Genomic DNA, 144,179 nt, shown 5'->3' with positions numbered 1-144,179 from the left:
TCATGGGTGTAGCAGAGGTATGGTCGATTTGCATGTTTCTCTTTTATTAGATAGGATGCTGGAATTAGCTTCCAGCATATATGAAATTAAAGAACAAAATAAACACACAAAATATAAACAGAATCATAGATAAAAAGAACAGACTGACAGTTGTCAGAGGGCAGGGGGTTTGGGTGTCTGGGTGAAGAGATTAAGCAATACAAATTGGTAGTTACAGAATAGTCACAAAGATGCAGATTACAGCATAGGGAATATACTAGTAGTCAATAGTAACATGATAACTATGTATGGAGTCAGGTGGGTACTTGAAGCATCGAGGGGAGCACTCTGTAAAGTACTTGATTTTCTAACCACTTTGCTGTACATCTGAAACTAACACAGAATAATATTGAATGCAAACTCTAATTAAATGATAAAAAAGGTAACTTGAAACAAAAAATATATGAAACTTGCATGCCTCTTATAAGACTGGTATTAAAAATGTTATTATACATTAAAATAATATTTTAAAAAATTCAACAAAAGTCTATGTGTAGTAATTCCAATGTTTGTGTTGCTTCATGGACATTTGTATTACTTTTTTTCTGTGTTATGGCCATAATATTTTTTTTATGTCTCAATTTTTCATCAAATACCAGGTATTTTAAATAATATAATTTGACAACCCTGGAAATTGTTTTTTCCTTTCCCTAGTGCTTGCCGTTTTTGCTGGGTTTTGTTGCTTTTTGCTTATTCAGTGAATTTTTAAAACTAATTCAATATTCTTTGTCATATGTGGCCAGTGAAGTCTCTGATCAGTTAACTTAGAGGGCAGTTAATAATTAGATTGATATTTCTTTGAATGCCTAGAACTAAAAATCTCCCAGTCCTTGCCAATGGGCTATGTAAGCATGTTGTGTACACTTTGGACTCTCAGTTAGGCAGTTTACAACTCTGTGTTAAACAACACTTCCTGCTTGCACAGAATCGCAAAGTCAGTCACAGGTGAAAGCTTGTGGCTTTCTCAGGTCATTCCTGAGTATGTGCATGGCCCTACACATGTGCCTAGTCTTCTAGATTACAAGGAATATGTAGTAACTCTTCAAAGTCCCTTTGAACAACTGATTTTTCAGATTTTCCTTTTAAGTTTTTTGGGTAATTTATTGTTTTTTTCAAATATTATGCATTGCCTCAGTCATTCTTGCCATTAAAACACTTGCTAAAGTATTCACAAAGTTAATTTCTCAATACTTTGAAATAACATAATTTTGCTTTCATTATTTCCTAAAAAATCAATAACAGTTAAATTCACGTTTAGTTCATTTTTTAAAATTTAGTTCAGTTCAAGTCAAACTATTTCAAAACAATACAATTTTCTAAGCACTTTAATGTAACTGAGAATCAGGTTACCAAGCTTTGCCATGGTCTTGTTGCTAACTCATTCTAGGCTTAAATAAAGAAGAAATTTTAGAACAAGCAGTAGGTGGGAGAATGCTAGCACAGTTAATGAAAATGGCAATGATGCCTTGCCATATCAAGACTCAAAGGTATTAAATAACTTCAAATGTGTGAATTAGTAAAGGTATAATAGTTGTGATGAAAATAGTATGTGCCACAATTCAGCCCTAGGTTTATCTAACTCTAGAGCTTAATGCTATTTAATTACTAGGTTACATATAATCTCTCCTCTCAAATCAATTATCTGATAAGAATCTGGATTTACTGGATCAAAGGTAAACTCTGCTGACTTTCAGGTCCTTTTTAATTTTTTCTTCACCTACCTAGCTAGATTTATTCTCTGTTAATCCCTAAAGCAATCATCCAATTTAGTCAGATCAGTTTCCATACTGTTATTCATTCAAATTTGACATATTAATTTCTCATTCTGGGCCTTCACTTACCTGGAGTGCCCCCAAAGCAGATCAAGACACATCTGTAGGAAGCTTTCTTTGATTCCTATTCCTCTATAGCAGAGGTGGGGAACCTTTTTTCTGCCAAGGGCCATTTGGATATTTATAACATCATTAGCAGGCCATACAAAATTATCAACTTAAAAATTAGCCTGCTATATTTGGTCAAACATTTAATTAACTTAGCCCTAATGCCTCGGCAGGGCCAGACCAAATGACTTCGCAGGCTATATCAGGCCCGGTGGTGGGACATTTCCCACCTCTGCTCTATAGGTTTAAAAAAAGCCTATAAAATTTAGCATCTGTAGCACATAAATTTTTTATATGGTTTATTTTTAAATGATTTTTAATTGTTATAATTTACATACTGTAAAATTTACCTTTTTACAGTGTACAATTCAGCAGTTTTAGTATATACAACGAAGAAATACAATCATATTTTGATTGCCTACTCTTCCTTCACTTTTTTTCCTATGTAGACCCTCAATAGATTAGATAATTCCCTCCCACATTGGAGAGGGCAAGCCTGAGCCCAGAGACTCAAATGGTAATTTCATCCCAAAACACACTCAGAAATAATGCTTAGCCAAATGTCTGGATACCCTGTGATCCAGTCAGTTTGACACATAAAATTAACCATCACAAGCTCAAACCTCATTTTATTCCCTCCAATGGTTGCAACCCACTGTTTTTCAAAGTTACTGTAGAGTTAGGGAGAGGGGAGAGATGAAAATAGGGTAAGTTAAAATCCCACAAAATTTTTTATTCACATTCAGCCATTTTTCTTGAATAAACACTCTCTGGATTGTTGCAAGCTTTAGGCTAATTTCCAGAGTTCTGAGAAAGTTAATTCATAAGAGTTTTTGCTATTTTTCTCATTGTTTTTATTGAGAAGAGATTTTTCAGTGGTCTTTACTCCTCCATTTTCTGTAACATCTGGCATACACAATTTAACATTTACATATTGTCTTATTTGTTTTCTTTTTGTTTTGTATGCTACTCATTTTTTTTTCAAACTAAACTGTAGGTTCTTTTACTGCATACATCTGTAAACTACCTCTACAATGTCTAGCATAGAAGTTCATTTTTCAACCTTATTGAAATTGAGTTCATTGTTTCTTTTCATATTTATGTTAAACAGGTTGTATTTGGGAAATCAAACCAGTTGTCATTAACAGATTCCCTCCTTGGTGCAGCAAATTTGAAACACACCATAGGTGAGGATACCAAAAAATAGAGTTCCAAGCTGTAAAGGAAGACAGAGCAGTATTGCTATAATCATAATCCTGTATTATATCCAGTATTGCTATAATCATAATCCTCTACTGACTTTTACAAACAAACACTTTATTCTGAAATAATTTTAGACTCGCAAGAAGTGGCAAAAATTGTTCAGAGAGTTCTCATGGTTCAACTAGCTTTCTCTAATATTAATATCTTGCATAACCATAATCCAATTATCAAAACTGAAAAATTACATAGGTACAATACTATTAAATACACTACAGACTTTACTCATATTCCTCAACTGACTTTTAAAGTCTGTCGTGCAGTATAGATTGTAAAAAAAAAAAAAAAAAAAAAAAAAAGACTGCAGGGAACGACCTGACGTTGTGTAGGGCCAATGGCATCTGAACAAGTGGGAGCAAGTTGAGGCCAAAATTCAGTATAGGTGCTGTTTTAGTGCCTCTTCTAATTAGCCTCTATAGGGTATGTCTTTTTGTAATTATTGTTTGTGGAGGGTGCCTTCTTCTTATTTGCATTAAGAATCTATGCTAACCTTGGCCTTGCCTTTCAGTATATTCTGAGTTGTCCACAAAGTTAAGTTTGTAAACAAAAAGATTACTTTCATCATTGCTACCTATCTGCTCCCCCTATCTGCACTCCTGAATGTGAGAATATTCAGACAGTATATTAAAATAAAAACATTGCTTAGGTTGAAAGGTGATATAGTCTTCTACTGCATAGATTAAGAAATAAACAAAAAAATGAAATAGATTGGCAGAATGAGGAAAACAGGTTGCTGTCTAGTTTCTTTGTAGTAGAATGCTCATAATGAGGCTTCTTAAATTTGTACTGGTATAAATTCAGTGTAAGACATATTCACCTATGCAAAATGTATATTAAAGTCAAATAGAAAAATTTAAAATTCTCTTGTCAGAAGACTTGACTAAAAGTGCATTACTCTCAAATTCTGTTACTTTATATTATAAATAATCAACTGCTCTTCTAACAGCATAATTTATGGATAATTTCATCATAAAATTAAATGGAAGAAGCCACAGTGTGACAGTGGCTTTTTTAGACATATTTATAATGCTCAAGTCTAGTATTAGGGGGCTGAAAATTAATTGTTCTAAAATAAATTCCAGATGGATGGATATAATTAAGAGTAGAAAATAAAACCTTAAAACCACCAGAGAGAGGAGACAAAATGGAGGTGGAATAGAAGGACATGTCCCGAGCCTTGTCCTGGAGCAGATAGAATGAGCAACTAAATAGAATAACATCCATGCCAAATTGGTGAAGTAGACAAAGCTGGTGAGATAATTCGTACCCAGGAAGGGCAGATGACACCTGGAGAATGGTAAAATCAGGGATCTGGGCTGCAGAGAACTGTGAGACCTCCAAGCCCAGAGGGTCAGAGGGAAACCACACAGCACCGAGACCATGTCCTTGGGGACAGGCATAGCATAGCCTCTGACTGGGGAAAAGAGGTCCACAGGACTGCTGGTGGCAGGGGATTCTAGATCTGGGTCCACAGTCATGAGAGACTGAGCCCAGAGGGGGCAGCCTGGATGGCTGCCCAGGCCGCTCCATGCCGGGAGAAGAGGGAATCGCAGAGGCGCAACTCTTTCCCTTCTTTGTGGTCTTTGCTTTTCTACGCTGAACCTAGTTCATAGGACCTTTCAAATACAAACACTCACCCGTGGCTGAGGTGCAGTTGGAGGTACGGACTTGTGGAGTCTGGGGAAAGGCTGGGGAGAGGAGACGGTCTGGGAGAGGTGGCCACAAGTCTAGCGCTGAGTCATACCTGATGTGCTGGACCTAGGCAGCCATTTTCTCCTGAAGAGATAGTCCCTTCCTGCAGTCTCCAGGCAACCAATACATCCACACCAAGACTACACTCTGAGTGGCAAAAAAGGATTAAAAAAAAATCTGAATAGTCCCTAAGAGCCCTCAGGGACTGGCCTAAAGAGAGGCCTTCAGTCTCAGCAACAGGAAACTAAGAAGCTGCAGACAGTACAGAAGAGTGGGATCTTAATTGGCAGAAAGGAACGACACTTCACTTTTTCATTTTTATTTTATTTTATTACTTTGTTAACTCTTTTTTCTTTGTTTCCATTTTTCATGTGTTTCTTTATTTTCTATTTCTTTTTGCATTAATTTTTCATCATTTTAATTTCTTTTATCCTATTTTTAAAATATATTTTTTAATTTTTTGTTATTATTTTTTTCTTCAATTGCTCTTTCTTCTTATCCACTCATCCTCTTTCTACTTCCTCTATATGGAACTGAGGTCCTCCCCATATTCACCCAATTCTTAACCTTACTTTCTGTATATAAGATTCTGCCCTACCCTCTTTACTGGGTATTGGCTGTTTGTATGTTTTGGTTTATCTGTTTGTTCTCTGGTGTTTTCTCCATATATATATATATATGTGTGTGTGTGTGTGTGTGTGTGTGTGTGTGTGTGTGTGTATTCCTTTTTCTTCCTTTTATTTTCTCTCATACCATTTTTTCTCTCTTCGATATCATTTGTGCTCTCTTTTTTCTCCCCTGGTTCTCTTTTCTCTGGTGGTCACTTATATTGGGGTTATTGGTGTCGTGAGTACATTCTTCATTTGTTACCTTTGTGTCATGTCTTGTTGAGGTGAATATTATCCTGTTTAGCCAATGTGGTAGAGAGCAAGCCACATAACCAGACACCCAGAGAGGAGACTCCATCCACAAATGGGTCAATAACACTCCAGACCCAACTACAGAGCCAGGAAGAAAGTGGCAGTGAGGGAGGGAGCGTGAGTAAGTGAGGTAGCAAAAGAGGAGTGTATGGACATGTGGGGTGTGTGGGTGTGTGAGTGAGGCACAGTTAGATCCTATAGGACCTTTGGGGGCAGGCTGACTGGGCTCACCTAACCAGGCAGCCTCTGCTATGGTTGCAAACAATCCCAGAGTGGCCGGCTCTTCCACAGAGGCTGCACCTTTTTGAAGGTGACTGGGAGCCCAGCCTCACCTCCACCCATGGTGCCTTCAGATAACACCCGGGACTCTACGGCCACCCCCGCGAGGGACCTGCTGCCTTGGCTGAGGTCCCACGGTTACCAAAACTCCAGCCACCCTGGGTGTGGGCTCCTGAGAACTAAGGCATGCTCCCCTCTGACTGGCCCAATGCTTTAGCTCAGGGGACTGTGACCATTCAAGCAGCAGCCACATGAGCAGCCCGCCACCATCCGAGGAGCAGCAGTTCCACAAGCAGTCCACCCCAGGCCAAGGAATGGCAGCCTCATGAGGCCTGACCACATCTGAGGAGCAGCAGCCCTGAGAGTGGCCTGCCCACGTCTGAGGAGTGGCAGCCTTAAGTAGCCCACCCCAGCCCGAGGAGCAGTAACTGCACGAGCAGCATATCCACATCCATGGAGCGGCAGCCCTGCACAGTCTTCCCCCACCTGAGAAGAAGCACCTGCATGCAGCCCGCACCCATCCAAGGAGCAGCAGCCTCGTGAGAAGCCTGCCCCATCCCAGGAGCAGCAGCTGCATGAGCAGCATGCCCCTACCAGCCAGAGGAGCCACCACTGCTGCGAGCAGTGCCCACCAGAGGAGCCGCTGCCAACTGAGAAGCAGCAGATGCTGCTATCACCTGAGGAGCAGCCACCGCCTGAGGAGCCACTGCTGCCTGAGGAGCAGCCCCTGCATGATTCGACACCTAGATCCTTTGGTGAGAGCAAAAATGGGGAGACAAAGAAACCCCCAAAGGAAAGAAAATGAAGAATCACCAGAAAAGCAGTTAAGTGAAATGGAAGCATGCAATATGTTAGAAAAAGAATTCAGAATAAGGGTCATACATTTCAAAAACTGGATGGATGAGAAAATCAACAACTTATGTAAGAATCAAGAAGAAATAAAGAATGAAATAGCTGCAATAAAAAAACACCATGGAAAGTTTCAACAGTAGACTAGGAGAAGCCGAAGACCGAATAAGCAAATTAGCAAGACAGGGAAGAAAAACACACTTAAACTGAACTGCAATTGGAGAAAAAATTAAAACACAGGAGGAGAGCCTAAGGGAGCTTTGGGACAAAATGAAATGAAGGAACATACAAATAATAGGGGTGCCAGAACGACAAGAAGAGGAACAAGGGTTAGAAAACCTATTTAAAGAAATAATGTCAGAAAACTTCCCTGATGTGGGGAAGAAAAAAGTCACAAAAGCACAAGAGTCCCAAGGAAGATGAACCCAAAAAGACCCACACTAAGACACATCCTAATTATGATGGCAAATGTTCAAGACAAAGAATCTTAAAGACTGCAAGAGAGAGACAAAAAGTTACGTACAAGGGATCTCCCATTAGATTATCAAATGATTTCTCAACAGAAACACATCAGACCAGAAAGGAATGGAGGCAGTTTACACAAAGTGATTCAAAGCAAGGGACTGAATCCAAAAATACTCTATCCAACAAGGCTATCATTCAATATTGAAAGGGAAATAAGGAGCTTCACAGACAAAAAAAAAAAAAAAAAAAAAAGGCTAAGGGAGCTGCAGATTTCTGTGAGTAATAGAGCCCATCCCCTTCTCTGCAGGCTTGTGGCAGCACCATAGGAGCTGCTAGACCCGCCCCTCACACAGGGCCGCAGCACTGCTACAGGAATTTGAGCCTGGGAGCACAAGGACACTGGGAATCTGTTCCCCGCAATGCAATGGGGCGACCAAGCCCTATGCCCACGCAGGGAGGCACTGCCGCCTGACTTCGATTCTGGGTAAGCGCACACAGAAGTCTGTTTTCCGCAGCACAGGAGTGGACCTCCTGCCAACACAGTGCTACTGTGCAACCCGGTCCCCAAACTGACCGGGACCCTGATTCTCCGGGTGAGAGGCAGCACTGGGCACCAGTGACTTGACTCTGTTTCTCATCATGTGCGCCTGGGATCCCTGATTCCCAGTGAATTCCCACTAAGAGCCAGTGACAATTCTTGGTGCATGCACACACAGGGATCCTGATTCTCAGCGCGAGGCCGCACCAAGCAACAGAGACTCTGATACTCGATTCTTGGTGCGGACACAGGGGAATTCTGACTTGTGGCACACACTAGGGGACTCTGATTTTTGACACATGCCAGCGGGGTCTCTGTTACAGAGTGGTGCAGGCAGAGTCCCTGATTCTAGGTGTGTGCACAAGGCCACACTGAGCACAGGTGACTCTGATCCTCAGCGAGCATGATTCCCACCCACCCACAGGAGCCACACGCCTTGGTACTGGAGCTCTTCAGTGACACTCAGGTGGTGTGAAGCTCCCACTGTACACAGCCCAGGCCCATGAAACTTGACATTTCAACCTTCTGGTGATAGTCAGAATTGGGAGATGACACAATCCCCAGAGGAAAGAAAATGAGGAGTCGCCAAGTAAGGAAACTAGTGAAATGGAAGCATGCAACCTGACAAAAAGAATTCAGAGTAATGGTCATACAGTTCATACACTGGATGGATGAGAAAATCAACAACCTATGCAAAAATCAGGAAGAAATCAAAAGTGATATAGCTACAATAAAAAATACCATGGAAAGTTTCAACAGTAGACTAGAAAAAGAAGAGGACCGAATTAGTGAGTTAGAAGATAAGGTAGAGAAACAAGCTCAATCTGAACAGCAACTGGAGAAAAAAATTAAAAAGCAGGAGGAGAGCCTAAGGGAGATTTGGGACAATGCGAAACGAAGTAACATACATATAATAAGGCTGCCAGAAGGACAAGAAGAGCAGCAAGGATTATAAAATGTATTTGAAGAAATAATGACAGAAAACTTCCCAGATATGGGGAAGAAAAAAGTTATACAAGTACAGAAAGTCCCAAGCAAGATGAATCCCACACCAAGACATGTCATAATTATAATGGCAAATGTTAGCGACAAAGAGAGAATCTTAAAGGTTGCAAGAGAGAGACAAAGAGTTACCTACAAAGGATCCCCCATCAGATTATCAGATGATTTCTCAACAGAAACACATCAAGATGGAAGGGAATGGAAGGAGTTATAGAAAGTGTTGCAAAGCAAAGGACTGAATCCAAGAATACTCTATCCAGCAAGACTATCAATCAAAATTGAAGGGGAAATAAGGAGCTTCACAGACAAAAACAAAAGCTAAGAGAGTTTATCACTACCAAGCCAGCAATGCAAGAAATGTTAAAGGGAATGCTGTAAAAAGAAGAAATAGAAAGGGAGGAAGGAACACAGGCATAAAATACAGAAATGGCTATAAACAAGTATCTATCAGTAATAACATTAAATGTAAATGGTTTAAATGCTCCAATCAAAAGACATCAAGTGAGTGAATGAATAAGAAAACATCACCCATAAATATGCTGTCTACAGGAGACCCACCTCAGAACAAGGGACTCACACAGACTGAAAGTGAAGTGATGGAAAAATATCTATCAGGCAAATGGAAATGAAAAAAACCTGGTGTAGCATAACTTATATCAACAAAATAGACCTCAAAGTAAAGACCTTAACAAGACATAATAAAGGCCACTTCATAATTCTAAAGGGATTGATACAACAAGAGGATATAACTCTGGTAAACATTTGTGCACCCAATGCAGGAGCACCCAAATACATAAAAAAACTTCTGGAAGATATCAGGGGAGATATTGACAGAAACACAATCATAGTAGGAGACTGTAATACCCCATTAACATCACTGGATAAATCCTCTAGACAAAAAATTAGCAAAGACACATCAATCTTAAATGAGTCACTAAATCAGATGGACTTAATTAACATCTTTAGAACATTCCACCCAAAAACTACAGAATATACATTCTTCTCATGCGCACATGGGACGTTTTCAAAGATAGACCACATATTGGGACACAGGCAAAGTCTCTAAAAATTCAAGAGGATTGAAATAATATCAAGCATCTTCTCAGATCACAATGTCATAAAATTGGAAATCAAATACAGTAAAAACAAACACAAAAATTCAAACATGTGGAGGCTGAATAGCACACTGTTAAACAATGAATGTGTTACCAAATAGATCAAAGAAGAAATAAAACACATACTGGAAACAAATGACAATGAAAACACGACAATCCAAAATCTTTGGGACACAGTGAAAGCAGCCCTGAAAGGGAAGTTCATAGCATTACAGGTCTACCTCAAAAAACAAGAAAAACTGGGAATAAACCGTATAACTCTGCAACTTGAAGAATTAGAAAGAGAGCAACAAGAAAGGGCCAGTGTGATAGGAAGGAAGGAAATAATAAAGGTCAGAGCAGAAATAAATGACATAGAGACACACACACACAAAAACAACAACAACACAAAAGATCAATGAAACCAAGAGCTGGTTCTTTGAAAGGATAAACAAGATTGATGAACCTCTAGCCAGGCTCACCAAGAAGCAAAGAGAGAGGACCCAAATAAACAAAATCAGAAACGAAAGAGGTGAAACAACAACAGACCCCACAGAAATATGAAAAATCGCAAAAAAAAAAAAAATACTATGAGCAACTCTACTCCAACAAACTGATCAACCTAGAAGAAATGGACATATTCCTAGAAAAATATGACTTTCCAAAACTCAACCAGGAGGAATTTAAAAATCTGAATAGGCCAATAACTATGGAGGAAATTGAAGCAATAATAAAAAAAAAATTTTCCAACAAACAAAAGCCCTGGACTAGATGGTTTCACAGGGGAGTTTTACCAAACATTCAAAGAAGAAGTAAAATATATCTTCCTCAGACTATTCAAAAAAATCAAGAGGAAGGAGCACTTCCAAGCTCTTTCTACAAAGCCAGGATTACCCTAATCCCAAAACCAGATAAAGACAATACAAAGAAAGAGAATTACGGGCCAATATCCCTCATGAACATAGACGCCAAAATCCTCAACAAAATTCTAGCAAATCAAATCCAGCATTACATTAGAAAGATCATATAGCACGACCAAGTGGGATTTATCCCAGGGATGCAAGGATGGTACAACATCCACAAATCAATAAATGTGATACACCACATAAACAAACTGAGAGATAAAAACTATGTAATCATATCCATTGATGGAGAAAAAGCATTTGAAAAAATCTAACACCGTTTCTTGATAAAAACTTTCAGCAAGGTAGGAATAGAAGGATCATACCTCAACATAATAAAAGACATATATGACAAAACAACAGCCAACATCATTATCAATGGGCAAAAACTAAAACCATTTCCCCTAAGAACAGGAACAAGACAAAGATGCCCACTCTCACCACTCCTCTTCGACATAGTACTGGAAGTACTAGATATTGCCATCAGACAAGAAGAATAAATAAAATGTATCCAAATTGGAAAAGAAGAAGTAAAACTGTCATTTGCAGAAGACATGATATTGTACATAGAAAACCTCAAAGAATCCATCAAAAAACTACTACACTTAATAAATGAATTCGGCAATGTAGCAGGATACAAAATTAACACCAAGTAGTCTATGACTTTACTATATACCAATAATGAACTCACAGAAAGAAAAATTTAAAAAGAAATCCCATTTACAATTGCAACAAAAAATTAAGATACCTAGGAATAAACTTAACCAAGGAGAAAGAGGATCTATACTCAGAAAATTTCAGGACGCTAAAAACAGAGAGAGAGGAAGACATCAACAAATGGAAGAATAAACCATGTTCATGGATTGGTAGAATCAACATCATTAAAATTAAGATGGAAACCATAAAAATATTGGAGGAATCCACAGGCAGTGAAATCTCAGACATATGCCAAAGCAATATCTTCACCAATATAGTTCCTAGGGCAAAAGAAACTGAAGAGAAAATAAACAAATGGGACTACATCAAAATAAAAAGCTTCTGCACAGCAAAAGAAACCATCAACAAAACAACAAGAAAACCCACTGCATGGGAGAACGTATATGCGAATGTTATTTCCGATAAGGGTTTAATCTCCAACATTTACAAGGAACTCATACAACTTAACAAAAAAAGATAAATAATCCAATAAAAAATGTGTCTATTTAGGCAGAGGACCTAAATAGAAACTTTTTGAAAGAGGACATTCAGAAAGCCAATAGACATATGAAAACATGCTCAAAGTCACTAATCATCTGAGAGATGCAAATCAAAACGACCATGTGGTACCATCTTACACCTGTCAGAATGGCTATCATCAACAAATCAACAAATGACAAGTGCTGGAGAGGATGCAGAGGAAAAGGAACCCTTTTGCACTGCTGGTGGGAATGCAGACTGGTGTAACCACTGTGGAAAACAGCATGGCGTTTCCTCAAAAAATTAAAAATGTAACTGCCATTTGACCCAGTAACCCCACTTCTAGGAATATATCCGGAGAAACCAGAAACACCAATTCAAAAAGAAATATGCACCCCTATGTTCACAGCAGTGCAATTTACAATAGCTAAGATTTAGAAACAGCCTAAATGCCCATCAGCGGATGAATGGATTAGAAAACTGTGGTACATCTACACAATGGAATACTATGCTGTTGTAAAAAAGAAGGAATTCTTACTATTTGCAATGGCATGGATGGATCTGGAGAGCATTATGCTAAGTGAAATAATCCAGTCAGTGAAAGATAAATACCACATGATCTCACTCATTTATGGATAATGAAGAACATTACAAACTGTTGAATAAAAATAGAGGCAAAGAAACATTGAACAGACTGTCAAACTACACCAGGAGGTAAGGGAGTGTTGGCAGGGTAATAGATCAAGCAAAGGACTTGTATGCATGCATATAAGCACAACCAACAGACTCAAGACACTGGAGGGGGAAGGGATGAGGGCAAGTGCCGGGGGGTAGTGGAGGCTGGGGGGCGGTCAGTGTGGGGGGGAATTAATACCTTAAACAATAAGATTTAAAACAACACAAAGGGTTAAAAAAAAAAGGCTAAGGGAGTTTTTCACCACCAAGCCAGCAATGCAAGAAATGCTAAAGGGACTGGTGTAAAAAGAAGAAATAGAAAGGGAAGAAGGAACACAGGCACAAAAAATAAAAATGGCTACAAACAAGTACTTATAAATAATAACTTTATTTTATTTTTTTTTTAATTTCTTTATTGATTAAGGTGTCACATATTTGTCCTCATCCCCCCATTCCCATCCCACCCCTCTCCCCACACATGCCCCAATCCCCTGTTGAACTTAACCGTTGGATAGGCTTATATGCATGCATACAGGTCCTTTGGTTGAACTCTCCCCCTCCCCCCACCCTCCCCCTACCCTCCCCTATCCTCCCTCTGAGCCCCGATAGTCCGATCGATGCCTCCTTGCTTCTGGTTCTGTTCTTGTTCCTCAGTCTATGTTGTTCATCATTTCCTCTAGATGAACGAGATCATATGTCACTAGATATATACTAATAAGAACTGAATGTGAGACGAGCAATAATATTTATGCTGACAGGCAAATGAATCAATCTGTAGCGAGCTTCCCCCTGGACCAACAGTTCTTTTGAGACCCAATTTCGATGTCCAGTAGTTTCTTATGTGTACATGTCAGCACTGACCCCTCAGCTCTGGATGGTGGACAAATGGTGGTAACGGAGGTCTGACTCCCTCTGGTTTGGTCTCGGCCGAACCCAGGGGCACGGCGTCACCCGGACTAAGGGGCACGTGGCCTCACCCATACCCAAGGGGCGCGTGGTCTCACCCGGGCCTGGGACCCAGCCTCACCCGGATGGATCCAGGGGCGCACGGCCTCACCCGGACTCAGGATCTGGCTTCACCCGTACCCAGGGACGCTTGGCCTCTCCCAGACCCAGGGGCACGTGGCCTCACCCGGGCTTAGTTGCACAAGGCCTCACCTGGATCCAGGGACACATGGTCTCTCCCGGACCCAGGGAAGCTTGGCCTCTCCCAGACCCAGGGCCACTTGGGCTCACCCGGGCCTAGGTGCACGAGGCCTCATCCGGATCCAGGGACGCATGGTCTCACCCGGACCCAGGGACGCTTGGACTCTCCCAGACCCAGGGCCACTTGGGCTCACCCGGGCCTAGGTGCACGAGGCCTCATCCGGATCCAGGGACGCATGGTCTCACCCGGACCCAGGGACGCTTGGCCTCTCCCAGACCCAGGGCCACTTGGGCTCACCCGGGCCTAGGTGCACAAGGCCTCACCCGGATCCAGGGACACATGGTCTCACCCAGACCCAGGAACGTTTGGCCACTCCCAGACCCAGGGCCACTTGGGCTCACCCGGGCCTAGGTGCACGAGGCCTCACCCAGATCCAGGGACACATGGTCTCACCCGGACCCAGGGACGCTTAGCCTCTCCCAGACCCAGGGGCACGTGGCCTCACCCGGGCCTAGGTGCACGAGGCCTCATCCGGATCCAGGGACACATGGTCTCACCCGGACCCAGGGACGCTTGGCCTCTCCCAGACCCAGGGCCACTTGGGCTCACCCGGGCCTAGGTGCACGAGGCCTCACCCGTATCCAGGGACACATGGTCTCACCCGGACCCAGGGACGCTTGGCCTCTCCCCGACCCAGGGCCACTTGGGCTCACCCGGGCCTAGGTGCACGAGGCCTCACCCGGATCCAGGGACACATGGTCTCACCCGGACCCAGGGATGCTTGGCCTCTCCCAGACCCAGGGCCACTTGGGCTCACCCGGGCCTAGGTGCACGAGGCCTCACCCGGATCCTGGGACACATGGTCTCACCCGGACCCAGGGACGCTTGGCCTCTCCCAGACCCAGGGCCACTTGGGCTCACCCGGGCCTAGGTGCACGAGGCCTCACCCGGATCCAGGGACACATGGTCTCACCCGGACCCAGGGACGCTTGGCCTCTCCCAGACCCAGGGCCACTTGGGCTCACCCGGGCCTAGGTGCACGAGGCCTCATCCGGATCCAGGGACGCATGGTCTCACCCGGACCCAGGGACGCTTGGCCTCTCCCAGACCCAGGGCCACTTGGGCTCACCCGGGCCTAGGTGCACGAGTCCTCATCCGGATCCAGGGACGCATGGTCTCACCCGGACCCAGGGACGCTTGGCCTCTCCCAGACCCAGGGCCACTTGGGATCACCCGGGTCTAGGTGCACGAGGCCTCATCCGGATCCAGGGACGCATGGTCTCACCCGGACCCAGGGACGCTTGGCCTCTCCCAGACCCAGGGCCACTTGGGCTCACCCGGGCCTAGGTGCACAAGGCCTCACCCGGATCCAGAGACACATGGTCTCACCCGGACCCAGGAACGTTTGGCCACTCCCAGACCCAGGGCCACTTGGGCTCACCCGGGCCTAGGTGCACGAGGCCTCATCCGGATCCAGGGACGCATGGTCTCGCCCGGACCCAGGGACGCTTGGCCTCTCCCAGACCCAGGGGTACGTGGCCTCACCCGGGCCTAGGTGCACGAGGCCTCACCCGGATCCAGGGATACATGGTCTCACCCGGACCCAGGGACGCTTGGGCTCTCCCAGACCCAGGGCCACTTGGGCTCACCCGGGCCTAGGTGCACGCGGCCTCATCCGGATCCAGGGACACATGGTCTCGCCTGGACCCAGGGGTGTGTGGGCTCTCCCAGACCCAGGGGCGCTTGGCCTCGCCCAGGCACGGGATCCAGCGTCATCCGGGTCCAGGGGCACTTGGCCTCACCCGGACCCGGAGTCCGGCCTCACCTGGACCCAGGGGCATGTGGCCTCACCTAGACCCAGGGACTTGAGGCCTCACTTATACCCAGAGGCGTGTGACCACACCCGAGCCCAGAGGCGCGCAACCCCGCCCGCACCCGGGTCTCAGCGGGGCCCCGTCTTCCCGATCCCAATTCCTGCCGGTCAATCCCCCCTCAGCAATTCCCCTGGCCATCCTTCCAGAGCTCCAGTATGGCTGCTGCAGAACTCGTCGGGCGGCGGCTCGGCGAAGCTCCGGTGCACCCGGTGCATGGCGGTGGGCCAGTCTGGCGTCGCTGCGTCGGCCCTTGGGTCTGCATCGGTGGCCGGTCGCCGAGCATGCGCACCTGGCCGCTTCCGGGGCGTTGAGATTCTTGACGGACTCAGAGGTCAGCAAGCACGGAGTCTCCCACCCCATGTCTCATAGGGGCTCGTCTGTCCGTGCTTGGCTGCCAGTGGAGCCGTCCCCTCAGCCGGAGACCGCCGGGGGAACTGCGCCGAGCACGTTCCAGGCCGCTGTTGTATCGCCTGAGCCATAGTTCTTTTGTGTCGCCTGATCCGTAGTTCTTAAAGTGTGGTCTTTGGGTCACCGGCATCAGCATCATCCCACATACCCCTCTTTTATTCTAGTTGTAGAGCATCTACTCAGCCAGCCCTATGGTGGTCTTGGATGGTGTCTGCTCTGCTCTCTTGTCGTAGTCTCAAAGTTGTTGTGGTAGGCAACAATCAGGCTTCCGCCCCATGCCTCCATCCTGGTCCTCCTTTGTATAGTTAAGTCCTGATTGTTGTTGGTGTCACTGGGGGGGCTCTCTTTGTCTATAAAGGAAGAGTTGCTGTGCAGGAGACACGTTCATGGGCCGGGTCTTGGTGCAGCAAAGCTTCGGCGCTCACTGAATATTCCCGTTGAATGTGTCCCTTATGCACGTGGTTGAAATCTGGTGTCATCTCCCACAGACCACTAGATGCCCTCGTTTCTGGGTCTCCAATGGGGTGTAGATCAGCTACTGCCTTAGGCACTCAGCAAGGATTACAGCAAAAACTGTAGTTTCTTCCTCCTGTCTGAGTGGCCCTGGAGCAGTCCGACTAGAACAGCAGATCATCTGGTCCGCTGCCAGAGGGCAGGCCACCCACATGCATGCATAAGCCGTTGCTTGGGGCGCAGGTGTGCCTGCAAGACTTGCGGGGCAGGTCTTCAAAACATGCGGGGCGGGTCCCAGGGCGGGGCGGGGTCTCAGGGCGCCAACAGGCCATGGTGCGGCGAGCCACGATGGCTGTGAGTCTGGTCCTTCTGCCTTCAACGTATCTAAGTCCCCTCGTTCCGCACTCCAGCGCAGCAAACACTGATTGCTGGGCGCACCTCCGCAAGAGTCCCGCCTCTCCCCGCAGGCATCTGGGTCTCCCGGGGTTCGCCAGAAGATGGGTTTCAGGGTGATGGAGAGCTAATCTCCCTTAGGTTTGGAACAAAAGCCCCTTTCCCCCGCCACCAGCCAGACCCACGCACCTCCACACCTCATCCCCTCCGATTTCACTGGGTGCGAGGCAACAGAACAGCCTTTAACCTCCGCCGCCATCTTTTTCAAACTTCTCAATTTGTACTTCTTAATCCCTTCATTTCAGTCAACTCTACTGAAGTCTAGCGCCGCCGGGAGGTGCACGGAAAGGGTGCCCGGGCCTCCGTCTGGTGCGCGGTGCGCGCTTCCCGCGGAACCAGGCGCGCGAGGCCCGCGCGGCTGGGACGGGCGCTGGGCGGCCGCCGAGCTCCAGGCACCGCCATCGCCGCGTTCCGGACGTCGCCGCCGCGGCGTCCCCCCAATTTATACTTCTTAATCCCTTGAATTCAGTCAACTCTACTGAAGTCTAGCGCCGCCGGGAGGTGCACGGAGAGGGCGCCCGGGCCTCCGTCCGGTGTGCGGAGCACGCGGCCCACGGCACCAGGCGCGCGGGGGCTGCGCGGCGGGGACGGGTGCTGGGAGGCCGCCGGGCTCCGGGCGCCGCCGCTGCGGCGGTGTCCCCAGCGTCCCGGGCCGGGCGGCCTGCGGGGGCGGCGGAGTTGCGAAAGTGAGTTTCCCAGGGTTTCGCCCGGAATGGGGTTCAGTGCAATCGGAGCCGGCGCTCAGCGCACTCCGGAGCCTTTATCTCCTTCCTGCCAGTGAAAGCCGGCCAGGTCATCAGCCGCCCCCTCCTCTCCGGTTCCATCCTCCCCGCAGGCGCGCGTGCTCGTGTCTCCGCCCGTTTCTCCATACCTCAGGCTTCTACGGCTTCCCCGACCGTCCCCGTGGCCTTCTCCTTCCCCCCAGCCGTGGGCATTTCAGTCCACCAACTTTCCTGTGGTTCTGGACGATGTCCGTTCTGACCTCTAGTTGTATCCTTGAAATTGTTGTGCCCGGTTGCAGGCTAGGTGTTTAACCTATGCCGCCATCTTGGTTTCTCCAATAATAACTTTAAATGTAAATGGACTAAATGCTCCAATCAAAAGACATTGAATGGCTGAATGGATAAAAAAAACATAACCCATATATATATATGCTGTCTAAAAGAGACCCACCTCAGAACAAGGGACTCACACAGACAGATAGTGAAGGGATGGAAAAATACCTTTTAGAAAAATGGATATGAAAAAAATAAAGCTGAGGTAGCAATACTTATATCTGACAAAATAGACCTCAAGGAGAAGGCCATAACAAGAGATAAGGAAGGCAACTTCATAATACTAAAGAGATTGATACAACAAGAGGATACATCCCTGGTAAACATATATGCACCCAATGCAGGAGCATTCAAATATATAAAATAACTTCTGGAAGATATCAAGGGATAGATCAACAACAATACAATCATAGTAAGGGACTTTAATACCCACTGACATCACTGGATAAATCCTCTAGACAAAAATCAGCAAAGAAATAGCAATTCTTAATGACTCACTAGATCAGATGGAATTAATTGACATCTTCAGAACATTTCACCCCAAAGCCACAGAATATACATTCTTTTCAAGTGTACATGGGACATTTTCAAAGATAGACCACATATTGGGTCACAGGAAAACTTTCTCCAAATTCAAGAAGATTTAAATTATATCAAGCATCTTCTAAGACCACAATGGCATAATATTAGAAATCAACTACAATAAAAACAATAAAAAAGGTAAACATTTAGAAGCTGAATAGCATGTTATTAAACAATGATTGGGTTACCAAAGAGATCAAAAAAGAAATGAAAACCACCCTGAAAATGAGTGACAATGAAAACACAACAATCCAAATCTACAGGACACAGTGAAAGCAGTCCTGAGAGGGAAGTTTATAGCTCTACAGGCCTGCTTCAGAAAACAAGAAAAATGGTAATAAATCATCTAACTCTACAATTTAAAGAATTAGAAAGAGAGCAACAAGAAAAGCCCAGAGTGAGCAGAAGGAAGGAGATAATAAAGATCAGAGCATAAATAAATGCCATAGAGACCCCCCCAAAAAAAAAATACAAAGGATCAATGAAACCAAGAGTTGGTTCTTTGAAAGGATAAACAAGATTGATGAACCTCTAGCCAGGCTCACCAAGAAGCAAAGATAGAGGACCCAAATAAACAAAATCAGAAATGAAAGAGGTGAAATAACAACAGACCCCACCGAAATAGAAAGGATTGTTAAAAAATACTATGAACAACTCTATTCCAACAAACTAGACAACCTAGAGGAAATGGACATATTCCTAGAAAAATAAGACATTCCAAAACGCATTTAGGAAGAACCTAGAACTCTCAATAGGCCAATAACTATGGAAGAAATTGAAGCAGTCATCAAAATGCTTTTAGTGAACAAAATCCCGGGGCCAGATGGCTTCACCAGGGAGTTTTACCAAACATTCAAAGAAGAACTAAAACCTATCTTCCTCAGACTATTCCAAAAAATTCAAGAGGAAGGAACACTTCCAAGCTCACTCTATGAAGCCAGCATCACCCTAATACCAAAACCAGATAAAAACAACACAATGAAAGAGAATTACAGGCCAATATCCCTCACGAACATAGATGCCAAAATCCTCAACAAAATTCTAGCATTACACCAGAAAGAGCATACACTATGACCAAGTAGGATTTATCCTGGGAATGCAAGGATGGTACAATATCCACAAATCAATAAACATTATACATCACATAAACAAAATGAGAGACAAAAGTCACATAGTCATATCAATTGATGCAGAAAAAGCATTTGACAAAATCCAATGCCCTTTATTGATAAAAACCCTCAGCCAAGTGGGAATAGAGAAATCATACCTCAACATAATGAAAGCTTTATATGACAAACCTACAGCCAACATCATACTCAATGGGCAAAAACTAAAATGATTTCACCTAAGAACAGGAACGAGACAGAGATGCCCACTTTCACCACTCCTATTTGACATAGTACTGGAAGTGCTAACCATAGCAATAAGACAAGAAGAATAAATAAAAGGTATTCAAATTGGCAAACAAGACGTAAAACTGTCATTATTCGCAGATGACATGATACTGTACATAAAAATCCCTAAAGACTCCATCAAAAATTATATTACCTTATAATAGACAAATATGCAAATTGACCGCACCTTCGCTATGCCCAAGCCACGCCCATCAACCACGCCCACCAGGAAACCGTTGCAGGGAAGTGCCTGCTCCCATCACAGGAGCAAGCCGACCTGCGGGGTCGGCTCGCTCCTGCGATCGGGTCGCAGGGACGCTGGGGTGCGGCGGAGTCCAAGGCCCGGAAAGTCGCCCGGGGCTTTCCCGGCCTTGGGCGCCAGCCGGGTGCCTGCTCCAATCGCAGGAGCGAGCCGATCTGGGGGGTTGGCTCGCTCCTGCGATCGGGTCGCAGGGACGCTGGGGTGCAGTTTTCACCTGCACCAGTTTTCTGCCAGCACCGGGGACCCAGGCGTTGGCTGTGGCCACCGCCTTCTACCTTCTTTCAGGGTCCCGGTGCCGGCAGAAAACTGGTGCAGGCAGCCAGGTGAATGAAGGTCTATTGCACGAATCTTCGTGCAAACGGGCTACTAGTTAGACTTAATAAATGAATTCACCAATGTATCAGGATAAAAATCAATGCCCAGAAATCTATGACATTTTTATACATCAATAGTGAACTTACAGAAAGAGAGACTAAAAAAGCAATCACATTTACCATTGCACCAAAAAAAATTAAGATACCTAGGAATAAACTTAGCTAAGGAGGTAAAAGACCTGTACTCAGAAAACTACATGACACCGAAATAAGAGATAGAGGAAGACATAAACAGATGGAAGAACATACTGTGTTCATGGATTGGTAGACTCAACATAATTAAAATGTCCATACTACCCAGAGCAATGTATAAATTCAATGCACTCCCCATTAAAATACCAATGGTATATTTCACAGATCTAGAATGAACTCTCCAAAAATTCATCTGGAATAAAAAAGACCCCAAATAGCTGCAGCAATCCTGAGAAAGTAGAACGAAGTAGGAGGGATCTCAATACCAGATTTCAAGCTGTATTACAAAGCCACTGTTCTCAAAAGTGCCTGGTATCAGCACAAGAACAGACATAGAGATAAATGGAATAGAATAGTGACCCAGATATTGCTCAATTAATATTTGCCAAAGGAGGCAAGAACATGCAATGGAGTCAAGACAGTCTTTTCAATAAATGGTGCTGGGAAAATTGGACAGATACAATGAAAAAAATGAAACTAGACCACCAACTTACACCACACACAAATAAACTCAAAATGGATAAAGGACTTAAACATAAGAAGGGAACCATAAAAATTTTTGAGGACTCCACAGGCAGCAAAATATCAGACAAATGCTGAAGCAATATCTTCACCGATACAGCTCCTAGGGCAATGGAAACTAAACAGAAAATAAACAAATTGGACTACATCAAAATGAAAAGCTTCTGTACAGCAAAAGAAACCATCTATGAAATAACAAGAAAGCCCATTATGTGGGAGAACATATTTGCCAATGTTATCACCAATAAGGGTTTAATCTACAACATTTACAGGGAACTCACACACTTAACAAAAGGAAGATGAACAACCTAATCAAAAAATGGGCATCAGAACTAAATAGACACTTTTCGAAAGAGGACATAAGAAAGGCCAAGAGACATATGAAAACATGCTCAAAGTCACTAATCATCTGAGAGATGCAAATCAAAACGACCATGTGGTACCAACTCACACCTGTCAGAATGGCTATCATCAACAAATCAACAAATGATAAGTGCTGGCAAGGATATGAGAAAAAGGAACCCTCACGCACTGCTGGTGGGAATGCAGACTGGTGCAGCAACTGTGCAAAATAGTATGGAGTTTCTTCAAAAAACTAAAAATGGAACTCCCATTTGACCCAGTGATCCAACTTCTAGGAATATATCCCAAGAAACTAGAAATACCAATCAGAAAGGATATATGCACCCCTATGTTCATAGCAGCACAATTTACCTTAGCTAAGACCTGGAAACAGCCTAAGTGCCCATCAGCAAATGTGTGGATTAAAAAACTATGGTACATCTACACAATGGAATACTACGCTGCTTTCAAAAAGAAGTAATTCTTATCATTTGCAATGGCATGGATGGAACTGGAGAGCATTATTCTAAGTGAAATAATCCAGTCAGAGAAAGATAAATATCACATGATCTCACTCATTTGTAGAATATAATGAATAACATAAATTGATGAACGAAAACAGATCCAGAGACAGAGAAGCATCAATCAGAAGCTCATACCTCAGAGGGAAAGTAGGGGAGGGTGGGGGTAAGGGGGAGAGATCAACCAAAGGACTTGTATTCATGCATATAAGCCTAACCTATGGACCCAGACACCAGGGGGTGAGGGCATGAGTGGGGGGGTGGGAATTAATGGGGGAATAAGGACACATATGTAATACCTTAATCAATAAAGAAAAATCTATAATAATAAAAGCATAATATGCTAATTAGACCAGACAGTCGAACGACCTTCCAGACATCCTTCTGGATGAAGCTGCCGCAGCAGGGGCCGAGGCAGAGGTGGTTAGGGGGAGAGATCAACCAAAGGACTTGTATTCATGCATATAAGCCTAACCTATGGACCCAGACACCAGGGGGTGAGGGCATGAGTGGGGGGGTGGGAATTAATGGGGGAATAAGGACACATATGTAATACCTTAATCAATAAAGAAAAATCTATAATAATAAAAGCATAATATGCTAATTAGACCAGACAGTCGAACGACCTTCCAGACATCCTTCTGGATGAAGCTGCCGCAGCAGGGGCCGAGGCAGAGGTGGTTAGGGGTGATCAGGCAGGCAAGCAGAGTGGTTAGGGGTGATCTGGCAGGCAGACAAACAGTTAGGGGCCATCAAGCAGGGGGGCCAGTGGTTAGGGGAGATCAGGCAGGCAGGCAGAGTGGTTAGGAGCCAGTGGTCCTGGATTGCGAAAGGGATGTCCAACTGCTGGTATAGGCCCAATTCCTGTGGGTGGTTGGACATCCCGAGGGGTCCCGGATTGGAAGAGGGTGCAGGCCCGGCTGAGGGACCTTCCTTCCCCATGCACGAATTTTGTGCACAAGGCCTCTAGTAAATAAACACACACACACACACACACACACACACACACACACACACACACGTGTGTGTGTGTGTATATATATATATATATATATATATATATATATATATATATATATATACTAGAGGCCCGGTGCACGAAATTCATGCACTGGTGGGAGGGGGGACAGGGGGGGTGTGCCCCTCAGCCCAATCTGCACCCTCTTCAATCTGGGACCCCTCAGGGGATGTCCAACTTCCAGCAGTCGGACATCCCTCTCACAATCCGGAACCGCTGGCTCCTAACCACTCACCTGCCTGCCTGCCTGATTGTCCCTAACCCCACTGCCTGCCTGCCTGCTCGCCCCTACCTTGATCTCCTGCCAGCCTGATTGCCCCTACCTTGCCCTCCCCTATCAGCCTGATCACCCCAAACTGCCTGTGCCTTGGCCCCCCGTCTGGCCTCCCTCTGGAGGCACCACCCCCATAACCCCAATGCTGCTGCCACTGCAGCTGGTTATGGCTGCCTGAGGCTTGGCCTTTGTAGCCACTGCGGCTTTGTCTGGAAAGATGTCCGGAAGACAACCACTCTAATTAGCATATTACCCTTTTATTAGTATAGATTTGGGGACCATTACAACCAGGCAGAACTTGAAGAAAACACATGGCCCTGGTCAGTTTGGCTTAATGGAGAGAGCATCGGCCTGTGGACTGAAGAGTCCAGGTTTGATTCTGATCAGGGGCACACATGCCTGGGTTTCGGGCTCAATCCCCAGTAGGGGGCCTGTGGGCGGCAGCTGATCAGTGATTTTTTTTTTTTAAATATATTTTATTGATTTTTCACAGAGAGGAAGGGAGAGGGATAGAGAGCTAGAAACATCGATGAGAGAGAAACATCGACCAGCTGCTTCCTGCACACCCCCCACTGGGGTATGTGCCCGCAACCAATGTACATGCCCTTAACCGGAATCGAACCTGGGACCTTCCAGTCCACAGACCGACGCTTTATCCACTGAGCCAAACCGGTTTCAGCTGATCAGTGATTCTTATCATTGATGTTTCTATCTCTCTCTCCCTCTCCCTTTCTGAAATTTTAAAAATATATATATATTTTAAAGAAAACACAGGATCTTCACTTTGGGCTTTGTCATCTTACAATATCCTTTGTGCAGTGTTTTAACTTCCCTCAACTTTCCTTTACCCACCTTTAAAGTGCAATCTATTTTGGGGAAGATGATCAGGAAAGTGATTCCAGTGGGTAGAAGTTTTTTTTGGAGGGGATGGGTCATGAAGATATTTAAAAATTGAGCATGGTGATGGTTGTACCACTCTGAATTTACTTTAAAAAACCAGTTCATTGTACACTTTAGGTGACATGTACAATATATGGGTTATATCTCAACAAAGCTGTTCTTTTATTTCTTTTTAAATAAAGACCAGTCTTATAATCAGTTGCAGATGTTTACAGAGGCCCCTCAAGATTTGCTTACCATGTCCCAAATCATGGCTGTGATTCCCAGTTGCCTCCAGTCCTGGTGGATCTGGATGGTGTGGTTTGCAAAGGAGAAGGTGGCAAGAGGCTTATGGAATTTCGGCAACCCCATTCCCCCGGTCTCCTCATAGGGCACCAGGGCCATTCCCACTGTGCCAGCTCTGCTCCCTTTAACCTGTTGGGCAAAAGAATCCTGCGTGCTCTGGCCAGAAAGTGCATTCTTTCTTAGGTGGCCCAGATGCTTTTTTTAAGGTCGTTTTATGGATTCAAAAGAATAAACAGAGATGTGGAAAGCTTTTGTCAAAATCCTTTTACATGGTTCTTCCAGTCTCATGGGAAATGAGATGTGGCTCTGAATTCATCCCAAAGTGTGTCTTTGGGCAAAAGCACCCAGAACGGCACAACTCCTGCAGAATGCCCCACACACTTTGCTGTCAGGACTCAGGGGGGCTTGAGGGTGAGCGAGGCGGAGGTGCCAGCACAGGACCTGGGAGAAGGTAGCGCTTTCTACACTGCCCAGGCCACGTGGACTACAGCAGTACCCGCCCAGGTGGGCAGGGTGTTTCTGCTGTTTTGTTTTGGTCTGGCCTCCACCCCGTCAGCCACGGACCTGTGCCTGCACTGAGACTGAATGGTTTGATGGCCCTACTTTTTGGTGGACAGTGGATGCACTCCCAGAGACTGGCAGTTAGACTCTGGCGGCTTCTGAGTCCCTTGCTGGGAGAGCCCGGCCCTAGGTCAAGAACAGACTCAGGCGTCCTCAGCCAGGAGGCCTCCTTGGGCTAGGGGCTGCCACAGTTTGAAGGCTGGCTGTGACCCCAATCCTGGCAGGGGTCTCCTCTGGGGCGCTGGCAGGCCTGGGCTCTGGCGCTGCAAAGGGAGAGGTTCCTGAACCTGCTTCCCACACACCTAGGCTAGGATACATCTTGTAGGAGGCGGCTTCAATGCCAGGGGTCGGTGACCAGATCCTCCGGAGCCTCTCTTTCTGGACTGCAGTCCCATGTCTCCCAGTGCCCCAGCCTCGGATGCGCCCCCGCAGTTGCCCCCACCACCAGCCACCTCAGCGCAGGCCACAGCAGCTGAAGCTAGCCTCTTGGAAGCCAGGCCACCACACCCACCACCCCTAGTAGCTCTCTGCTGCTCACTCTCTGTGTCCTGTCCACTGGGGTGGGGGAGTGCTCCCAGCCCAGAGGCCCTCCCTCCCTCAGTAGCCTGGCTTGGGAAGCTGGCCTCATGCAGCATCCCCACTCGGCCACTATGGGTGCAACACGGACCCCACGGAGGCCAACCTGGAGAACGTGACCGGAGCTCTGCATCCGGCTGCTGCAGATGCCCTCATTGGTCAACTACCTCCCGATCCTTCCACTGGCCCGTTGATCCCTCTGAGCACCAGCCATTTAGGCCAGGGTGGCGATGCCCAGGGACCCCCGCCACGGGAGCGGCTGGCTCGGCCCGGACACGCCCCCCGGGTGGCGATCGCCCCCGGGACACCCGCGGACCACCGGGCTCGGCCCGGACACGCCCCCCCCCCCCCCCCCCCCCGGTGGCGATCGCACCCGGGACCCATGCTGAGCGCCGGGCTCGGCCTGGACACGCCCCCCGGGTGGCGATCGCCCTGCGGACCCCCAGAACTAACAGGATTGTGCGCAGCCATCTTGGTCTTCCCAACCACCGGATAGGCCACCCGGAGTCCCGCCCCCAGCCTGTGGCAGGCCCAATCATGGGCATAGCGGAGGTGCGGTCAATTTGCATGTTTCTCTATTATAATGTAGGATATATATATATATACAATTTAAGAGAATAAATACATAAAGAGAGGAGAATCCCTTGATAAATAGAAGTAACACAGTTTTGGTTGTTTTCTAATATCTGAATGAATACTATAAACAAAATGAAGAGAAAAAGTACATCCTAGGGGAAATATCTGCAAAATACATTACAGTTAACAAAATTTGATATTCTTAATATATAAGAAACGTTTGTAAGTCAATATGAAAATATTTAAAATTTTAAAAGAAAATGATCAAAAGAAAAAAATCTTCAAAACATTAACACAAGTGGCCAATACATGTATGAACAATTGTTCAACCTCATTAGTGTGTCTATACCAGCCCCAGCCAGTTTGGCTCAGTGGATAGAGCATTGATCTGAGGACGGAAGGGTCCCGGGTTCAATTCCAATCAAGGGCACGTACCTTGGTTGCAGGCTCCTCCCCAGCCCAGGCCCTGATCAGGGCTTGTGCAGAAGGCAACCAATCGATGTGTTTCTCTCACATCAGTATTTCTCTCTGTCTTTTCCTGTCTCTTCCACTCTCTAAAAATCAATGGAAAAATATTCTCGGGTGAGGATTAAAAATGAAAAGGAACTATACACTTCTACAAATCTCTGAGGGAAGGGAGAGAGAGGGGTGGAAAGATATTAACCACAGAACTTATATGCATATATATATTACCTGTGGACACAAAAAATAGGTTGGTGAAGGCCTGGGGTGCACGGGAACCAGGTGGAGGGAGGCAATGGAAGGAAAAAGGGGGATATCTTTAATACTCTCAACAATAAAGATTAAAAAAAAAAAAACTCCCAACAAACAAAAGACCTCATTCAGATGGCTTCACAGGGGAGTTTTACAAAACTTTCTAAGAACAACTAAAACCTATTCTCTTCAAACTATTCCAAAAAAAATCCAAGAGGACGGAATACTTCCAAGCTCTTTTTCCAAGGCCAGCATTACTCTAAATTCCAAAACCAGATAAAGACACTACAAAGAAAGAGAATTACAGACCAATATCCCTGATGAATGCAAGACTGGTACAATATCTGCAAATAAATAAAAGTGATATATCACATAAAGAAATTGAAAGACAGAAATCACATGATCATATCAATAGATGCAGAAAATGCATCTAACAGAAATCCAACATCCATTTTTTTAAACAAATCTTTATTGTTCACTTCATTACAATTGTTCCTCTTTTTCCCCCCATAGCTCCCCTCCACTCTGTTCCCACCTCACCCTCTGCCCTTACACCCCTGCCCACTGTCATCATCCATATGTGTATGATTTTTGTCCAGTCTCTTCCCGTACCCCCCAAACCCCTTTCCCCCCCGAGAATTGTCAGTCAACTCCCTTTCTATGCCCCTGATTCTATTCTATTCACCAGTTTATTCTGTTCATCAGATTTTTTATTCACTTGATTTTTAGATTCACTTGTTGGTAGATATGTATTTGTTGTTCATAATTTTTACCTTTACCTTTTTCTTCTTCTTCCTCTTCTTAAAGAATACCTTTCAGCATTTCATATAATAATGGTTTGGCGGTGATGAACTCCTTTAGATTTTTCTTATCTGTGAAGCTCTTTATCTGACCTTCAATTCTGAATGATAGCTTTGCTGGGTAGAGTAATCTTGGTTGAAGGTTCTTGCTATTCATCACTTTGAATATTTCTTGCCACTCCCGTCTGGCCTGCATAGTTTCTGTTGAGAAATCAGCTGACAGTTGTATGGGTGCTCCCTTGTAGATAACTAACTGTTTTTCTCTTGCTGCTTTTAATATTCTCTCTTTGTCTTTTGCCCTTGGCATTTTAGTTATGATGTGTCTTGGTGTGGTCCTCTTTGGATTCCTTTTGTTTGGGCTTCTCAATGCTTCCTGGACTTGTAAGTCTATTTCTTTCACCAGGTGAGGAAAGTTTTATGTCATTATTTCTTCAAATAGGTTTTTAATATTTTACTCTCTCTCTTCTTCTGGCACCCCCATAATTCTGATGTTGGTATGCTTCAAGTTGTCCCAGAGGCTCCTTACACTATCTTCATATATTTGGATTCTTTATCTTTTTGCTTTTCCAGTTGGGTGTTTTTTTGCTTCTTCGTATTTCAAATCTTTGACTTCATTCTAGTGATCCTCTAGTCTGCTATTGGATCTCTGTATATTATTTTTTATTTCAGTCAGTGTATGCTTAATTTCTAGTTGGTTCTTTTTCATATCCTCGAGGGTCTCACTAAATTTATTGGCCTTATCTAGAAAATCCTTGAAAAACATTATAAATGTGGTTTTGAACTCTATATCCAGTCGTTTGCTTTCCTCCATTTCTTTCATTTGTGACCTGTTTCTTTATCTCCGCATTTTGGCTGCTTCCCTGAGTTGATAGAGTGGCTTTGTGTGCGAGGTGTCCTATAGGGTCCAGTGGCTCAGCTTCCCCAGTTACCTGAGGTGGACACTCTTGGTGTACCCCTTTGTGGCCTGTGTGCACAGTCTTGTTGTAGTTAAGCCTTGATCGTTGTTGGTATCACTGGGGGTAATTGACCTCCAGGCCAATTGGCTGTGAGGATCAGTTTTGTCTACAATGGGAGAACTTCTGTGCTGGAGACACCCTTATGAGACAAGATTTGCTTCAGTGGGGCTTTGGTGCTCACTGAGTCTTCCTCCTGAGTGTGTCTCTTATGGATGTGAAGAGTTGTAGTCTGGATGGTCTCACTCTGACCACTGAGTACACTGGCTCTTGGATCTCCAAGGAGGTGCAAAGTCAGCTACTGCCTGAGGCCACCCAGCAGGAGCTACAGAGAGATCTGCAGATTCCTCTTCTTTGTTTGGGTTTTGGAGGTGCCCAGATGAGGCCCAGCTATGAAGCAATGCAAGCTGCTGTGGGGCCTTGGGCCTTCTTTTGGAGGTTTTGGGTCTAACTGACTCAGCTACAATTTGTTAGGTAAGTTTAAAATTCAAAGGACCAGGCCATTCATATGCAAAAGCCTTTGCACTCAGCTTGGACGGGGCGGAGTCTCAGGGCTGAGCAAGCAGCAATGGCTTTGTGGGGCGGGATCTCAGGGTGGAGCAAACAGCGATGACTTCCCATCAGCCCTGCCCTAAGAGGCCCCTGGTTCTCAGTGTCCCATGGTAATTGCTGTAAGCACCTCTGAGAGAAAGCCAACCTCGAGTTTCGCCCACTGCCAAACAGTCCAGCTTCTCCCCGTATGAGTCTGGGTCCCCAGAGTCTCGCCCAGAACTGGAGGTCAGAGCAGTCGGGAGCTTCCATCTCCCTCCTGCGTGAGAAAGCCAGCTGCTCACTCAGCAGTCAGTCCTCTCTGCGCGTGCGTGTCTCTGTACCTCTGCCTTCTACAGCTCCTGTAAGTCTCAGTGTGCTTTTCTCTTTCCTTCTAGTTGTAGAATTTCCACTCAGCCAGCTTTCCTGTGGTTCTGGATGATGTCCATTTTGTCTTTCAGTTGTAGTTTTGAAATTGTTGTGCGAGGCAGCAGTGTAGGTCTTTACATATGCCGCCATCTTGGTTTCTCTAAAATATATTTCTTGCCTCCAGTCTTGCTCCATTACCTTTCCCAACATCCATTTTTTTATAAAAACTCTCAGCAAAGTGGGAATAAAGGGATTATACCTCAACATAATAAAGGCCATATATGACAAACCTAGAGCCAACATCATACTCAATGGGATAAAACTGAAATCATTTCCCCTAAGAACAGGAGCAAAATAGGGATGTTAATTTTCACCACTCTTGTTAAACATAGTACTGGAAGTCCTAGCCACAGCTACCAGACAATAAAAAGAAATAAAATACAACAAAATGGAAAAAGAGAAAGTAAAACTCATTATTTGCAGAAGACATGATATTGTACATAGAAAACCCTAAAGACTCCACCAAAAACTACTAGATGTAATAAACGAATTGGGCAATGTAGCAGAATACATAATTAACACCCAGAAATCAAAGGCATTTTTATACACCAGAAAAAGAAACTAAACAAACAATCCCACTTACCATTGCAACAAAAAAATTAAGACAGGAATGAACTTAACCATGGAGGTAAAAGACCTATATTCAGAAAACTACAGGATGCTGAAAAAAGTGATAGAGGAAGATATAAATAAGTGGAAGAAAATACCATGTTCATGTTTGGTAGAATTAACATCATTAAAATGTCCATACTACCCAAAGCAATCTACAGATTCAGTGCAATCCCTATTAAAATACCAATGTCATATTTCACAGATCTAGAACAAATACTCCAAAAATTGATATGGGACCTAAAAAACAAACAAACAAACAAACAAACAACAAAAAACACGAGTAGTGGCAGCAATCTTGACAAAGAAGAACAAAGATGGACACAAAGTTATACTACAAAGCCACTGTAATCTTGTACTGGCACAAGAACAGGCACATAGATCAATAGAACAGAACAGAGAACCCAGAAATCATGCTTAATTAATATTTGACAAAGGAGGCAAGAGCATACAATGGAGTAAAGAGAGGCTCTTCAATAAATGGTGCTGGGAAAATTGGACAGGTACACATACAAAAATGAAATCAGACACCAACTTACACTATATACAAGAATAAACTCAAAATGGATAAAAAGTTAAAAGTAAGTTGTGGAACCATAAAAATTCCAGAAGAAACTATAGGCAGCAAAATCTCAGATATCTGATGAACAGAATAAACTGGTGAATATAATAGAATCAGGGGCATAGAAAGAGTGTGGACTGACAATTCTCGGGGGAAAAGGGGTGTGGAGAGTACGGGAAGAGACTGGACAAAAGAAATCATCAACAAAATGAAAAGGGAGCCTACTGTATGTGAGAACATATTTTCCAATGATACATCTGACAAGGAATTAATTTCCAAAATATATAAGTAACTCATACAACTTAAGAAAAAGAAGACAAACAATCCAGTTAAAAAAAATGGGCAAAGGACCTAAATAGACACTTCTCCAAAGCAAACATACAGATGGCCAAGAGACATATGAAAAACTGCTCAAAGTCACTGATCACCAGGGAGATGCAAATTAAAATTACAATGAGATATTGCCTCATACCTGTCAGAATAGCTACCCTCAGCAAATCAACAAATGACAAGTCTTGGCAAGGGTGTAAAAAAAAAAGGGAACCCTAGTATACTGTGGGTTGGAATGCAGACTGGTACAACCACTATAGAAAGCAATATGGAGTTTCCTCAAAAAATTAAAAATGGAACAGCCATTTGGCCCAGTGTTCCCACTTATAGGAATATATACTAAGAGACCCAAACATAAATCAGAAATAATGTATGCATCCTTATGTTCATAGCATCACAATTTAAAATAGCTAAGATCTGGAACCAGCCCAAGTGCCCATCAATAGATGAATGGATAAAAATGCTGATGTACATTTACACCATGGAATACTATGCTTCTGTAAGAAAGAAGGCTCTTTTACCCTTTGATACAGCATGGAGGGACCTGGAGAGAATTTTGCTAAGCAAAATAAGGCAGACAGAGAAAGACAGGTATCACATAATCTCATTTATATGTGGAATCTAAAGAACAAAATAAACCGATTAAAAATAGACCCAGAGATATAGAAGCATGGAACAGGCTGATGAATTTAAAAGGGAAAGTGAGGGTGGGGAGATATTAATCAAAGCACTTATAGTGTGGTGAAGGCCTGGTGGAGGAGCGGGTGCAGGGTGGAGAGGGTCAATGGGGAAAAAAGGGGGCCATCTGTAATACTTTCAACTATAAAGTTAAATTTTCAAAAAAAGAATACTGAGAACCATTGAACTGGGATATAGTTTTGAGAAAATTAAATAGATTTAAGAACAAATAATGATGGAAAACATGACAGGGTAAAAGATATGGAGGAGCCCAACTGTGTGACTCAGTGGTTGAATATTGACCCATGTACTAGGAGGTCACAGTTTGATTCATGGTCAGAGCACATGTCTGGGTTGCGGGCTTGATCCCTAGTAAGAGGCGTGCAGGAGGCAGCTGATCTATGAGTCTCTCTCATCATTGATGTTTCTTTTTCTTTTTTAAGAAATTAATTTTATTTTATTGTTTAAAGTATTACATATACTAGTACATATATCTCCATTTTTTTCCCCATTGATGTTTCCCTAGCCTCTCCTCCTCTCCCTTCCTCTTTGAAATCAATAAAAATATACATTTTAAAAAATAAATCTTTATTGTTCAGATTATTACAATTGTTCCTCTTTTCCACCCATAGCTCCCCTCCACCCAGTTCCCACCGCACCCCCTGCCCCTACGCCCCACTGTCTTCGTCCATAGGTGTACAATTTTTGTCCAGTCTCTTCCCACACCCCCCATACCCCATTCCCCTTGAGAACTGTTAGTCCACTCCCTTTCTATGCCCCTGATTCTATTCTATTCACCAGTTTATTTTGTTTGTCAAATTTTTTATTCACTTGATTTTTAGATTCACTTGTTGATAGATATGTATTTGTTGTCACTTTGTTGTTCATAATTTTTATCTTTATATTTTTCTTCTTCCTCCTATTCTTAAATAATACCTTTCAGCATTTCATATAATATTGGTTTGGCTGTGATGAACTCCTTTAGCTTTTTCTTATCTGTGAAGCTCTTTATCTGAATTTCAATTCTGAATGATAGCTTTGCTGGGTAGAGTAATCTTGGTTGTAGGTTCTTGCTATTCATCACTTTGAATATTTCTTGCCACTCCCTTCTGGCCTGCACAGTTTCTGTTGAGAAATCAGCTGACAGTCCTATAGGTACTCCCTTGTAGGTAACTATTTTTTCTCTTGCTGCTTTTAATATTCTCTCTTTGTCTTTTGCTCTTGGCATTTTAATTATGATGTGTCTTGGTGTGGTCCTCTTTGGATTCCTTTTGTTTGGGGTTCTCTACACTTCCTGGACTTGTAGGTCTATTTCTTTCACCAGGTGGGGTAAGTTTTCAGTCATTATTTCTTCAAATAAGTTTTCAATACCTTGTTCTCTCTCTTCTTCTGGCACCCCTATAATTCAGATGTTAGTATGCTTGAAGTTGTCCCAGAGGCTCCTTACACTATCTTCATATTTCTGGATTCTTTTCTCTTTTTGCTTTTGGTGTTCTTTGCTTCTTCGTATTCCAAATCTTTGACTTGATTCTTGGGATCCTCTAGTCTGCTGTTGGATCTCTGTATATTATCCTTTATTTCAGTCAGTGTATGCTTAATTTCTAATTGGTCCTTTTTCATATCCTTGAGTGTCTTACTAAATTTCTTGGAGGTTTCTAGAAGATTCTTGAGTAACCTTATAACTGTGGTTTTGAACTCTATATCCAGTCGTTTGCTTTCCTCCATTTCTTTCATTTGTGACCTGTTTCTTTGTCCATGCATTCTGGCTGCTTCCCTCTGTTGATAGAGTGGCTTTGTGTGCTACGTGTCCTATAGGACCCAGTGGCTCAGCATCCCCAGTTACCTGAGGTGGACACTCTTGATTCACCCCTTTGTGGCCTGTGTGCACAGTCTTGTTGTAGTTAAGCCTTGATTGTTGCTGGTATCACTGGGAGGAATTGACCTCCAGGCCAATTGGCTGTGAGGATCAGTTTTGTCTACAATGGGAGAACTTCTGTGCTGGAGACACCCTTATGGGGCAGGAGTTGCTTCAGTGGGGCTATGGCACTCACTGAGTCTTCCCCCTGAGTGTGTCTCTTATGGATGTGAAGAGTTGTAATCTGGATGGTCTCACTCTGACCACTGGGTACACTGGCTCTTGGATCTCCAAGGAGGTGCAAAGTCATCCACTGCCTGAGGCCATCCAGCAGGAGCTACAGAGAGATCTGCAGATTTTTCCACTTGTTTGGGGTTTGGTGGTGCCCAGATGAGGCCCTGCTGTGATGCAATGCAAGCTGCTGTGGAGCCTTGGGCCTTCTTTTGGAGGCTCTGGGGATCTCTAACCCATATGCACTTTGTTAGGTAATTTTAGATTGAAAAAGGCCAGTCCATTCATATGCAAAAGACTCTGGGAACAGCTTGGGTGGGGTTGTAAATTGGGTGGGGTAGGGTCTCAGGGAATCTCCAGGGTGGAGCAAACAGCAATGGCTGCCAGTCAGCCCTGTCTGGAAGAAGTCCCTTGTCTCTGTGTTCTGCGAAACCATGCAGGAACAGTGATTTCTGCAAGCACCTCTGAGAGAAAGTCGCCCTCGTGTTCCGGTCCAATGCCAGACAGTCCAGTTTCTCCCCATATGAGTTTGAGTCCCCAGAGTCTCACCTGGAACTGGAGTTCAGAGCAGTTAGGAGCTTGTATCTCCCTCCCAATTGAAAAAGACACCAGTGTACCCAGTTGCCAGCCCCTTTGTGTGCGCCTCTGTACCTTCACAATTCCACACCCCTGCACCTCCTACTGGACTCAATGTGCTTTTCTCTTCCTTTCTAGTTGTAGAATTTCCACTCAGCCAGCCTTCCTGTGGTTCTGGATGATATTAGTTTTGTCTTTTAGTTGTAGTTTTGATATGGTTGTGCCTGGCAACAATTTTAGGTGTTGACCTATGCTGCCATCTTGGTTGCTCTCCAATAAAAATATTTTTAAGAAGATATGGAGTATAGAAAGATCCAATCTTTATCTAAGAAGAGTTCCAAAAGAAAAATGGGAAAAAGGAAATATTCAAGGACATAATGGCTGATGATTTCCCAATATTGACGAAAGATTTAAAAAGCATAATTTGCAAGTAAAATAAAGTTAAATCTATATCCAGACCTATTAGTCAAACTGCAGAACAACAAAAACAAAGAGAAAAACCTTTAAAACTACTAGAAAGACAGATTACCCTCAAAGGAACAACAATGAGATGGACAACAGACTTTTAAATTACAAAATATAGGCCAGAAAATCCTACCTAATAATAGAGTGATATGCAAATTGACTGCACCTTCGCTACGCCTAAGCCACGCCAATCAGGAGCAAATATGCAAATAACCCAACCAAGATGGCTACAGCCACTGAGAGCAGGAGGGTTTCCGCGATAACAAAAGAAGCCAAGCTTTCTGTGCCTCCTGTTGCCGGCCTAAGCCTCCACTCAAGGCTACAAAGTTTCAATTATAGAAGGTGAATTAACTCCAACAGAAATCGCTGCTGGCGGCAGAGCGAGCAGCAGGCTTGACTTTGCTCCAGGCTACAAAGTTTCAATTGTAGAAGCTAAATAAATTCCAGATACTAGGGCCTCCTCTTGGGTCGCCAGGGGGCGTGTCCAGCCTGCAAACCACCACAGGCCCCTCGCTCAGGCCGCACCACACCCCAAGGGAACCCCTACCCTTCAGGGCAAACCAATCAGCCCCCACCCATGCACCAGGCCTCTATCCTATCTAATAAAAGAGTAATATGCAGATTGACCATCACTGCAACACACAATATAGCTGTCCCCATGTGGTCAAAGATCCTGCCCCCATGTGGACACAAGATGGTCACCACAAGATGGCCAGCAGGGGAGGGTAGTTGGGAGGCACCAGGCCTGCAAGGGAGGGCATTTGGAGGCGATCAACCCTGCAGGGGAGGGCAGTTAGGGCTGACTAGGCCAGCAGAGGAGGGAAGTTGGGGGCAAACAGGCTGGCTGGGGAGCAGTTAGGCATCAATCAGCCTGGTAGTGGAGTGGTTAGGGGGTGATCAGGCTGGCAGGCAGAAGCAGTTAGGGGCAATCAGGAAGGCAGGCAGGTGATCAGTTGGGAGCCAGCAGTCCTGGATTGTGAGAGGGATGTCCGACTGCCCGTTTAGGCCCGATTTGGGATCGGGCCTAAACGGGCAGTCGGACATCCCTCGAGGGGTCCCGGATCAGGCCTAAACGGGCAGTCGGACATCCCTCGAGGGGTCCCAGATTGGAGAGGGTGCAAGCTGGGCTGAGGGACACGCCCCCCGCTCCGTGCACAAATTTCGTGCACCGGGCCTCTAGTAGGTAAATGATACCTTCAAAGTTCTGAGGGAAAATATCTGTTAACCAATTTTTCTAAACTCAGCTTAATTATTATGTAAGAGTGAAGGCAATAAGTGCTTGCTTCGGCAGCACATATACTAAAATTGGAATGATACAGAGAAGATTAGCAAGGATGACATACAAATTTGTGAAGCATTACATATTTTGTGCAGTGCCCTGTCATCCTCACACCCTTGGCTGATTAACACACACACACACACACACACACACACACACACACACACACACGGTGAAGGCGGTAAAAACATTTCCAGAAATGAACTAGAAGAATCAAGAACTCACAAACCCTTGCTGAAAGAAATACTTAAGTATGTATTTCAGCAAGGAAGCACTCATGTGGGAAAAATAATGGTGAGCAAAGATATTATTAAACACTTGGGTAGATGTAAATAAGCATTGGTTGTAAAAATCAATAATGAGGATGATGAATGATTTAAGGGTATAAAAACAACAATGGAAGGGCATGGTTTGGTTAAAACTTTCTAAGTTATTGAATTATTTTAAAGGAATAATGAAATAATGAAAAATCAATAGAAATAATGAAAAACTTTAGACATTTTTTAAAAAAGCCCAAAACAAAAAACATAATGTATAACTTTCAAACTAGTAGGAATAAAATAATTTAAAAGTTGACTAATCAAAAAAAAAAAAAAAGCAAGAAGGGGGAAAAAAGCATAGTAAAGGACAGGATAAGAGAAAAATCCTATAATAAGGAGATATAAATAAATCTAAATATATTATTAAGCACCATAAAGATGACTGGACTAAAAACTTGTGAGCTAAAGGCACAATATTGGTTGTATTTAAAAATCCAAAATTTAACTAATTTCTGTTTATAAAAGTCATAACCTATAACTTAAGGACATGGAAAGTGATGGGAAAATATGTGGTAGGCAAATACTAGCCAAAGTTGATGTAGCTATGTTAATGTTAAGCCAATGATACTTTAAAACAGGGGTGGGAACCCTTTTTCTGCCAAGGGCCATTTGGATATTTATAACATCATTCACGAACCATACAAAATTATCAACTTAAAAATTAGCCTGCTAAAATCATATTGGTACATTTATATGGCTTCTGCCATACCACCCTAAATATGCCCAATCTCGTCTGATCTCAAAAGCTAAGCAGAGTCTGGCCTGGTTAGTAGTTGGATGGAAAACATTTTAACTATTAATTCTTTCAGTCCATTACCGTGTAATATCTTTTCATTTATTTGTGTATTCCTAGATTTATTTTATCACTGTACTTTAGTCTTCAGTGTAAACATCTTTTTGGTTAAATTTATTTCTTCAAGTTATTTTATCCTTTTTGATGAAATTTGAAATGGGATTTTTCTTCTTGTTTTCTCTTTCTGATTGTTCATTATTATTATTATGTGCAAACATTAAAGATGTCCTTATTGAAAAAAAAATAGCCTGCTGTAAGTATTTGGTCAAGCATTTAATTAACTCACCCCTAATGCCTTGGCAGGGCCAGACCAGATGATTTCATGGGCCTTATATGGCCTGTGGACAGAACATTCCCCACCCCTGCTTTAAAACAACAAATATTTTAGGGATAAATTATGTCACAGCATACTGATAAAGGGAGCAGTACACCAGAAAGATACAGCAATTCTAAATCTGTTTGCACCTAAATATACTGCCTCAACTTATATAAAGCAAAAATTGAGAGAATTATAAGGTGATACTAATAAATCTATCATCAGTGGTAAATTTTAATATACCTCTCCATGTTGATAGGGAAGGCAGACAAAAATTAAGAATGTAGATTGACATGATACAATTTTTATAAAAAAACTTGAATTGATATACAGGGTGTGGTAAAAGTAGGTTTACAGTTGGGAGCATGCAAAACAGTTTATTTTTGTATTATTAATTATTAATTATTGTTTTGTTTTCCATATAAACGACTGTAAACCTACTTTTGTCCCATCCTGTGTATAGAATTCTGTGCCCAATAACTGTAAAAACCCATTCTTTAAAAATATACATAGATCATTTAGCACATTATTTTATCATAATGCAATAAAATTAGAAGTCCCAGAAACAAAAAGATAATAAAAAGAATACACTGGAAATTAAAAGAAAGTAGGTTATAAAATCAGTAGGTGTAATATCATCCTATTTGGAGAAAAATAGTATCTATGTTATCCATTGGAGGAAAAAAGGTTGGAAAGAACCACTAAAAATGGTAAGAGTTTCTTGTCTTAATGATTTTTAGTTTTGCTTTATTTTTATTTATTTTTTTTAAAAGAGTGTTTATTGATTTTTAGAGAGGAAGGGAGAGGAAGAGAGATAAACATCTGTGTGAGAGCAAAACATGGATTGGCTGCCTCCTGCATGCCCCCAAGCAGGGATCAAGCCCACAACCCAGGCATGTGCCTTGACCGAGAATAGAATCGGCAACCTTTTGGTGCACTGGAGGATGTCCAACCAACTGAGCTACACCAGCAAGGGCTTTGCTTTATTTTTAAAGAGCTTTTCTGTATTGTTAGAACTTCCTGCTTGGAGTATGAAAGCATGCACTTTTTCTTAATTAGAAAAAAATTAACAATGCATTTTATTTAAGATAACATGTACAATAATACTTTGCCTGGGGTGTTGCAGTAGTCTCCTAACTGGTCTCCCCATTTCCATTCTTGACTCCCAAGACACTCTTTTCCCTAAAGCACTAAGAAAAAAATCCAAATTTCCAAATGTTAGCCTGCAATGTTCTACATGACATTGCTCCAGACTACACTTCTAGACTTAACCTCCACTCACACTCCCCAGGTTCACTCTACTCCAACCACACTGGCTTTCATTTCCTTAAACTGTCCAAGTTTTTGCCAGTCTGGTTATTCATATTGCTACCCCTGGCACCTAGAAGCCCTACTGTTCTCCTTCCCCCAACACTCTCTTTGCCTGGCTAAGTCCTAGGTATTCTTCATGTTTCAGCCAAAGTGTTAAATCCTTAGGGAAGTTTTTTTTTTCTGTTCTCCCTTGGTTTCTCTGATAGATATTCTTAACTACCTATTTTTTTCCTTCACAGCAGTAACAATAATCTTGAAAATATATCATTATATGCTTACTTGGTTATTGCTTGTCTCCCTTGCTTAACTGGTTTTTGTTGTTGTTCCTCAACCTCACCTGAGGATATTTAGTAGAGAGAGTGGAATGAAGGGTAGACAGAGAGAAACATCAACATGAGAGAGATACATTGATTGGTTGCCTTCCGTACTGGTCCCAACCAGAGCAGGGGATCGAGCCTGCAACCTAAGTACATGCCCTTGACCAGAATCGAACCCGGGACCCTTCAGTCTGCAGGCTAACGCTCTATCCACTGAGCCAAACCAGCTAGGGCCTTGCTTAACTGTTTGCTCTGTGAGGACAGACCATATCTAGTTTGCTATTTCTATATTGCCAGTTCCTAACATAGTGCTGAGTGGATATTTGTTGAAAGAATCCATAAATGAGTGAATGAATAAATTATTGAATCTTCACAAATTTTACTGGAAATTATGGAACCAAAAAGTGAGGTAAAGAAGTTTGTGAAGGAGAAGGCTAACGATATGCCACAATTGTGGTTTTAACTTCCAATTCTGTTAAGAGCTAACATTCATTGAAAAATGCTGACAAGATAAATTTCCTTTGCCTTCTCTTTTCCTACATTTGCTTTAGCAGACTATTCCTTTATAAAGGAAAAAAAATCCCATGAATTAGCTTAAAGACAAAACAATGACATCAAAGTTGTTACTTCTGAGGCCAATAACGCAAAGACAGTGAGCTAGGATGATTTGTAGATGGGTTTAAATTAGCACATCACATTCCATTGTCTTGAAGCTCTGTTTCATTATATAATTGATACAGTATCACATAACCAAAGCCCAATTCAAGCTGGCCTGGATATGTTCTATCTTCACTTCCAGGGACAACTTATACACATTCACTCAGCTTGAGTAATAATGGTTTCTGTAATTAAGAAAAATATAGGAAAAATATACATTTTCCCACTTAGTATTGCTTCTCTAGAGAAGAAAAATATTAGTTACTGCTTAGGCTTGTTCAAGAATTTATATTTTAGGGTGTAATCTTAAATTCTTGAAATACATCCTTTAAAAAAGATGCTAAGAAAGCAAAATAGGAGACTCTTTTAATCCTGCAACATCATGGATTTAAATTCAGATACTAGCATCCTTTCAGTTAATCCCACCCTCAACTCTTTTTTAAAATGTTTTTTTTTATTAAAAAAACCTGATTTTAGAGAGAGAACAAGGGGGAGAGAGAGAGAGAGAGACATTGATATGCACCTGACTGAGGGTATCAAACCCACAACCTAGGGATGTGCCCTGACCTGGAACTGAACCCACAAATCTTTTGGTGTATGATGACACTCCAACCAACTGAGCCACCCTCAACTCAACCTCCACAGAAGAAACTCATGGTGGTAATTTCTATGTCAAATTCTCTACAAGAGCTTAGTGTTTTAACACAACCACTTTTTCTAAAATCTCAGCCTTCTCCTTTGATTTTATCTAGTTACAAACTAGATGCTTGGTAGTTATCTATATAATTAAATGTGGAATATATCTGCTTGAGTATTTAGTTCCTTAATAGTTCACATAGAAGGAATAAATATCTTTCAGTTATTCATCTCTTTTCAAAATAGACTCCCAGGTAACACCACAGTTCTATGATAATGTGTGAGGCCAAGTCACACAAGCTTTAAAATATAATTTATTCATAAATAATTCTGAAATAAACTTATGCAATGCAATAGAGAAGAGGTAGGGGGCATTGGCATAATTCATAAAAATAGGTATGTCCAATTAAGAATGAAGATAGAAATGAAAGAATAAGATTTGTAAATGTATCACACTTTTCTTTATATTCCTTGAAATTTCAAGGATTTCAATTGCTAAAGAAAAACATGGTATCCTAAAAGGTATTGCTAATAATTATTAGTGCATAAAATAAAAAATATTTTAGTCTAATTAGATCCAAATATGAACAGCAGGACTGATGAAGCCAAATAATACTGTGTGCTCAAGAGTATTTCTGATTCAAGTAAAACATGTGGTTAGCATGGTACATTAACTATTTATGATCCTTTGTTAATTGTATACTAGAGGCCCAGTGCATGAAATTCGTGCACTCGGGGCGAGGTCCCTCAGCCCAGATTGCAAGATGGTGCAGGCCAGGCTGAGGGACACTACCAGTGCACTACTGGGGCCAGGGAGGGATGCAGGAGGTTAGCCAGCTGAGGAGGGACTGTGGGAGGGTTCCAGGGCATGTCCAGCCCATCTCGCTCAGTCCCTATGGGCTGGACCCCAGCAGCAAGCTAACCTACCAGTCAGAGTGTCTGCCCCCTGGTGGTCAGTGCAAGTCATAGCGAGCAGTTGAGCGGCCTTAGCATATCATTTGCTTTGATTGGTTGAATGGCCAACCAGATGAGTGGACACTTAGGATATTAGGCTTTTATTATATAGCATTCCAGAACACTAATGAGCACCTAAACAGAGAACACTAAATCATTTAATCAGATCAATGAAAAGACAACCAAATACACTTTTCTGGTAATAAGGCCAATTGCTATGCAATTGATTGTATCATGGTATAATTAACTGGCTTAAGTTCTTAAGACTACTGAAATAAGTAGACCATCCATTTCATGGTCTTAGCTCAATTATTTAATTGACCATGTAGTAGTCTAATGGTTAACCTATAAATTCTCTCCAGCTATCTCTATAAAAATGGAATAGCTTATTAGTATGAGAAAGCTATATTTTCTATCAGAGTAACAGAAATGACTGTAAATGATCAGAATCCTATATAATAAAAGCATAGTATGCAAATTGTTTCCTCCACCTGGAATTCTTCTGGGAGTTCGACCAGGGGGCAGGGCCAGCTGGAGGAAGGGAGGGAGGACCTGGCCAGCAGCAGGTGGCTGGGGAAGGGAGGGAGTACCCGGCTGGCTACCACCAGCCGTTAGGGACCCTACCAGTGTACAAATTTTGGGCACTGGGCCTCTAGTATTCGTATAATTGTATTAAGGCCCTTCCTGAAGTATGTTGGAATAATAAAGAGAAAACATTAACCATTTTTTAATTTTTTTTTTAAAATCAGGACTATTTTATCATGTTTCTCCCTTACTCATGCAGTTTCAGAAGAAATTAACAAAATCCAACTCTCTTTTTAAAGTTACAGTGACTTCAAGAGTTTCAGTTTCCAGGATATAGAAAGCTTTGGCACTGTTGCAATCCACAGGATGGGGAAAGTTCAGCAACAATTTCCTAAACAAAACAAAACAAAAACATAGAATCAGCTTCCTAAAGTGATATAAAGAAGACATCACTTTTAAGAAGGCAATGAGGGGAGAAACCAAGATGGCGGCATAGGTGAAACACCTAACCTGCAGCCGGGCACAACAATTTCAAAGGCACAACTAGAGGTCAGAACGGACATCGTCCAGAACCACAGGAGAGCTGGCGGACTGAAATGCCCACAGCTGGGGGGAAGGAGAGGGCCACGGGGACAATCGGGGGAGCTGTAAAAGCCTGAGGTATGGAGAAACTGGCGGAGACACGAGCGCGCGCTCCTGCGGGGAGGATGGAGCCGGAGAGGAGGGGGCGGCTGACGGCCTGGCCGGCGTTCACTGGCAGGAAGGAGATAAAGGCTCCGGAGTGCGCTAAGCGCCGGCTCCCACTGCACTGAGCGCCAGTTCCGGGCGAAACCCTGGGAAGCCAGGCGCAGGCTGGGGGAATGAATCTGGGCTGTGGGGCGCAGGCACAGAGGAGCGGGGGAAGGCAGAGCTCCAGAGGCGCGCACGGGAAGGGGCGCAAAGGACGGACTGTTGCCTGCGCCACTGAACTGCCCTAGCGGGAAGGAGACATAAGCTCAGGACCCTGCTGAACCCCAGTTCCGACTGCACTGAACCCTAGTTCCGGGCGAAACCCTGGGAAGCCAGGCGCACGCTGGGGGAATGAATTTGGGCTGTGGTGGCGGAGGCACAGAGAAGCGGTGGCTCCAGACGCGCGCACTGGAAGCTGCGCAGAGGACAGACTTTTGCCTGCGCCACTGGGTGGCCCTGCTGGGAAGGAGACAGGGACGCCAGACTGCGCTGAGACCCAGTTCCAACTGCACTGAAACCCAGTTCCAGGCGAGAATCTGGGAGTCCAGATTCATTAGGGGAGGGACTGGACTGTTTGGCAGTGGGCGAAATTCCAGGGCGCGTTTCTCTCAGAGGTGTTTGCAAGGAATACAGAGGGACACAGACACAGGAGCCTCATAGGGCGGGGCTGACAGGAAGCCAAGGTTGTAGGCTCCACCCTGTAGCTCCGCCCCAGCCAAGCTGAGCAGAAGCTTTTTCCTGCTGAGTGCCTCAGGTAGTGGCTGACCCACACTGCATTGGAGACCCAGAAACGAGGGCATCTAGTGGTTGGGGGGAGATGACACCAGATTTCAATCACTTGCATAAGGGAGGCATTCTAGAGGCAGACTCAGTGAGCGCCAAGGCATTGCTGCATCAAGACCCGGCCCACAAACATGTCTCCTGCACAGCAACTCTTCCTATATGGACAAAGAGGGTCCTCACGGCCAATTGGCCTGGAGGACAATTCCTCCCAGTGACACCAACAACAATCAAGACTTAACTGTACAAAGGAGGACCAAGATGGAGACATAGGGCGGCAGCCGGATCGTTGCCTACCACAACAATATTGAGACTATGACGGGAGAGCAGAGCAGACACCAGCCAGAAAGACCGGGGGGCTGGCTGAGCAGATGCTCTACAACTAGAATAAAAGAGAGGGGTATGCAGGATGATGCTGATGCCGGTGACCCAAAGTCCACACTTTAAGAACTATGGCTCAGGCGACACAATGGCGGCCTGGAACGTGCTCGGCGCAGTTCCCCCGGCGGTCTCCGGCTGAGGGGACGGCTCCACTCGCTGCCGAGCACGGACAGACGAGCCCCTGGGAGACATGGGGTGGGAGACTACGTGCTTGCTGACCTCCGAGTCCTTCAAGAATCTCAATGCCCCGAAGTGGCCAGGTGCGCACGCTCAGCGACTGGCCACCGTTGCAGACCCAAGGGCCGACGCAGCGACACCGGACCAGCCCACCGCCGGGCACCGGGCACACCGGAGCCTTGCCGAGCCCGCCGCCCAACGAGTTCTGCGGCAGCCGCCCTGGAGCTCTGAGAAAATGACCGAAGGAATTGCTGAGAGGGAATTGACCAACAGGAATTGGGATCAAGAAGATGAAACCCCGCTGAGACCCGAGTCCAGGCGAGCCTGCGAGCATCTGGGCTCAGATGTGGTCACACGCCTCTGGGTCTAGGTGAGGCCTCATGCCCCTGGGTTTGGGTGAGGCCACACGCCCCTGGGGCCAGGTGAAGCTGGATTCCGGGTTTGGGTGAGGCCATGTGCCCCTGGGTCCGGGCGAATCTGAACCCTGGGTCCGGGTGAGGCCGTGGGCCCCTGGATCCGGGTAAGGCTGGGTCCCGAGTACGGGTGAGGCCGTGAGCCCCTGGATCCGGGTGAGACCACCCGACCAGGGGTCTGACAGAGGTAACGCGCCCCTGGGTCCGGGTGGCTTCGTGCACCTAGGTCCAGGTGAGGCCACGTGCCCCTGGGTCTGAGAGAGGCCACGCACCCCTAGGTCCGGGCGAGACCATGTGTCCCTGGATCCGGGTGGGGCCTCGTGCACCTAGGCCCGGGTGGGGCCGCGTGCCCCTGGGTCTGGGGGAGGCCAGGCGTCCCTGGGTCTGGGTGAGACCGTGTGTCCCTGGATCCGGGTGAGGCCACGTGCCCCTGGGTCTGGGGGAGGCCAAGCGTCCCTGGGTCCGGGTGAGACCGTGTGTCCCTGGATCCGGGTGAGACCTCGTGCACCTAGGCATGGGTGAGGTCACGTGCCCCGGGGTCTGAGAGGCCAAGCGTCCATGGGTCCGGGTGAGACCATGTGTCCCTGGAGCCGGATGAGGCCTTGTGCACCTAGGCCCGGGTGAGGCCACGTGCCCCTGGGTCTGGGAGAGGCCAAGCGTCCCTGGGTCCGGGTGAGACCATGTGTCCCTGGATCCGGGTGAGGCCTCGTGCACCTAGGCCCGGGTGAGCCCAAGTGGCCCTGGATCTGGAAGAGGCCAAGCGTCCCTGGGTCCGGGTGAGACCATGTGTCCCTGGATCCGGGTGAGGCCTCGTGCACCTAGGCCCGGGTGAGCCCAAGTGGCCCTGGGTCTGGGAGAGGCCAAGCATCCCTGGGTCCGGGTGAGACCATGTGTCCCTGGATCCAGGTGAGGCCGCGTGCACCTAGGCCCGGGTGAGCCCAAGTGGCCCTGGGTCTGGGAGAGGCCAAGCATCCCTGGGTCCGGGTGAGACCATGTGTCCCTGGATCCGGGTGAGGCCGCGTGCACCTAGGCCCGGGTGAGCCCAAGTGGCCCTGGGTCTGGGAGAGGCCAAGCGTCCCTGGGTCCGGGTGCGACCATGTGTCCCTGGATCCGGATGAGGCCTCGTGCACCTAGGCCCGGGTGAGCCCAAGTGGCCCTGGGTCTGGGAGAGGCCAAGCGTCCCTCGGTCCGGGTGAGACCATGTGTCCCTGGATCCGGGTGAGGCCGCGTGCACCTAGGCCCGGGTGAGCCCAAGTGGCCCTGGGTCTGGGAGAGGCCAAGCGTCCCTGGGTCCGGGTGCGACCATGTGTCCCTGGATCCGGATGAGGCCTCGTGCACCTAGGCCCGGGTGAGCCCAAGTGGCCCTGGATCTGGGAGAGGCCAAGCGTCCCTGGGTCCGGGTGAGACCATGTGTCCCTGGATCCGGGTGAGGCCTCGTGCACCTAGGCCCGGGTGAGCCCAAGTGGCCCTGGGTCTGGGAGAGGCCAAGCATCCCTGGGTCCGGCTGAGACCATGTGTCCCTGGATCCGGGTGAGGCCGCGTGCACCTAGGCCCGGGTGAGCCCAAGTGGCCCTGGGTCTGGGAGAGGCCAAGCGTCCCTGGGTCCGGGTGCGACCATGTGTCCCTGGATCCGGATGAGGCCTCGTGCACCTAGGCCCGGGTGAGCCCAAGTGGCCCTGGGTCTGGGTGAGGCCAAGCGTCCCTGGGTCCGGGTGAGACCATGTGTCCCTGGATCCGGGTGAGGCCTCGTACACCTAGGCCTGGGTGAGCCCAAGTGGCCCTGGGTCTGGGAGAGGCCAAGCGTCCCTGGGTCCGGGTGCGACCATGTGTCCCTGGATCCGGATGAGGCCTCGTGCACCTAGGCCCGGGTGAGGCCACGTGCCCCTGGGTCTGGGAGAGGCCAAGCGTCCCTGGGTACGGGTGAAGCCAGATCCTGGGTCCGGGTGAGGCCGTGCGCCCCTGGATCCATCCGGGTGAGGCTGGGTCCCAGGCCCGGGTGAGACCACGCGCCCCTTGGGTATGGGTGAGGCCACGTGCCCCTTAGTCCGGGTGACGCCGTGCCCCTGGGTTCGGCCGAGACCAAACCAGAGGGAGTCGGACCTCCGTTACCACCATTTGTCCACCATCCAGAGCTGAGGGGTCAGTGCTGACATGTACACATAAGGAACTACTGGACATTGAAATTGGGTCTCAAAAGAACTGTTGGTCCAGGGGGAAGCTTGCTACAGATTGATTCATTTGCCTGTCAGCATAACTATTATTGCTCGTCTCACATTCAGTTCTTATTAGTATATATCTAGTGACATATGATCTCGCTCATCTAGGGGAAATGATGAACAACATAGACTGAGGAACAAGAACAGAACCAGAAGCAAGGAGGCATCGATCGGACTATCGGGCCTCAGAGGGAGGAGAGGGGAGGGTAGGGGGAGGGTGGGGGGAGGGGGAGAGTTCAACCAAAGGACCTGTATGCATGCATATAAGCCTAGCCAACGGTTAAGTTCAACAGGGGATTGGGGCATGCGTGGGGAGAGGGGTGGGATGGGAATGGGGGGATGAGGACAAATATGTGACACCTTAATCAATAAAGAAATTTAAAAAAAAAAAAAAAAGAAGGCATTGAGGAAAGCAAGTTATACCATTAGAACATTAGAAACAAACAAACAAAAAACACACACTTATATTTAGACAGTATAAGTACTGGATCAAAAGTATGCCTAAATAAGACAAACAGTATGACAGTTTTTTTGCCTTAAAAACCCAAGCAGTGGTTTTGATTCCCCCCTCTTTTTTTCTAAATTGACCTCATTTTGCATGATATAAAAATAAAAATAGAACCATTGCCACCTTTAAGTTGGTTGGATAGATTTGTTGACAGCCATACTTGTGTGTGCATGGAATGTGGCTAGCTGACACAAATCTGAAAATTGGAATGGTTCCACAAGAATTCTGCTAACACAACCTTAGGCTGAGTCTCTAAGGCCTGGAATGATTTCAATAACAGATCAATGAGAGTTCTTCTCTCTGCTTGTTTCTGGTTCTTTCTACTATGCATTAACAAAAAGTCCCAGTGAGGGATTGCTGGGTTTATTTTGCAGTGGGTGGCTTGTTGCTAGATAGCTTCATGCTTTAGATGCATTGCTGGGATATGACATCCATAATTCTGTCATAGTGATATCAATGTAAATTATGCATGGGGTTGGTACATGCTGGTATCTGAAGAAAATTAAATGCATGAAACACTTGTTACCTCACATTCTCAATAGAGGATTAAGTATCTCTATAAAATAGTGGACAGAAAAGCTCTTTTACAAGGTATAAGACCTAAAACATTAGGAATTTTGATATTTTTAGGGGTACTTATTGAATACTTGTATAAAGAATTAGTACTTGGTCCTATCTGGTTTTGCTCAGTGGTTAGAGTGTCAGCCTGTGGACCGAAAGGTCCCAGGTTCGATTCTAGTCCAGGGCAAATACCTCAGTTGCAGGCTCCTCCCCAGCCTGGGCCCTGGTTGGGGCGCATGCAGAAGACAACCAATTTCTGTGTTTCTCTTACATTGATATTTCTATCTTTCCCTTGCTCTTCCACTCTCTCTAAAAATCAATGGAAAAATATCCTCAGGTGAGGATTTAAAAAAAAAGAAAAGAACTAGTATTTGAAAACAAAAACCTTGAAAATCAATTGCTTCTTTACTAATTTGCAGACCTAAATTCAGGACACTGGACTCATTAAAAGTATTTATGACACATCTACAGAAGGTGAAGAAGAAATTTTATGTGACTTTTATTTTATTCCAGATATCTGGGATAGGAGAACCACCTCCTTTCACCTGAACTAATGAAATCATGAGATATTTTACTGTAGCCTTTAATATTTGGTATCTCAAAAAAGTAGGTACAGAAACATTTAGAGTCCATCTTTTTAAAGTTGTTAACAATGTAAGTTGTACTACAGTTAGATTTGTTTTATCCCTTATTCTACAAATTATAACATATTCACTTTAAAAAGAAAGCAAAGTTTAGTGGTAGTAGCTTCACTGCACTAAAAGACAACTATAAATTAGCTGAAGAATGAGTTCCAATGACAATATACACTTCTCTCTCCAGAGAGAAATAAATTTAAAAAAGACAGTTAGTGGCCATTGGAATGATCCATCCATCCTTGCATTTCTGTCTAGTCCTTAACAGTATGGCTTTACATACTACAATTTTGAATAATACAAACTGTGTAACTTATTTAGACTCTTAGGAGAATGAAAATATTTTTTATAATCTGTTTTACTGTCTGATATCTGAACTGAGATTTATATTTAAACAAAGCAAAATTTTTCCAAATACTTAACCATTGAAGGATAGGAATGTATCTTATCTTGGTGTCCCCCCAGTGTCTAGCAGAAGAGTTTATAAATATTTGTTGAGTGAATAAATAAACGAGTGAAAAGCAAACTGGTCACCACAAAGTGACATTTGAATAACTACTATAGATTAGTACTATAAAATGTGAACAAACATTTAAACCCAAATCCCTCTGCATTTACATTGATAATATATTTGTATTTTAAGAAGCTAAAGTTTAGACACTGATCAAATATTTATCCATTGCCAATTTTCATTAGGAATTATTTAAAGGCAGGCAATAATATATCAAAATAAAAAAATTATCTATACAGTGAACATTAGAGACTTGCATGCTCACATTTATAATTGAGAATTCAAGATGATGTTGCTTGCAAGAGATATACATAAAGGACAATCTTGCTCTGTGCATACTTACATAATGCAATTTTTATTTTATGTAGTTAATAAATGCTTTGATTTATATATCTGTGTAAAACACAGACATGGCCTTTTTTATTTTTAATCCTCACCCAAGGATATTTTTCCATTGGTTTTTAGAGAGAGTGGAAGAGAGAGGGAAAGACAGAGAGAAATATTGATGTGAGAGAAATACATCCATCGGTTGCCTCCTGCATGCTCCCTGACCAGGGCCTGGGCTGAGGAGGAGCCTGCAACTGAGGTACATGCCCTTGACTGGAATAGAACCCAGGACCCTTCAGTCCACAAGCCGACGCTCTATACACTGAGCCAAACTGGCTAAGGCAAGACATGGCTTTTTTAAGGTTTCTTATTGGAGATAAGATATAACAATTTTCAAAGAAAGTGCAGAAATAGCTACTGAGTTGCAATTCACTATTCTATTTAAAAAACTTTTTAGGTATTGATGTCATGGAACATCAACTAACAAGCTGATTTAAAGGAGCACAGCAAAGGTGAAAATAATCTAAAGCAGCACTCAACTAAAATTAACTTATACTTGTCTTTAGAATGTGTCTTTATTATCATGTTCAAGGAATTTGATTATGATATTCTTAGAATTCACTTAAAAAAATAATGAGTGGTAGCCATACTTAATATCCGACAAAAAAGACCTCAAAGTGAAGGCTGTAACAAGAGATAAGGAAGGCCACTATATACTACTAAAGGAAGCAATTCAACAAGAAGATATAACTGTTAAACATATATGCATCCAATACAGGAGCACCCAAATACATTGAGAAAGAAAAAACACGTCTGGAAGATATCAAGGGAGAGATTGACAGCAATACAATTATAGTAGGGGAATTTAATACCCCATTCACAACAATGGATAAATCCTCTAAACAAAAAAATCAGCAAAGAAACAGCAATCCTAAATGACTCACTAGATCAGATGGACTTAATTGACATCTACAGAACATTTCACCCAAAAGCTACAGAATATACATTCTTCTCAAGTGAACACAGGACATTTTCAAAGATAGATCACATATTAGGACACAGGCAAAGTCTCTTCAAATTCAAGAAGATTGAAATCATGTCAAGCATCTTCTCAGATCACAATGGCATAAAATTAGAAATCAACTACAATAAAAACAACAAAAAAAGTCAAACACTTGGAGGCTAAATAGCATGCTATTAAACAATGATTGGGTTACCAAAGAGATCTAAGAAGAAATAAAAAGCATCCTGGAAACAAATGACAATGAAAACACAACAATCCAAAATTAGACACAATGAAAGCAGTCCTCAGAAGGAAGTTCATAGCTCTATAGGCCTACCTCAAAAATCAAGAAAAAATGGCAACAAATTATCTAACCCTGCAACTTAAAGAATTAGAAAGTGAGCAGCAAGAAAATACCAGAGTAAGCAGAAGGAAGGAAATAATAAAGATCAGAGTGGAAATAAATGACACAGAGACCAAAAAACAAAAAAACAAAACAAAACCACAAAAACAAACAAACAGAAACAATACAAAAGATCAATAAAACCAAGAGCTGGTTCTTTGAAAGTATAAACAAGATTAACTATTTGCACTCAGATGTTGAGTGTGACTCGACACGGTTAGCAGTAGAATAAAGGAATCGAAAAAGCAAGTGAGTACAAAGGGTTAATGAATCTCTAGCCAGGTTCACCAAGAAACAAAGAGAGAGAACCCAAATAAAATAAAATCAGAAATGAAAAAGGTGAAGTAACAACCGACCCCACAGACATAAAAAGCATTGTTAGGAGAGAAACCAAGATGGCGGCATAGGTAAACACCTACATTGCTGCCTCGCAAAACAATTTCAAAACTATAAGTAACAGACAAAACGGACATCATCCAGAACCACAGGAAAGCTGGCTGAGTGGAAATTCTACAACTAGAAGGCAAGCAAAAAGCACACTGAGACTCAAAGAAGCTGTGGAAGGCAGAGGTAGGGAGACATGAGCGCGGAGAGGACTGGTGGCTGAGTGTGTGGCTGGCTTTCTCAAGCGGGAAGGAGACAGAAGCTCCCGACTATGCTGAACTCCAGTTCTGGGCAAGACCGTAGGGACCCAGACTCATACAGGGGGAATATGGACTGTCAGGAAAAGAGAAAAGCACACTGAGACTCAGGGGAGCTGCAGAAGGAAGAGGTCTGGAAGCGCGCGCGCAGAGAGGACTGACTGCTGAGTGCGCGGCTGGCTTTCTCAAGCGGGAGGGAGATGGAAGCTCCCTACTGCGCTGAAGTCCAGTTCAGGGCGAGTCTCTGGGAACCCAGACTCATTCAGGGAGAAACTGGACTGTCTGGCAGAGGGAGAAACTCGAGGGTGGCTTTCTCTCAGAGGTGATTGCAGCAATTACTGAGAAACACAGAGACCCAGCGGCCTCATAGGGCAGGGCTGAGAGGAAGCCAAGGCTGTCTTCTCCACCCTGAGACTCCGCCCCATCTAAGCTGAGCACAGAGGCTTTTGCAATTTTGCAAGTCTTGTCTCATAAGGGTGTCTCCAGCACAGAAGTTCTACCAGCGTAGACACAGCTGATTCTCACAGCCAATTGGCCTTGAGGTCAATTCCTTCCAGTGATACCAACAACAATAAAGACTTCACTACAACAAGACTGTGCACATAGTCCACAAAGGGGTGAACCAAGAGTGTCCACCTCAGGTAACTGGGGAGGCTGAGCTACTGGGCCCTATAGGACACCTAGCACACAAAGCTACTCTACCAACCCAGGGAAGCAGCCAAAATGCGGAGACAAAGAAACAGGTCACAAATGAAAGAAATGGAGGAAAGCAAACAACTGGATATAAAGTTCAAACCATGTTTATAATGTTTTTCAAGAATTTCCTAGAAAAGGCTGATAAATTTAGCGAGACCCTCAAGGATATGAAAAAGGACCAACTAGAAATTAAGCATACACTGACTGAAATAAAAAATATTATACAGAGACCTAACAGCAGACTAGAGGACCACAAGAATCAAGCCAAAGATTTGAAATACAAAGAAGCAAAAACACTCAACTGGAAAAGCAAAAAGAAAAAAGAATCCAAAAATTTGAAGATAGTATAAGGAGCCTCTGGGACAACCTCAAGCATATCAACATCAGAATTATGGGGGTGCCAGAAGAAGAGAGAGAGCAAGATACTGAAAACCTATTTGAAGAAATAATGACAGAAAACTTCCCCCACCTGGTGAAAGAAATAGACTTACAAGTCCAGGAAGCGCACAGAACCCCAAACAAAAGGAATCCAAAGAGGACCACACCAAGACACATCATAATTAAAATGCCAAGAGCAAAAGACAAAGAGAGAATATTAAAAGCAGCAAGAGAAAAACAGTTAATTACCTACAAGGGAGCACCCATACAACTGTCAGCTGATTTCTCAACAGAAACTATGTAGGCCAGACGGGAGTGGCAAGAAATATTCAAAGTGATGAATAGCAAGAACCTACAACCAAGATTACTCTACCCAGCAAAGCTATCATTCAGAATTGAAGGTCAGATAAAGAGCTTCACAGATAAGAAAAAGCTAAAGGAGTTCATCACCACCAAACCAGTATTATATGAAATGCTGAAAGGTATCCTTTAAGAAGAGGAAGAAGAAGAAAAAGGTAAAGGTAAAAATTATGAACAACAAATACATATCTATCAACGAGTGAATCTAAAAACAAGTGAATAAAAAATCTGATGAACAGAAAAAACTGGTGAATAGAATAGAATCAGGGGCATAGAAAGGGAGTGGACTGACAATTCTCGGGGCGGGGGAAAGGGGCTTGGGGGGTACAGGAATAGACTGGACAAAAATCATACACCTATGGATGAGGACAGTACAGCGGTGGGGGGGGGGAGTAAGGGCAGAGGGTGGGATGGGAACCGGGTGGAGGGGAACTATGGGGCGAAAAGAGAGGAACAATTGTAATCATCTGAACAATAAAGATTTATTAAATTTTAAAAAAGAAGAAAATGAAAAAAAATGAGTGAAAAAATACTATGAACAACTCTATTCCAAAAAACTGAACAACCTTGATGAAATGGACATATTCCTAGAAAAATACGGCTTCTAAAACTCAATCAGAAAGAATACAGAAAACCTGAATAGGCTGATAACTACTGATTAAATTGAAACAGTAATCAAAAAACTTCCAGAAAACCAAAGCCCTGGACTGGATAGCTTCACAGGGGAGTTTTACTAAGCATTCAAAGAAGAACTAAAACCTATCTTTCTCAGACTACTCCAAAAAATTCAAGAGGAAGGCACACTTCCAAGCTCTTTCTATGAAGCTAGCATTACCTTAATCCCAAAAACAGATAAGAAAGAGAATTACAGGCCAATATCCCCAATGAACAAAGATGCTAAAATACTCAATAAAATTCTAGCAAATTGGATTCATCATTACATTAGAAAGATAATACACCATAATCAAGTGAGTTTTTTTTTTCCAATTTTTTTTATTAAGGTATTATATGTGTACATATTTTACCATTGCCACCCCCCACCCCACGCCCATATATGCCCTCACCCCCCAGAGTTTTGCATCCATTGGTTATGCTTATATGCATGCATACAAGTCCTTTGATTGATCTCTTATCTCCCCCACCTCTCCCTAACTTTCCCCCTGTAATTTGACAGGCTGTTTGATGCTTTACTGTCTCTGTATCTATCTTTTTGTTCAAGTTTATAATGTTCTTTATTACCCATAAATGAGTGAGATCATGTGATATTTTTCTTTCATTGACTGACTTATTTCACTTAACATAATGTTCTCCAATTCCATCCAGGTTGCTGCAAATGATGAGAATTCGTTCTTTTTTATGGCAGCATAGTATTCCATTGTGTAGATGTACCACAGTTTTCTGATCCAGTCATCTGCTGACGGGCACCTAGGCTGTTTCCAAATCTTAGCTATGGTGAATTGTGCTGCTATGAACATAGGGGTGCATATATCCTTTCTGATTGGTGTTTCTAGTTTCTTCGGATATATTCCCAGGAGTGGGATTACTGGGTCAAATGGGAGTTCCATTTTCAGTTTTTTGAGGAAGCTCCATACTGTTCTCCACAGTGGCTGCACCAGTCTGCATTCCCACCAGCAGTGCACGAGGGTTCCTTTTTCTCCGCATCCTCGCCAACACTTGTCGTTTGTTGATTTGTTGATGATAGCCATTCTGACAGATGTGAGATGGTACCGCATTGTTGTTTTGATTTGCATCTCTCGGATAATTAGTGACGTTGAGCATGTTTTCATGTGTCTCTTGGCCTTCCTTCTGTCTTCTTTTGAAAAGCTTCTATTTAGGTCTGTTGCCCATTTCTTTATTGGATCATTTATCTTCCTTTTATTAAGTTGTATAAGCTGCATGTAGATGTTGGAGATCAAACCTTTATCAGTGATGCCATTTGCAAATATGTTCTCCCATGCAGTAGGCCTTCTTGTTGTTTTGTTAATGGTTTCTTTTGCTGTGAAAAAGCTTTTTATTTTGATGTAGTCCCATTTGTTAATTTTCTCTTTAGCTTCCATTGCCCTAGGTGCAGTGTCAGTGAAGAATTTCTTTTGGCATATGTCTGAGATTTTGCTACCTGTGGATTGCTCTAGTATTTTTATGGTTTCCCGTCTTATGTTTAAGTCCTGTATCCATTTTGAGTTTATTTTTGTGTATGGCGTAAGTTGGTGATCAAGCTTCATTTTTTTGCATGTATCTGTCCAATTTTCCCAACACCATTTATTGAAGAGACTGTCTTGACTCCATTGTATGTTCATGCCTCCTTTGTCAAATATTAATTGAGCATAGTGGTTTGGGTCAATATCTGGATTCTCTATTCTGTTCCACTGATCTATATGTCTGTTCTTGTGCCAGTACCAGGCTGTTTTGAGAACAGTGGCTTTGTAATACAGCTTGAAATCTGGTATTGAGATCCCTCCTACTTTATTCTTCTTTCGCAGGATTGCTGTGGCTATTCGGGGTCTTTTTTTATTCCAGATGAATTTTTGGAGAGTTCTTTCAAGGTCTGTGAAATATGCCATTGGTATTTTAATGGGGAGTGCATTGAATCTATAGATTGCTTTGGGTAGTATGGACATTTTAATGATGTTGATTCTACCAATCCATGAACATGGTATGTTCTCCCATCTGTTTACGTCTTCCTCTATCTCTTTTTTCAGTGTCCTGTAGTTTTCCGTGTATAGGTCTTTTACCTCCTTAGTTAAGTTTATTCCTAGGTATCTTAATTTTTTTGGTGCGATGGTAAATGGAATTGCCTTTTTAGTCTCTCTGTCTGTAAGTTCACTATTGGTGTATAGAAAGGCCATAGATTTCTTGGCATTAATTTTGTATCCCGCTACATTGCCAAATTCATTTATTAAGTCTATTAGTTTTTTGACGGAGTCTTTCGGATTTTTTATGTACAATATCATGTCGTCTGCAAATAAAGACAGCTTTACTTGTTCTTTTCCAATTTGGATGCCTTTTATTTCTTCTTCTTGTCTAATTGCAATGGCTAAAACTTCCAGTACTATGTCAAACAGGAGTGGTGAGAGTGGGCATCCCTGTCTTGTTCCTGTTCTTAGGTGAAATGTTTTTAGTTTTTGTCCATTGAGTATGATGTTTGCTGTGGGTTTATCATATATAGCTTTTATTATGTTGAGGTATGAGCCTTCTATTCCCACCTTGTTGAGAGTTTTTATCAAGTAAGGGTGTTGGATTTTGTCAAATGCTTTTTCTGCATCAATTGATATGACTATGTGATTTTTATCTCTCAATTTGTTTATGTGATGTATCACGTTTATTGATTTGCGGATATTATACCATCCTTGCATTCCTGGGATAAATCCTACTTGGTCATGGTGTATGATCTTTCTGATGTACTGCTGGAGCCGATTTGCTAGAATTTTGTTTAGGATTTTGGCATCTATGTTCATGAGGGATATTGGTCTGTAATTCTCATTCATTGTGTTGTCTTTATCTGGTTTTGGTATTAGGGTGATGCTGGCTTCATAGAAGGAGCTTGGAAGTGTTCCTTCCTCTTGAATTTTTTGGAATAGTCTGAGGAGGATAGGTTTTAGTTCTTCCTTGAATGTTTGGTAAAACTCTCCTGTGAAGCCATCAGGCCCCGGGCTTTTGTTTGCCGGAAGCTTCTTGATGACTGCTTCAATTTCGTCCATAGTTATTGGCCTATTGAGCTCTTTAGATTCTTCTTGATTGGTTTTTGGAAGGTTATATTTTTCTAGGAATATGTCCATTTCCTCCATGTTGTCCAGTTTGTTGGAATAGAGTTGTTCGTAGTATTTTGTAACAATCCTTTGTATCTCAGCGGGGTCTGTTGTTATTTCACCTCTTTCATTTCTGATTTTGTTTATTTGGGTCCTCTCTCTTTGCTTCTTGGTGAGCCTGGCTAGAGGTCCATCAATCTTGTTTATCCTTTCAAAGAACCAGCTCTTGGTTTTGTTGATCTTTTCTATTGTTTCTTTGGTCTCTATGTCATTTATCTCCGCTCTGATCTTTGTTATTTCCTTTCTTCTGGTTACACTGGGCTTTTCTTGCTGCTCTTTTTCTAGCTCTTTGAGTTGTAGGGTTAAGTAATTTATTACCATTGATTCTTGTTTTTTGCAATAGGTTTGTAGAGCTATGAACTTCCCTCTCAAGACTGCTTTCACTGTGTCCCATAGATTTTGGATTGTTGTGTTTTCATTGTCATTTGATGCCATGATGTTTTTTATTTCTTCCTTGATCTCTCTGGTGACCCAGTCATGGTTTAATAGCATGCTGTTTAGTCTCCAAGTGTTTGATTTCTTTGGATTGTATTTATTGTAGTTGATTTCCAGTTTTATGCCACTGTGATCTGAGAAGACGCTTGATATAATTTCTATCTTCTTGAATTTGAAGAGACTTTGCCTGTGACCCAGCATATGGTCTATCTTTGAAAATGACCCATGTGCACTTGAGAAGAATGTATATTCTGTGGCTTTGGGGTGAAATGTTCTAAAGATGTCAATTAATTCCATCTGGTCTAGTGATTCATTTAGGATTGCTGTTTCTTTGCTGATTTTTTGTTTAGAGGATTTGTCCAGTGGTGATAGTGGGGTATTAAAGTCTCCTACTATGATTGTATTGCTATTAATCTCTCCCTTGAAATCTTCCAGGAGTTTTTTTATGTATTTGGGTGCTCCTATATTGGGAGCGTATATGTTTACCAGAATTATTTCTTCTTGTTGGATTTCTCCCTTTAGTATTATGAAGTGGCCTTCTTTATCTCTTGTTATGGCATTTACTTTGAGGTCTATTTTGTCAGATATAAGTATTGCTACCCCAGCTTTTTTTTCATTTCCATTTGCCTGAAAGATATTTTTCCATCCCTTCACTTTCAATCTGTGTGAGTCTCTTGTTCTGAGGTGGGTCTCTTGTAGACAGCATATATATGGGTCGTGTTTTTTTATCCATTCAGCTACTCGATATCTTTTGATTGGAGCATTTAGTCCATTTACATTTAAAGATACTACTGAAAGGTATTTGTTTGTGGTCATATCTATTTTTGTGTCTATATTCCTTCTTACCTGTTTATTTCTTCTTTTTACAGTATTCCCTTTAGCAATTCTTGCATTGCTGGTTTGGTGGTGATAAACTCCTTAAGCCTTTTTTTATCTGCAAAGCTCCTGATTTCCCCTTCAATTTTGATTGATAGTCTTGCTGGATATAGTATTCTTGGATTCAGTCCTTTGCTTTGCAACACTTTGTATACCTCTGTCCATTCACTTCTAGCTTGTTGTGTTTCTGTTGAGTAATCATTTGACAATCTGATGGGTGTTCCTTTGTAGGTAACTCTCTGTCTCTCTCTTGCCGCCTTTAAGATTCTCTCTTTATCATTTATATTTGCCATTGAAATTATGACATGTCTTGGTGTGGGTCTTTTGGGGTTGATCCTGCTTGGGACTCTCTGTACTTGCGTAACTTTTATCTTTCCCATATCCGGGAAGTTTTCTGTCATTATTTCTTCAAATAGATTTTCTAATCCCTGCTGCTCTTCTTGTCCTTCTGGCAGCCCTATTATACGCATGTTACTTCGTTTCATGTTGTCCCGAAGCTCCCTTAGGCTTTCCTCCTGCTTTTTAATTTTTTTCTCCAATTGCTGTTGAGATTGAGCTTGTTTCTGTACCTGATCTTCTAACTCACTAATTCGGTCCTCTGCTTCTTGTAGTCTACTGTTGAAACTTTCCATGGTGTTTTTGATTGTAGCTATATCACTTTTCATTTCTTCCTGATTCTTGCATAAGTTGTTTATTTTCTCATCCATCCGATGTATAAATTCCACGACCATTACTCTAAACTCCTTTTCGGTCATGTTGCAAGCTTCAGTTTCACTGATTTCCTTTCTTGGCGACTCCACATTTTCTTTCCTCTGTGAGTTATTTCGTTTCCCCATTCTGGCTATCACCAAAAAGCTCAAGCTTCCGTTTGCGTGGACCTGGGCTGTGTGCTGTGGGGACTTCACTCCACCCGAGTTTCACTGAAGTGCTCTGACACTAGGACGTGTGGCTGCCTTTGGTTGGTGGGAACCAGACTTGCCCAGGGTCAGTGTCTCCAGTGTTCCGTGTGGTCTCGTGTGCACACTTAGATTCAGGGGCCCTGTCTGCACCACACTGTTGGTATGTGCCGAAAATGAGATCCTTAGCATGTGCCAGGAGTCAGAGTTTCCCTGTGACTGCACCAAGACTAGAGTGTCAGAGTCTCTGTTGCCTTGTGCGGTTTCTCGTTGAGACTCAGGGTCCCTATGTGTGCATGCACCAACAATTGGGGTCGCTGGCTCTTAGTGTGAATGCGCTGTGAGTCAGGGATCCCAGGCAGCTGTGTCCGGCGTGCCAAATTCCCTGAAGTGGAGCTGTGACCTGTGTGTGCTCTCTCTACTGAGCCAAACCGGCTAGGGCGCACACTCTTGATTTCCTGAAGGTGAGCTGGCTCTGTGCACTCTCCCGGAGTCCCGGAATGGGGGCGGAGTCTGTCCTGCGCGCCAAATTCCCCAAAGGGAAAGCCCCTCTGTGCAAGCACTAAGATTCCCTGAAGGGAGAGCTGTGACCCGCAAGCCAAATTCCCCCAAATTCTCAGAAGGGGTGCCCTCTGTGCGCACTGACAGATTTCCCCAACAGGGAGCTGATTCTCTCCTGTGCGCTCGCGCGCGCGCCAAATTCCCTGAGGGGGAGCGAGTCCCTGCGCAAAGCTCTGGGGCTTGGGCGAGAGGCGGATCTATCAGTTAAAATGGCGCTGTCTGCGCGCCTGCGGGGAGGGGGTATGCTCTTTGACTCACGGAATTCTGCCGGGACGACTGGATTCTTGTTGTTTGTTGGTCTGAAGCTGTGATAGCAGTTCTCTGTCCCCAGTGGCTGCAGGGTCCTGGTTTGTGTCAGAAGCCAGGATCCGAGTCTCAGGCAGCTCTGTTTCTCAAGATGGCGTGGTCTCCGCGTCCGCAACAGCTGCGGAGATGTGTCCGCTTTGTGCGCGGGGCTCCGCTGTCTAGGACTGCCCGGTTAGGCAGCCCCTTGGAAGACGTGCAGAATCTAACTGACCCTAGCTTATACACACACACACCACACACGTCTACACTCTTCTCTATGGGTTCCTCACTCACACTCTCTCTCTCCCTACCTTCCTGCCGGTCGCCATCTTTTTCACAAATTCCAATCAAGTGAGTTTTATTCCAGGGATGCAAGGCTGGTACAATATCCACAATTCAATAAACGTGATTCATCACATAAACAAATTGAGATACAAAAATCACATAATCATATCATTTGATTCAGAAAAGGTATTTGACAAAATCCAACATCCTTTCCTGATAAAAACTCTTAGCAAAGTGGGAATAAAGGGATGATACCTCAACATAATAAAAGACTTATATGACAAACCTACAGTCAACATCATACTCAATGGGCAAAAACTAAAACCATTTCCCCCAAGAACAGGAATAAGACAGGGATGACCACTTTCACCACTCCTGTTCAACATAGTACTGGAAGTTCTGGCCATAATGATGGGACAAGAAGAAGAAATAAAAGGCATCCAAATTGTAAAAGAAGAAGTAAAAGTGGCACTAGTTGCAGATGACATGATATTGTACATAGAAAACCCTAAAGACTCAACCAAAAAACTACTAGACCTAATAAATGAATTCGGCAATGTAGCAGGATACAAAATTAGCACCCAGAAATCTATAGCTTTTTTATACACCAATAATTAACTCACAGAAAGAGAAACTAAGAAAACAATCCTGTTAATCATTGCAACAACAAAAAATTAAGATACCTAGGAATAAACTTAACCAAGAAGGTAAAAGACCTGTACTCTGAAAATTTCAGGACACTGAAAAAGGTGATAGAAGAAGACATAAACAAATGGAAGAATATACTGTGATCATGGACTGGTAGAATCAACATCATTAAAATGTCCATACTACCCAAAGCAATCTATAGATTCAGTGCAATCTCCATTAAAATGCAAATGGCATATTTCAAAGACCTAGAACAAACTCTCCAAAAATTCATCTGGAATACTAATTAAAAAATGACCCCGAATAGCCACAGCAATCCTGAGAAAGAAGAAAAAAGTAGGAGGGATCACAATACCAGATATCAAGCTATATTACAAAGCCACTGTTCTCAAAACTGCCTGGACTGGAGAGAAACCAAGATGGCGGCATAGGTGAAACACCTAACCTGCAGCCGGGCACAACAATTTCAAAGGCACAACTAGAGGTCAGAACGGACATCGTCCAGAACCACAGGAGAGCTGGCGGACTGAAATGCCCACAGCTGGGGGGAAGGAGAAGGCCACGGGGACAATCGGGGGAGCCGTAAAAGCCTGAGGTATGGAGAAACTGGCGGAGACACGAGCACGCGCGCCTGCAGGGAGGATGGAGCCAGAGAGGAAGGGGCGGCTGACGGCCTGGCCGGCGTTCACTGGCAGGAAGGAGATAAAGGCTCCGGAGTGCGCTAAGCGCCGGCTCCGACTGCACTGAGCGCCAGTTCCGGGCGAAACCCTGGGAAGCCAGGCGCAGGCTGGGGGAATGAATCTGGGCTGTGGGGCGCAGGCACAGAGGAGCGGGGGAAGGCAGAGCTCCAGAGGCGCGCACGGGAAGGGGCGCAAAGGACGGACTGTTGCCTGCGCCACTGAACTGCCCTAGCGGGAAGGAGACATAAGCTCAGGACCGTGCTGAACCCCAGTTCCGACTGCACTGAACCCCAGTTCCGGGCGAAACCCTGGGAAGCCAGGCGCACGCTGGGGGAATGAATTTGGGCTGTGGTGGCGGAGGCACAGAGAAGCGGCGGCTCCAGACGCGCGCACTGGAAGGTGCGCAGAGGACAGACTTTTGCCTGCGCCACTGGGTGGCCCTGCTGGGAAGGAGACAGGGACGCCAGACTGCGCTGAGACCCAGTTCCAACTACACTGAAACCCAGTTCCAGGCGAGAATCTGGGAGTCCAGATTCATTAGGGGAGGGACTGGACTGTTTGGCAGTGGGCGAAACTCCAGGGCGCGTTTCTCTCAGAGGTGTTTGCAAGGAATACAGAGGGACACAGACACAGGAGCCTCATAGGGCGGGGCTGACAGGAAGCCAAGGTTGTAGGCTCCACCCTGTAGCTCCGCCCCAGCCAAGCTGAGCAGAAGCTTTTTCCTGCTGAGTGCCTCAGGTAGTGGCTGACCCACACTACATTGGAGACCCAGAAACGAGGGCATCTAGTGGTTGGTGGGAGATGACACCAGATTTCAATCACTTGCATAAGGGAGGCATTCTAGAGGCAGGCTCAGTGAGCGCCAAGGCATTGCTGCATCAAGACCCGGCCCACAAACATGTCTCCTGCACAGCAACTCTTCCTATATAGACAAAGAGGGTCCTCACGGCCAATTGGCCTGGAGGACAATTCCTCCCAGTGACACCAACAACAATCAAGACTTAACTGTACAAAGGAGGACCAAGATGGAGACATAGGGCGGCAGCCTGATCGTTGCCTACCACAACAATATTGAGACTACGACGGGAGAGCAGAGCAGACACCAGCCAGAAAGACGGGGGGGCTGGCTGAGCAGATGCTCTACAACTAGAATAAAAGAGAGGGGTACGCAGGATGATGCTGATGCCGGTGACCCAAAGTCCACACTTTAAGAACTATGGCTCAGGCGACACAATGGTGGCCTGGAACGTGCTCGGCGCAGTTCCCCCGGCGGTCTCCGGCTGAGGGGACGGCTCCACTCGCTGCCGAGCACGGACAGACGAGCCCCTGGGAGACATGGGGAGGGAGACTCCGTGCTTGCTGACCTCCGAGTCCTTCAAGAATCTCAATGCCCCGAAGTGGCCAGGTGCGCACGCTCAGCGACTGGCCACCGTTGCAGACCCAAGGGCCGACGCAGCGACACCGGACCAGCCCACCGCCGGGCACCGGGCACACCAGAGCCTTGCCGAGCCCGCCGCCCAACGAGTTCTGCGGCAGCCGCCCTGGAGCTCTGAGAAAATGACCGAAGGAATTGCTGAGAGGGAATTGACCAACAGGAATTGGGATCAAGAAGACGAAACCCCGCTGAGACCCAAGTCCAGGCGAGCCTGCGAGCCTCTGGGCTCAGATGTGGTCACACGCCTCTGGGTCTAAGTGAGGCCTCACGCCCCTGGGTTTGGGTGAGGCCACGCGCCCCTGGGTCCAGGTGAAGCTGGATTCCGGGTTCGGGTGAGGCCATGTGCCCCTGGGTCCGGGCGAATCTGAACCCTGGGTCCGGGTGAGGCCGTGGGCCCCTGGATCCGGGTAAGGCTGGGTCCCGAGTACGGGTGAGGCCGTGAGCCCCTGGATCCGGGTGAGACCACGCGACCAGGGGTCTGAGAGAGGTAACGCGCCCCTGGGTCCGGGTGGCTTCGTACACCTAGGTCCAGGTGAGGCCACGTGCCCCTGGGTCTGAGAGAGGCCACGCACCCCTAGGTCCGGGCGAGACCATGTGTCCCTGGATCCGGGTGGGGCCTCGTGCACCTAGGCCCGGGTGGGGCCGCGTGCCCCTGGGTCTGGGGGAGGCCAGGCGTCCCTGGGTCCGGGTGAGACCGTGAGTCCCTGGATCCGGGTGAGGCCTCGTGCGCCTAGGCCCGGGTGAGGCCACGTGCCCCTGGGTCTGGGGGAGGCCAGGCGTCCCTGGGTCCGGGTGAGACCGTGTGTCCCTGGATCCGGGTGAGGCCTCGTGCGCCTAGGCCCGGGTGAGGCCACGTGCCCCTGGGTCTGGGGGAGGCCAGGCGTCCCTGGGTCCGGGTGAGACCGTGTGTCCCTGGATCCGGGTGAGACCTCGTGCACCTAGGCATGGGTGAGGTCACGTGCCCCGGGGTCTGAGAGGCCAAGTGTCCCTGGATCCGGGTGAGACCATGTGTCCCTGGATCCGGGTGAGGACGCGTGCACCTAGACCCGGGTGAGCCCAAGTGGCCCTGGGTCTGGGAGAGGCCAAGCGTCCCTGGGTCCGGGTGAGACCATGTGTCCCTGGATCCGGGTGAGGCCTCGTGCACCTAGGCCCGGGTGAGGCCACGTGCCCCTGGGTCTGGGAGAGGCCAAGCGTCCCTGGGTCCGGGTGAGACCATGTGTCCCCGGATCCGGGTGAGGCCTCATGCACCTAGGCCCGGGTGAGCCCAAGTGGCCCTGGGTCTGAAAGAGGCCAAGCGTCCCTGGGTCCGGGTGAGACCATGTGTCCCTGGATCCGGGTGAGGCCTCGTGCACCTAGGCCCGGGTGAGCCCAAGTGGCCCTGGGTCTGGGAGAGGCCAAGCGTCCCTGGGTCCGGGTGAGACCATGTGTCCCTGGATCCGGGTGAGGCCTCGTGCACCTAGGCCCGGGTGAGCCCAAGTGGCCCTGGGTCTGGGAGAGGCCAAGCGTCCCTGGGTCCGGGTGAGACCATGTGTCCCTGGATCCGGGTGAGGCCTCGTGCACCTAGGCCCGGGTGAGCCCAAGTGGCCCTGGGTCTGGGAGAGGCCAAGCGTCCCTGGGTCCGGGTGAGACCATGTGTCCCTGGATCCGGGTGAGGCCTCGTGCACCTAGGCCCGGGTGAGCCCAAGTGGCCCTGGGTCTGGGAGAGGCCAAGCGTCCCTGGGTCCGGGTGAGACCATGTGTCCCTGGATCCGGGTGAGGCCTCGTGCACCTAGGCCCGGGTGAGCCCAAGTGGCCCTGGGTCTGGGAGAGGCCAAGCGTCCCTGGATCCGGGTGAGACCATGTGTCCCTGGATCCGGGTGAGGCCTCGTGCACCTAGGCCCGGGTGAGCCCAAGTGGCCCTGGGTCTGGGAGAGGCCAAGCGTCCCTGGGTCCGGGTGAGACCATGTGTCCCTGGATCCGGGTGAGGCCTCGTGCACCTAGGCCCGGGTGAGCCCAAGTGGCCCTGGGTCTGGGAGAGGCCAAGCGTCCCTGGGTCCGGGTGAGACCATGTGTCCCTGGATCCGGGTGAGGCCTCGTGCACCTAGGCCCGGGTGAGCCCAAGTGGCCCTGGGTCTGGGAGAGGCCAAGCGTCCCTGGGTCCGGGTGAGACCATGTGTCCCTGGATCCGGGTGAGGCCTCGTGCACCTAGGCCCGGGTGAGCCCAAGTGGCCCTGGGTCTGGGAGAGGCCAAGCGTCCCTGGGTCCGGGTGAGACCATGTGTCCCTGGATCCGGGTGAGGCCTCGTGCACCTAGGCCCGGGTGAGCCCAAGTGGCCCTGGGTCTGGGAGAGGCCAAGCGTCCCTGGGTCCGGGTGAGACCATGTGTCCCTGGATCCGGGTGAGGCCTCGTGCACCTAGGCCCGGGTGAGCCCAAGTGGCCCTGGGTCTGGGAGAGGCCAAGCGTCCCTGGGTCCGGGTGAGACCATGTGTCCCTGGATCCGGGTGAGGCCTCGTGCACCTAGGCCCGGGTGAGCCCAAGTGGCCCTGGGTCTGGGAGAGGCCAAGCGTCCCTGGGTCCGGGTGAGACCATGTGTCCCTGGATCTGGGTGAGGCCTCGTGCACCTAGGCCCGGGTGAGCCCAAGTGGCCCTGGGTCTGGGAGAGGCCAAGCGTCCCTGGGTCCGGGTGCGACCATGTGTCCCTGGATCCGGATGAGGCCTCGTGCACCTAGGCCCGGGTGAGCCCAAGTGGCCCTGGGTCTGGGAGAGGCCAAGCGTCCCTGGGTACGGGTGAAGCCAGATTCTGGGTCCGGGTGAGGCCGTGCGCCCCTGGATCCATCCGGGTGAGGCTGGGTCCCAGGCCCGGGTGAGACCACGCGCCCCTTGGGTATGGGTGAGGCCACGTGCCCCTTAGTCCGGGTGACGCCGTGCCCCTGGGTTCGGCCGAGACCAAACCAGAGGGAGTCGGACCTCCATTACCACCATTTGTCCACCATCCAGAGCTGAGGGGTCAGTGCTGACATGTACACATAAGGAACTACTGGACATTGAAATTGGGTCTCAAAAGAACTGTTGGTTCAGGGGGAAGCTCGCTACAGATTGATTCATTTGCCTGTCAGCATAACTATTATTGCTCGTCTCACATTTAGTTCTTATTAGTATATATCTAGTGACATATGATCTCGCTCATCTAGGGGAAATGATGAACAACATAGACTGAGGAACAAGAACAGAACCAGAAGCGAGGAGGCATCGATCGGACTATCAGGCCTCAGAGGGAGGATAGGGGAGGGTAGGGGGAGGGTGGGGGGAGGGGGAGAGTTCAACCAAAGGACCTGTATGCATGCATATAAGCCTATCCAACGGTTAAGTTCAACTGGGGATTGGGACATGCGTGGGGAGTGGGGTGGGATGGGAATGGGGGGATGAGGACAAATATGTGACACCTTAATCAATAAAGAAATTAAAAAAAATAAATAAATAAAAAAAAATAAATAAATAAAAAAACAAATTAAAGTGAAAAAAAAAAAAAAAAAAAGAAAAAAAAAAAAAAAAAAAAAAAAAAAAAACTGCCTGGACTGGCACAACAACAGACATATAGACCAATTGAACATAACATAGAACCCAGAAATCAACCCAAGCCATTATGCTCAATTAATATTTGACAAAGAAGGCAAGAGCATACAATGGAGTCAAGACAGTCTCTTCAATAAATGGTGCTGGGAAAATTGGACAGATACAAGGGAAAAAATGAAACTATACCATACACAAAAATAAACTCAAAATGGATAAAGGGCTCAAATGTAAGACAGGAAAACATAAAACTATTAGAGGATCCACAGGCAGAAAAATCTCAGACATATGCCGAAGCAATATCGTCACCAATACAGCGCCTAGTGCAATAGAAACTGAAGAGAAAATACACAAATGAGACTACATCAAAATAAAAAGCTTCTGCACAGCAAAAGAAACCATCAACAAAACAACAAGAAAGCCCACTGTATGGGAGAACATACTAGCCAATGTTATCTCTAATGAGGGTTTAATTCTCCAAAATTTACAGTGAACTCATACAACTTAACAAAAGGAAGAAAAACAACCCAATCAAAAAATGGGCAATGGACCTAAATAGATACTTTTCAAAAGAAGACATACAGAAGGCCAAGAGACATATGAAAACATGCTCAAAGTCACTAATCATCCGAGAAATGCAAATCAAAATGACAATGTGGTACCATCTCACACCTGTCAGAATGGCTATCATCAACAAATCAACAAACAAGTGCAGATGAGGATGCAGAATAAAAAGAAACCCTCATGCACTGCTGGCGGGAATGCAGACTGGTGCAGCCACTGTGGAAAACAGTATGGAGTTTCCTCAAAAAATTAAAAATGGAACTTCCATTTGACCCAGTAATTCTACTTCTAGGAAATATATCCCAAGAAACTAGAAACACCAATCAGAAAGGATATATGCACCCCTATGTTCATAGCGGCACAATTTACATTAGCTAAGATTTGGAAACAGCTTAAGTGCCCATCAGCAGATGAATGGATTAGAAAACTCTGGGAGGAAAACCAAGATGGCAGCATAGACGAACACCTATACTGATGCCTAGCACAACAATTTCAAAACTACAACTAAAAGACAAAGCAGACATCATCCAAAACCACCGGAAAGCCGGCTGAGTGGAAATTCGACAACTAGAAAGAAAAAGAAAAAAAAGGACACTGAGATGCAGGAGCAGCAGAGTGCAGAACTGTGGAGACACAGAGACATGCGCACACGAGAGGAAGGGCCAGGCAGCTGAATACGTGGCTGGCTTTCTCAAACCTGAGCGAAACAGAGGCTCCCCATAGCACTGAAATCCAGTCCCAGGAGAGACTCGGGGAACCCAGACACATATGGGGAGAAACTGGACTGTCTGGCAGCAGGCAGGGCTCAAGAGCAGCTTTCTCTCAGAGGTCTGAGGAACTTAGTGAGACCTTTAAAGATCTTAATGAGAATGTCAAAAAAATGGAAAAGGACCAGACAGAAATAAAGCATACACTGTCTGAAATAAAGAATATACAGAAATTCAACAGTAGATCAGAGGACCCCAAGAATCAAACCAAAGATTTGAAACATGAGGAAGCAAAAGAAACCCAACCAGAAAAACAAAAAGAAAAGGGAATCCAAAAATATGAAGATAGGGTAAGGAGCCTATGGGACAACTTTAAGCGTACCAACATACGAATTTTTGGGGTGCCAGAAGAAGAGAGAGAGCAAAATATTGAAAACCTATTAAAAGAAATAATGACAGAAAACTTTCCTTACCTGGTGAAAGAAATAGACTTACAAGTCCAGGAAGCGCACAGAACCCCAAACAAAAGGAATCCAAAGAGGACCACACCAAGACACATCATAATCAAAATGCCAAGGGCAAAAGACAAAGAGAGAATCTTAAAAGCAGCAAGAGAAAAACAGTTACCTACAAGCGAGTACCCATACGACTGTCAGCTGATTTCTCAACAGAAACTATGCAGGCCAGACGTGAGTGGCAAGAAATATTCAAAGTGATGAACAGCAAGAACCTACAACCAAGATTACTCTACCCAGCAAAGCTATCATTTAGAAGTGAAGGTCACATAAGGAGCTTCACAGACAAGAAAAAACTAAAGGAGTTCATCAACACCAAACCAGTATCATATGAAATGTTAAAAGGTATTCTTTAAGAAGAGGAGGAAGAAGAAAAAGGTAAAGATAAAAATTATGAACATCAAATACATGTCTATCAACAAATGAATCTAAAAATCAAGTGAATAGAAGATCTGATGAACAGAATAAAATGATGAATATGATGGGGTCAGGGGCATAGAGGGGGAGTGGACAGACAATTCTCAGGGGAAAGGGGGTCTGAGGGGTTAGGGAAGAGATTGGACAAAATAGATTGTCCGAAGAGATTGGACAAAAATCTTACACCTATGGATGAAGACAGTGGCGGGGGTAGAGGCATGGGGTGGGGTGGGGAATCAGGTGGAGGGGAGCTATGGGGGAAAAGAGGAATATATGTAATAATCTGAACAATAAAGATTTATTTAAAAAAATAAAAAAAACTCTGGTACATCTACACACTGAAATACTATGCTGCTATAAAAACAAAGGAGTTCTTATCATTTGCAACAGCATGGATGGAACTGCAGAGCATTATGCTAAGTGAAATAAGCCAGTCAGAGAAAGATAAATATTACATGGTCTCACTCATTTGTGGAATATAATGAACAACATAAATTAATGAACAAAAATAGATCTAGAGACATAGAAGCATCGAACAGACTGTCCAACCTATGGGGGAAGGTGGGGGTAAGAAAGTAAGAGATCAACTAAAAGATTTGTATGCATTCATATGAGCATAACCAATGGACACAGGCAGTAGGGGGGTGAGGACATGTGCTGGGGGTGTGGGAATGGCTGGGGAGAGGTCAATGGAGGAAAAAGGAGACTCATGTAATACTTTAAACAATAAAGAGTTTAAATTAAAAATAAATAAATAATGAAACCCCATATGTAGACAAAGTCAGGAGATCCTGGGAAATTATCCAATTCCTCTATATTTACTCCTTTCCATCTATTTCATGTTGAGAATCTACATGCCAAAACAACCAGGTTTTTTTAATGAGCAATTCAGTAAACTGCATTATTTCTTTTGGTTGCATAATGCTAAATATCTGAGTATTATTAATAATTTCAATGTAATTGATTATCATCTGACAGATATTAGCAGTCAGTTCAGTGAAAATGAATTCAATTGTTCTCTGCCTTATAGATATATGAACAATTCTGAATGTCCTCTCTTATCTTTCTTGAAGCAGGTAAACATAGTTTTACAGGGTGTCAAACTCAGAAACTAAAGAAAGTATATGTGAATATAAATAAACTATTAAAACAAGACTCATTTCCAATAATACAAATTTAGATAATAGCATAGCTCCAAAGAAAACTCCAGTGCTTAAGAGATGAAAACCTTAATTCTGAGGAGAAACCAAGATGGCGGCATAGGTTAAACACCTAACCTACAGCCGGGCACAACAATTTCAAAAATACAACTAAAAGTCAAAACGGACATCATCCAGAACCACAGGAAAGCTGGCGGACTGAAATGCCCACAACTAGAAGGAAAGAGAAAACCACAAGGATAATCAGAGGAGCCGTAAAAGCCTGAGGTATGGAGACACGGGCAGAGACACGAGCACGCGCGCGTGCGGGGAGGAGGGAGCCGGAGAGGAAGGGGCGGCTGACGGCCTGGCCGGCGTTCACTAGCAGGAAGGAGATAAAAGCTCCAGATTGCGCTGAACACCAGCTCCGACTGCACTGAGCCCCAGTTCCGGGCGAAACCCTGGGAAGCCAGGCGCACGCTGGGGGAATGAATCTGGGCTGTGGGGCGCGGGCGCAGAGGAGCGGCGGAAGGCAGAGCTCCAGAGGCGCGCACTGGAAGGTGCACAGAAGAGGGAAGGTTGCCTGTGCCGCTGAAGCGCCAGACTGCACTGAGACCCAGTTCCAACTACACTGAAACCCAGTTCCAGGCGAGAATCTGGGAATCCAGACACAGGAACCTCATAGGGCGGGGCTGACAGGAAGCCAAGGTTGTAGGCTCCACCCTGTAGCTCCGCCCCATCCAAGCTGAGCAGAGGCTTTTCCCTGCTGAGTGCCTCAGGCAGTAGCTGACCTACACTACATTGTAGACCCAGAAACGAGGGCATCTAGTGGTCGGTGTGAGATGACACCAGATTTCAACCACGCGCACAAGGGACACATTCAGGAGGCAGACTCAGTGAGCGCCAAAGCATTGCTGCATCAAGACCCGGCCCATAAACATGTCTCCTGCACAGCAACTCTTCCTATATAGACAAAGAGGGTCCTCACAGCTAATTGGCCTGGAGGACAATTCCTCCCAGTGACACCAACAACAATCAAGACTTAACTATACAAAGGAGGGCCAAGATGGAGGCATAGGGCAGAAGCCTGATCGTTGCCTACCAAAACAATTTTGAGACTATGACGGGAGAGCAGAGCAGACACCATCCAGAACCACCAGAGGGCTGGCTGAGCAGATGCTCTACAACTAGAATAAAAGAGAGGGGTACGTGGGATGATGCTGATGCCGGTGACCCAAAGTCCACACTTTAAGAACTACGGCTCAGGCGACACAATGGCGGCCTGGAACGTGCTCGGCGCAGTTCCCCCGGCGGTCTCCGGCTGAGGGGACGGCTCCACTCGCTGCCGAGCACAGACAGACGAGCCCCTGGGAGACATGGGGTGGGAGACTCCGCGCTTGCTGACCTCCGAGTCCTTCAAGAATCTCAACGCCCCAGAAGCAGCCAGGTGCGCACGCTCGGCGACCGGCCACCGCTGCAGACCCAAGGGCCGATGCAGCAACACCGGACCAGCCCGCCGCCGCGCACCGGGCACACCGGAGCTTCGCCGAGCCCGCCGCCCAATGAGTTCTGTGGCAGCCGCCCTGGAGCTCTGAGAAAATGGCCAAAGGAATTGCTGAGAGGGAATTGACCAACAGGAATTGGGATCAAGAAGACGAAACCCCGCTGAGACCTGGGTCCAGGCGAGGCTGCAAGCCTCTGGGCTCAGGTGTGGTCATACGCCCTTGGGTCTAGGTGAGGCCTCACGCCCCTGGGTCTGGGTGAGGCCACGCGCCCCTGGGTCCAGGAGAAGCCGGATTCCGGGCTCGGGTGAGGCCATGCGCCCCTGGGTCCGGGTGAGGCCGTGTGCCCCTGGATCCGGGTAAGGCTGGGTCCCGGGTCCGGGTGAGGCCGTGCGCGCCTGGATCCGGGTGAGACCACACGGCCAGGGGTCTGGGAGAGGTCACGCGCCCCTGGGTCCGGGTGAGGCCACGTGCCCCTGGGTCTAGGTGAAGCTAGATCCCGGGTCCGGGTGAGGCCATGTGCCCCTGGATTTGGGTGAGGCTGGGTCCCAGGCCCGGGGGAGGCCATTTGCCCCTGGGTCCGGGTGAGGCCACGCGCCCCTGGGTCTGGGTGAGGCTGGAGCCCGGGTCCGGGTGAGGCCATGTGTCCCTGGATCCAGGTGAGGCTGGGTCCCGGGTCCGGGTGAGGCCTCGCGCACCTGGGTCCGGGTGAGGCCACATGCCTCTGGGTCTGGGAGAGGCCACACGCCCCTGGGTCCGGGTGAGGCCATGTGTCCCTGGATCTGGGTGAGGCCTCGCGCACCTAGGTCCGGGTGAGGCCACGTGCCCCTGGGTCTGGGAGAGGCCACACGCCCCGGGGTCCAGATGAGGCCATGTGTCCCTGGATCCGGGTGAGGCTGGGTCCCAGGTCCGGGTGAGGCCACATGCCCCTGGGTCTGGGAGATCCCACGTGCCCCTGGGTCCGGGTGAGGCCATGTGTCCCTGGATCCGGGTGAGGCCTCATGCACCTAGGTCCGGGTGAGGCCACGTGCCCCTGGGTCTGGGAGAGGCCACGCGCCCCCGGGTCCAGGTGAGGCCATGTGTCCCCGGGTCCGGGTGAGGCCTCGCGCAGCTGGCTTCGGGTGAGGCCACGCACCCCTGGGTCTGGGAGAGGCCACGCGCCCCTGGGTCCGGGTGAGGCCATGTGTCCCTGGATCCGGGTGAGGCTGGGTCCCGGGTCCGGGTGAGGCCACGCACCCCTGGGTCTGGGAGAGGCCACGTGCCCCTGGGTCCGGGTGAGGCCATGTGTCCCTGGATCCGGGTGAGGCTGGGTCCCGGGTCCGGGTGAGGCCTCACGCACCTGGCTCTGGGTGAGGCCACGCGCCCCTGGGTCTGGGAGAGGCCACGCGCCCCCGGGTCCGGGTGAGGCCATGTGTCCCTGGATCCGGGTGAGGCCTCGCGCACCTAGGTCCAGGTGAGGCCATGCGCCCCTGCGTCTGGGTGAGGCCACGTGCCCCTGAGTCCGGGTGAAGCCGTGCTCCTGGGTCCAGCCGAGACCAAACCAGAGGAAGTCGGACCTCCGTTACCACCATTTGTCCACCATCCAGAGCTGAGGGGTCAGTGCTGACATGTACACATAAGGAACTGGTGGACATTGAAATTGGGTCTCTAAAGAACTGTTGGTCCAGAAAGAAACTCACTACAGACTGATTCATTTGCCTGTCAGCATAACCATTATTGCTTTTCTCATTTTCGGTTCTTATAAGTATATCTCTAGTGACACATGATCTCGCTCATCTAGGGGAAATGATGAACAACATAGACTGATGAACAAGAACAGAACCAGAAACAAGGAGGCATTGATTGGACTATCAGGCCTCAGAGGGAGGATAGGGGAGATTGGGGGGAGGGGGGAGAGATCAACCGAAGGAGTTGTGTGCATGCATATGAGCCTATCCAACGGTTAAGTTCAACAGGGGGTTGGGGCATCCATGGGGAGGGTTGTGGGATGGGAATTGGGGGGATGAGGACAAATATGTGACACCTTAATCAATAAAGAAATTAAAAAAAAAGAAAACCTTAATTTTATCTTTTGTCTTCTACCACAATGATATTTTTCCTTATGAGACAGTACCTGTCTGCACTGATCATCTATAATAATAAAAGCACAATATGCTAATTAGACCAGACGTCCTTCCGGATGTCCTTCTGGATGACCTTCCAGATGAAGCCACGTCGGCAGGGGTTGATGCAAAGGTGGCAGAGGCCCAGGCTGCCGAGGTGGGTGCGGCCCGAGGCAGAGGTGACTGCCTCAGCCCCTCCACTATGGCGGCCACCTCTGCCTCGGCCTGAGCGCCTTGCATGAATTTCGTGCATCAGGTCTCTAGTTTAATATATAAATATAGCATGATCCAAATGACCTAATACAGCCCATATTCTATGTGGAAAAGTATCTCTATATGAGTCTTTCATTTAGTGGGCTCTGATAGATATCTGGAATGACAGCATAGCCAGAGAAGCTGCCTAAAGATTGATGGAGACAGTAAGAACTGCTAGGGGAACGGAAATTAACTCAATGGTGTGCAGATGTGTGTGTGCTTTTAAGAAGCATGCAAATATCATGGAAGATTGATTGTCCATTTAACTAACTTTCCTTGGAAAGGTTGGGTGCCAGAATAAATGTGTGTATAATATGCAATGAAAAAATTACTATTCTCCCTGAAGTAATGGTAGGGATAGTGAATCTAATTTTTATAATATGAAATGATCATGAGGATACATTTTTTAAATTACTATATAAGTAATGAGAAAATATTTGATATGTATTCATCTCTAGATCATTTTGTGTTAAATGCATCTGCATCTACTATAGAAATCAAGGTTATGTATATACATTGTGAGATATATATATATATATATATATATATATATATATATATATCCTTTGTGTGAGGGATCTGCTTTATATATTTTTGAAGCTCTAAGATCAGCAAAGGAGAAGTATGGGTACTGATAATGGAAGAAAGAGATTATGCCAGAAGCTGATTGCTCCTCATGCACAATTTGAAATGTTGATGAGTTATAGTGAAAGAACCACTGCAATCAACCAAAGTGTGCTCACATCCAGATTAAAAGTGAACAAAGCAGTGAGATATTTAGACATTTTATCTAGCATACACCAAGTTCCATAGACTCTTTCTTTACAGAGCTAATTTTGAGAAATAGGACTGATTCATATGGGTCTCAGGATAAAAATTTTATGTCACTTTTACTGTTTGTACTCAATTTTGGGAACGTGATTTGAACATCTTATATAATAAAAGGGTAATATGCAAATTGAATGTGGAATGACTGGTTACTATGACGCACACTGAGCACCAAGGGCAGACACTCAATGCAGGAGCTGCCCCCTGTTAGTCAGTGCACTCCCACAGGTGGAGTGCCACTCAGCCACAATCTTGGCTCATGGCTGGTGAGCACAGCGGTGGTGGCAGGAGCCTTTCATGGGGAGCAGGCCTAAGCCGTCAGTCAGACATCCCCCAAGGGCTCCCAGACTGTGAGAGGGCGTAGGCCAGGCTGAGGGACACCCGCCCCCCCCCCTAAGTGCACGAATGTCATGCACTGGGCCTCTAATAACAAGACTATCTTTGAAAATATCAGAGGGAAAGGGGAGGCAAAATGGGGGATATCTGTAATACTATCAACAATAACAATACTAGTATATTTAAAAGAACAAAAAACAACAAAAAAGAAAATGTCAAAGTATTTAATTGAATCATCCCATATCACCTGTATTATTTTTAAATGTATTCACATAATTTGAGGATCTAGTGATAAATTAGCTGTTGGAATTTTTGTTTTAATTAATTGATGACAAGAATTTGTGTTGCTTTGGCCGGGTAGCTCTCAGTTGGTTGGAGTGTCATCTGGTACACCAAAAGGTTGTGGTTTCAGTTCCCTGTCAGGGCATACACCCAGGTTGCAGGTTCAATTCCCTGGTCAGGGTGTGCATTGGAGGCAACTGATCAATGTTTCTCTCTCTCTCCTCCTCCTCTTCCTCTCTCTAAACATATCCTCTGGTAAGAATTTTTTAAAGGAATTTTTATTGATTTTAGATGAATATAATAAAATTTAATTTTAGAGCCCCCACCATATCCAAAAAATTTAAAAATTTTGCTTCTCTTATGCTATCACTGCACAAAAAGTACCACACAACACATGCAAGATTTACAACTTAAGGCATTTTCACCTCTAGCTATTTTTCCTAACAGATTATATCTGAATGTCAAAGACTATATATTTTGGTGATATCAACCTACTCCAAATGTACAAATGCATGGTAGAAAAAAATCTAGGTATTTCTAAATACAGTTATATCTATATTATGTAGATCAAGGATCTGAATGATTAGCTGGATTTTTAACTTTTCTTCAGACTTTAGGAATGATACAAAATTGCTTTGTACATTTAAAAATATTGACTGAGGATTCATTCATATTATAATAAGTTATTTTAGTTCTAAGTTTTACTCACTTATCAGGAGTACGGAGGTCAAGGATCATTTCCTGGACATTAATTTTAATTTCAGAAGAGTTTGTATTTGGCAGCTTAATTTTAACCTGAAGGGAAAAATGAGAAGAAAAATATTGTTGTCTTGAAAATCAGTTAATTTGAAGAGTATAAGAAAATATAGGGAAATAAGAACTAATATTTATTAAGTGTCAACTACTAGTATATGCCAAGTTATGCCCTTTCCTCATAACAATCTTGAAAAACAGTGTTTATTACCCCTATTTTACAGATGGAGAAACTGGAATAAAGTGAAGTGTAGTGAGTGGCCCAAGTGATAGGGTTTGTAATTTGATTAAGATCTATCTGACTCCAAACCTATATGGAAACACTTTGGTTACTTGCCTGTAACCTTCATTGTCTGAAGTTGCATTTCAGTGCACCTGCTAAAGTTACAGACCTTCAACTGCCTTTATATCAGTGGGCCCTTTGTATTAAAAAGTAGATATTTCTTGTGTTAGGTATAGGTTGATGATGCCATCTGGTAGTTTCCTGGTATAAACTTCCATACCACATTTCCTAGAGAAGTGTAGGAGTCCAGAGAAGTTGTTAGCATAACAGAAGAGAAATAATAATATGTCCCCTACCCATAAAATGAGAATATTTATTAGTTTGGTAAGATTTTACTTGAAAATACCTCATCTCACTTATCACATGACCTAGCAATTCCACTCCTGAGTATATACTCAAGAGCATTAAAAACACGTGCTCACACAAAAACATGTACATAACATTTTTGTTCATAGAAGCAGTATTCACAATAGCCAAAAGACGAAAACCAACCAAATAAAGCCAAAAGACAAAAACCAACCAAATAAATATCAACTGATGAATGGAAAACCCAAATGTGGTATATACATAGAATGGAATATTATCCTATATAATAAAAGCCTAATATGCAAATTGACAGTCATTCCAACACACAAGATGGCTGCCCCCATGTGGACACAAGATGGCCAGCAGGGGAGGGCAGCTGTGGGCGATCAGGCCAGCAGGGGAGGGCAGTTGAGAGGGACCAGGCCTCCAAGGGAGGGCAGTTGGGCTCAACCAGGCCGGCAGGGGAGGGCAGTTAGGGGTTACCAGGCTGGCAAGGGAGGGCAGTTAGAGGTGACTGGGCCTACAGGGGAGGACAGTTAGGGGTGACCAGGCTGGCAGGGGAAGGCAGTTAGGGGCTATCAGGCTGGCAGGGGAGCAGTTAGGCAGGGGAGTGGTTAGGGGGGTGATCAGGCTGGCAGGCAGAAGCGGTTAGGGGCAATCAGGCAGGCAGGCAGGCGAGCCACCGGGATGAGGCCTAAACGGGCAGTCAGACATCCCTCGAGGGGTCCCAGATTGGAGAGTGTGCAGGCTGGGCTGAGGGACACCCCCCCCCATACATGAATTTCGTGCACCTGGCCTCTAGTTCAGTCATAAAAAGGAATGAAGTACTACCATAGTCAGTTTGGCTCAGTGGATAGAGTGTTGGCCTGCGGACTGAAGCATCCCGGGTTCGATTCCAATCAAAGGCACATGCCTGAGTTGTGGGCTCAACCCCCAGTAGGGGGATGCAGGAGGCAGCCAATCAATTATTCTCGCTCATCATTGATGTTTCTATCTCTCTCTCCCTCTCCCTTCCTATCAGAAATCAATAAAATATATTTTTAAAAAGGAACAAAGTACTATTACATGGATGAACATTAAGAATATTAAGCTAAGTGAAAGAATTCAGGCACAAAAAGCCACTTATTATAAGAAATTTTATGTGAAATATCCAGAATATCCATAGAGACTGAAACCAGATGAGTATTTGTGGGAGCCTGGAGAGGGAACAAAGAGAAGTGAGTGCTAAATGAGTATGGATTACCTTTGTGTTGATGAATATTTTCTCGAATTATATATTGGTGATGGTTGCACAACACTGTTAATGTACTAAATGTCACTAATGGCAAATTTTATGTGTATTTTATCACAATAAAATCTCATCTCTCTAACTTACTCTCCTTTTGATAGAAGTTGATTATCTATCTATCTGTCTATCTATCTATCTATCTATTTATGTATCTATCTATCATCTATTTGAGATGACATGGGATATGGTTTCCAAAGACAAAGAAAAAAAAACAACCTAAGTTTTAGGTAAATTATGAAGCCTTATCTAAAATGAGCTAAAAGACTTGAAATATTGGACATCTGGTGATTTCAGAGCTAGAATGGAAAGGATAAAAGCTGTAGGTTTTACATATAGCTGTCCAATTATCCCAGCAGCATTTATTGAAGAGACTGTCTTTACTCCATTGTATACTCTTGCCTCCTTTGTCAAATATTAATTAAGCATAATGGCTTGGGTAGAATTCTGGGTTCTCTGTTCTGTTCCATTGATCTATATGCCTGTTCTTATGCCAGTACCAGGCTGTTTTGAGTATAGTGGCTTTGTAGTATAGCTTGATATCTGGTCTTGTGATCCCTCCAACTTTGTTCTTCTTTCTCAGGATTGCTGCAGCTATTCGAGGTCTTTTTGGGTTACATATAAATTTTGGACAGTTTGTTCTAGATCTGTGACGTATGCCATTGGTATTTTAATAGAGATTGCATTGAATCTTTATATTGCTTTGGGTAGTATGGATATTTTAATTATGTGGGTTCTACCAATTCATGAACATGGCATATTCTTCCACTTGTTTATATCCTCTTCTATAAACAAAGAGAGAAAAGAGAAGTGACTATTAAATGAGTACAGATTACCTTTGGTTTGATGATTATCTTTGTCAATGTTCTATAGCTTTCTGAGTATAGGCCTTTTACCTCCTTGGTTAAGTTAATTCTTAAGTATCTTAATTTTTTGTTGCAATGGTAAATGGGCTTATTTTTTAGTTTCTCTTTCTGAAAGTTTATTATTGGTGAATAAAAATGCCATTGATTTCTAGGTGTTAATTTTGTATCCTGCTACATTGCCAAAATCTTTTATTAAATCTAGTATTTTTTGCTGGAGTCTTTAGGGTTTTCTAGGTACAATATCTTGTTGTCAGTGAATACTGATAGTTTTACAACCTCCTTTCCAATTTGGATGTCTTTTATTAATTTTTCTTCTAATTTGATTGCTGTTGCTAGGACATCCAGTACTAAGTTGAATAAAAGTGGTGAAAGTGGACAACCCTGTCTTGTTCCAGTTTTTAGGGAAAATTGTTTTAGTTTTTGCCCATTGCATATGATGTTGACTGTAGGTTTATCATATATGGCCTTTATTATGTTGAGGTATGATCCTTCTATTCCCACTTTGTTGAGGGTTTTTATCAAAAATGGGTGTTGGGTTTCACCAACTTATACTGTACACAAGAATAAACTCAAAATGGATAAAAGATTTAAATGTAACTCGTGAAACCATAAAAAATCTTGAAGAAAACATAGGCAGCAAAATGTCAGATATCTCATGTAGCAAATTTTTCGCTGATACAATGCCTGGCACAAGAGAAACAAAGAAAAAAATAACCAAATGGGACTACGTCAAAATAAAAAGCTTCTGCACAGAAAAGAAATCAGCATCAAAATGAAAATGGAATACACTGTATGGGAGAACATATTTGCCAATTTGATACATCTCATAAGGGGTTAATATCCAAAATATATAATGTACTCATACAAATCTACAAAAGGAAAACGAACAATGCAATCAAACAATAGGCAGATGACTTAAATAGACACTTCTCCAAAGCGACATACAGATGGCCAAGAGACATATGGAAAAATGCTCAATGTCACTAATAATCAGAGAAATGCAAATTAGAACGACAATGAAGTATCACCTCACACCTGTCAGAATGGCTGCTATCAATAAATCAACAAATAACAAGTGCTGGTGAGGATGTGGAGGAAAAGGAACCCCGGTACACTGTTGGTGGGAATGTAGACTGGTACAGCCACTGTGGAAACCAGTGTGGAGTTTCCTCAAAAAATTAAAAATAGAACTTCCATTTGACCCAGTGATCGCACTTCTACCAATCTATCCTAATAAGCCTGAAACACCAATCAGAAAGAACATATGTACCCCTGGGTACATAGCAGCACAATTTATAATAGCTAAGATCTGAAACAGCCCAAGTGCCCATCAATAGATGAATGGATAAAAAAATCTGTGGTAGAGTGTGGGCATTCTGTGGTGCCATCAAACTGACATAAAACTGAACCTCTCAGAGGCCTCCAGAATCTCAAGATTGTGTGTTTTTGGAGAGCGGCCTTTTCTAGGAACTCATCAGCATCACCACACAGACAGGCTTGGACACTACCCACGACCCAGCAGCCACTCCAGCCAAAATCCTGCTCCCCCACCCACAGACCCGTGGACCCTGAGACCTCCACCTCCAAAGGTGCACTGCTCCCACAGCAACACCCCATCTGCGCAACTTCAGCACCAAGGCCCCTCAAGTGCATCAGAGCTTTGCACCGGCAAAGGCACTGCCACAGTCGCGCATTTCCAATGGGCAGGCACCCTGAGCCCATCTATCCACAGGGTGCTCATGGGAGCTGCTGTGAGCCCTCCCTGGGTGCGATCTTGAACAAGCAGGGACACACTACCCTGGCAGTAGAAATTCTGAATTCACACATCCTGGATACCTGCCCACATACGCCTCAATTATGCAGCTTTAGTTTCAGGGCCCTTCAGAGTGCTTGAGTGCGTCTCATTGGCAAACCCGCCAGGGGTGCCCCTGTGAGCCACCACTGGGAGCGTGCACCTATCCACTACAGGTGCAGAAGCAAACACTGAGTCTTCCCATCCCACAGCTACAGAATTCTGGACACTACAGTTGCACACTTGTCCAGCACAAAGGCCTACTAAGTCCACCATTCCACAGGCAGCCCTTGGGCTTCTCTGTGAGTCCCTGCTGGGCACATACTTATACAGGGACACACTGCTGGGCTATAGAAACACTAAATTCCCTGTCCTGGGATACCTGCCCATAGACACTGCAATCCCATGGCTTCAGCGCCAAGGCCCTTCAGAGTGCATCGGTACACCCTGCTGGCAAATGTACCATGGGTGCCCCTGTAAGCCACCACTGGAAACACGTGTATCCAACCATGGGAGCAGCAGCAAAAGGTGAGCCTGCTGACCCCACAACTACAGAACTCTGGACACCACAGTCACGCCTTTCCAGAGCACAGGCCTCCTGAGCCCCATCACCCCAACAGAAGGTTCCTGGGTGCCACTGTGAGTCCCTGCTGGGCACATGTGATTTCAACCAAGGGCGCAAGACAGCAAAAATTAGGACACCTCCCTCCATGGATGCTGACTTCTAGACACTGCAGTTGCACCTTTCCAACTCACAGGCATACATCAAGAAAACCCCAATAGCTCAAGTAGGGAGCTACACTAGATTACCAAGCCCAGGAGACCTGAAAGATCACACCAGTACCACCATCCCCAAAAGAACCTGGGTAGCAAAGCAATCGGATCTACAATTAAAACATTACAGCAAAACATGGGAAGACAAAAAAGCAATCCCCATTGGAAAGAAAAAGAGAAATCACCAGAAAGGGAGTTAAATGAAATTGAAGCTAGCAACATATCACAGAAAGAATTCAGAGTAATGGTTATAAGGATGCTCAAACGGCTGGGTGACAAATACACACAACTCAATGACAAATACACACAAATCAATGAGAATTATAAGGAGCTGAATGAGAATGTCACCAACATGAAAAGGAACCAAGAGGAGATGAAGAACAACATCGCTGCAATAAAGAACACAATGGAAGACTTAAACAGTAGACTAGAATAGGCTGAGGACCGCATCAGCGAATTAGACGACAAGGTAGGAAAAAACACACAAACACAGCAGCAACTGGAAATAAGACTTAAAAAACAAGAAGGGGGCCTAAGAGAGCTTTGGGACAACACAAAACAAAACAACTTTCGCATAATAGGGGTACCAGAAGGAAAAGAAGAGAAGCAAGGAATAGAAAATCTGTTTGAAGAAATAATGACCGAAAACTTCCCTGATATTGGCAAGAAAAAAAACTATGCCAGTCCAAGAAACACATGGAGTCCCAAAGATGATGAACCCCAAAGACCGACACCAAGACACACCATCATTAAATTTGCAAACACCAACGACTAAGTAAGAATCTTAAAGGCTGACAGAGAGAGACAGAAAGTCACCTACAAGAGATCTCCTATTAGAATATCAACAGACTTCTCAACAGAAATACACCAGGCGAGAAGGGAATGGAATGAAATATACAAAGTGAAGCAAAGCAAAGGACTGAATCCAAGAATACTACACCCAGCAAGGCTATCATTCAAAATTGAAGGTGGAATCAGGAGCTTCACAGACAAAAAAGGGCTAAGAGAGTTTATTACTACCAAGCCAGCAATGCAAGAAATGCTAAAGGAACTGCTGTAAAAAGAAGAAACAGAAAGGCAAGAAGAAACACAAACATTAAGAATAAAAATGACAACAAACAAGTACTTATCAATAATAACATTAAATGTAAATGGATTAAATACATGAATCAAAAGACATAGGGTAGCTGAATGGATAAGAAAACATGACCCATATATTTGCTGTCTGCAAGAGACCCGCCTTAGAACAAAGGATTAACACAGACTGAGAGTGAAGAAATGGAAAAACATTTTTCAGGCAAATGGAAAGGAGAAAAAAGCTGGGGTTGCGATACTTATATCTAACAAAATAGACCTCAAAGTAAAGGCCATAACAAGAGATAAGGAAGGTCACTACATAATACTAAAGGGAGCAATTCAACAAGAGGATATAACCCTGGTAAATATATATGCACCCAATACAGGAGCACCCAAATACATAAAACAACTTATGGAAGATATCAAGGGAGAGATCGATAGCAATACAGTCATAGTAAGGGACTTTAATATCCCACTGACACCACTGGACAAATCCTCTAAACAAAAAATCAGCAAAGAAACAGCAATCCTAAATGACTCACTAGATCAGATGGACTTAATTGACATCTTCAGAACATTTCACCCAAAAGCTACAGAATATACATTCTTCTCAAGTGAACACAGGACATTTTCAAAGATAGACCACATATTAGAACACAGGCAAAGTCTCTTCAAATTCAAGAAAATAGAAATCATAACAAGCATCTTCTCAGACCATAATGGCATAAAACTAGAAATGAACTACAATAAAAACAATGAAAAAAAATAAAACACTTGGAGGCTAAATAGCATGCCATTAAACAATGACTGGGTAACCAAAGAGATAAAAGAAGAAATTAAAAGCATCCTGGAAACAAATGACAATGAAAACACAACAATCCAAAATCTATGGGACACAATGAAAGCAATCCTGAGAGGGAAGTTCATAGCTCTACAGGCCTACCTCAAAAAAACAAGAAAAAATGGTAATAAATTATCTAATCTTGCAACTTAAAGAACTAGAAAGAGAGCAACAGGAAAAGCCTACAATAACCAGAAGGAAGGAGATAATAAAGATCAGAGCAGAAATAAATGATATAGAGACAAAAAAAAAAATACATAAGATCAATGAAACCAAGAGTTGGTTCTTTGAAAGGATAAACAAGATTGATGAACCTCTAGCAAGGCTCACCAAGAAACAAAGAGAGAGGGCCCAAATAAGCAATGTCAGAAATTAAAGAAGTAATGTAACAACTGACCCCACAGATATACAAAGGATTGTAAAAAAAAAAAATACTATGAGCAACTCTACTCCAAAAAACTGGACAACCTCGACGAAATGGACATATTCCTAGAAAAATACAAGCTTCCAAAACTCAATCAGGAAGATTCAAAAACCCTGAATAGGCTCATAACTACTGATGAAATTGAAACAGTAATCAAGAAGCTTCCAAAATACAAAAGCCATGGGCCAGATGTCTTCACAGGGGAGTTTTACCAAACATTCAAAGACGAAGTAAAACCAATCCTTCTCAGACTATCCCAAAAAATTCAAGAGGAAAGCACACTGCCAAACTCTTTCTATGAAGCCAGCATTACCCTAATGTCAAAACGAGATAAAGATACCACTAAGAAAGAGAATTACAGGCCAATAACCATGATGAACATAGATGCTAAAACCCCAAACAAAATTCTAGCAAACCGGATCCAGCATTACATTAGAAAAATCATACACCATGACCAAGTGGGATTTATTCCAGGAATGCAAGGCTGGTACAATATCCACAAATCAATAAATGTGATACATCACATAAAGCGAGAGACAAAAATCACATAATCATATCAATTGATGCAGAAAAGGCATTTGACAAAATCCAACACCCTTTTCTGATAAAAATGCTCAGCAAAGTGGGAATAGAGGGATCATACCTCAACGTAATATAAGCCTTATGTGCCAAACCTACAGCCAACATCATACTCAATGGGCAAAAACTAAAACTATTTCCAATAAGAACAGGAACAAAACAGGGATGCCCGCTTTCACCACTACCATTCTACATAGTACTGGAAGTGCTGCCACAACAATCAGACAAGAAGAAGAAATAAAGGGCATCTAAATTGGAGAAGAGGAAGTAAATTTGTCATTATTTGCAGACGACATGATACTGTACATAGAAAACCCTAAAGACTCCATCAAAAAATTATTAGACTTAAAAAATGAATTTGGCAATGAAGCAGGATACAAAACTAACGCCAAGAAATCTATGGCATTTCTATACACCAACAGTGAACTTACAGAAAGAGAGACTAAAAAAGCAATCCCATTTACCATCGCACCAAAAAAAAATTAAGATATCTAGGAATAAACTTAACTAAGGAGGTAAAAGACCTCTACTCAGAAAACTACAGAACATTGAAAAAAGAGATAGAGGAAGACATAAATAGATGGAAGAGCATACCGTGTTCATGGATTGGTAGAATCAACATCATTAAAATGTCCATACTATCCAAAGTAATCTATAGATTCAATGCACTCCCCATTAAAATACCAATGGCATATTTCACAGACCTGGAACAAACTCTACAAAAATTCATCTGGAATAAAAAAAGACCTCGAATAGCAGCAGCAATCCTGAGAAAGAAGAGAAACATAGGAGGGATCTCAATATCAGATATCAAGCTATATTACAAAGCCACTGTTCTCAAAACTACCTGGTACTGGCATAAGAACAGACCTATAAACCAATGGAATAGAATAGAGAACCCAGAAATCGACCCAAATCACTATGCTCAATTAATATTTGACAAAGGAGGCAAGAGCATACAATGGAGTAAAGACAGTCTCTTCAATAAATGGTGTTGGGAAAACTGGACAGATACAGGCAAAAAAAAAAATGAATCTAGACCACCAACGTACACCATACACAAAAATAAACTCAAAATGGATCAAGGACTTAAACATAAGACAGGAAACCACAAAAATACTAGAGGAATCCACAGGCAGCGAAATCTCAGACATAGGCCAAAGCAATATCTTCACCAATACAGCTCCTAGGGCAAAATAAACTAAAGAGAAAATAAACAAATGAGACTACATCAAAATAAAAAGCTTCTGCACAGCAAAAGAAATCATCAACAAAACAACAAGAAAACCCACTGCATGGAAGAACATATTTGCCAATGTTATTTCCGATAAGGGTTTAATGTCCAGCATTTACAGGGAACTCATACAACTTAACACAAGCAAGCTAAACAATCCAATCAAAAAATGGGCAACGCACCTAAATAGATAATTTTTGGAAGAGGACATAAGGAAGGCCAAAAGACATATGAAAACATGCTCAAAGTCACTAATCATCCCAGAGATGCAAATCAAAACGACAATGCGGTACCATCTCACACCTGTCAGAATGGCTATCATCAACAAATCAACAAATGACAAGTGCTGGCGAGGATACGGAGTAAAAGGAACCCTTGTACACTGCTGGTTGGAATGCAGACTGGTGCAGCCACTGTGGAGAACAGTATGGAGTTTTCTCAAAAAACTAAAAATGGAACGCCTGGGGGATTGAAAAAATGGCAGCGTAATAGATAGACAGGTCCCAAGCCTTGTCCCGAAGCAGAAAGAAAGAACAGCTGAGGGTCGCTCGGGGAGTATTTTTTTGGTGATTTAAGGGACAGCTAAACTCCAGGAGAAGGTAGGGGACTGCTGGACGGGGTTCCCCTGACCGGGCAGCCCCCACTGCAGCTGGGTTCCTTCTCAGAGCAACTGGCTCGGATGAGGAGAGCACGCCATCTTGAAGGGGAAAATGGATCTTATCAGAAGCTTGAAAAGTTACAACTGTAGCAACCACCGAACAGCGGTGCACTGCAGAACACAAGTCCCCAATTGGTGCAAACACGTGGTTTCAGAGGAGGTCTGCACTCCACCACGGAAAGGTCAGATTTCACCTGGGATAAGGTGAGGTCTCTGGTCCCAGCGGGAGAGAGAAACATGTGCACTGTGGGAGCTGGAGGACCGGGGAAAGTCTGTGCCTAGAAAAATCCATGGCTGTTGGGGCTGGTGTGATCTGTGAATGTGAAAATGGGTCCTCAGAGCTGCTAACAGAAGGGATCTCTAAAAAGCAACGCATTTTGTTCTGACACAAATGGAAAGCCTAAAAATCTTAAAAGTGTGCCAGCTGCTTAGACCCAAGGGGAAAAGGAGGATACACAGACTTGCCTGCAGCCCCGTTGTTCGCACACTTGGGCTTTTTCCTCTTCAAATCCTTGCTTCTGATTACTAATCCCAATACATAGGATCACCCAGTTGGGGACACCCTGGGAGACTGCAGGGGAAAGTTGTTTTTCTGGAACCTGGGGTGGGAAGTGACATTCAGAGAGCCAGCTGTGAGGCAGCCCACCCCTACAAACCAGTATTGAATGCCACAGGGAAAGAAGGCTCTAAACACAGCCTATAGAGGCCATATATAGACCCAGAAGTCAATCCAGAAACACTGCCACCCAGGGGCTGAATCACAAATTGACTCTTGTGTAATAAAAAATAAAGGAATACGAGAAATGAAGAAACCGCCTGCTTAAAAATCAGGGCTGGCTTACAACACTGAGGAGCAGTGGAATGCAGGGAACTGCAATATTTGTCCTGACTGGGAAACAGGCGTGCCAAACAGAACAATAGAGGAAGTGAATGACCTTCACTATGGCACATTTTATTTTTTTATTTTTATGTTCTTCATCTTTTATTTAAGAAACTATTTTTTTCTTTTTTTTTCTTTTTTCCTCACTTGATTTTACCTTTTTAATTATTATATTTTTATTTTCAATCAGTATTATTACTACTACTATTTTACCTTTTTATTTTTTAAAGTGTCATTTTATTTTCACTTTATTTTACTTTGGGATTATTGTGCTACATTTTATTTTCATCTTTCCTTTTGCATCGTTTTACTCTATCTCAATTCTACCTTTACACCATCACTCTCTTCCTAACCTTTCCCCCTTTGGTGACCTGTTTCTCTTACCCTTTTCCTGCTTTAGATCTTCCCTATTCTTTCTGTTTACCCCCTGTTAAAATTTCACCATACTTATATATCTAATTTCCAATCCCCTGCTCCAAGTCCATACACACCTCTCTCTTCTCTGTCTTCACTATCCAAAAAATTGTTTTTCTCTCTGTCTGTATGGTGTTGTTTGCTTAAATGTTGACTATATCGATTCTTTATGCTTTTTTGTGAGATTGTTTTGCTTATTCTTTTTTTTCGTTTGTTTCCTTTGCTTTTTTTTTTTCTTCTGTTTTCTGTCGCCTCACTTGATATTAGTTGTTGTTTGTGGTTTGTATAAATCTCCAGGTACTTATTGCTGGCATTTGCTGGGATTAGAGGCAGTTCTCTTGGAGTTTTCTCCCCATATATATATAGTTTGTCCCCCTTTTCTTTCTTAGTCTCTTTCTTTTCTCTCTTACATTTTTTTCCTTTTCCCAATTACATTTTGACACTCCTTTTTTTTTCTCTTTTTCCTCTTCTACCTTCTATCCTATCCCCTAATTTGCCTTTCTCTGGAGGTCACCTTTATTGGGGTTTATTAATAGCGTGAATGCATTTCTGTTCAGTGCCTTGCGTTTTATACCTGGTTGCATTTAACGGATTGCATAAGAAAACAAAGCCCATATATCTGCTGTCTACAGGAAACCCACCACAGAAAAAAAGACGCATACAGACAGACAATGAAGGGATGGAAAAAGGTTTACCAGGCAAATGAAAAATGAAAAAAAAAAAAAAGCTGGGGTAGCAATACTTATATCTGACAAATTAGATCTCAAAGTGAAGGACATAACAAGAGCTAACGAAGGCCACTTCATAATACTAAAGGGAGCAATCCAACAAGAAGAAATACCTCTGGTAAACATATATGCACCCAATACAGGAGCACCCAAATACTTAAAAAAACTCCTGGGAGATATCAAAGGAGAGATTGACAGTAATACAATCATAGTATGAGACTTTAATACCCCACTATCACCATTGGACAAATCCTCTAAACAAAATATCAGCAAAGAAACATCAATCCTAAATGACTCACTAGACCAAATGGAATTAATCGACATCTTCAGAACATTTCACCCCAAAGCCACAGACTATACATTCTTCTCAAGTGCACATGTGTCATTTTCAAAGATCGACCATATATTAGGACATAGGCAAAGTTTCTCCAAATTCAAGAAGATAGAAATCATATCAACCATATTCTCAGATCACAGTGGCATAAAACTGGAAATCCACTACAATAAAAATACTCCAAAGAAATCAAACACAATGAGACTAAACAGTATGCTATTAAACAATGACTGGGTTACCAGAGACATCAAGAAAGAAAGAAAAAACATCATGGCAAAAAATGACAATGAAAACACAACAATCCAAAATCTATGGGACACAGCGAAAGCAGTCCTGAGAGGGAAGTTCATAGCTCTACAAGCCTACTGCAAAAAACAAGAAACAATGGTAATAAATTACCTAACCCAACAACTAAAAGAGTTAGAGAGAGAGAGCAACAAGAAAAGCCCAGTATATGCAGAAGGAAGGAAATAATAAAGATCAGAGCATAGATAAATGACATAGAGACCAAAGAAACAATACAAAAGATCAACCAAACCAAGAGCTGGTTCTTTGAAATGATAAACAAGATTGATAAACCTCTAGCCAGGCTCATCAAGAAGCAAAGAGAGAGGACCCAAATAAACAAAATCAGAAATGAAAGAGGTGAAATAACAACAGACCCCGCCGAAATACAAAGATTGTTACAAAATACTATGAACAACTCTATTCCAACAAACTGGACAATCTGGAGGAAATGGACATATTCCTAGAAAAATATAACCTTCCAAAACACAATCAGGAAGAATCTAAACAGCTCAATATGCTGGTAACTATGGAAGAAATTGAAGCAGTCATCAAAAAGCTTCTGGCAAACAAAGGCCCCGGGCCAGACAGCTTCACAGGAGAGTTTTACCAAACATTCAAGGAAGAACTAAAACCTATCCTTCTCAGACTATTCCAAAAAATTCAAGAGGAAGGAACACTTCAAGCTCCTTCTATGAAGCCTGCATCACCGTAATACCAAAACCAGATTTAAAAAAAACAAACAAACAAACAATGAAAGAGAATTACAGGCCAATATCTTTCATGAACATAGATGCCAAAATCCTCAACAAAATTCTAGCAAATTGGCTCCAGCAGTACATCAGAAAGATCATACACCATGACCAAGTAGGATTTATCCCAGAAATGCAAGGATGGTACAATATCGGCAAATCAATAAACATGATACACACATAAACAAATTGAGAGATAAAAATCACATAGTCATATCAATTGATGCAGAAAAAGCATTTGACAGAATCCAACACCCTTTCTTGATAAAAACTCTCAACAAGGTGGGAATAGAAGGATCATACCTCAACATAATAAAAGCTACATATGATAAACCCACAGCTAACATCATACTCAATGGACAAAAACTAAAACCATTTCCCCTAAGAACGGAAAAACAAGACAGGGATGCCCACTCTCACCACTCCTGCTTGACATAGTACTGGCAGTATCAGCCATTGCAATTAGACAAGAAGAAGAAATAAAAGGCATCCGAATTGGAAAAGAAGTAAAGCTGTCCTTATTTGCAGATGACATGATATTTTACATAAAAAACCCAAGAGACTCCATCAAAAAACTAATGGAATTAATAAATGAATTCGGCAATGTAGCAGGATACAAAATTAACGCCAAGAAATCTATGGCCTTTCTATACAACAATAGCGAACTTACAGAAAGAGAGACTAAAAAAGCAATCCCATTTACCATCACACCAAAAAAATTAAGATACCTAGGAATAAACTTAACCAAAGACGTAAAAGACCTATGCGCAGAAAACTACAGGACACTGAAAAAAGAGATAGAGGAAGACGTAAACAGATGGAAGAACATACCATGTTCATGGATTGGTAGAATTAACATCATTAAAATGTCCATACTACCCAAAGCAATCTATAGATTCAATGCACTCCCCATTAAAATACCAACGGCATATTTCACAGACCTAGAAAGAACTCTCCAAAAATTCATCTGGAATAAAAAAAGACCCCGAATAGCCACAGTAATACTGAGAAAGAAGAATAAAGTAGGAGGGATCTCAATACCAGATTTCAAGCTGTATTACAAAGCCACTGTTCTCAAAACAGCCTGGTACTGGCACAAGAACAGACATATATACCAATGGAATAGAATAGAGAATCCAGATATTGACCCTAACCACTATGCTCAATTAATATTTGACAAAGGAGGCATGAACATACAATGGAGTCAAGACAGTCTCTTCAATAAATGGTGTTGGGAAAATTGGACAGATACATGCAAAAAATGAAACTAGATCACCAACTTACACCATACACAAAAATAAACTCAAAATGGATACAGGACTTAAACATAAGACAGGAAACCATAAAAATACTAGAGAAATCGACAGGCAGCAAAATCTCAGACATATGCCAAAAGAACTTCTTCACTGATACTGCCCCTAGGGCAAGGAAAGCTAAAGAGAAAATAAACAAATGGGACTACATCAAAATAAAAAGTTTTTTTACAGCAAAAGAAACCATCAACAAAACAACAAGAAACCCCACTGTATGGGAGAACATATTTGCAAATGTTATCACTGATAAAGGTTTAATATCCAACATCTACAGGCAACTTATACTATTTAATAAAAGGAAGATAAATGATCTAATAAAAAAAATGGGCAACGGACCTAAATAGAATCTTTTCAAAAGTAGACAGAAGGAAGGCCAAGAGACACATGAAAACATGTTCAAAGTCACTAATTATGTGAGAGATGCAAATCAAAACGACAATGCGGTACCATCTCACACCTGTCAGAATGGCTATCATCAGCAATTCAACAAACAACAAGTGTTGGCGAGGATGCGGAGAAAAAGGAACCCTCGTGCACTGCTTATGGGAATGCAGACTGGTGCAGCCACTGTGGAGAACAGTATGGAGTTTCCTCAAAAAACTAAAAATGGAAGTCCCATTTGACCCAGTAATCCCACTCCTAGGAATATATCCTAAGAAACTGGAAACACCAATCAGAAAGGATATATGCGCCCTTATGTTCATAGCAGCACAATTTACAATAGCTAAGATTTGGAAACAGCCTAGGTGCCTGTCAGCGGATGACTGGATCAGAAAACTGGTACATCTACACAATGGAATACTATGCTGTAATAAAAAAGAACGAATTCTTACCATTTGCAGCAACCTGGATAGACCTGGAGAACATTATGCTCAGTGAAATAAGCCAGTCAATGAAAGAAAAATAGCCCATGATCTCACTCATTTATGGATAATACAGAACATTATAAACTGATGAACAAAAAGATAGATACAGAGACAGTAAAGCATCAAACATACTGTCAAATTACAGAGGGAAGTTTAGGGAGAGGTGGGGGAGATAAGAGATCAACCAAAGGACTTGTATACATGCATATAAGGATAACCAATGGTCGCAAAATACTGGGGGGTGAGGGCATGTATGGGAGTGGGGTGAGGGGGCAATGATACGATATGTACACATATAATACCTTAATAAAAAATGGAAAAAAATTAAAAATAAAAATAAAAATGGAGCTCCTATTTGACCCAGTGATCCCACTTCTACGAATATATCCCAAGAAACTAGAAACACCAATCAGAAAGGATATATGCACCTCTATGTTAATAGCAGTACAATTTACAATAGCAAAGATTTGGAAACAGCCTAGGTGCCAGTCAGCAGATGACTGGATCAGAAAACTATGGTACATCTACACAATGGAATACTATGCTGCCATGAAAAAGGGAATTCCTACCATTTGCAGCAACCTGGATGGAATTGGAGAACATCATGCTAAGTGAAATAAGCCAGTCCATGAAAGAAAAATACCACATGATCTCACTCATCTATGGATAATAAAGAAAATTATAAGCTGTTGAACAAAAAGATAGATCCAGAGGCAGTAAAGCATCAAACAGACTGTCAAATTACAGCGGAAAAGTTAGGGAGATGTGGGGGAGATAAGAGATCAACCAAAGGACTTGTATGCAATCATATAAGCATAACCAATGGACAGAAAACTCTGGAGGGTGAGGGCATGTATGGGAGTGTGGTGGGGGACAATGGTAAGATATGTACACATATAATACCTTAATAAAAATAAATAAATAAATGAATAAACTATATTAAACTTATAGAAAAAAAACTGTGGTACATCTACACAATGGAATACTACGCTGCTTTAAAAAAGAAGGAATTCATACCATTTGCAGCATCATGGATGGAACTGGAGAGCATTATGCTAAATGAAATAAGCCAGTCAGTGGAAGAAAAATACCACATGATCTCACTCATTTATGGAATATAATGAACAACATAAACTGATGAACAGGGACAGATCCAGAGACAGAGAAGCATTGATTAGACTGTCAAACCTCAGAGGGCAGGTAGGGGTGGGTGGGGGTTAAGGCAGAGAGATCAACCGAAGGACTTGTATGCATGCCTATAACCCTAATCAATAGACACAGACACCAGGGGGGTTGAGGGCATGAGTGTGAGGGGGGAGTTGGGGGTTCATGGGGAGATGAGGACACATATGTAATACCTTAATCAATAAAGAAATTAAAAAAAAATACAGAACAATCATCATTCAGAACCACCTGAAAGCTGACTGAATGGAAGGCATACAACTAGAGAAATAAAGAAGAAAGCACACTGAAACTGGTAGGAGGGCTGGAGGCACAGAATTGGCTGGTCCAACACCCATGTGTGCTGGTTTTTTGTTTTTTATTTTTTATCAGGAGGGAGATTGTCTCTGCAGAAGCTGCCCTGAAGATCAAGGGGTCCAAGCCCCACAACAGACGACCCCAAGCCCAGGATTCCAGAGCTGGGAAGGAAAGTCCCCATAACTTCAGGTTGTAAAATCCAGCAGGGATTGTGGTTGAGTGACATGGAGGCAGCTGGAGACCCAGGTGTTCCTTTTAAAGGGCCAGTGCACAAATTTACTCAGATTCTATCCTTCTGAGGGACCCAGATACATATGGGGAAGAACTGTATTGTCTGGCTTCAGGGCAGGAAGTCAGGGCCAGAGTTCTCCCAGATGGGGTGCTTGCAGGGGTCATTGTTTCTATACTGGGATCTCCCTTGTAACCAACCATATCTGAGTCTCCATCAGCCTGTCTCACACTGTTTGCTCCACCCTGGTGATTCCCTGAGACCCTACCCCATCCATTTTTCAGCCCTACCCAAGCTGTTTGTATCAGTTTTTCCATATGAATGGCCTGTCCTAAGTCAGGCTTCAGACTTTCCTAAAATCTCCCAAACAAGCTACAGCTGGTGTCAGCATGCCCCAAACCTATCAACAAAAGACTCAAGACCCAGCACTAGCACCAGTCTGCCTTGCTTCACAGTTGGGCCTCACCTGGGCACTTCTAAGCCCAATACAAATAGCAGCTCTCTGTAGCTCCTGCTGGGTGACCCCAGGAAGTGGCTGACTTTGCACCTCCCTGGAGGCCCTAGAGCCAGTGCATCCAGTGGACAGTTTCATACCATACCAGATTACAACTCTACACATCCAGAAGGGATACACTCAAGAGGCAAACTCAATGAGCACTAAAGCCCCACTGAAGCAAGTCCTGCTCCATAGGGGTGTTTCCTAAACAGCAGCTCTCCAACTGTAGTTGCAGCTGGTACTCACAGCCAATTGACCTGGAGGTCAATTCCTCCCAGTGATGCCAACAGCAATCAAGGCTTAACTACAACAAGATTGTGCACTCAGCCCAAACAGGGGCACACCTAGAGTGTCCCACTCAGGTGACTGGAGAGGCTGAGCCACTGAGCCCTACAGGATACTTACTACCCAAGGCCACTCTACCAATTCCAGGAGACATAGGAGCTCTACCTAATACATAGAAACAAATACAGGGAAGCAGCCAAAATGTAAAGACAAAGAAACATGTCACAAATGAAAGAAAGGGAAGCAAGCAAATTATGGGATACAGAGTTCAAAACAATGGTTATAAGGTTACTCAAGGATATTTATGAGAGTTTCAAGGGACTTAGTGAGACTTTCAAGGATCTTCTTGAGAATGTCAAAGACATGAAAAAGGACCAGTCAGAAATTAAGCATACACTAATGGAAATAAAGAATAATTTACAGGGATTCAACAGTAGAGTAGAGGATTCTGAGAAGCAAATTTGGATATGAGGAAGCAAAAAACACCCAATCAGAAGAGCAAAAGAGAAAAAAGAATCCATAAATATGAAGATTGTGTAAGGAGCCTCTTGGACAACTTCAAGCATACCAACATTTGCATTATGGGGGAAGGAGAAGAGACAGAGCAAGATATTGAAAACCTACTTGAAGAAATAATGACAGAAAATTTCCCCTACCTGTTGAAAGAAATAGGCTTACAAGTCCAGGAAGCACAGATAGTCCAAAACAAAAAGAGGAACCCAAAAAGGCCCACACCAAGATACATCATAATTAGAATGGCAAAAATTAAAGACAAAAAGAGAATATTAAAAGCAGCAAGAAAAAACAGTCAGTTACCTACAAGAGAGCACCCATATGACTGTCACCTGATTTATCAACAGAAACTCTGCAGGCCAGAAGAGAGTGGCAAGAAATGTTCAAAGTGATGAATAGCAAGGACCTACAGCCAAGATTATTCTACCCAGCAAAGCTCTCATTTAGAATTGAAGGTCAGATAGAGAGCTTCACAGACAAGAAAAAGCTGAAGGAGTTCATCACCACCAAACCAGTATTACATGAAATTCTGAAGGGTATTCTTTAAGAAGAGGAAAAAGAAGAAGAAAAAAGATAAAACAATATGAACAATAAAATGGCAGTAAATACATATCTGTCAACAATTTAATCTAAAAATCAAAATAAACGAACAATATAATGAACAAAATAAACTGGTGAATAAAATAGAATCATAGGCATGAAAACATAGAACAGACTGACAAATCTCAGAGGGAAGGGGATGAGGGGGTAGGAAGAGATTAACCAAATAATTTACATGAATATGTGCATTAGCTATGAACATAGATAATATAGTGCTGAAGGCCTGGGTGGAGTGGGGTGGGAACCGGTTGGAGGGGGGCTATATGGGTAAAAAGGGGGGACATCTGTAATACTCTCAACAGTAAAGATTAAAAAATAAAATAAAAAAGAATGAATGGGTTTATAATGAGGTAAAGGAAGAAATCAAAGGATACCTTGAAACAAATGAAAATGAGAACACAACAACCCAAAATCTAGGGTTGAAAACATAGATGCTAACACAGTGAAAGTAGTCACGAGAGGGAAATACATAGCATTACAGGTCTACCTCAAACAAGAAAAATCTCAAACAATCTAAATTTACACTTAAAGGAACTAGAAAAAGACAATAAACAAAGCCCAAGGAGAGTAGAAGAAATGAAATAATAAAGATCGTAGCAGAAATAAATAAAACAGAGTCTAAAAAAACAATACAAAAGATCATTGGAACCAAGAGATGGTTCTTTTTAAAGGTAAACACGATTGACAAACCTTTAACCAGACATATCAAGAAAAAAAGAGAGAAGACCAAAATAAATAATATCAGAAATGAAAGAGGAGAAGTAACAACTGACTCAAAAGAAATACAAGGGAATGCAAGAAAATATTATGAACAACTATGTGCCAACAAATTAAACAATACGGACAAAATGGATAAATTCCTAGAAACATACAATCTTCCAAAATTGAATCAGGAAGAATTAAAAAATCTGAATAGACCAATTACAACTAATAAAATCAAAGCAATAATAAAAAAAGCTCTCAGCAAACAAATGTCCTGGACAGGATGGCTTCACAGCTGAATTTTACCAAACATTAAAAGAACTAACACCTATCCTTCTCAAACTATTCAAAAAAATTCAAGAGGAGGTAAGACTTTCAAGCTCTTTTTACAAGGTTAGCATTACCCTAATTCCAAAATCAGATAAAGACACTACAAAGAAAGAAAAATCTAGGGCAATATCCTGATGAACATAGATGCTAAAATCCTCAACAAAATATTAGCAAACCGAATGCAGTAATACATTGAAAAGATCATATACCATGATCAAGTGGGATTTATTTTGGTGATGCAAAGTGGTACAATATCCACAGATCAATAAATGTGATACATCATATAAACAAAATGAAGAATAAAAATCACATAATCATATCAATAGATGCAGAAAAAGCATTTGACAAAATTCAGCACCCATTTATGATTAAAAAAAAAGTCTCAGCAAAGTGGGAATAGAGACAACATACCTCAACTTAATAAAGGCCATGTATGACAAACCTATGGCCAACATTATATATATATATATATATATATATATATATATATATATATATATATCCTCTCTGGTTAATATTTTCATTAAACAAAGAATTACCTCTACTTTATATTTTGAAAATTCAAATCTTCATAATTAGATATGCTTTAACTGAGGGAAATGAAACATTTCTCAAAGAGGTAAATATAGGCACTCTACCTCAAAATAAATGAGTATTCTATTGGACAAAGACACATTTTTATTGCAATAACATTCAGATCTGATAGTCAAGTTGAGATGCTCTTTAGTTGCAGGATGACTCATGTCCCCTGGAACAAGAGATACAAATATCTGTTTCTTTATTATGAAATGTTTAGATCTTTCAAGGGAAAATATTATTTGCTCAGGTTGAAATGACATTTGAAGGAGGAAAATAATTATGACTTCTGTGAAATTGAGATTCAGCTTTTGGGTAGAGCTTCAAAGTGGTTCTTGAAATCATTTCAACTCTAGTGAAGGTTTATTCAAAAACTACTAATTTTTCCTCTTAAAGAAATAAGAATTGTACACTAAAATGGCTTCAGATGCGGGACAGGAGAGGGAACAAATTAAATGGAATGGTACATATTAATATCTCATAAGAATGAAGAATCTTAATAGAAAAACTCCTCTTGAAACTTGAATCAGACTATTTTAGAGATATTTTTAATGAACACCTTAAAAATAGACATGATTATTTATTGACTTCTGATTATACCCATGACTAAACTTTTTCAACATTAGTAAATACAGTATGTCACTGACCAAGCAATTAAAGGTATTAATGTTTCTCTCTTTAGATAGGATGTAAAATGAATTAATTTCAAAGAATAATTTATTTTAATAGGTAAGCTAAGAAAAACTGGTAAAAATTTCATTGGGAAACTTGCAACCTTTTTGGAGCTCAACATATGGAGTCAAACTTGGTTTTTAATTCTGGTTCTGTCACCTATAAGTTATTTATTATTTATTAGTTGTTTATTGTTACATAATCAAAACAAATTCCACCTTCACACCCAATTTATGACTCAAAACAGCAGTAAACATTTATTGTCTCTCACACTCTCCATGGGTTAGGAATTTGGGAATGGCATAGCTAGGTAGTTCTGACTTACGGTCTATTATGAGGTTGTAGTCAAGATATTGGCTACTGCTATAGACATTTGAAGGCTTTATTAGGGCAAGAGGTTCTGCATCCAAAATAGCTTACTTACATGGCTGTTGGTAGGAGGTGTCAGTTATTTACCACCTGGACTTCTCCATAAGACTTAGGGCTGCTTGAATGTCCTTATGACACAAAAACTGTGGGGGGTTTTTCCCCCAGAGTGAATGATACAAAAAAAAAAAAAAGCAAAGCAGAAGCAATGCCTTTTTAAACATAGCCTCATAACTTATATTCTTTTATTTCTGTAATAGCCCATTGATTATAAAGGGCAGCCCTATTTGATGTGAAAGGGACTACACAAAGGGAAGAATATCGGGAGTTGAGAATCTTCTTTGTTGTTGTTAATCTTCACCAGAGATTATTTTTCCATTGATTTTTAGAGAGAGTGGAAAGGAAGGGGAGAGACACACAGAGAGAAACATCGATGTGAGAGAGACACATCATGCCCTTGAGTGGAATCCAACCCACGACCCTTAAGTCCGCAGGCCAACACTCTATCCACTAAGCCAAACCGGCTAGACCAGGAGTTGAGAAGCTTTGAGGGCCATCTTGTAGGTAGGCTACCACAGTATCCATCACTAACTAGTTCAAACCTCTGTCTTCTAGCCTTGTGAATAACAAGTGACAGGAAAAAAGTCTACCAATTTAAGGCTTGTGAGGTCCCTTTTCCCATTTTCAGTTTATCTTCAGTCAAAACTACTCACTTAGTCTCTCTCTCTCTCTCTCTCTCTCTCTCTCTCTCTCTCTGGAAATTCACTTTGGGGCTTTCCTAGAGATAGGTAAAGGTAGGTCAAATTGCTTACAAGTTGTTTTCATGGGCCTTCATTTATTCTCTTCTATGTGTTATAACAGAGGTGGCTTAATCTACCAAAGCCTTTGGGAGGGGTGGTCATTAATGTGGGATTATCATTTTGAATTTCAAATTCTCTCTTTCTTGTCTTATTTTTATGATAGATTTATATGACAGAATGTTTCCTGAAGATATCATATTCCTATAATCTAAAAGAGATTAATACAGGCTCCCCAGTTCCTCAGATAAGTGTCTATGATCATATTATAATATATGTAAAAATTGAAATGATAAGGTCAAATAGCAAGTGTTCTGAAGAGGTCATCAATTTTAGGTTTCCTTTTGAAGTGTCACTTCCTGACTACCAGGACAGAAGAATAAATTAAACATATCTTATATGTAACTTGGCCAGTCTATGCTATGTACTGAAATTTAAGTGAAGATTAAGGAATACAGAAGGGTTAGGGCTGACAATTTGGCAGATATTCTTATTTAATTTAATGACTCTAGATAGTTCACTTTTAAGCACTCACAACATCATACTCTAGATCAGTGGTCAGCAAACTCATTAGTCAACAGAGCCAAATATCAACAGTACAACGATTGAAATTTCTTTTGAGAGTCAAATTTTTTAAACTTAAACTATATAGGTAGGTACATTGTTATTAACTTAATTAGGGTACGTGGTATTTTGTGGAAGAGCCACACTCAAGGGGCCAAAGAGCCACATGTGGCTCGCGAGCTGTGGTTTGCAGACCACTGCTCTAGATAGTTCACCCCCAAGCACTCACAACCTCATCACCACTAACTTCAGATTACCAGAACTAAAGTTATATTTTTATGTCTGTTTATCAATAAACACAAGAAGCCTCAGATTCCCATGTCCCTCCTTATCTATCACCTAATAATTACCATCTGGATCTTCATATCTCTTATTTTGTTTCCATCTCCTACCCCTTGAATTAAGTACTCTGGAACACGTGGTACATTATCCCTTATCGCATAAGCCTTCCTTGAATATTCTCTTCAACTTCTTAGACTAAATGAAATCTAGATCTCCTTTAGTGACATTGATTCCCTTATAGTCTTCTCAATCGGTGCCTGTTTTTTCCCTCCCATTCCCTTTATATCACTGGGCCTGACCCTTCCCTCCAGCTTTTTAAAATAAATCTCATGTCTTCACACCATACCATCAATCACCTTCCTTGTGCAATTATTTAAAATTCCTAGATCACACACTTACCCTAATTTTTCTAATAGTTTTGTTCTTCATTGATATTTTTAACATTTACTTCTGTCTTAAATCTCCATGATTTAAATATCCACTTAGATAACCTTTCCAACATCTTAGCCTTACTTCTTCATCTTCTTCAAGTCTTTGCACAAATATTGTCTTCTCAGTGAGACTGTCCCTGACCACACTATTTAAAATTGCTGCCACTACCAACCCTAGTACTCTTTTTTAATTCCCCTGGCTCTCTCCTTCTTCATAGCATTTATCACCTTCCAAAGTACAATAAAATTTATGCATTTATTTTGTTCATTTATCTCTCCCACTAGAAGTTATGCTCTGTGAGGGCAGTAATACTTGTCTTTTGTTTACTACAGTATCTTCAGTGCTTAGAACAATACCTGCCACATTGTAGGCACTCAATAAATATTTGTTGAGTAAATGAATAAATGGGTAAATGCAGGGATTCTTTAATATTAAGAAATGTAACATAACTTACCAATATATCAAAACTAAATAATCATGTGATCTCCACAAATGTTGAGAAGGCATTTGATCCGTGTGTGTGTATGGGGGGGGGGGGGCTATAAGGGTTCAATGGGCAAAAAGGGGTCATCTGTAATACTTTCAACAATGAAGATAAAATAAATAAAAAAGAAGGCATTTTATCAAATTCATCATTCATTCTTGCTTATGACTCTTAATAAAATCAGAATAGATAAATAGTTCCTTAACACACAACCCAAAATTCAGTATCAGAAAGCCTCCCAAAAAGTGTTCATTCTTTAGGAAAGAAATCCATTCTATTATCAAGATGCCAAATCTATTTATTCATTAAAAGTAAATGAATATGACTGCTTTAACCAGAATTTAATGAGAATATCATTCAAGAGCAAGTGAGTTCTCAGAAGATGGGCTGACACTTTGCTCAGAATGATTGACAGCCCTTTCTGAGATGTATATGCGTGATAAACATGTGACTCTTGATTGTGTCTGGCAGATGGTGACAGATTCCTAATCCATCCTTGACTTTCACCCTATTCTCAGTGAGATTTAGAGATGGAGTAAGGATTATATCCCAGTGAGGAGGTGATGATGAAAAAACAAAAATCACGCAGCTTAATGTCTTATTTCTTAGGACACATCAAAGTGTCCGCTAATCAATTAAAGTAGAAGCACCAAAATATCATGTATCCATTGCAGCTCAAAAAGAGTATCAAACTACCTGCAGGCAGCTTTTCCCCTCTCCTAGAACAAACAATGGGTCATTTGGCAGAATATCAATAACCCTAGCCCCATTCATTTTTATTTTATTTTAGAAATAGTCTGATGTTCAGTATCCATGTATAAAAATGGGAATCCACTGACCTACTTCCCCATTGCACCCATCCCCTTTCCAGTCAAAATATAGTCCTATGGGGAAGTCAGGCTATCTCCCTACATATCTTTGATATCTAAAGCTCCTTTTTCCACAATCTCCAACTGGCAACCCTGTTTCTCAGAGGTAGGCAGATTCCCATTCTTTGTTTCCCTAGCTTGTTTCTATGACAGTATTTTTGCTTCCCCTAGTGTATCTCTAAAGCCATGTCACAATCCCAACCTCACTTCATTTATTCAGTTCCCTTGGTTTTCAATTCCTGGTCTGGAACTGGCCATTTTCAGTGAGAATTTACAATGCCTCTGTTTGAAGTCTGTCTCTGATTGTTGACCCCTTCCCAAGGGCCACACATTCTGTTTCAAGTCAGTCCCATTTTTTGAAAGTTCCCTAGTATCCCTATCAACAACTCCCCCTCTCCAAGCATACACACACTACCTAAAATCAGTTATACTTCATTCCAAGCCCAATGCAAAGCCATCACTCTGTGGATATATTCCAACCTCTGGAGAGAGCAACCACACTCTGAAAGTCAGTATCTCTAGTTCCTGTCTTTGAGTTCCTCATAGATTTATAATACTAACAGACTACTACATACTTCCAACAAGATTTCCTACAGGCAGTTGAAACTCAGTATAACTCAAGCTTAGTATTTTCTCTTAGAACTTTGTGTTCTTTCTTTTGCATTGCATAACTGATCTCCACAACACAAATAAAAACACACTTTGTTTACTCTCATTTCAAAAGTAATTGATGGTAATTGTAAAATATGTGGAAAACTCAGATGAGCTAAAGGAAATAAAAACCATCTTTAAGATTACCACCCAAAGATAAAACACTTTATCATTCCCATATGTTGATTAATGCCATCACCATTCACCTAGTCACTAAAGCTAGAAATCTAACTCTTGTTTCTCCTTTAGAAATCACATTTCACCACTTTCTAAATCATATCAATACTACCTCCAACATTTCTACTGAAGCCATCCATTCTTTTCTATCCCCATTGCTATAGTCTTACTTCTCTTATTTCTCTCACCTGAACTATTGCAATTATCTATCAACTTGTTTTCCTACCATCAGTCTTCCAAACTCACACTCATTTCTCACAATAATCATCAAATTCTTAACCATAATCTGCCACTAGAGTTGTTCTGAAATGTGCATCTAATCATTCAGCTTGTCTCCTTTAAAACATTTAGTAATTCTAATGCCCACAAGATAAAGTCCAAATTTCATGGTGTCTTAGTATGCTCAGGCTACCATAACAAAATAATATAGACTGGAAGTCTGAGCATATGCCAGCATGGTAGTTTCTGGTGAGAGCTCTCTCCTTGGAATGGAGACGGCCACCTTCTCACTGTGTGCTCACGAGACAGGGAGAGATATCAAGCAGAGCAAGCTCTCTGGTGTCTCTTCATATAAAGGCACTGATATAATGCTGAAAGCTCCACCCTTGTGACCTTATCTAAACCTAATTACCTCCCAAAGACTATTTCAGAATACCATCACACCAGGGGTTAGTGAATGGTCGGAGAGGGGCACAGTTCAATTCACAGCACATGGTATGATATTCAAGGGCTTTTATAGCTAACTTTAAGTGGCCTTTTCTGTTTTATACTTTATAACTCCATGCATTCTAAGGTTCCAAAAAATCACAAATAGTTCTCAAAAAACATCATATACTTTCATAGACCTATACTTTGCTCAAGCTGCTCACTCTGCTTAGACAACTTTTCCACTCTGACAAACGGTTATGTCCTTCAAATGTCCAGGTCAAATGCCATCTGTATTATAAAGTGAGCTTGCTTTTCTTCTCCTTTGTGCCCATATCACTTTGCATATTCTTCTATCAAATTCAAATTGTCTGGGTTCAAATTGTAGTTCTGCCAGATTCTAAATGTGTAACCTTAAGCAAGTTACTTATTTGTGCTTCAGTAACCTCATTAGTAAAATGAGGATACTAGCAATGATTTCATAGAGTTTTGGTGTGGGGATTAGTGAGTTACTATGCACAGAGTTCTTAGAGAAATGTCTAGCACTTAGTAAGCATTATATAAATTATTTGCTATTGTTATTATAGTATGTGAAAACAATCAGGAAAAAAACCTTTTATTCATAGACTGTAAATGCACAAAAATGTCTCCACTCTGATATTCTGGTGACCTTGCACTATTTACATAGGTCATGTAGGCAAGGCTCAATTGTGGTCTGCCCCAGGTCTTGGCAGAACATCCTGTGATCCTCACAGACTGTGGGAAGATAGGAGTTGTCTTGTGAGGAGTTGCCTCAAGGTTGTTTTTCTTATCTGTCTTTCTACCTTGTGGGAGGCTTCCTATCTTGCAGAAGGCTAATACAAGGCAGATTCTCACCCTATTTCCTGGTTCCAGTAAGGCATAGGACTTTCTATCTCCTTCCCCTTGGGTATAGATGCAGACTATAAAACAGCTTAGCTGCAGTCTACAGTGAACTCTTCAGCAACAGAGTACCCACAGGCCCCTTTAGTTTGATTTTGTCCTGTGGGGCAAAGGAATATCAGGAGCTGACACCATGCTGATCTTACTTATGCTGTCTGTGTAAGTAATCTATATCCATTTGATCTTATTGTTTCCTTATTGGATGGATTTATGAAGGTCTGTGCTGCTGCTTATGGACTGTTTGATCTATTGAGAGAATGCTCCTTGAGAGAAGTAGAAACATTGATTTTTTTCAACTCTGTTATCTAGCCTATAGTAAGTGCTCAATAAGTATTTGTAGAATTTTAAAAAATATAGCAAACAATGATGAATATGTATGCAAGGATATATAGTCAAGGATAAATATCAAACCCATTTAATCAGAACCTTGTAGAAAGAGATGGAGAGTATAGAAGACAAAATAAAATAAAATATAAAATAAAATAAAATAAGACAGAGGCATTCTACTCATAAGGTTTAAAGAAAAACATAGACATGTCACTTAGGAGGAAAAAGCCCTCTAGCTTGCTTGTTTTTCCATTAATTTATATGAATATTTGATACCTTGTAAGCTTGTCCTTATTTTTTCAAATTAACTGTAATATATGGAAGAAAGGTTAGGTTCTCATCTTTCGTGTTCCAAGGAGCCCCAGTTTTTTTCTCCTAAGAGCTGCCTCATGGATAATAGTATCCTTTTAACCAAGGTGGGGATGCTTTTATGTGTTTTATATGTTGGACTTTCTCATTGAATTTTACTTGAAGAAAGGGGTTAGCAGCTAAAAACAAGGCAAAACAAAAACTGGCTTAGCTCTAGCTCTAAAATTAATGTATAGCATGATGACTGGAGTTAATAATACTATATTGAATACTGGAAATTTGCTAATAGAGTAGATTTCATGTGCTCTCACTACACACACACACACACACACACACACACACACAAATGGTAACTATGTGAGATGACACATTAATTAGCTTGACTATAGTAATCATTTCACTATGTATATGTATATTAAATCATCATATTGTACACTTTAAATATATATAATTTTTATTTAAAAATAAAATACCTAAATATAGATTAAGGTGAGGGAAATTTGATAGCTACAAATGGGAGTAGAGCAACAGGCAAAATTTGTATAATGGAGTTCTTTGGATTGGAGTTAGAAGACAAGAATGAAAGGTTTGCTGAAGACATACATATTACTAATGCAGACTTTTGTTTAAGACAAGTGCTTTGATTTAGGACTCATAAATCTTACTTCTTATTTGGAATTTGGAGAGGGTAAAGGACAGGGTGGTCCTTGTGAATTTTTAACCCCCAATCACTCCTTGTACATATAAATCAGGTCCAGGATCTAAGTAACATATTTAGTCAATTCTAAGTTGCAAGTTTCCTTTTTTAATGTTTCTGATATTAGGATGAATCGCATAATCAATGCATACATTAAATATAACATATCTATTTTCCTTTGTTATTAAATAAATGGCACAGTTACAATTTGATGATGTCTTAGATTTGAGAAAATGCCATATTATCAACAGAAATAATAAGCTTATAAATTTGTGCAAGAAATACTTGAGATGGGGTCAACAACCTCTTTAGTCTGAGTCTTACCAGTGGGGTTAAGCAATGATGGTGGATGTCATAATTGATATGCCTACAGGATAAAATTCAAAATTAAAGCTACAAATGAGGGCTTTTTCTTTTTTTTATATTCACTGCTTACTCAAATAGGCCATGCTATTTCATGCTTGGTTACCATTCCATGTGCTCTTACCTCTGCTTGGAAGATCCTTCTTGGAATGTTGTCCACCATAGAAATCCTATCTACTTAAAGATAATTGTTCTCTTTCTGCTTTATGTCATCAGGCGCCTGATATATGCCTCTAAATATGTACTGATGCAATGATTTGTTAGGTATCCATCTCCTTTACTGGAAATTCCTTGAGGGTAATTAACTGTTTATTACTTATCTCTGTATCTCTAGTACAAAGAATAGTGCCTGGTATATAGCAGTATTCACTAAGTCTTCAAAGATTGAATATATGATTAAAAAGAAAGGAGTAACAGAATAGTATAATGTGGTAAAGTGCCATAGCGCCAACAAATGTTTCATTTGCTGCTGTCATTCAGTGGTGTTCATTCCTTATCCAAACCCTTTAACTTCCAGTAGACATACAATTGTCAACATTGAGCTTAATTGTTAATAATAAAATGAGACATTATAAATTTATTAGAGGGAGGGATCAAGTATTTTTTTTGTATATACTTGTTGTGTTTTAGATAAATTGTATATTCCTATTCTGAGGTGTGATTTAGTTTCCAAGATTTGTCATTCAGTATACCTTTATTATTAATACTCGTAGCAATTTGCATAAGAGAAATGAAAAGTCCTACAACAGTTTTATTTATTTAGGGCCTAGAATTTCTCTAGAGTTTAAATCAATCCTTAATACTAGAAATAAAAAACATAATTTTATAGTAATTTAAGGAGAAGAGTTTGAATATTACTGCTAAAATCCTGGGAGCTAGCCCTAGCTGATTTGGTTCAGTGGTAAGAGTTTAGGCCAGTGGACTGAAGGTCACAGATTCCAGTCAAGGGCAAGTACCTTGGTTGCAGGCTCCATCTCTGGCCCTGGTCAGGGCGCACGCTGGTGGCAACCAATTGATGTGGTCTCTCTCATATCGATGTTTCTCTCTCACATCGATGTTTCTCTCTCTTTGTCTCTTCCTCCTCCCTTCCACTCTTTTTTTAAAAAAAAAATCAATGGGAGTCAAAACCGGTTTGGCTCAGTGGATAGAGCGTCGGCCTGCGGACTCAAGGGTCCCAGGTTCGATTCCGGTCAAGGGCATGTGCCTTGGTTGCAGGCGCATCCCCAGTGGGGGGTGTGCAGGAGGCAGCTGATCCATGTTTCTCTCTCATCGATGTTTCTAACTCTCTATCCCTCTCTCTTCCTCTCTGTAAAAAATCAATAAAATATATTTTTAAAAAATCAATGGGGAAAAATATCCTCATGTGAGGATTAACAAACAAACAAACTCTGGGGGTTATGTATTTCAAGATCACTTGAAACCTTAACTCATTCAAGTTTGAAAAATCTGAGGTACTTAAAATCACTATTCACATTTTGTTACTTGATCTTACTAATAAGAGAAAACCTGAAGTTTGTGCAAAAGAGTGATTCCATTTATCATTTGGTTAAGGGGAAAAAATATTAAGCATCTCCTATGGGCACCTCAGTACTCTATAATATACAGTATTGTAAGAGAAGGAGAGAAAAAGATGCACAGCCCCAGATCTCAAAAAATACATTCTCAGCACCAAAATTGCTAGTGTATATTATTAAAATGAGTTGCATTCTGCACTCTTAGTTATACCTAGACCTTTCAACAAGATCATTATGAGGCTCAAATAAACAAAAATAAGGTGGTTTTAATTCATATTGTCGGCGTTGTTATTGTAATTACATAAAAACAGCGGCTTGGCAAAGATGCTCTCCAATATGGTGTAGTGTCATTCAGATTAGGAAGCCAAGTTACACTTTAGATGTCTTTTTAAAGTTTTAAATCAGAAGTTCCAAATATTAAGAAAAAAATCCCTTTTTAAATTTCCCAATGCAAGCTGAGTCATTAAAAGAAACACAGACATAAGAGAGAAGACAGATTCAGGAAAGGAAATATTTCATTCTCATTGCCTGTCAACTCATGAGACATTATTAACCAATCAGATGACATACATGAGATAGAAGAAGGATTAAAGAAATTCAGTTAAATCACATTGGGCAGTTTTAATAGAACTAGAAATAGAGTTTTATGTCATGATTATATTACATTTATTTGTAAATCTTACCCACATGTGTAAGGTTAGTTTATTTTGAACATGTTTACTGAATTTAAACTGTCTATCCGATTATTCCCTTAGTACTTGAAGTATAGCAACCACTATTTTTATTTTTTATTTTTTATTTTTTTTTGCAACCACTATTTTTAAAGAGTTTACAGCCTTGCCTACAGTGTTATGTATGCAACAAGCAGTCAATTTAGCTATAACGATCATAAGGAAAATGGGGAAGTGGGGAAAAGCTTACCACTAGATCCTCACAACACGCTGTTGAAGAGTCTTTTTTCATAAGTCCTAGGAATACATCCTCAGTTCCCACCTGCTGTTTGTATATAATATCATACCTGAAAAAAAGTCATTGATACAGAGGTTCAAATGAAAGAGAAATTTCCTGTCATAGAGCAAAAAACTAGAAACTTATGAGACCATGCCATTACAAAAACATAAAAGGACTAAATAAAATGCTTGCAGTTTTTCAGGCATATAGCAGAACATAAAGGAATAGAAGTCTAGAAATTCTGTTAAAAATGCCTAACACTGGAAAGCAGAATTTATATCATATATACTTCTTTTCTAAAATAAAGCTTAACTGTTTTAGATCTATACATATAAAATGGATTGAGGGAATTTCTAATAAGAGTCTAATAAAATTCAAAGTAGAAGAAAAAAGGAAGATTCTTTCCAGGAAAACAGTGGCTCAGAAAAATAGTGGGCCCATAACCCAGTATGATGAATAGACAGAAACTTTCCTCTGCTAAATATAAGCCACAAAGTAGAGTTCAACAATCCAGGTTTAATACCATTTCTGTCATTAACTGTGTGACCTTGGTAAAGTCACAAACTCATGGAGTCTCTGCTTCTACATTTTTATAATTTATAGAAGGGGTGGATGTGAATTAAATTATTTCTATCTTTTCCACCTCTAAAATTCTACAATAGAAACACTGATAATGTAGTCAACACATCTACACTATGATGTTTTGAATAAAGTCATATAGAATTCTTAGTTCAATGAAAAATTTTCCTATATTTCAACTCACGCATGACAATTCACAAATTTTTCCTTGGGCCCAAACTTGGGCCCTTAGAGATAGAATGTTTTATAGAAGCACCCAGCCATAATATACCCCATCATTTTAGATGGAATGAAGTAAGCAAACATTTACAAATGATCTTTTGTATTTAATTCTATCCTAATGAAGAAATGGTAAATCTCTGGACAGGAAGACTAAAAGATTACATTGAACTTTTGATGCCCAGGAATGAAAAAGGGATTTCTCTGAGTTGAAACAGGAGTGACAATAAGTAGCCATTTGATATGGGTCATTTTTTTTCTTAATAGACTATAACATCTATCAGGCATTTACAAATATTAGGCCAGGATAAAACTAAATAGGAAAGTATTGACCCATACGTCCATGATTCCCAAATAGATTTGCTCTAGTTGCTGCTCTTCTCATCTCCAGAAGCAGTTTTACAACTTCTTACTATATGTATTTGCCTGGATGTCTCAAAGGCAACTCACTGTTCACACATCCAAAAACAAACTCATTGCTTCCCTTCCACATACATTCCCAATTACAATTAATGAGCCCATTATTCATAACCCAGTCACTCAAGATAACCTTAGCATCATTTTTTACACTTTCCTCTCATTCATTATATTTAATCAAAATATCAAATCTGCCTTAAAAATCTCTCAAATAAAGACCCTAATGCTTTTCTCTGAGGTCAGTGACTTAGATCAGGCCCTTAAATTTTTTATTTGGCTACTAGTCATTCTTCTTTTGTGAACCGCCTGTCCACATTCTTTACTCATTTTCCTCTTTACCCATTGGGACATTTGAAATATAATTGCATAAGATTGAAAATGCATACTTTTTAAAAACCTTAAAAGCCATTTTCTTCATATCTTGAATGAGTGACTTACTAGTATTCCCATAAAGCTTTCATGGATGTTCTTTCTACAGAACATTAAACATCAGGGAAAGTGAGAGTTTACTCTAATTTGGAGCTTGCCACATATGGATGATTGACATTTATTAGACAACATAACAAATGAGTGAGTTAATTCTTACCTTTCATATGGATGTGTGTGTGTTCTGTATAAACCTGAGATTTACTCTCTTCATTTTTTTCTTTTCTTTTTTTTAAAATCCTCATTGGAAGGTATTTTTCCATTGCTTTTCAGAAAGAGTGGAAGAGAGAGGGAAAGACAGAGAGAAATATCGATGTGAGAAAAACACATCGATTGGTTGCCTGCCTTGACCAGAATTGAACCCAGGATCCTTTGGTCCGCAGGCCGATGCTCTATCCACTAAGCCAAACTGGCTAGGGCTACTCTCTTCATTCTTAAGATGCAGACTGAAGGTTTTTTTTGTTTGTTTGTTGTTGTTTTTTTAATGAGGTTTACAAATATTTGACATTGTTTATTTAAAAGCTGAGTACTTTTTTCCAATTAATTATCTGCAGTCTCCTACTGATTCTATTTTCAGAACTGACTTAAAAGATAGAAGCACAGGATTTTTTGAAGCACTGGACACAGTTTTATAGTCATAATCAATGTGGAACACCTAGTAACTAAAAGCAGGTCTTTCACATATAAACATGGTATAATAATTTAGTTTTTATGAATGCTTGTAATTGAACACACTATTTTCTTAATTCTACATGATACAAATAATGGACATTTAATATACATTTATAATGGAAATGACTGGGTTTTTCATTTTTTGTTAGATAATAAGCAAGAAGAAGGTCTTATGTTTTATTTTTTTTTCTGCTTTAGAAGGAAAAATAACCAATTATACATGCCTCCTGTGTGCTACTGTAGTTTTATCTTTTATGTGGTAGAAGTCACTTTATGAATCTTGTCAAAAATAGAATGATATCAGATGACACATCTAGTTTAAACCCTTGAACACATTCCTGGCTTCATTTGACTTACTCTGGTATTTCTCTAACATCCCACATGTCAGCATGCTCTGCTCCTTCTGGAACTTCTTCTGGATTCCAGATGTCCTCGCTAGTTTCATCACTGGTTTGAGGGATGACTGTAAAAAAAAGGAAGATAAAGCTGAAGCTGTTGCTCATTTTCTCCTCAAAATCACTCCTGTTCTTTACACTTAGTTTGGGATCATTGAAGTAAAACATTTTCTATTTTGGTTAAAAAAACTAAATTAATAACAACTGATTAAATAGTTTAATCAACATGCAACTGATACATTGTAGAATCATAACAATAATTGTAAAAAATTGGAAAAGATATTTAAGTAAGTAAAAGAAAATAACCTATAATCCAATTACCTAGAGATAATGAATGATAGCATTATATCTATGTATCTAGTCTCTTCCTCCCTCCCTCCCTCTCTCTCCCTCCTTCCTTCTCTCTTTCATATACTATATATATATATATATACGTATATATATATATATACACACACACACATCTAATAACATAATATATAATGTATAAAATGACATTGTATATAATATAATTATATGCAAATAAATACTATATATTTTTCCTGAAACATAAATAGAATCACATGTAAAATATTTTATATAAAAGAACAAATCAAACAATTACTTTGATTTAGATACAAATGTCTTATCATGCATTGTGTTTTACTATACTAGTATAAAAGCCCTTTGATACATATTTCAAGTTTGACATAATTTTTTAAATATACCATCCATTAAAAAAACTTAAAATGTTCATTTTTAATACAGTAGTTTCCTCATGTAGACATGGGCTGTAAAGAAAATCTCTATCAGTTATCCTTAAGTAGAACTGAGAATGTGCATGAGTTTCTACATATCTTTAAAAGTTTAAAAGTAAATAGGCACACAAAACCCAGCTTATGTTTTTTCCAACTATTAGGGCAGAAATAGAGAGCCAGGTTTGGAACACAACATTATTTGGAGTCCTTTTAGGCATCTCCCCCAAATGCACCTCATTGTCAGTTTTTTAATTCTGCTAATTTATTGAATTATCTGTTTCTGTCTAGCATAGGCTTTGAAAGTCTAATTTCATATATATAATGAGGTAAATAGACTCTTGAGTACATTGAGCAAAAATAACTGAAATTTTAAAATCATCCCCTCAGTCCTCGTTTTTATCCATTATTTTAAATAATTTTTTTCAGATAAAATCATTTACAATTAGCTAAATTGGTGAGAGCTTTCTATAGTTTTAGCTAAATTAAAGCTTTCTATAGTTTTTAAGATGTATAAAATGTTCAGCTCTGTGAAAATGTATAGTCTAAAATGCTGGTAATATATCCAAAAATATTTATTCCAGATTATTGGACCTGTGACTGTATAAGTTACCGCATGGGTTTAATTTATAAACATTTAAATATAAGATAAAATTGTGTAGTTTTTTTGTTTTATTGTTTTGCAAAAGACTATCAGCTTAATGGGGGCAGAGATCTTTTCTATTTTGATTTCTATTGTAGTCTCAGAGATGATCAAACTGCCTGGTACATAACAAACACTCAATAAATATTTATTGAATAAAATAATGAATAAATTCTGTGACATTGCCAGAATATAGCAGGATAGAAGGTGAAAAAAACTAAGCATCTTGGTAACTAGATCCTAAGTTATAAGTTATTTAACCATACATCACTTTGAGGTTTCCTATCTCAGGAAATATGTCAAAACATGTAAATAATTCAAGGTAAATTAATTTCCATAACTATAAAAACAACTTACCTGCAATAGTAGAATAATCAGCATCTTTATATGTAAATGATTTCATCATTTCTATAATTATTTGAGGTCATCATTAGTAAGTGCTAGTGTTAATATTACTCCCCCTATACTTTTGTCCCCAAAGAAAAGATTGTACTAATTATTTTGGCCTATATACTTTATTAAATAACTTACCTTTATGCACTTCTGTTTTTGGTGGTCCAATATGCCCAGGACCCATGGCTCCAATTGCAGATAAACAATTAGACTGTGAGAGAAGAAAAAGTCCAACTTTTTGTACTACGTGTCTAACATATGTGACCAGTAATACTTTAAATTGATAAGCTTCCCACCTAAAATTTCATAGATCTTTCCAGTTTAATTACCCATAGTTGTTATACAGCAGAGAGCCAGATGTCAAGTATTTTTTTAATGTGTTTTCCTTTTCTTTCAAAAAGCGTTTGGTTTAATAGACTCTAAGGCAGAATTGATCTTTGATTAGACTAAATCCCTAGTTCCAGCCCAGTGAATTATGGATTCCTGGGGACAGTGGAATGAGCCACAGTCATCTCTTTGAAGGTTAGAACCAAGTGTTAGTAGAAGAGCATCGACACTTTTGGATTTTGACAGTGTCTGGTCACAGTTAGATGGGGGATAGAAGTATGGGAAAATGTTTTTTTAATACTCACCGCAGGGTATGTTTATTGATTTTAGAAAGAAAGGGAGGGAAGAAGGGAGAGAGGGAGGGAGGGAGGGAGGGAGGGAGGGAGGGGGGAGAGAGAAAGAGAGAGAGAGAGAGAGAGAGAGAGAGAGAGAGAGAGAGAGAGAGAAACATGGGTGTGAGAGAGAAGCATCAATTGGCTGTCTTCCGTACAGGCCCTGAACAGGGATGGAACCTAAAATCTAGGTATACATATGTCCTAACCAGGAATCGAACCCGCAACCTTTTGTTGCACGGAACAATGTTCAAACCAACTGAACAACCTGACCAGGGCTGGGAAAGTTTTATAGAAATAAAAACAAACTACTAAATAGAGTCTACGTATATAGACATCAAATGACTCATTCAAAAGTCCTGATTTCAGCTTTTACTTTCTCTCCACTGTGGGTATGAAACACTACTTCATCCCACCACTTCATGATTCTGAACTAGTGGATTTAAACAGCAATCCCAAATTAATAGGGTCAATTATATGCTGAACCATTACAGTCTTCATACAAGTTCAAGTTTATTTTGCCATATTCTACACAAGTATACATACTCCAATAGGACTGCCTCTGATGCACCAGTGTAAGAACAGCTTTCCTTTTACAAATAAGTATAACACATACTATGCCATCATTATAGTGGCAACCACTTCATTTGTTCCTCTCAGGGGTTCTCTGATATTTCAAGAAACTACCTCCCCCCCCACACACCCACACACACACTTTTTTTTTCACTAATTGTTCTTGTTTATGTCAGATTCCACGTTCCAATTCACTCCAGTCAAAAAAATTCTTATCTTCTTGGATCTTGGCAAACAAGCATCTCTAGCTCTTCTTTCTCAGGTCCCCATACTAATATCCCAAGATTTAAGACATGTATGAAAGTTATAATGTGCTGTTTGGGCAAGATAAATAAAGTCTGTCCTTGAAAGCTGGTGGAAAAGCTCACCTGGGTCTTTTTATGATAAATTATTCCAACAGCTATACATCAAAAATTAATTTATAACATGTCAACAGTTTCGGAGACAGTGACTATTCCTTTCCAAAAGGTGCTTCAAAAGTGCTAAGTATGTGGTTAAAGTGTTACAGGCATTTTAATATGAGAATCCCAAGACAATATTCTGTACTTTTTTTCCTTTTTAAGCACTAAGGTCATATAGACTTGTAGTGCTTTTCTTAAATTATTAATCACTAGAATACTAATAGTCAATCAGGTTAAAGCATTTCTTGGAACATGAGGACCTCTTGTTTTGTTGAGTGCTTCCTTCCATGAAAAATTAAAATCTGTAGAAATAAAACTTGAACATTTCTGACAAAAATTGGTATGCCGTCCATGGAGAGTGATGATTGGGTCAGTATACTAGAACATAGGGGAGTTTCAGTTTATTAACTTAATGAAAATAAATGATTAAAAATAAAAATTTCAAGTGAAAAGATATATCAGGTAATAAAAACATTAAAAACCATCTGGCAACTCCTTTCTATAAGAATATCATTTCAGCCTTCACTGTGAATCCATATCCAATTATCTGAGCAATTTTATCATTGCAATTCATTCCACTTTGCAATATGTCAGAGAGTTAGAACATTTTTGTTACAATGTTTGTTAAGAATAGTGAACAGTATTTCCCACACGTTTTATGGTCCCCTTGTAAGTTTAAAAACAAACAACAGTCGTAATCTCTTTCCAATCTCCCAGATTCTTCTAGTGGGGGGTAGTATAAATGAAACAATGTGTATGCAACAGTTTTAATGCTGTTTTCAGAGAGTATATTTTCAAAAACACATCACTCTTGTCATCATTCCACAGTTCCTAAGATTAATGCATGTGAAAAATAAAAAACCATTTATCTCCTGCAAAATTTAATAGTTTATTAAAAACATTCATTATTCTCCCATTGTTCTGATAATCCAATTCTATATCTTCTGATATCTGTACGGAGGTGTCTGAATGACCAATTATCTCAGAATTGCTTATAACCCAGATATACAGACTCACACATTATTATAGTAATTTTATCCTATAAATTGTACAATTTGGTAAAATGGTCTTAATTTCTCTATTCTCATAAGCACTCATCTTTACCTGAGAAACACCTCTAGATAAACATGACCATACTTAAACATCAAAGGGGCTTTGTTACCAGGGTAATTCCTCATCTCTGAATCTGTTCCAAATACAAGTTCCACTTCCTTTTATGTAAGAGTACTGTTTCTAAAATACTTAGTATACTTTTGTATCTGACATAACTCCACCTTTCCCAGCATGTATTATTCTATTTCAATTAAGGTAGCAAAAATGAGCTTGCCTTCCCAACTTAATTGACACATGCTTCTAACTTTTTCTCCTATGTATTATTTATTGCATATATTCGAGGTGTTATTAACATCCCTATTTTTCTTTATTTTTGGCCTCACCTAAGACTTTTCCCTTACTCAAATATCCTGGTTCCTTTGCATGCCTTATATTATTCTGCTGCGTTCCACCTAAGCTCTTTCTGAAGAGTGGAAGCTAAATCCACTAAATTTGCTGTCTCTTCAGGTTATACTTGTTTTTCTACACTATGGCAAAAAAGAATTTTTGGAGAAGCAAACTGATATGCATTTTTATGGGAGATGGGTTGCTCACAGTAAACTGGTTATAATGATGAAAAACTTTATTAAAATAAGTGAAAGCAAAGTGATATATTCTGCTATAGTATGAGGTTTCTGCACCAAATTTTGTTTGACTTAGGCAGTCTGATTGCCAAGGTTTGCTGATATCTAAGGAGTAGGAAAAGGGGGAATACACAAAGTATTTTTATTATACTGGCTATATTGGCATTGACTGTGGTATGGCTAAAGATCAGCTCATGGAAATTTCCTATCCAAAATAAAGCCCATCTTGTTGCTGCAAGCTTCCCTGGGGTCACCTGTCCTGACCCCAAATTCTATTCAACTACCTAATTACATTCCACCACTTTATATGAGCATGTACCCAGAGGCCAATTTTAGTAGGCTGCAGCTAGTTCGTCCCCTTATTTGGCTCAAAATATTTTCTGTTCTCCTTTCATCTATAGACAAATGAAAAAGAATAAGTGGATTGGATTTGGGTGGCATAATTAATACTGTATAGTTGAAATTATTTATTTTATAGAAATACTGTACAGGTTTAAAAATCCTAACTATCACACTGTATAATGGTTGTCAAGCATTCTTTGGCCATAAATATAAATGACAAACATTTTGAAATGTAGCTATTGCTACCATAGTTACTGAACAATTTTCCTATTTAGCATTCAGGTAGCTTAGAAAAAATGTAATTATGTTTGCTAGAAATGTACTAGAGGTTTTACTCTCATACATAATCAACCCTGCAACTTCCTGCAAATGCATCAGATGACATAGCCTTACTCCCACAGCAAGGTTAGAACAAGTTGTTCAAATACAGTTTCACAGCATATTGTGAACAAAACTAATTCATCTGTAAGTATACAACCACCTGTTCAGACTCAAAATCATCCTCTTCTTCAGGATAAAGTAGTTTAGTGAGGGCTTGCAGAGTTGAAACTGAAGAAAGAGTTTCCGTTTCCATATTTTCAGTTTCTACATATTCAGGTTCCATATTGTCCAATTCCATATTCTGAAGAAGAAATAATCAGAAAGAGGTATTTTAGTTTTCTATTTTATTTAACACACTAGAGGCCCGGTGCACAAAATTCTTGCAGGGGCAGGGGTGTTCCTCAGCCCGACCTGTGCCCTCTCTCAATCCAAGACCCCTCGGGTAGGGTCCCTAGGCCTGGCCAGCGATCAGGGCCCATCGGGGCTCTCCCTCCCCTGGCTGCCGGCAGCTGGCCCTGCCTCCGCCACTGCTACTGCTCTGGCCCCACCCCCGCCACTGCCACTGCTTGCCATCTGTGCTGTGCTGCCCCTCCCCTCCCTCACCACCAGTCGCTTCCCTCTGTGGGCGACAGGCCTGGGGTGTGATCCCTTGCCTGGCCTGGGCCTCCCTCTGTTGGCTGGCCCCGCACACCTGCAACAGTGTCAATAACCAGTGGCCTGGGCCTCCCTCTGTGGGTGGATAGATTAGAAGCCCTGCCCACTCACCGCAGCACCATTAGCTGGGTAGCCTGGGCCTCCCTTTTTGGGGTGATCCATCCGCAGGGCTCCATGATGGATCACCCAGCAGAGGGAGGCCCTGTCCACCCTGCCGGGGCCACACAGAGGGTGGCCTGGCCTCCCTCTTTGGGGTGATCATGGAGGCCCCCCACCCCCATCAATCGCCCCGCTGGCCAGTGGTCTGGGCCTCCCTCTACAGGGCGATCGATCACAAAGTCCCCCCATCATTCACCCCGCAGAGGGTAGCCTGGGCCTCCTTCTGCAGGGCAATCATGGGGTGAATGCAGCTAGTGAATGCACCCAACCAATTGCATCTCACCCACTTTGGCTGGCCTGGAGCCAGTGTGTGTCATAGCATGGTCATCCAGAAGGTTGTCCGGACAGTCATTCTGCTGTTTGGTCATTTGGTTGATTTGCATATTATGCTTTTACTAGAGGCCCAGTGCATGAAAACTCATGCACTGGAGGGAGGGTCCCTCAGCCCGGCCTGCCCCTCTCACAGTCTGGGAGATCTCAGGGGTGGGAGGTGACCTGGTGATCAGGGGAAGGTGACACCCCCATCACACCTCTGATGCTGCCACTGCTGGCAGCACAAGCCTCGGCCAGCCCTGGTTACCTGAGCCTCAGGAGGCCCTGGGCATCTGGGCAGCCACCATCCGAGGCTTGCCTGCACCTCGGGCTGGCCCTAGGTGGCTGGGGGGCTGAGGAGACTGGGCACTGCCATCTTTGAGGGCGGGGCAGTCAATTAGCATATTCCCTCCTTATTGGCTGTGGGTGCCACCATCTTTGTGATGGCATGAAGGTCAATTAGCATATTCCCTCTTTATTAGATAGGATTATTATAGATGAAGTTTTTTTTTACTGTCACATCTTCCTTCTTTCCCTGGGTCGCTCCATTATTTCTTATTCTTCCTTGAAAATCATTGTAAACTCCTTCAGACCGGGGGTGGCAAGTAAAACTTTACTAAAACTTCATGCTCAATTTAACAAGCATTTATTGAGCACCAGTAGAGTGGTTCTCTGTTTTAGTGTGCTTAAGAATTACTTGCGGAAGTGAGGTCAGAGGAATGGTGATGTAAGGGCGCATCTATCCTCTCCCCCTAACATTTCAACAAAACAACCACCTATAATTCAACAACGAAGTCCCAGCTCAACACAGATGCATGCCTGAGAGACCTGTACACTGGAACAACTAAGGTGGGCTCCTTGGAATAAGTGGGGAGGCAAGAGAAGGTAGGGAAGCCAAACAGCACAGCAGTATGTCTGCAGCACAGCTGGGAACTGGAGGCAGCAGTCGCAGGCATTTTCCTCAGCTGGTCTGGACCAACAGAGCTAACCCAACAAGTGGAATAGCCACTGGACTGGTGGCACTGTGTGGTCGCACACACAAACAGTAAGAGAGAATGTCTGAATCTTGGGGGCACGTTGTGAATGGGATCTGAGTTGCATGCTTAAGCTAGGAGAGTCAGCAGACTCCCTCCCTACAGGGTCGCTCCCCATGGCAGGGCCTGGCTGCAGCTTTTAGGCAAAGAAAGTAGATAGCAGAGCCCTGCCACAGATTAGACTCCCAGGTCTCTCCTCCTGTTGCCCTTGGATTGTTTCCAGGAGTGTATTGTCTGTAGGCCTAGAGCTGTTGCAGTAGAAACACAGTTTCCCTCTGTGACTGAACCCCAGGAGGGGTGCTTGGGCTAGACCCTTGGAGGTCAGGGACTGCTCTGACTGTGAGGGAAAAACAAACCTCACCCCCAAACAGCAGAGGCAGTACCGCCCTACAGAAGCCACAGAGGCTCAAAACTGTGAGGCCACAGAGGAAAAAAAAAAAATCTTGCAATTCAGCGCCATCTACTGGAACAGAGTAGAAAGACCTCCTCAGAGATAAATGGGAAAAGAACAAAAGCCATGAACAACCACAACAACGATGACCAGAAAGAAAATGAAAAACCCCCAGAAAACAGGCTGGAACAAACAGAATTATGTCGCTGAATGACAGAGATTTCATGATTGCAGTTCTGAAAATACTCAATGAGATGCAAGAAAATACTGACAGGCAATTCAGCTCACTCAGAAAACAAATCAATGAACAAAATGAGTATTTCTCCAAAGAAATGGAAATTTTAACAAAATCAAGCAGAAATCCTAGAAATGAAGCAGGCAATTAAAGACATTAAGAGTGAACTGATGAACATAGAAAACAGAACCAACCAGTTAGAGGAAAGAAGTGGTGATATTGAAGATACGAATCAAGAAATGATGCAGAGGGAAGAAGAGAAAGACCTGAGAATAAAGAAATACGAAATAGCCCTACGAGACCCCTCTGATTCCATTAAAAAAAATAACATCAGAATCATAGGTATAGCAGAGGAGGAAGAGAAAGAGTATGGAATGGAGAGTCTATTAAAACAAATAGTGGATGAGAACTTCCCAAATCTATATAAAGAACTAGCTCCTCGAATCCAAGAAACAAACAGAACACTTAGTTACCTCAATCCAAAGAGGCCCTCTCCAAAACACTTGGTAATGAAGCTGTCAAAAATTAGTGACAATGAAAAAATCCTCAAAGCATCCAGGGAAAAGAAGAAAGTGACCAACAAAGGAAAACCCATCATAATTTCACCCGACTTCTCAGTAGAAACTCTACAAGCAAGAAGAGAGTGGAACCAAATATTCAAACGCCTGAGAGAAATTATCACCACTCATATTATATCCAGCAAAATTATCCTTTAAATATGAAGGAGAAATAAGAACATTCCCAGACATACAGAAACTGAGGGATTTTATCACTAGAAAATCTCCATTGCAGGAAATACTCAAAGGAGTTATTTTACCTGAAACGAAGAACATAAGGTCATAACACTACCAATAGGATTGCCAAAAACTTGCAGCATAAACAGGGATAATTTGTGACAATAAAAACATACAAGGGGAGCCGAAACCAGTTTGGCTCAGTGGATAGAGCATCGGCCTGCGGACTGAAAGGTCCCAGGTTCAATTCCGGTCAAGGGCATGTACCTTGGTTGCAGGCACATCCCCAGTAGGGGGTGTGCAGGAGGCAGCTGATCCATGTTTCTCTCTCATTGATGTTTCTAACTCTCTATCCCTCTCTTTTCCTCTCTGTAAAAAATCAATAAAATATATATTTTTTAAAAAACATACAAGGGGAAGAGGGACAGGTAGGGACAGGCAAAGGAAGATGAAGATCAGGTGTACTCAAAAGGGAAAAAAACACATTATAGTATATATGCAACTTCACTTTTTATAAAACTAATGGCAACCACGCACAGAAATTCCCCAAATAATATATATAGTTAAAAAAAAAAAAGAGGAAACAGAAGAGAGATGTATGGAATACCACCAAACAAAAACAACAGATAGAAGCATAAAGGAAGAGAACCAATGGAGGCACAGAGTTACCAGAAAACAAAAAGATAAAATGGCTATAGGAAATCCCCATACATCAATAATTACCGTAAATGTAAATGGTCTAAATTCACCGGTAAAGAGGCACAGAGTAGCAGAGTGGATCAAAAAACAAAACCCAACCATATGTGGCCTACAAGAGACACATCTAAACAGCAGAAACAAAGGTAGATTCAAAGTAAAAGGGTGGAAAATGATTCTCCAAGCAAATAACATCCACAAAAAAAGCAGGTGTAGCCATACTTATATCTGATAAAATAAATCTCAAAATAACAAAGATATCAAGAGACAAAGATGGACACTTTATAATGATAAAGGGAACACTACATCAAAAAAACATAACACTTCTTAATATATATGCACCCAACCAGGGAGCACCAAAATATATTAAACAGCTACTCACAGAACTAAAGGGAGAAACAGATCAAAACACAATTATAGTTGGAGACCTTAATACTCTATTGACAGCTCTAGACAGATCACCAAACAAAAAGTCAATAAAGAAATATTGGCCTTAAATGAAACACTAGACCAAATGGATATAATCGACATTTACAGAACATTTCATCCTAGAACATTAGATTATGCATTGTTCTCCAGTGCACATGGAACATTCTCAAAGATAGACCATATGTTGGGTCACAAGAACAAGCATCAACAAATTAAAAAAGATTGAAATTATTCCAAGTATATTTTCTGACCATGATGTCATGAAATTATAAATCAACTGTATAAAAGGAGGTAAAAATTTTTAAAAACTACAAATACATGGAGATTAAACAACATACTACTAAAAATTACTGGGTCAAAGAAGAAATAAAAGATGAGATCAAAAGATATATAGAGACAAATGAGAATGATAACATATAAAAACCTCTGGGATGCAGCAAAAACTGTAATAAGAGGGAAGTTTATATTATTACAGGCCTATCTCAAGAAACAAGAGAAATTCCAAGTAAACAACCTAAAATAACACCTAAAAAGACTAGAGAAAGAAGAACAAAAGCAACCCAAAGTTAGCAGAAGAAATGAAATAACAAAAATCAGAGCAGAATTAAATGAAATAGAGAGCAAAAAAGACGGTAGAAAAATTAATAAAACAAAGAGCTGTTTCTTTGAAAATATTACTACAGTTGACAAATCCCTGGCTAGACTCACTAATGAAAAAAGCAAAAAGACCCATATAAACAAAATCAGAAATAAGAGAGGAGAAATCACCACAGACATCACATATATACAAAGGATCATACTAGAATATTATGAAAGACTTTATGCCATCAAATTCAATAATCTAGAAGAAATGGATAAGTTCCTAGAAATATATAACCTTCCTAGACTAAATTATGAAGAATTGGAAAATTTAAATAGACAGATCAGCAGTGAAGAAATTGAAACAACCATCAAAAACCTCCCAAAAAACAAAAGTCCAGGACCAGATGGCTTCACAAGTGAATTCTACCAAATGTTCAAGGAAGAATTAAAGCCTATTATTTGCAAAGTCTTCCAAAAAATTGAAGAGGCAATAATTCCTAACACGTTCTACGAGGCCAATATAACCCTAATACCAAAACCTGGCAAAGGTAACACAAAAAAATAAAACTACAAACCAATATCCCTGATAAATACAGACGCAAAAATCCTAATGAAAATACTAGCTAATCAAATACAACTGTACATCCAAAAAACAATACATCATAATCAAGAGGGATTCATTCCAGGGGAACAAGGATAGTTCAACATTAGCAAATCAATCAAGTAATACATCACATTAACAAAAGAAAGGATAAAAATCATATGATCTTGTCAAATAGAAATAGAAGGAAAGTACCTCAACTTAGTAAAGGCCATCCTCTCTAATAAAATGGTAATATGCAAATTAACCATCACTCTGCTACATAAGCCACGCCCACCAACCAAGTCACGCCCACCAGCCAATCAGGGCGAGTATGCAAATTAACCTCATCCAAGATGGCTACAGCCACAGAGAGCAAGGTTTCCCAGGTAACAGAGCAAGCCAAGCTTTCCATAGCCATTGCAGGCCTAAGCCTCCACTCAAGCTACAAAGTTTCAATTATAGAAGGTAAACAAATTCAAACAAATGGCGGCAGAATGGAGCTTGAGAGAGCAGGCCACCGGCAACAGGGAAGCAAAGCTTTCCGCACACCCTGGCCGGGCCCACCCGCTTAAGGCTACAAAGTTTCAATTGTAGAAGGTGAATTAACTGCCACAGAAATGGCTGCCGCCCCAGAGGGAGCAGCAGGCTTGGCTCCGCTCCAGGCTACAAAGTTTCTATTGTAAAAGGAAAATAAATGCCAGATACCAGGGCCTCCGCTTGGGTTGCCAGGGGGCGTGGCCGTCCTGCAAACCAACACAGGCCCCTCGCTCAGGCAACCCCACACCCCAAGGGAACCCCACCCTGATCCGGGACACCCTTCAGGGCAAACCAGCTGGCCCCCACTCGTGCACCAGGCCTCTATCCTATCTAATAAAAGAGTAATATACAGATTGATCATCACTGCAACACACAGTATAGCTGCCCCCATGTGGTCAAAGATCCTGCCCCCATGTGGACACAAGATAGCCACTATAAGATGGCCAGCAGGAGAGGGCAGTTGGGAGGCACCCAGCCTGCAAGGGAGGGCAGTTGAGAGGGACCAGGCTTGCGAGGGAGGGCAGTTGGAGGTGATCAACCCTGCAGGAGAGGGCAGTTAGGGGTGACCAGGCTGGCAGAGGAGGGAAGTTGGGGGAAAACAGGCTGGCAGGGGAGCAGTTAAGCATCAACCAGGCTGGCAGCGGAGTGGTTAGGGGGTGATCAGCCTGGCAGGCAGAAGCAGTTAGGGGCAATCAGGAAGTCAGGCAGGCAAGCAGTTGGGAGCCAGCAGTCCTGGATTGTGAGAGGGATGTCCGACTGCCCGTTTAGGCCCGATCCCAGCAGGATCAGGCCTAAACGGGCAGTCGGACATCCCTCCAGGAGTCCCAGATTGGAGAGGGTACAGGCTGGGCTGAGGGACAACCCCCCGCCGTGCACAAATTTTGTGCACTGGGCTTCTAGTATATGATAAGCCTTCAGCCAATATCACACTCAATGGTGAAAAACTGAAAGCTTTTCCTTTCCCCTAAGATCAGGAACAAGACAAGGATGTCCACTCTCACCACTCTTATTCAACACTAGAGGCCCAGCACATGAATTCATGCATGGGTGGGGTCCGACTGGCCTGATGGGGTGGGACCAATCAGAACGGATTGGGGCTGGGCCTGTCAGTTGGAGGAGATGGTGGGAGGTTGGCCAGCTGTCCTTCCCCAAACGGGGTCAATCAGAGCCAGGCCAGCTGGGGAAAGGGGCCGTGGGCGATTGGCCAGAAGGCCCCACCCCCGATTGGGGTTGAGGGGCCAATTGGGGGTGAGGCTGGCCATGGGGAGGGGTTGTGGGCAGTGAGCTGGCTGGCTCCACCCCTGAATGGGGTGGGGGGGGGTGCTGATCGGGGGCCAGCGGCCTGGGGTAGGGGCTGTGGGTGGTTGGCTGGCCAGCCCTGCCCCTGATGAGGTGGGACCAGGTGGGGGGAGGGGCTGCAGGAGGTTGGCTGGTCGGTCCCACCCCCTATTGGGGTGGGGGATTCGATCAGGGGTGGGGAGGCCATGGGGAGGGGCTGCAGAAGGTTGGCTTCCCAGTCCGCCCCCTATTGGGATGGGGGGTGCAATCAGGGGCAGGCCGGCCTGGGGAAGGGGCTGTGGGCCTATTGTGGTGGGGTGGGCTGATCTGGGGCAAGGCTGGCCAGGGGGAAGGGAGGGGACATTTGGTCAACAGTCAGCTGTTAATCAGAGTGGGAGAGTCTGATCAGGGGCAGGCCAGCAGGCGGGAGGGGCCGTGAGGATGGTTGGCTGGCCCCACCCTGATTGGCTGGTTCGCTGGCCACAGTGGGCATCATAGCAACCAGTCGTTATGGCCATTATGGTCACTGGCTTCCCCCCCCCACCCCCTGCCCAAGGGCTACAAACTCCTTTTATTTATTTATTTTTTCAATTATTTTATTGATTAAGGTATTACATGTATCTATATCCCCCTAGTGCCCCCCACCCCACTCCCATACTTTCCCTTACCCCACAATGTCTTGCATCCATTGGTTATGCTTATATGCATGCATACAAGTCCTTCAGTTGATGTCTTCAGTCACTGGCTTTTTATATATATAGATAGTACTGGAAGAACTAGCCAGAGCAATAAAGCAAGAGAAAGAAATAAAAGGAATCCAAATAGGGAAGAAAGAAGTCAAACTGTCACTTTTTGTAGATGACAAGATGCTGTATATAGAAAACCCTAAAGACTCTACAAAAAACTACTGGAAACAATAAACAAATACAGTCAAGTTGCAGGATACAAAATAAATGTACAAAAATCCATTGCCTTCCTATTTACCAACAAAACTTCATAAAAAGAAATGGAGAAAATAATTCCTTTTGCAATCGAATAAAAGAATAAAATACCTAGGACTAAACTTAACAAACTATGTGAAAGACCTATATACTGAAAATTACAAAACATTATTAAAAGAGATTGAAAAAGATGCAACGAAATGGAAAAATATCCCGTGTTTATGGATTGGAAGAATCAACATAGTCGAAATGGCCATTTTACCCAACGCAAGATACAGATTTAATGCAATCCCCATCAAAATTCCAATGTCAGTTTTTAAATAAATAGAACAAGAAATCATCAGATTTGTATGGAACCACAAAAGACCCAGAATAGCCAAAGGAATCCTGAAAAAAAAAAAAAAAAAAGAACAAGGCTGGTGGTATCACACTACCTGACTTCAAAATATACTACAGAGCTACGATAATCAAAACAGCATGGTATTGGCAGAGAAACAGATACACAGATCAATGGAACAGAATAAAGAGCCCAGCTATAAAACCACACATATATGGACAGATAATTTTCCACAAAGGAGCCAGAAATGCACATTGGAGTAAAGATAGTCTCTTCAATAAATGGTGCTGGGAAAACTGGAAAGCCACATGCAAATAAATAAAACTGGACTGCAGTTTGTACCCAGGTACAAAAATTAATTCAAAATGGATCAAAGACTTAGACATAAGACCCGAAACTGTAAGTCACATAGAAAAAAATAACAGGTACCAAACTTATAGACCTGAGTGGAAGAGAATATTTTATGAACTTGACCCCAAAGGCAAGGGAGGTAAAGGAAAAAATAAATGAATGGGACTATATCAAACTGAAGAGCTTCTGCACAGCAAAAGAAATGGACAACAAAATAAACAGGCAGCCAACCAGATGGGAGATGATATTTGCAAACAGTAGCTATGACAAAGGTTTAATTTGCAAAATATATAAAGAACTCATAAAACTCAACACCAAACAAATAAACAATCCAATCAAAATTGGGCAGAGGACCTGAAAATACACCTCTCCCAAGAAGACATACAAATAGATATATGAAAAGATGTTCAACCTCACTGGCAATCAGGGAAATGCACAGAAAAACTACACTGAGATACCACCTTACACCAGTTAGAGAGGCCATTATCAACAAGACAAGCAACAACAAGTGTTGGAGAGGTTATGGAAAAAGGGGAACCCTCATTCACTGCTGGTGGGAATGTAGGCTGGTACAACCACTATGGAAAACAGTCTGGTGGTTCCTCAAAAAATTAAAAATAGAGCTACCATACTACCCAACAATCCCATTCCTGGGTATATACCCAAAAAACTCGAAATCATTTATACGCAAAGATACATGCACCCCTATGTTCATTGCAGCATTATTCATGGTGACCAAGAGTTGGAAACAGCCAAAGTGCCCTATGATAGAAGACTGGATAAAGAAGACGTGGTATATATACACAATGGAGTACTACACGGCCATAATAAAGGATGAAATAGCATCATTTACAACAACATGGATGGACCTTGAGAACATTATGCAAAGTGAAATAAGTCAAATATAGAAAGCTAAGAACTATATGATTTAACTCATATGTGGAATATAAAACGGAAACTTATGTACCCAAACAACAGTGTGGTGGTTGCCAGAGGGAGGGGGTGGGGGAAGAAAGGGGTCCTAATATGAGGTGACAGGAGAAGATTTGACTTTGGGTGGTGGGCACATGGTCCTACATACAGATTTTGTAAGTTAGTAATCCCCACATGAAACCTATATGTTCATGTAGACTAATGTCACCCCAATAACATTTAAAAAAAAAAAAGAATTACTTGTGGAGTTGGTTAAAAAAACAGAATTTTTTAGTCCTACCTCCAGACAAAGTGAAGTCAGTGTCATATAGAATGTGTCATTATTTAGAAATATAGTTGTGTTAGCTACCTTTTTATCTGTCTCATGTATGCTATCTAGGCTGTATATCCCACTTAGGGAACTGAAAATAATGTTTTCCACAGGGTATGACTTAAGGAACTTATTTCAAACTTTTAACTCAGATAGTCCTATACTTTCTGCTTTAATTTTTAATTAACCGTATATGATACCTAGCATTATATTGCCATTGGAGAACTCAAATAGGTTGGTTCGGTGACTTTAGTAAAAGTTCACACAAAACAGTTTTTCTGATTATAATAATGATACTGTCTATTGTGAAAATTTTAGGAAATAATACATTAAAAGTATAAATAAGTAAATCACAAATACCTATAATCCTACCAATCAGACATCAGTCTCTTAAATAATCTCTATAGTTATGTTTGGAGTAGGATGTTAGGATCTTTAAAAATCTTGGAAGTGTCAGACTTTAATGACTAACCTGAATAAAGACTGAAGAATTAGTCCTATTGTTAGTGATTTAGGCATAAATATAATAGTAATATTTTCTATACTTCTACTGATATTTTTAAACATTATTTTATTAAAATTAATTCACAGAAAATATTACTTTAGTGCTCTTACTAAATTACCAACTAAAATATTTGCATTGTGCCTAGAATAGGAATACAAAAGGGATTCACAAATGTGTACCTGTCAAAATCAATGTGCATGAGGATGGTGTTTTCAAACCTTCTGTCTTATTAGTTTTAACATTATTTTAATTTTATTTTTTAAATAGAAAACTGATTTTAATGATGATAGGAGATGTCAAGGATATGAAACAAATGTTAAATTGCACTGTACATCCAGCATAGAGACAGTACATCATAGTGGTTAAGAGTAAGGGCTCTGCAGTCATGCTGCCTAGATTTGTTATCTATCATTTACTTTCTAACTCTGTGGCTTTTGGCATATCATTTAAACTCTCAATACCTCATTTTCCTTATCTTTAAAATGAGAGTAATAATAATGCTACCTCATTAGGTTGTTACAAGGATTAAGTAGCTTAATACATGTAAAAGAGCTTGGAACAGTGCCTGGCACTTATTAAGCACTCAACATATGTTAGCTATTATTGGTCCTTTAAAATTTTAATTTTTCTAGGCATGAATATCACTTCTAATAACAATGTTGAATAAGTTACTAATAAAACTTATTACATTGGAAACTAATTAATTTGGAAAAGGTGGAATAAGAGGTGATAAAACTATCTTCTCTCACAGTATGGTCTGGTAGTCTGCTATGGAAATGAATAATTGACACAAATTAAATGAAAAGGCTCCTGTTTATATTTTAAAAGTCCTAGTTGATTACTTGTTAATTAAATATTTACTTAACATTAAAAGCAAAAAGTTTGAAATATTTTCTACCTTTGACAATGAAAGGGGAAAATGGATCCAATATCAGATGCAATAATATAATTAGTATTTTAAGTTGCGATTGTACAGTGAGACTTTAAAAAACAAATATAGCAGAAATTGTTTCATTATTTCAATATTACTTACCCTATACAATTGTTGTGATGCCATTTTCTTCAACATATGTGAGTTTGCTAAATTATGAAAAGTTATGTAAAAATATCATTATTGTGTGGCACATGGTGCCAGCACCCACAGATACTTGATGATGAGGCTTGTGAGAGATCAATAGTGGGCTGGTGAGAGGGGAATAAACTGAAACCAGTAGAGCTAACCTGGAAGAAGGGTATTCAGAATTCCCAAACGTAGTGTCTGAGATAGCAATCAGAACTGCTATTCATGCATCCTCGTCTGTTAGGCAGGAACATGGCCAGGGAGAGTTATGGGATGTGAGCAGTGTTTCACAGTAGAAAGATTAAATAGTAGAGGTGAAAGGGAGACCCACTTAGGGTGTATTAGGACCCTGGCCCATAGGTGGGGGTATAGGAGGCAGGGTCCAGTTCTTGAGGACTGTGGGGTAGTTAGCAGCTAGATGAGGGTTTAGAATAGGATAGGGCTCAAAGTCACAGCTGGAAAAGAGAAAACGAACCAGGCACTGCATCAGAGGCTTTATCATGTCACCTGGACAGTCACAGTACAGGTAATAAAAAAAGCCTGTGCTTCAGTGGACACACTGGATACTGGATTTAGGGAAAGCAGATTAATTCTAAATTCCCACGCTGAAAGGAGCTCTGGCCTTATCATTTGTGAGAGGCCGGGCAGCACGGGCAGTGGGAAGCTATACCTGTAGGCTAAATGTCTTCAATAACTTGATCTGGCAGGTAGTCAAGAGTCAATGAATACTGAATGAAGCATGATTTAATTCATAGAAATGTTATATTAAAAAGTAGTCACCTTGGAAGGTTATATACGTTGATGTAAATTATGCCATCAGTGCTCAAAATATCTTGGAATTGCCTTTAGATATACCACCAAAAAAATGGGTATCATTATGGTTTCACTCAGTCTGATTACAAATCAGATTTGTCTCCAAGTAATTTCTAGATACATCTATATATCACATACTTTCAAAATATGAAAATTTTTACTATGAGGATATTCAAAAGAATGTGCTACAGCCCCCAAGGCAATTCAAAAAGAGTAGTTTCCAAAGTAATTTGAGCAATAACAAGAGCATTGGAATAAGTGGATAGCTTTCCAAAGTGACTGCTTCGAAGGTGATGCCACTCCTTGGGATGTATATGTTTGAGTGTATTTGTTAAACAAATCCTTCACAATAATTTATAGTAACACGCTATGTAGCTGAAGCATATTATAAATTGGACTTCTTCAAATCCAAGTTATGCTGGCATAAAATAGCATAGATTCATACTAAGCTAAATTGGAGTAAAAGTATAATTGGCACTTTAGCAAAAAGAAATTGTATTAAATGAACTGTAATAATAATCTGTAAACACAAAATAAATCATGACAAGTTTGTTGATATTGTTTTTTGAGAAACAAAAGAATCATCAATATTTTGTCAATAACTAAATACTTCTAAACATTAAAAGAAAAATAATGTGAATTTTTGAAAAAAAATTCTAATTTAAATGGAAATAAAGATTGTATGACAAACCTACAGCCAACATCATACTCAATGGGCAAAAACTAGAATCATTTCCCCTAAGAACATGAACAAGGCAAGCATGACCACTTTCACCACTCCTCTTCAACATAGTACTGGAAGTGCTAGCCATAGCAATCAAACAACAAGAAGAAATAAAAGGCATCTAAATTGGAAAAGAAGAAGTAAAACTGTCACTATTCGTAAATGACATGATTATATACACTGAAAACCTAAACACTCAATCAAAAAACCAATAGATTTAATAAATGAATTCAACAATGTAGCAAGATACAAAATTAACACCCATAAATCTATGGCTTTTTTATACACCAATAATGAACTTACAGGAAGAGAAACAACAAAAACACTCCCATTTTCCATTGTACAAAAAAAACCAAAAAACAAAAAACAAAACAACAACTTAAGATACCTAGGAATAAACTTAAGTAAGGAGGTAAAAGATCTATACTCAGAAAACTACAGGACGTTGAAAAAAAGAGATAGAGGAAGACAAACAAATGGAAGAATATACCGTGTTCATGGATTGGTAGAATCAACATCATTAAAATATCCATACTACCCAAAGAATCTATAGATTTAATGGAATCCCCATTAAAATACCAATGGCATATTTCACAGACCTAGAAAAAAAACTCTCCAAAAATTCATATGGAATAAAAAAAGACCCCAAATAGCCACAGCAATCTTGAGAAAGAAGAACAAAGTTGGAGGGATCACAACACTAGGTATCAAGCTATATTACAAAGCCACTGTTCTCAAAACTGCCTGGTATTGGCACAAGAACAGACATATAGACCAATGGAACAGAACAGAGAACCCAGAAATCAACCCAAGCCATTAGGCTCAATTAATATTTGACAAAGGAGACAAGAGCATACAATGGAGTCAAGACAGTCTCTTCAATAAATGGTGTAGAGAAAATTGGATAGATACATGCAAAAAAATGAAACTGGACCACCAACTTACACCATACACAAAAATAAACTCAAAGTGGGTGAAGGACTTAAACGTACCAGGGGAAACCATAAAAATCTTAGAAGAATCCATAGGCAGCAAAATATCAGACATATGTCATACTAATATCTTTACTGATACAGCTCCTAGGGCAATGGTAACTAAGGAGAAAATAAACAAATGGTACTACATCAAAATAAAAAGCTTCTGCACAGCAAAAGAAACCATCAACAAAACAACAAGAAAGCCCATTGCATGCGAGAACGTATTTGCTAATGTTATATCCAACAAGGGTCTAATCTCCAAAATTTATAGGGAACTCATATTTCTTAACAAAGGGAAGATAAACAATCCAATCAAAAAATGGGCAAAGGACTAAATAGACACTTTTCGAAAGTGGACATTCAGAAAGCCAAGAGACATATGAAAACATGTTCAAAGTCACTAATCATCCGAGAGATGCAAATCAAAAGGACAATGAGATACCATCTCACACCTGTCAGAATAGCTATCATCAACAAATCAACAAACTGACAAATGCTATCAAGGATTTGGAGAAAACGGAACTTTTGTGCACTGCTGGTGGAAATGCAGACTTGGTGGAAAACAGGATGGAGTTTCCTCAAAATATTAAAAATGGAACTCCCATTTGACCCAGTAATCCCACTAATAGGATATATCCCAAGAAACCAGAAACACCAATCAGAAAGGACATAGGCACCTCTATGTTCCTAGCAGCACAATTTACAATAGCCAAGATTTGGAAACAGCCTAGGTGCCCGTCAGCAGATGAGTGGATTAAAAAACTGTGGTATATCTACACAATGGAATACTATGCTGCTGTAAAAAGGAAGGAACTCCTATCATTTGCAACAGCATGGATGGACCTGGAGAGCATTATGCTAAGCGAAATAAGTCAGTCAGAGAAATATAAATATCACATGATCTCACTCATTTGTGGAATATAATGAACTACATAAACTGATGAACAAAAATACATCCAGAGACAGAGAAGTATCTAACAGACCTTCAAACTTCAGAGGGAAGGTAGAACAGGGTGGGGTGGGGAGTAAGAGATCAACCAAAGGACTTGTATGCATGCATACTAGTATAAGTATAACCAATGTACTCAGACACTAGGGGGTGGGGGGCATGTGCTGGGGGATGGGGTGGCCAATGGGGAAAAAGGATACATATGTAATACTATATGTAATACTTTAAACAATAAAGAATAAAAAGTAAATAAATATTGTACCAGCTTTTAGAAGTCTAACAAATTATGAATAATTTACTAACATTTATTAAAAATATATTAAAGTTCATTTGACGAAAACAGATAACATTGGAAAAAACTAAAGCAAGATGCCTTTTTATTAACTATGCAGTGTTATTTGTAGGACTATCTGTTATTTGTAAATTTGATACACATTAATTTCATCTTGAGCCTGGAAATCAAAGTCCTTCAGGATATAATCCCAACCTAATTTTCTGCCCTTCCCTCCTATAATTCTCTTACATGTAATCTGTATTCTGTTAAAAACTGAACTGCTTATTAAATATATCCTATAATCTTCTGCTCTTGTACCTTGAAATACATTCTTCCTTTTTCCTAGACTACTCAGGTACTATAGTGTAGGGATAAAAATGTATTCTAGAGCCACAATGCTTATGTTTGGGAATCTGGCATTGCCATTGAAATAGTCTAAGAATAAATTTAAGAAAAACTTAAGTAGGAGTTTCATTGAAAACAAAATATATTGTTAAATCTTTTATTTCAGATTTGGTTATTGATAAAATACATTTCTAAGCCCTTTATTTTTATTTCTCTCACTCTCCTTTGCTAGGCCAATTCCATGGCAGCATATTCTAGGCAAAATCTTTGATTTTCTCACACCAACCTGAGCCCTTACGGCCTTCATAGATAGAGGTATGATTGGGAGACCTCTCTTTGTACTAGTCACAATGAACTAAAGAGAAAACCAGGTCATTACCAAAACCTAGGGACTAAACAAGATCAACCAGGATAGCTCCAGACCCATGGTATTGAAGCAATATCAATAACCTGCTTGTGAGGGCTGGGGCCTTGTTTTCTATTTTATTTGTCTCCATTCAAATTGTCAATTGGGGTGGCTTTTTGACTTGAACTAATTGGAGAGAAGTCTAGATAAAATTAGTGAAAACTGTGATTTTTAGACTATTCAGAAAGTAATGGTATTTTATTAATTTAAATATATATAGTAAATAAATCAGAATAATAAAGAATCACCAAATAGTATTCTTTGGGAACTTGTTTAATAGGTAAACCCATACCCCTTTATAAAATACTATTTATAGCTGAATGATTTCAAAGTAGTCAAAATCCATTTATTCTCCTAAATAAATTTTGCATTCCTTTTGCAACTTTATTTCCATAATGCCTTATTTAGCAAGATCTGTATTAAAATTCTTCTGAAAACGCAAAAGTAAACAATCTCTGCCTATGTCTGAATTAAATTATAATGTATGGGCTAATTGTTTCCCCCTTTTTTACATTTTTTGACAACTATACACATCAATAATTCCATGCTCATTAAAAATAATTCATTTTGACTTTATTTTTACAAAACCAAGAATGATTTCCTTTTTTAGGTCTCTAACTTTCATTGCCATCCAATGATGTACCAAGTCATGAAGTACTATGGGAACTTAACATAGTTTCATTACAAATTTAAAATATATTTAATGGAAGATGGTTTTTGAAAGTATATGGAATTTTTCATAAACCTAAAAGTAAACTAATGAGCCTCTTTTCATTTAATATTTCCCCTGTCTATTTATTCTTTATTTTAGCTAAACTTAACACACTTGTCAGTAACTTTTTCCTGTCTTTCTGTCTCATTCTCATACTCTACCTCTATCTAAAAAAAGAACTGAGACAGAAAATTTACCTTCAGTACTTTGAAAATTTTCCCTCAAGTCAAGAGGCCTGTTTTCTTCGTTTGTTTAGGAAAAAGTCTCTGTCCTGAATCCTTTTCACAACAGAAAACTCTTAGGAGAAATGACCCTTACCTCTGGTCAAGTTCCGTTCTCTCCCCTCACTCAAATTTCATTTTTTGATAAGTTTTAATCACCTGATTACAGCGACGTACTTTCCCAATTACCCTTTGTTGAGTAGCAGGTTCGGTAGGTACCAATTGTCTTTATACACTACGCTCCAGTCCACTAAGTGTGGACTGATTGTTTCTCACTCTTCAAGGGATCTTATCTGACCAAGGTCCGTTGGGAACCCTCAGGCCCACAGCGTTCACGTTCTAGCGCACAGGACATTGTCCAAGTAACAATCGGTACAGGCCAATTGTTATACCCCCTAAAAAATATATCCCAACCTGAGCGTACTGGTCCAGGATAAATCATGTTTATCCGTGTAAAACAAGGTACAGCGGCTACTTTGACTTGGAGCACCCAAATCTACCCACAAGGAAAGGTAGTTTTCACTCTCAAATTCGTGTTAACAATCATTGGAGTGTGAGAGTGGAGTAAAAGCCGTTGGGCAACCTACACTCGTTCATTTTGGCTTTCTGACATTCGATCAGCACCCATCCTCTGTATGATAAAACTCTAACTCACACCCTGATCAACTGAGTTTTGTTAAAGCTTCTTGCTTAGAGTGTCTTGGGCAGGGGAATTTAGGTTCTTTTCTATCTGCGACTTGTGGGTGTTTTATTATTATTTCTCAACGTTGTAAGTATCTAGAGTCCTCCCTACTTTCTCTGAGGATCCCTTATTTCCCCCACGTAATGTATGGGTTCCTCACCTGGGTCAGTTTTCGGGTCGCTGGCTAGGCTCCGAAAATCGCTCAGAGCTCTGTGTACCTCTGTTGCCTGGGTAACAACTTTGTTCCCACCCCCTTTCCACCCCTCACCTCCGGGTTCCCGCTTGACTTTCCTGACCAATCATAGAAGAATCTTCTTAGAAACAATATCAAAATCAACCAATCCGAGCGCGCGCCAGTCAGGTTCAAAGGCTGCCCTTTTCACTTAACTAGGTCCAGGAGTTAGCCCCTGTCCTGTCAGCTTCACGCCAGCGGGAGTTTGTCCACTGTGCGGTCCGGCTCTTTCCTGCCCAAGTAGGTCCCAGCCCGCCTCTCTGTCCGTTACCTAGTTACTATGGGGCCCTGATAGTGATCGGCAGCCGCGCAAGCCATGAACTTTGTTTGCGGGGTTTTCGTTTGTCCTGGTCATCCTGCTACAGGCTCGCTCTTCATTAAGCTTTCCCCTTACATGAATTCCAGATCTGACAATTCCGGAGCAGTGGGAGCGGAAGTGTGGGCTCAGTGGTGCGGGGGTTGGAGGTTTTGCTGCCGCCTATACGCGCTTCCCACGCCCCTTCTCTGCCCTACGACAGAGGTGAGTTCTGTCCAGGCTCAGCGTTCTGCACTTAGAGCGGGATCGCGCTTCCCGGCCCTCCCCCCCCCCCCCCCCCCCCCCCCGCTGTTGTGGGCAAGTTTTCTGGGTCTGCAGCCGAAGGGGGAGCATCCCATCGGCCGCCAAGTGTGGCCTGTTAGGCAGCAGCTGGAGCTCCCGGTGGCTCCCACTCCCGGGGACATCGCGGGACCTGGTGCCCAGCTTTCCCCGCCTTACAGATGAGATAACGCACATGCCTCGCCGGCTTGACAATTTGAGTCTTCACTTCACTTAGAGGTACAGGTTGTGACCCTAGGTTCCCACAGATTCCGTGGTTTGGTTTTAAACAAAGAGAAAAAAAGAGATGGCTCAGTAAATGTTTGCATTATTCGGAACTGATTAGCTGTGTTCCTTGGAGGAACCGTGCATTCATTTGAGTTTTGTAAACAAGGAGAGATAGAAAGGTTTTGACAGATGGCTATTTTTGCTTATCCAGGGTTTGGAATTAGATAATGAATTAAATAAACTGCTCTCCTTTCTGCTATTGCTTTTCTAACTTACACTCTATCTGGCGAAGGGGATAGTGAAGTTTACGTAATTTGCCTATTCTACTTATTATTACCACAGTAAACAACAACAGCAGCAGCAAACAACAAACAGAGGTAGAATATTTTTATTCGCTAAAGTTAAGTTATTGGCTTTTCCATAATACTCCTTATGCTTTCCTCCTTTTTTATTTTTGGTTTCTTGTCCCTTATTCCTATAGATGATCAGAATTTAAGTTTCTTCAGTTTCGTTTTGCATGAGACTTATGGAGCTTAAATTATGTATGTTATGCTGTTTCCTTCTTGCTTGCTTTTTTTTGTTGTTTCTATTCTACCCCAATTTGCATTATTCTAAGTCCATAATGTCTAGCTCGTGCTTTTCAGACCTTTTGGCTGTGACTCACAGTTAAGAAATAAATTTTATTATGACTCAGTACATAATGCAGATATATAATCGATAACTGTTTTTTGCAGAATAAGTACGTAACTACATGCAATGTACTTTCTTTCCACTAATAAATTGTCATTCACAGTTTGAAAAACACTGACCTTAGGCCATTGTTTTTCAAACTTGTGTGTGTTTTCTCAGTCACTTAGTACATATGTTATAAATGCATATTTCCTTGCTAACTCCAGCAACTGGTTTGGTGGGTCTCCAGTGTTTCATATAGCATATATAAAGTGCTTGGTACAGTGTCAGGTGCACAAGTATTCAATACAAAGTAGTTTTCTTCTTAGGGAACACATGCTTTTTATCTTTAGGGATACAATCACCTCTTCAAGGTTTGGCCTGCTCCTGGCAAGGTAGAGACCATGGTTAAGCACTGTATTCTCCAGGGTTGAGGAGGTAGGAAGGTAGGGGATAAGTCCTGGATCTGAGAAATCTTCAAGCATTTTACCTCCTTGAAGAACTTCATAAATACAGAAACTTATGGCTTGAGGAACACAAAGATTAGAGAGGTTCAGTAAGATAGATCTCACTTGATTGAGTCTAATATTCTTGTCCATTCTGACTAGCAGGTCAGATCTAGGGGCAGAAGTTGAAACAGGAAAAGGGCTTTCCTGTTTTGCCTATCCCAGAAGCAGAGGCTAAAGATTTTCTGGCTTTTGACAGCTAGGTTGGCTTTAGAGTAATGAAACTTGAGAGATTTAAAAGGTAAAATACACCTAAAAGTTTCCATGGGATATAGTTATGAAAAAGGAATATAGTTTAGCTAATCCTATATAATAAAGATGTAATATGCAAATGGTTGTTACGCCATGAAGCATAATGACCGATCGCGTAACCACCAGGTAACGGATCAGCAGGAGCGTGGGGCAGCAAGCTACAAGTGGGCGGTGGAGAGCTACAGGAGCGGGCAGGATAGCAAACTATGAGGGGGGGCAGGGGAGCTACAGGAGGGCGGGGCAGCAGGCAGAGAGCTACTGGAGGGTGGCAGTGAGCTACTGGTGAGCTACTGGTGCAGATTCGTGTTCAGGGCTACTAGTTATTTTATAATATACTAGAAGCCCGGTGCACGAAATTTGTGTGCTGCGGGGGGGGGGTGGGGGCAGGTCCCTCAGCCCGGCCTTGTCCCTCTCGCAGTCCAGGAGCCCTCAGGGGATGTCTGACTGACAGCTTAGGCCCAGTGCAGGCCAGGCTGAGGGACAACCCCCCACCCCCAGTGCACAAATGTCATGCACCAGGCCTCTAGTAACTGATATTTCTGTTCTCTGATTTTATCTATATGTACCCGTATTTTTACATAATCTTCCTTTTTGTTTATACAATTTTATTCCTTTTATTTGATTCTATTCCAGGAATTTTTCTATGTTGATAGTCTTCATATTTTTTTATTAATAGCAGCCTAACATTTCATAGAGTGGGATGACCATAATTTACTTGGCCTAACTAAACCAACAATAGAAGATTTATTTCCAGTTATTCCATGCTATCATTAACACTGTGAAGTCTTGGCTATTTAAAATCATTTATATAACTTTCGCCTTCCATAAAACTCAAGAGGAATCCTAACAGGAAAGCCAAGGATGTTGGCATGAGCTATGAGTTTTTGCCACCCTTGAATATATGCATTTGCCCATGTAGGTTTGTATATGCTGGAGCAACAGTGATCAACCACAATATTCATTATACATATGAGACTTAGGTTGAATGTATATTTTTTTTTTTCACATTTTAAATATTTTTATTGAGGTATTATATGTGTACATATCTTACTATTACCCCCCCCTCCCCACACCCACACCTGCCCTCCCCCCCCAGAGTTTTGCGTCCATTGTTTATGCTTATATGCATGCATACAAGTCCTTCGTTTGATTTCATAACTCCCCCACCTTTCCCAAACTTTCCCCCTGTACTTTGAAAGTCTGTTTGATGCTTTACTGTCTCTGTATCTATCTTTTTGTTCACCACTTTATAATGTTCTTTACTATCCCTAAATGAGTGAGATCATGTGGTATTTTTCTTTCATTGACTGGCTTATTTCACTTAGCATAATGTTCTCCAATTCCATCCAGGTTGCTGCAAATGATGAGAATTCCTTCTTTTTTATGGCAGCATAGTATTCCATTGTGTAGATGTACCACAGTTTTCCAATCCAGTCATCTGCTGATGGGCACCTAGGCTGTTTCCAAATCTTAGCTATTGTAAATTGTGCTGCTATGAACATAGTGGTGCATATATCCTTTCTGATTGGTGTTTCTAGTTTCTTCGGATATATTCCCAGGAGTGGGATTACTGGGTCAAATGGGAGTTCCATTTTCAGTTTTTTGAGGAAACTCCATACTGTTCTCCACAGTGGCTGCACCAGTCTGCATTCCCACCAGCAGTGCACAAGGGTTCCTTTTTCTCCGCATCCTCGCCAACACTTGTCGTTTGTTGATTTGTTGATGATAGCCATTCTGACAGGTGTGAGATGGTACCTCATTGTTGTTTTGATTTGCATCTCTCGGATAATAAGTGACTTTGAACATGTTTTCATGTGTCTCTTGGCCTTCCTTCTGTCTTCTTTTGAAAATATTCTGTTTAGGTCTGTTGCCCATTTTTTTATTGGATCATTTATCTTCCTCTTATTGAGTTGCATAAGCTGCCTGTAGATGTTGGAGATTAAACCTTTATCAGTGATAGCATTTGCAAATATGTTTTCCCATGCAGTGGGCTTTCTTGTTGTTTTGTTGATGGTTTCTTTTGCTGTAAAAAAGCTTTTTATTTTGATGTAGTCCCATTTGTTAATTTTCTCTTTAGCTTCCATTGCCCTAGGGGCAGTGTCAGTGAAGAAGTTCTTGTGGCATATGTCTGAGATTTTGTTGCCTGTGGATTCCTCTAGTATTTTTATGGTTTCCCGTCTTATGTTTAAGTCCTGTATCCATTTTGAGTTTATTTTTGTGTATGGTGTAAGTTGGTGATCTAGTTTCATTTTTTTGCATGTATCTGTCCAGTTTTCCCAACACCATTTATTGAAGAGACTGTCTTGACTCCATTGTATGTTCATGCCTCCTTTGTCAAATATTAATTGAGCATAGTGGTTTGGGTCGATATCTGGGTTCTCTATTCTGTTCCATTGATCAATATGTCTGTTCTTGTGCCAGTACCAGGCTGTTTTGAGAACAGTGGCTTTGTAATACAGCTTGAAATCTGGTATTGAGATCCCACCTACTTTATTCTTCTTTCTGAGGATTGCTGAGGATAGTCGGGGTCTTTTTTTATTCCAGATGAATTTTTGGAGAGTTCTTTCTAGGTCTGTGAAATATGCTGTTGGTATTTTGATGGGGAGTGCATTGAATCTGTAGATTGCTTTGGGTAGTATGGACATTTTAATGATGTTGATTCTACCAATCCAGGAACATGGTATGTTCTTCCATCTGTTTACGTCTTCCTCTATCTCTTTTTTCAGTGTCCTGTAGTTTTCTGCGAATAGGTCTTTTACCTCCTTAGTTAAGTTTATTCCTAGGTATCTTAATTTTTTTGGTGCGATGGTAAATGGGATTGCTTTTTTAGTCTCTCTTTCTGTAAGTTCATTATTGGTGTATAGAAAAGCCATAGATTTCTTGGCGTTAATTTTGTATCCCGCTACATTGCCGAATTCATTTATTAAGTCTATTAGTTTTTTGATGGAATCTTTTGGGTTTTTTATGTACAATATCATGTCATCTGCAAATAAGGACAGCTTCACTTCTTCTTTTCCAATTTGGATGCCTGTTATTTCTTCTTCTTGCCTAATTGCGATAGCTAATACTTCCAGTACTATGTCAAACAGGAGTGGTGAGAGTGGGCATCCCTGTCTTGTTCCTGTTCTTAGGGGAAATGGTTTTAGTTTTTGCCCATTGAGTATGATGTTTGCTGTGGGTTTATCATAAATAGCTTTTATTATGTTGAGGTATGAGCCTTCTATTCCCACCTTGTTGAGAGTTTTTATCAAGAAAGGGTGTTGGATTTTGTCAAATGCTTTTTCTGCATCTATTGATATGACTATGTGATTTTTATCTCTCAATTTGTTTATGTGATGTATCACGTTTATTGATTTGCGGATATTGTACCATCCTTGCATTCCTGGAATAAATCCTACTTGGTCATGGCGTATGATCTTTCTGATGTACTGCTGGAGCCGATTTGCTAGAATTTTGTTGAGGATTTTGGCATCAATGTTCATGAGGGATATTGGCCTGTAATTCTCTTTCATTGAGTTGTCTTTATCTGGTTTTGGTATTAGGGTGATGCTGGCTTCATAGAAGGAGCCTGGGAGTGTTCCTTCCTCTTGAATTTTTTGGAATAGTCTGAGGAGGATAGGTTTTACTTCTTCCTTGAAAGTTTGATAAAACTCTCCTGTGAAGCCATCTGGCCCCGGGCTTTTGTTTGCCGGAAGCTTTTTGATGACTGCTTCAATTTCTTCCATAGTTACTGGCATGTTGAGCTGTTTAGAATCTTCCTGATTGAGTTTTGGAAGGTTGTATTTTTCTAGGAATATGTCGATTTCCTCTAGGTTGTCCAGTTTGTTGGAATAGAGTTGTTCGTAGTATTTTGTAACAATCCTTTGTATTTCGTCGGGGTCTGTTGTTATTTCACCTCTTTCATTTCTGATTTTGTTTATTTGGGTCCTCTCTCTTTGCTTCTTGGTGAGCCTGGCTAGAGGTCCATCAATCTTGTTTATCCTTTCAAAGAACCAGCTCTTGGTTTTGTTGATCTTTTGTATTGTTTCTTTGGTCTCTATGTCGTTTATCTCCGCTCTGATCTTTATTATTTCTTTCCTTCTGCTTACACTGGGCTTATCTTGTTGCTCTCTCTCTAACTCTTTGAGTTGTTGGGTTAGGTAATTTATTACCATTGTTTCTTGTTTTTTGCAGTAGGCTTGTAGAGCTATGAACTTCCCTCTCAGGACTGCTTTTGCTGTGTCCCATAGATTTTGGATTGTTGTGTTTTCATTGTCGTTTGTTGCCATGATGTTTTTTATTTCTTCCTTGATGTCTTTGGTAACCCAGTCATGGTTTAATAGCATGCTGTTTAGTCTCCAAGTGTTTGATTTCTTTGGGTTGTTTTTATTGTAGTTGATTTCCAGTTTTATGCCACTGTGATCTGAGAAGATACTTGATATGATTTCTATCTTCTTGAATTTGGAGAGACTTTGCCTATGTCCTAACATATGGTCTATCTTTGAAAATGACCCATGTGCACTTGAGAAGAATGTATATTCTGTGGCTTTGGGGTGAAATGTTCTGAAGATGTCGATTAATTCCATCTGTTCTAGTGAGTCATTTAGGATTGATGTTTCTTTGCTGATTTTTTGTTTAGAGGATTTGTCCAATGGTGATAGTGGGGTATTGAAGTCTCCTACTATGATTGTATTACTGTCAATCTCTCCTTTGATATCTTCCAGGAGTTTTTTAATGTATCTTGGTGCTCCTGTATTGGGTGCATATATGTTTACCAGAGTTATTTCTTCTTGTTGGATTTCTCCCTTTAGTATTATGAAGTGGCCTTCATTATCTCTTGTTATGTCCTTCACTTTGAGATCTAATTTGTCAGATATAAGTATTGCAACCCCAGCTTTTTTTTCATTTCCATTTGCCTGGAAAACCTTTTTCCATCCCTTTACTCTCAGTCTGTATGCATCCTTTTTTTTGAGGTGGGTTTCCTGTAGACAGCAGATATCTGGGTTTTGTTTTCTTATCCAGTCTGTTACCCTGTGTCTTTTGATTGGGGCATTCAATCCATTTACATTTAAAGTTATTATTGATAGGCACTTATTTGACGCCATTTTTATTCTATACCCCTGTGTACCTTCTTTGCTTCCTATTTCTTTCTTTCTTTTTTTTTTTTTTTACAGCAGACCCTTTAGCATTTCTTTCATTGCTGGTTTGGTGGTGATAAACTCCCTTAGTCCTTTTTTGTCTCTGAAGCTCCTGATTTCACCTTCAATTTTGATTGATAGCCTTGCTGGGTACAGTATTCTTGGATTTAGACCCTTCCTTTGCATGACTTGGTATATTTCATTCCATTCCCTTCTGGCCTGATGAGTTTCTGTTGAGAAATCAGTTGCTAGTCTGATGGGGGTTCCTTTGTATGTAACTGTCTGTCTCTCTCTGGCCGCTTGTAAGATTCTTACTTTGTCGTTGGTGTTTGCCAACTTAACTATAATGTGCCTTGGCATCGGTCTTTTGGGGTTCATTTTGCTTGGAACTCTGTGAGCTTCTTGGATTTGTGTGGGTTTTTTCTTCCCTATATCAGGGAAGTTTTCTGTTATTATTTCTTCAAACAGGTTTTCTATTCCTTGCTCAGTTTCCTTTCCTTCTGGCACCCCTATTATCCTGATGTTGTTTTGTTTTGTATTGTCCCGAAGTTCCCTTACGCTCTCCTCAATCTTTCTAATTTTTGTTTCTAGAAGCTGTTGTAATTGGGTATTTTTTTCCATCTTGTCTTCTAGCTCACTTATGCGGTCCTCTGCTTCATCTAGTCTACTCTTGATGCTTTCTATTGAGTTCTTTACAGCAGCGATGTCATTTTTCATTTCTTCTTGGTTCTTCTTCATTTCTTCTTGGTTCTTACTCATATTGTCGAATTTGTCTTCCATCCTCTTCAGCCACTTTATGACCATTTCTCTGAATTCTTTCTCTGATAGGTTGTTTGCCTCTAAATCGTTTACTTCCTTTTCTGGTGATGCCTGCTTCTCTTTCCTGTGGGGGCTGTTTCTTTGTCTCCTCATGGTCTCTCTTCTCCGGATGTCTGGTTATATAGATTTCTCTCTCTGGCGTTGATTTAAAGGTATAAAATACAACACAACCAGGCACAACAGACAAGGCACTGAACAGAATTGTATTCACGATATTAATAACCTCCAATAAAGGTAACCACCAGAGAAAGACAAATTAGGGAATAGGAGTGGAAGAGGGAGAGTAAAAAGAAAGAACAACAACGAAGGAAAAAAAACAACAACAAAGAGTGTGAATCTGAACTTGGGAAAAGAGCAGATAGAAAGAAAAGAAATAACAGAAAAGAAAAAGAAAAGAAAAAAAAAAGTAAGAGAGACAAGAATGATACTAAGAGAGAAAAGGGGAACAAACTATATATATGGGGAGTAAACTCCACTAGAACAACCACTATTCCCAGCAAATTCCAGCAACACGAGCCTGGAGATTAATACAAACTGCAACAGCAGCTAATATCAAGTGAGGCAAGGGAAAACAAAAGTAAAAAACAAACAAAAACAAAGCAAACAAAAGAACCAACCAAACCAACAAAAAGAATAATCAAAACAATCTCATAAAAAAGCATAAAAATTCGATCTAATCAACATTCAAGCAAACAACAACAAAAGGCCCGAGAGAAAAATAATTTTTTAAAGGTAGCGTAGAGAGAGGTTTGTATGGATTTGGAGCAGGGGGTTGGGAATTAGATATATAAGTAGGGTGAAGTTTTAGCAGGGAGTAAACTGAAAAAGTAGGGAAAATCTAAAGCCAGAAAGGGTTAAGATAAACTGGGGATCAAAAGGGGAAAGGTTAGAAGGAGAGTGATGGCATAATGTTAGCTTTGAGATAGGGTAAAGCGATTGTAAGGGAGAGATGCAAATTGAATGTAGGACACTAATCCAAAAATAAAAGAAAGAGAAAATCAAATGACATTAAAAAAAAAAAAAACAGTAAAATAATAGTAATAATAGTGCTGATTGAAAATAAAAATGTAATAATTAAAAAGGTGAAAATCAAGTGAGGAAAAAGAAAAAAATATTAGTTTCTTAAGTAAAAGATGCAAAAAATGAAAATAAAAAAATATGAGAATAAAAAATTTAAAAAATTGAAAAAAGAATTGAAAATTAAAAAATAGGAAGACTAAAATGTGCAGTAGCGGCTGTCATTCACTTCCTCTATTATTCTGTTTGGTACGCCTTTTTCCCAGTCTGGGCAGT

At 41.9% G+C, this 144,179-nt stretch overlaps 1 protein-coding gene and 1 pseudogene across 3 annotated transcripts; one reads left to right on the top strand and one right to left on the bottom strand.

The window, feature by feature from the left end:
* The first annotated feature begins 36,545 nt into the window (after nt 1-36,545).
* On the top strand, nt 36,546-36,639 carry LOC114228010 (U6 spliceosomal RNA; annotated as a pseudogene).
* Nucleotides 36,640-42,575: 5,936 nt separating this feature from the next.
* DNAAF6 (dynein axonemal assembly factor 6) lies at nt 42,576-134,702 on the bottom strand. Of its 3 annotated transcripts, none has more exons than XM_008156319.3 (7): nt 134,650-134,702; nt 116,486-116,626; nt 112,492-112,564; nt 110,546-110,651; nt 107,846-107,942; nt 75,910-75,995; nt 42,576-42,769 (listed from the first exon to the last, which is right to left on the bottom strand). In XM_008156319.3, exons 2-7 carry the CDS (start codon nt 116,621-116,623, stop codon nt 42,640-42,642), a joined length of 630 nt encoding a protein of 209 aa, XP_008154541.2. In that variant the 5' UTR covers nt 116,624-116,626; nt 134,650-134,702; the 3' UTR covers nt 42,576-42,639. The 3 variants fall into 3 exon arrangements, with proteins under 3 accessions (XP_008154541.2, XP_054572980.1, XP_027988165.2); XM_054717005.1 differs by lacking the exon at nt 134,650-134,702 and adding an exon at nt 133,985-134,073; XM_028132364.2 differs by lacking the exon at nt 134,650-134,702 and adding an exon at nt 133,905-133,956.
* Nucleotides 134,703-144,179: the final 9,477 nt, after the last annotated feature.

This window comes from Eptesicus fuscus, chromosome 1 (assembly GCF_027574615.1).
Source record: "Eptesicus fuscus isolate TK198812 chromosome 1, DD_ASM_mEF_20220401, whole genome shotgun sequence".
Taxonomy (NCBI): domain Eukaryota; kingdom Metazoa; phylum Chordata; class Mammalia; order Chiroptera; family Vespertilionidae; genus Eptesicus; species Eptesicus fuscus.
Note: the sequence above shows the minus strand (reverse complement) of the source record. Positions and strands in the feature narration are given on the sequence as shown.

Excerpts from the sequence above, each read along its gene's own strand:
- DNAAF6 (XM_008156319.3), bottom strand. The coding sequence starts at position 116,623 with ATGGAATTGGACAATATGGAACCTGAATATGTAGAAACTGAAAATATG. Across the intron at positions 107,943-110,545 it reads GATGTTAGAGAAATACCAGA|GTATGATATTATATACAAAC; the intron begins GTAAGTCAAATG and ends ACTTTTTTTCAG. Across the intron at positions 75,996-107,845 it reads CGTGTTGTGAGGATCTAGTG|GTTAAAATTAAGCTGCCAAA; the intron begins GTAAGCTTTTCC and ends TTTTCCCTTCAG.